This window comes from Eschscholzia californica, unplaced genomic scaffold, assembly GCF_041429995.1.
Source record: "Eschscholzia californica isolate CP2 unplaced genomic scaffold, dmEscCali1.0.p SCAF_2, whole genome shotgun sequence".
NCBI lineage: Eukaryota > Viridiplantae > Streptophyta > Magnoliopsida > Ranunculales > Papaveraceae > Eschscholzia > Eschscholzia californica.
The window spans coordinates 56,401,938-56,545,287 of record NW_028238309.1 but is presented as its reverse complement, the minus strand read 5'-3'; the positions used below and the strand labels follow the sequence as shown (position 1 = coordinate 56,545,287).

At 36.1% G+C, this 143,350-nt stretch overlaps 9 protein-coding genes, 2 long non-coding RNA genes, 1 other non-coding gene and 1 pseudogene across 22 annotated transcripts; 5 read left to right on the top strand and 8 right to left on the bottom strand.

Moving 5' to 3' along the window:
- Positions 1 to 4,493: 4,493 nt before the first annotated feature.
- LOC147559332 (uncharacterized) lies at positions 4,494 to 5,461 on the bottom strand. The gene is made up of 2 exons (XR_015233610.1): positions 5,325 to 5,461; positions 4,494 to 5,222 (listed from the first exon to the last, which is right to left on the bottom strand). It is a non-coding gene; the product is annotated as an uncharacterized LOC147559332 (long non-coding RNA).
- Positions 5,462 to 9,488: 4,027 nt separating this feature from the next.
- On the top strand, positions 9,489 to 12,096 carry LOC147559331 (gibberellin receptor GID1C-like). The gene is made up of 2 exons (XM_086661210.1): positions 9,489 to 9,995; positions 10,509 to 12,096. The coding sequence occupies exons 1-2, from the start codon at positions 9,957 to 9,959 to the stop codon at positions 11,505 to 11,507; spliced, it is 1,038 nt and encodes a 345-aa protein (XP_086517336.1). The 5' UTR covers positions 9,489 to 9,956; the 3' UTR covers positions 11,508 to 12,096.
- A 4,621-nt stretch (positions 12,097 to 16,717) lies between these two features.
- LOC147559330 (pentatricopeptide repeat-containing protein At2g30780-like) lies at positions 16,718 to 26,695 on the bottom strand. 4 transcript variants are annotated; one of them, XR_015234569.1, is made up of 6 exons: positions 26,626 to 26,695; positions 21,390 to 21,426; positions 20,860 to 21,352; positions 19,271 to 20,695; positions 17,690 to 18,750; positions 16,718 to 17,262 (listed from the first exon to the last, which is right to left on the bottom strand). XR_015234569.1 is itself a non-coding variant. In XM_086661209.1 (4 exons), the coding sequence occupies exons 3-4, from the start codon at positions 21,271 to 21,273 to the stop codon at positions 19,568 to 19,570; spliced, it is 1,542 nt and encodes a 513-aa protein (XP_086517335.1). In that variant the 5' UTR covers positions 21,274 to 21,352; positions 21,390 to 21,426; positions 26,626 to 26,695; the 3' UTR covers positions 19,183 to 19,567. The 4 variants fall into 4 exon arrangements, 1 of the variants encoding a protein (XP_086517335.1); XR_015234570.1 differs by having other exon boundaries at positions 17,690 to 17,887; positions 19,446 to 20,695; XR_015234571.1 differs by having other exon boundaries at positions 17,690 to 17,887; positions 19,451 to 20,695.
- Positions 26,696 to 28,278: 1,583 nt separating this feature from the next.
- Positions 28,279 to 34,361, top strand: LOC147559329 (transducin family protein / WD-40 repeat family protein). Its single transcript, XM_086661230.1, has 10 exons — positions 28,279 to 28,474; positions 28,898 to 29,381; positions 29,530 to 29,649; positions 30,110 to 30,187; positions 30,625 to 30,807; positions 31,472 to 31,549; positions 31,916 to 32,091; positions 32,837 to 32,995; positions 33,848 to 33,908; positions 34,025 to 34,361. The coding sequence occupies exons 2-10, from the start codon at positions 28,947 to 28,949 to the stop codon at positions 34,220 to 34,222; spliced, it is 1,488 nt and encodes a 495-aa protein (XP_086517356.1). The 5' UTR covers positions 28,279 to 28,474; positions 28,898 to 28,946; the 3' UTR covers positions 34,223 to 34,361.
- Positions 34,362 to 34,605: 244 nt separating this feature from the next.
- LOC147559328 (uncharacterized) lies at positions 34,606 to 37,826 on the bottom strand. The gene is made up of 2 exons (XM_086661228.1): positions 35,274 to 37,826; positions 34,606 to 34,870 (listed from the first exon to the last, which is right to left on the bottom strand). Exons 1-2 carry the CDS (start codon positions 37,547 to 37,549, stop codon positions 34,849 to 34,851), a joined length of 2,298 nt encoding a protein of 765 aa, XP_086517354.1. The 5' UTR covers positions 37,550 to 37,826; the 3' UTR covers positions 34,606 to 34,848.
- A 16,715-nt stretch (positions 37,827 to 54,541) lies between these two features.
- On the top strand, positions 54,542 to 60,674 carry LOC147559327 (nucleoside hydrolase 3-like). Its single transcript, XM_086661208.1, has 13 exons — positions 54,542 to 54,900; positions 54,998 to 55,288; positions 55,723 to 55,902; positions 56,125 to 56,235; positions 56,967 to 57,302; positions 57,630 to 57,806; positions 57,988 to 58,269; positions 58,466 to 58,588; positions 58,689 to 58,886; positions 59,045 to 59,298; positions 59,392 to 59,596; positions 59,691 to 59,996; positions 60,266 to 60,674. The coding sequence occupies exons 2-13, from the start codon at positions 55,109 to 55,111 to the stop codon at positions 60,539 to 60,541; spliced, it is 2,628 nt and encodes an 875-aa protein (XP_086517334.1). The 5' UTR covers positions 54,542 to 54,900; positions 54,998 to 55,108; the 3' UTR covers positions 60,542 to 60,674.
- Positions 60,675 to 78,673: 17,999 nt separating this feature from the next.
- LOC147559326 (uncharacterized) lies at positions 78,674 to 90,354 on the bottom strand. The gene is made up of 3 exons (XR_015234568.1): positions 89,901 to 90,354; positions 88,756 to 88,941; positions 78,674 to 78,939 (listed from the first exon to the last, which is right to left on the bottom strand). It is a non-coding gene; the product is annotated as an uncharacterized LOC147559326 (long non-coding RNA).
- A 7,095-nt stretch (positions 90,355 to 97,449) lies between these two features.
- On the top strand, positions 97,450 to 102,359 carry LOC147559325 (sugar transporter ERD6-like 7). The gene is made up of 18 exons (XM_086661206.1): positions 97,450 to 97,992; positions 98,173 to 98,235; positions 98,332 to 98,421; positions 98,516 to 98,575; positions 98,815 to 98,880; positions 98,969 to 99,034; positions 99,128 to 99,203; positions 99,288 to 99,352; positions 99,431 to 99,523; positions 100,010 to 100,090; positions 100,184 to 100,268; positions 100,354 to 100,397; positions 100,493 to 100,555; positions 100,735 to 100,794; positions 100,887 to 100,940; positions 101,416 to 101,475; positions 101,565 to 101,679; positions 102,108 to 102,359. The coding sequence occupies exons 1-18, from the start codon at positions 97,786 to 97,788 to the stop codon at positions 102,224 to 102,226; spliced, it is 1,467 nt and encodes a 488-aa protein (XP_086517332.1). The 5' UTR covers positions 97,450 to 97,785; the 3' UTR covers positions 102,227 to 102,359.
- A 3,254-nt stretch (positions 102,360 to 105,613) lies between these two features.
- Positions 105,614 to 105,695, bottom strand: TRNAS-UGA (transfer RNA serine (anticodon UGA)). Its single transcript has one exon. It is a non-coding gene; the product is annotated as a tRNA-Ser (tRNA).
- Positions 105,696 to 107,219: 1,524 nt separating this feature from the next.
- PPDK (pyruvate orthophosphate dikinase) lies at positions 107,220 to 114,663 on the bottom strand. Of its 2 annotated transcripts, none has more exons than XM_086661227.1 (21): positions 114,466 to 114,663; positions 113,242 to 113,546; positions 113,025 to 113,081; positions 112,692 to 112,925; positions 112,215 to 112,352; positions 111,800 to 111,962; positions 111,184 to 111,419; positions 110,956 to 111,084; positions 110,667 to 110,846; positions 110,462 to 110,599; positions 110,023 to 110,187; positions 109,768 to 109,929; positions 109,489 to 109,578; positions 109,237 to 109,375; positions 108,969 to 109,146; positions 108,734 to 108,863; positions 108,445 to 108,573; positions 108,212 to 108,349; positions 107,974 to 108,051; positions 107,772 to 107,863; positions 107,220 to 107,471 (listed from the first exon to the last, which is right to left on the bottom strand). In XM_086661227.1, exons 2-21 carry the CDS (start codon positions 113,539 to 113,541, stop codon positions 107,417 to 107,419), a joined length of 2,931 nt encoding a protein of 976 aa, XP_086517353.1. In that variant the 5' UTR covers positions 113,542 to 113,546; positions 114,466 to 114,663; the 3' UTR covers positions 107,220 to 107,416. The 2 variants fall into 2 exon arrangements, with proteins under 2 accessions (XP_086517353.1, XP_086517352.1); XM_086661226.1 differs by having other exon boundaries at positions 114,586 to 114,663.
- Positions 114,664 to 118,832: 4,169 nt separating this feature from the next.
- Positions 118,833 to 120,585, top strand: LOC147559322 (methyl-CpG-binding domain-containing protein 4 pseudogene; annotated as a pseudogene).
- Positions 120,586 to 120,827: 242 nt separating this feature from the next.
- LOC147559321 (piezo-type mechanosensitive ion channel homolog) lies at positions 120,828 to 136,182 on the bottom strand. 6 transcript variants are annotated; one of them, XM_086661220.1, is made up of 21 exons: positions 135,667 to 136,182; positions 134,710 to 134,790; positions 134,108 to 134,267; positions 133,836 to 133,993; positions 132,950 to 133,106; positions 132,656 to 132,842; positions 132,365 to 132,480; positions 131,927 to 132,011; positions 131,030 to 131,245; positions 130,729 to 130,906; positions 130,363 to 130,491; positions 129,990 to 130,163; positions 129,589 to 129,825; positions 127,519 to 129,066; positions 124,180 to 126,656; positions 123,545 to 123,937; positions 123,222 to 123,380; positions 122,596 to 123,090; positions 122,360 to 122,492; positions 121,722 to 121,866; positions 120,828 to 121,327 (listed from the first exon to the last, which is right to left on the bottom strand). In XM_086661220.1, the coding sequence occupies exons 1-21, from the start codon at positions 135,713 to 135,715 to the stop codon at positions 121,192 to 121,194; spliced, it is 7,413 nt and encodes a 2,470-aa protein (XP_086517346.1). In that variant the 5' UTR covers positions 135,716 to 136,182; the 3' UTR covers positions 120,828 to 121,191. The 6 variants fall into 6 exon arrangements, with proteins under 6 accessions (XP_086517346.1, XP_086517350.1, XP_086517351.1 ...); XM_086661224.1 differs by having other exon boundaries at positions 130,619 to 130,906; positions 135,667 to 136,101; XM_086661225.1 differs by having other exon boundaries at positions 130,619 to 130,906; positions 131,030 to 131,210; positions 135,667 to 136,064.
- Positions 136,183 to 137,002: 820 nt separating this feature from the next.
- On the bottom strand, positions 137,003 to 140,570 carry LOC147559320 (Pentatricopeptide repeat (PPR) superfamily protein). Of its 2 annotated transcripts, none has more exons than XM_086661218.1 (3): positions 137,832 to 140,570; positions 137,521 to 137,732; positions 137,003 to 137,410 (listed from the first exon to the last, which is right to left on the bottom strand). In XM_086661218.1, exon 1 carries the CDS (start codon positions 140,301 to 140,303, stop codon positions 138,135 to 138,137), a length of 2,169 nt encoding a protein of 722 aa, XP_086517344.1. In that variant the 5' UTR covers positions 140,304 to 140,570; the 3' UTR covers positions 137,003 to 137,410; positions 137,521 to 137,732; positions 137,832 to 138,134. The 2 variants fall into 2 exon arrangements, with proteins under 2 accessions (XP_086517344.1, XP_086517345.1); XM_086661219.1 differs by having other exon boundaries at positions 137,521 to 137,728.
- Between the last annotated feature and the right edge of the window lie 2,780 nt (positions 140,571 to 143,350).

Sequence of the window (143,350 nt, the reverse complement as noted above, 5' to 3'; positions counted from 1 at the left end):
TCATGCACACCGTTGATATGATGTTAGAGTATTGTTGGACTATGACAAAAACAAACACGAATAAATTTATCTTCCAACATTGATAGAAGTAGATAAACAAAGTAGAAATCATGCCTATTATGCATATATAGTGAGTGACTTGGTCTTGCAACAAAAAGATGAAACCCCTAGCTCTTTAAAGGTTACACATGATTGTCAACAGTTGGTAGCCCAAGTGGTCCAAGGTGTTGACATAAACTCCAGAAACTCCTGGAGGTCCCAGGTTCAAATCCCAGATAAGGTGGAATTTTTGGTTATTTGAAATAGGATTATTAGGGTATTAATAATAATGTAGATGGGCTTCAGGCCATGGTTTAGATGGGCTATAGGCCCGGTTTGTTTGAGTTTGTATGGGTAGTAATTGAGCTTATCACATCTATGATGTATCAATACCAATTGTAATGGAATTACCAAAAAAAAAAAAAGGTTACACATGAATGATTAGGGATCTTTTTATCTTTTCACCTTAATGGACTTCATAATTTGGATGGGTCATCAAATTAATAAATACTTTTGACCTAATGGTATTCCTTAACCAACGGCTAGTTTTATGATTGATGGATCAAAGTGTGAGAATAAATGTAATAGAGAAGAAAAAGTAGTATATCACATTGAATATAAGCTAAACCATGTTTTCTTGCTTTAATTATTGAAGCATCCAAGTGAGTCACAACACTTCAAATGGATAAGAAAGAAGAAATTATCTTTTATTGATTTCTTATTACTAAAGTTGGTAAAGATGGTGGATTCATCTTTTTTGTTGTTTACTTTCTCTCTAGAAAAATTTGAATGCTTTTTTTTTACCAAGTGTGCTTCTAATGTCTATGTTCATTGTTTGTGTTCCATTTGATGAAAAAGAAATGTTTGATTCTATTCTCTTTTGGTAAAAACAAAATAAGGGTTTTATTTATTTCTTAGTTATACCTCTATGATTATACTTTGTTATCAAAGTCTCCACTTTTTAATTTCAACAAAAAAAAAAAGTCTCCACTTTTAGGAGTCTTGTTCACACTAAGGGTTCTCGAGAACATGGTCGAATTATGAATTTTATAAAACGATATATGTTGGTTTGTATATGTTAGTCGAATAGAGGTAAGGGCAAAATTTAATTTGTATTAATCTATTTCTCACAATAACTAGTGTTAATTGGAAAAAGTTAGTGTTGATCTAAAAAAATTAGAGACCTAGCTAAAATATTTTGAAAGGGAGTTTTTGTTTTGTAACCAAAAGAGAATCAAGTATATGAGCAATATTATTTATTTATCTAGTAAATTCTAAGAAATTTACTAATTATTAATGTAGATTAGTTTTGAAACAGATAGATTATGAGATATATCAAAAAGTGAAAAACATAATTTGAAAGAAACTAAGGTGAGTTTTATGGTTGAATATTAGTTTGGGTTTTATTTATGAGTGTAAGTTATATAAACAATACTTAAAGATGTGGCATGACGCATTTTTTTATAAAAAGAAAATGTGAAATGACTTCAACTGAAAATCCATTCTTTATAAATAAAAATATATTTAAAGACTAACTTTGTAAGAGAGTAGATAAAATCATAAGCTATATGTAAACAAATGTTTATATTTTTATTTAATTTGTAATATACTAATATGCAAACGTCCAAAGTACACACAAAGAAAAATGATTTCTTAAATTTGGAAGTTGTGTTAATCCATCCAAATATTATACATAAGATATTTTTATTCAAAGAGTGTGAAGAAAGTACAATTAGTTAAATAATGTAGGTAAGGACTCTTTTCTATTGGCCATCTCATTTGGCAGCTAATGGGGGGTGTGATAATAGTGGTAGTGGGGTAAGTAAAAATAATTGGGATCAGACTTTTATGTGGTGTGTTTTTTTTTTTGTTGAAATTTTTATGTGGTGTGTTATTAATTAAAAGTGTTGAAGGCCCAAAAGAAACAACTTAATACATCGCACCTATAATTAAATGGGTTATTTCCCTAATAGTTCCTTACTTTGTGACCAGCTTCCCGCCTGGCCCCCTATTTTACGAGAAATATCCATATGACCCCCTATTACCGTTAACTTTAACTTTCCGTCACTCTCTCTCCTCCATCTCTTTTTCTCTCTCTGCCATGTCACGCCACCTCATCTGTTAGGCCACCTCATCATCTTCTCCGGCAGAGGTCGCCGGCCGGCGACCTTCAAAATAAATTTTTTTTTTTTTTTTTTAGTTTGAAGGTCGCCGGCCTGCCGGAGAAGGTGATGAGGTGGCCTATCAGATGAGGTGACGTGACATGGCAGAGAGAGAAAAAGAGATGGAGGAGAGAGAGTGACGGAAAGTTAAAGTTAACGGTAATAGGGGGCCATATGGGTATTTCTCGTAAAGTAAGGGGCCAGACGGGAAGCTGGTCACAAAGTAGGGGGCCATTAGAGAAATAACCCTAATTAAATTATTGTCTAGATGGGAAGTTTTGGATTTAGAGTGGGTTTTTTTGTTTGAAGAGGATTTAAGGTGAGTTTGGTTAGCCAAATTGGAATTCTTTGGATTGTATAGACTATAGAGTAGGTTTGGAACTTTTCAGATAATTCCAACTTATACTGAGTGATACTAAACCAGACTATCGTTGTGGATCTCCAATTTTCTTCATTTTAGTTTTGGATTTTTTCTCATTTCCATTAAACTAACATTAATAAAGAACATAAAGCAGGCTCCTTCAGCTCGATACTATTTTTCTTTAGTTTTCCTCTATATCTAATCGAAAAGGAGATTATGGAAGAAATTGTTTTAAACAAACAAATTCATGAATTTGAAGGGCATATAGGATTAAGATGCATTAATTGAACACCCAATGTCTCTTATTCCATCTCAAAACTTGTTTTGATTTGACTCATCATGCAAATGTGAAATCTCTGAGTTGATCTTTAAAAGTCAAATTCATGGAGGACACCTTTTAGGCATTTTTTTGTTGAAGAAGGACAGCTTTTAGGTTGGATACAAGAAACAAAAATGTACTAATTTACATATGTGGTTACATTAATTTAGAGTAGTTGTGGCATTACAAAATATCTCAACCTTATCTTCAAATTAGATATGATTTGTGAATCTATTTTGATTGATAATTCAAAAAAATTCTCATAAAAATAAGATAATTAAAACTTAGTGATTTTATCATACAACTTCGAGCTTTAAGACTTTAGCTTCAATTGAGTTTGAGAAGACTAAACTACGAACCGTATGTTAGTTTAACTAATAAAGTTTGTGAATACAGTAGGTGGGAATCTTATGAAATATGTAATCGTATTCTTATAAAATTAAATATCTCATATATTGAAAGTCAGACCAATGATCATCAGTTCGATTCTGGTAGTTTGGTTTTCTCTCTTTGTTCGATTTTAGACATTTGCATGATTGATAATTTCTCATTACGAGAAGACTAGCTGCTAGCGTGATTCAAAACGACTCAGTATTTTGTATACTAATTATATCAATTTCTTTTAAAAATTGCTCATTCTTTATATTTGTAATTTGGTAATAGTGTTATGACAAAATATAAAGAAATAGAATTGTAGGGACTGATCACAATGGAAACCCTAGAAGTCCAAGATCTCATCTTAACCTGCATTAGTGTGTAGGAATTGCAAACCCATTCATCAAAAGGTAAATCTCCAAAACACAAACAAACAAAATATGGAAAGCAAGAAAAAAACAAGTGATGTTGTCTCTAACACGCTAGTCATATGATCCATTTGCCCAACCCCACTCAATAAACACAAGGAAATAAATAAGTCTAATTCAAACCCCTATTTATATCAAACTTTTTACCTTTCTCAATAAAGTTTATAAACAAGTTGGAGTCGAGTCAAATTTGTCACTCTCAATTTTGTTGTTACCATCTTAAAGCAAAAGTAGTGACGGAGAAATTGATTGAGGCTCGTACGGATATCATTTCCAGTGTTTAATTTGAAAGAAAATATTCATATATAAAGATCAATGAGTGTATGAATATCTATGTAACAAAATAATATAGAATACAAAATAAAAATATATGTTTTTATTACAAGTACAAATAAAAATACTTTTTTTTCTTCTTTTTTTCGTCGAAAAAATAAAAATATTTAATCCTAAAATATCATCGATATAGTCATATAGATTTATATGGTAAACTTATGTATATATTTGTATAAATATACTCTGAGGAGTTCTTGACAAAATGTAGGATCTCTCTTCCTTTCGTCCTAATGACACATAGAAGATTTTGCGAGTTTTTACTTTTAACATTGTTCCTTATAAAATAAATTATATGTGACACCAAAAGCCTAGAATCCATAATAATATCCAAAGTGTTTATTTGTTGATAAACATATCAGCCGGTCAGTTGATCACAAAGTAGAGGTGGAAAGAAATTAGCCCTTAAACTTTGAACCACAATGTTTTTTTTAAACCACGCGAAATCATATTTCATTAATAAGAGATAAAATCATAAATTTATATGGATATAATGTTTATTCCTATCGGCCAGATACATGAGAGTTACATAAGTAAATTCTCAAAACTTTGAGCGTAAAGTGCCTCACGTATTGAGAGAAATTGACTAGACACTGACGAAAAGAAGAAAGATGAAAGATGAAAAGATCCTAAAGATAAGATGAAAAAACCCTAAAGATCACAAAAAAAACTAAGACTAAAATACTCCAGCCGATTGAGCTACCGCCGCCATTACCAGGAAGTCGTCGCTGTCAATGAAGAACCGCCAATTATTGTACTAAATATATTGGAATACTAAATTTCCTCCCTCTTCTACCTTTCTCCGCACCATCACCACCGCCTCTAAACACACCACGAAAAACACCACCATCACTAACCACCACAAACCACACCACTACCGCTACCAAACCACCACCACCACCATACCATCACCGTCACTAAAACCACCACAAAACCCATACCATTACAATCACTAAACACCAACACAGAATCCACACCACCACCACCACACGAAGTGGACCTTTTCTGATATAATCCTCTCCAACCCTTGCATCAGAATTTTCGCAGCCTCTTTAATGGCAGAAGTATTCTCTGAAAACTCTACTTCTACTTCATTTTCAGAAGACTTTTGAAGATACAATACTCCATTCTCAACTTGTCCATTAAAGTGCCCTTCATCCAGAGGACCGATTGACAGAACATCACACATTCCCATCCTTCACAATACCCTGAATAATCAATACAATCCCAATAAATCTCAAATCAAAACCAATGGATTAAAACATGAGAGAAATGGAAATGGATAGTATTGATTTAACACAAAAACCAACCAGATGATGGACCCTTCGCCGGAAGAAAAACACAGATCTGGAATGGTTTCTAAGTGACTTTTTTTAACCACAATCTTGACTATAAGAAACATATTTGAGTTATTTCATGCTCCCAGTATTTTTTTGGGCTATATTACATTTTGATAATTGTTATGGACAGCCAATAAATATGTTGATGGGCCATAGACAACTGTGCATCTTAGCCGTACAAATAATAGAAGAAAGAAACAAACCTTAGGACTTCCAAAAATGTATTGGTGGGTCAACAAACAACACTAGCCCGACGGTTCAGATTTTAACAGGTGGGCGAGCCTTCTTGATTGCTTGTTTCCCACTTAAAACTCACATCTTGATCCATCAAATCAATTGTTTGATTTATTTCTTTTTTGCTTTTTACAATTTTCTAGACAACTTCACATTTTGATCTATCATGTGAAAGGTTGGAATTTATTTTTCTTTTCACAACTTCCTTTGACAAGCAAAACAATTACTACAAAAGCTCCCAATAAAAACCATTGAGTGGTAATAATTTCTGAAGACCATGATAACTCCCTATTAGTCACTAAGATGATGTTCCAAAAAAAAAAAAATCATTATTTAAGAATCTTGTAACTAAACACACCATGAAATAATAAAACTAAATGTTTCTTATATATATGTGTATGTGAATATATTGAAAATCAATAAATATAAATTCTGAATTTTTATTCAGTATTGTGACACAATATATTAAGTTCTCGAGATTTAGGAAACATTTGGTTAGGAAAATATAACATTAGCTCGTGGATCATGAAACAAGCATTTCTAAAAAAATATAGTTACCAATGATTAACAAGCTTATCCAAAATAACTCTTTAATTCATCATTCTCGTCTTCCCTTGTCCCTGAGGGCATAACCAGTGACTCCACTCTTTAAAGTTTTTTCAATTAACAGTTAACTTTTTTTGTTTCATATCTCCGAAAGTGCCTTTGCATTAATTAGTATCTTACTCCCAACTTCTTTTGATCACCAAAATATTAGTCATCAGTTGACCAAGTCAATAAGTCAACAAAAGATCAAGAATCAAATGGATCAACAAATATCCAAGTCATCAAGGAAGTGAATCCGAAAGAACTCTACCACCTAAGTTCAAAACTTGGAGGGTCAACATGAATTTCTAAGGTGTCTTACGTCCATCAACAAGATATAAGTAACGTGAAAGGCTAAAACACTCCAGAAAGCCACTTTTCATATACGATCTACAAAATCACCAAGATCATCTATCAAATACTAAAGGTACGCAAACAAAAAAAAAACGTATCCTTTTAAGACAGTGGAAGCATTGCTCACCTAAGTCGGTTATTCACCATCGCATCATCTATGTCGAACATCACAGTATGTCAATTGAGGCTATATAAATACAATAGATTCACTCTAATTAATCATGCAAGGTTCAATTCCAAACTCATAATTTGAATTCAGTTTTTTAACTGTAAAACCTCCACTGACTTGAGCGTCATTGAGGTTTCTGAGTTTTTTTACAGGTTTTGTCCATAGAACCATGAAGAGAAGTTGACTGTTTGGTTCATCGAGTCTAAATTACATGAGTGATAACTTAAAACATTTTTAGACATCATCTTCTATTTCCCTTTTATCTCATCATTATCATTTTTCTTTATCTTCTTCAACTGCAACAAACCTACACTAAAGGAGGTAACATTTTACATTTTTTTTTCTTCCTCTATCTCTCTCTCTCTTTCTCTTCCCCTATCTCTCTCCCTCCCTCCCCCCCCCCCCCCCCCCCCTCCCTCCCTCTCTCTCTATATATATATCTTCCTCCTTCGTTGAGTGAGAGAGAGAGATATACGAAATTCATGGATTTTTCTTTCAAAAAGAAATGTTCTTTTCCGGAGTTAAGCATATGTGAATAAAGGTCGATCGTAATCGAAGATGAGAAAGAAAAAGAAACAAATAGTTAAAACAAAAACACTTACAAAAGTGAAACAAAACATCACCCACACAATAGATGGAACTTCATATAGGGATGAAGCATTTAGATATCTTTCCAAACATAAGGAGTAAACTAATATCATGTCATATTCTAAGGCCCCCTTTGAAAACTATCCCTAATTAAAAAGGAAAAAATATTTATATGGCATCCCAAAAATAAGGAGTGAAACGTGGCATAACACCAAGGAATCAAAGACAACCCATACCTCACTTGAGGGTCCCATGGATGAACAAAAGGACAAGAGGAGGGGTGAGAGCTAAAATCCAGAAGAGATTGGGACAAAGCCCTAACCATTTAGATCCATCGCTTTCAGTGTTCTCCATTTAAACCATCTCCATCTATGGACCCCCTCTGACCCTACTTCATCATAATCTCCCACTTGTCTATTAACCAGCGATTCTAAACCCTAAAGTTAATAAGTTTGTATCATATCAGACAAAATACCACCTAACAACACGACCAAAATCCAGTGAAAAACCTACTTTTCTCTCTCTCTCTCTCCCTCTCCAAACTCTCTATAGGCCCTTTCGTTCTCTCTCTCTCTAGAAAAGTAAAAACCAACAATGTTCTCTCTTTTAAGCAATTCAATTGTCCCTAGTCCTGTTAACGATTCTGGCCAAACACCCTCTCCATTAGTCTAATTTATTAGAATCTAAGCTTTACTTATTTTAATCAAGAGGAATGAAATTTTAGTTCAAATTGTTTATATATTGACCCACCATTTGATTTATAAGACTGGGCCGGGTTAAATACAAATTCGGGTCAATTTTTTTTTTTTTAACGTGTTATATGGTTTGTCACTTATGACCCGAAATAATGAGACCGATAGGAGTTTGAAACAACTTAATAACTTAGCATTTGCATGCGAACATACAAGGCAAATGGTTTGTGAATGTTATAATGTATTGTATTGTAAATGACAATTGGTGGAGATTTGAATCACAATCCCTCCCCCCCCTCTTGTGCAATTTAATTTATATAATTTTATTGATGGAGACATGCTAACTTCACCATTGCTACCCTATTTGCATTCATATCTTTTTTTTTTACTATTGATTACAATTTTTGACCAATTCCCTCTACACTTTAACTACGTAACTTTTTTTACATTATTTGTCTCCCTCCATGTAATATTGTTTCTCTCATTTTTCTCCATTTTTTGTCGACGGGAAGGAAAAAAAACGAGAGAAGAAACATAAGTAGAGCAAAGATATAGATAGTACGACAATGTTTAGATTCCGAGTCAGATTTCTTTTTGGATGTTTGAACTGTGATATCTGACTAACAAAAAAATAGTTGACTTAAGTTAAATTTTGTCTCATTTGATTTACACGATTCAGATTCAGACAAGTCAGATATAATAAATGGAGAAACAAACACCCGAGGGAAGAAGAATCAGAAAAGACAGAGAAAAGAGAGTAATTAAGTCAAAATATGGGGGCAAAATAAGAATAAACCATAATTGAGGATTGCTTAAAAACACGAGGACACTCGTTCTACCATTTATATTCCCAATTTGGATCTAATTCATAACTAACTAGGGAAATTAATTTTAATGTTTTAATTTGACTTCAAAAATCACGATTCTGTCAGTCAAACTTAACAATTAATATTTCATTTATGTTGTCTTAAAACTAGTTATCTCTTGTCTCTTCTCTCTTTATCTGACGGTACGGGACTCCGAGAAACTTCGCTGACAACGTCTGACATGCTAGTGTCGATGACCTTCCCCGATCGTCGTCGGTTACTTTTTCCATCGATACAAACCAGCGAGTAAGGAAAGAGAAAAAACCAAAGATACTTAGTTTTAAAGACAAAGGATACAAGTATTAGTTATTAATTTGACAAACCTAATCATAGTCTTGAGGCTAAATTTGAATGTTTGACAAATATTGAGGCCAACTCCAATTGGTCCTAAAATAGGGACCAAATCAGAATATTTGACAAATATCGTAGGGTAGTTTCGTCATTAAAAATTTAAATTAAATGGAAATAGTCGCGTTTGTCGTAACTCGTCTTGGCGTCGTCCGCACGCAGGAAAGCATTTGTCTTCTTCTCTCCACTTTCTTTTTTTTTGGTAATTAAATTAATAATACTTTTAAATTAATTATGGAGTATTAATTAAATAATAAAATATTTTATAAGTATTATTATAGAGATGAAGAGAGAGACCACGTAACAGTGTATTTTTGGCCGCCCGTTTTGTCGTCTCTTTTGTCTTTTCCCCCTCTCTCTCTTCTTTCGTCCTTAGCGTTTGACTCTATACACACACACACCTCTCACTTTCTCTCTCTAAAAAAAACTCACTCTTTCTCTCTCTAGAATTGTCTCTTGTTTTTCTCTCTCTCTCTCTCTAAAAAGAACTCACTTTCTCTCTCTTGTCTTGGATCGACTGTTTTTATTGAGAGGAGTCCTTCTTGTCTTTTTGGTTCAGTGTGGTTTGAAGAAGTTGTTAACAAGTGAAAAAGGAATTGAGAGTAAGAAAGAGAATATGAGATTTGGGTTTGGTTTTGAAGAGAGAAGTTTCTTTGAGAATATTATTATCTCAACTATTATTTGCTGTTAGAAAGAAATCAAGAAATCAAGAAAGAAAGAAAGAAAGAAAGAGAGTTCTTTTGTTTTTTAGGGTGAACAAGTTTCAATGGCTGGTAGTAATGAAATTACCCTCAATGAGGCCAAGGTAATTGATTATGAGATTTTCTTCTTCTACCCTTTTCTCTTTTCTTCTTCTTTTTTCGTTTTCATTTTGCTTTTTATCATGATTTTGTTTCTAATTTCCATTTCAAGGTCACTAAGTTTTTTTCCCTTTCTGGGTTTGAATTTGTTTTTCACATTTTCACCCTCAAAGTTAAAAGCTTTATTTTTTCTGATTTTGGGGGCGAAGTAATTAAGTTAGGGTTCTGATTTGATTTCAATATTTTCAGTTACATTTTGGGTTATGTTCTGAAAGCAGTTCCTTTAGTTGTATTTAGGGTTTGTGAGTCTGTTCCCCTTAGTAGTTGGTGTATTGGGTTTGTGAAGTAGTTCCCTTTGTTTGCCCTAATAATGTTTCTTGGGTTGTTGTCACTTGTTTCAATTAAAACACTGTTACAATTTCAAACAAGTTTCTTTGAATCTTTGCAACTATGATTTTGGACTGGTTTGATTGAAAAAAAAACCCCTAATTTTAATGTTTCCCCTTTTGTGCATTCAGATGGTAGTTCCACTCAATACTTGGATCTTAATATCAAATTTCAAGCTAGCTTATAATCTCCTTCGTCGACCTGATGGAACCTTCAACCGGCATTTGGCAGAGTTCCTTGATCGAAAAGTTTCTGCAAATGCGAATCCAGTTGATGGTGTTTTCTCATTCGATGTCATTGTCGATAGAGCGACTAGTCTTATTAGTAGAATTTACAGACCTGTTTTATCTGATGAAGCTCCACCGACCATAGCTGAGCTCGACCGCCCTCTCAGTGCTGAAGTAATAGTCCCAATTATAGTCTTCTTCCATGGAGGAAGCTTTGCTCATTCATCTTCGAATAGTGCAATTTACGATACACTTTGTAGACGTCTTGCTGGTAATTGTAAAGCTATAGTAGTCTCTGTAAATTATCGACGAGCCCCTGAGAACCGGTATCCATGTGCCTATGATGATGGCTGGACAGCTCTAAAATGGGTTCACTCTAGATCATGGCTTCGAAGTGGAAAGGACTCGAAAGTTCATATTTACTTAGCCGGAGACAGTTCAGGTGGAAACATGGTTCATCATGTAGCAATGAGAGCATTAGAATCGGATACCGAAGTTTTGGGTAATATACTATTGAACCCAATGTTTGGTGGAATCGAACGAACTGAATCCGAGAAAAGATTGGATGGAAAATACTTTGTTACAATTCAAGACCGAGATTGGTATTGGCGGGCTTTTCTACCAGAAGGGTCCGATAGAAACCATGAAGCGTGTAACCCTTTTGGCCCGAATGGTGTGAGCTTGAAAGGTATGAACTTTCCTAAGAGTCTTGTGGTTGTTGCTGGTTTTGATCTTGTTCAAGATTGGCAATTAGCTTATGCTGAAGGACTTAAAAAATATGAGCAAGATGTAAAACTAATGTATCTTGAGAAAGCCACTATCGGGTTCTACTTATTACCGAATAACGATCACTTCTATACAGTCATGGAGGAGATAAAAAACTTTGTGAGTTCTAACTGTTAATAGACTTTAGTTTACTTACAATTTCACCTTATATACATGACATAAGCTTTGACAATTCACTCGGGGTCACGTTTTTTCTTCTTCTTTCGGGTTGATTCGAAGTCTATAATATTGTGTAGTAATATTACTTAATATGCTGTCGCTCTTGTGGATCTGCATCAAAATCGACTGGTTGGTGATCTTGGTAAGATGGAGTTAGGGTTTTGTTGTTTTGGTTGCGGAAAGTTATTCGATCTGACAACGACTTTGATCCAACTGAATTAAGAGCAAGTTTCGTATGTATAATGGGTATCTATTGTAGTTTCTGATTTCCGACTAACTTCCCGTATATGATGAAGCTGTTTTAATGGGTTTGGCAGCTCAACCAGATTTAGCTTACCTCTTCTAACTTCAGATCATGAAGAAAGGAGAGATTGGGATTCGGGGTTTAAATGTTTGGGCATTTGATCGATTGAGATCGAAGCTTTGCTAATGTTATATAAGTACTAATTTCGAAAATATGGATGAGGAAACATTCATGATCTTGTGAATTGTATGTTATATACTTGTGTTCTAGAATTAATATAAAGATGTTGTTTGCTTGTTCTTATTAGTCATTTCTTGCTCTTTTCGTTTCAACCGTTGTTTCTATGAACTCTTTCCTTTTTTTATGCTCTGGTTTTTCAAATTTGATCCACCAAATGAAACTTCATTGTTTCCATATTGATAGAAGATATCAACCAAGAGTTGACTCTGATCTTTATATAAAAATGATGGTTCATTTGGTCAAGGGACTAGTTTTCATTTTTTTTTTTTACTATAAGCAAGTGGATCATGTCTTTAATTTCAGTTTTCAATTCAATGGAATCTAGGTCTTGGTTTTAGTTTCCCTCTCCATCTATAAACTAGGGTTGTCTTTTCTTCCCACAATGTCTGAATCTGACTCGGTTGAATCTGGATTCATATGACACGCCAATAATGGGTTTGATTTAACATCGAGTCAGATTCGAGTTCCTAATTAAATTTTGTGGGGTTGATTTAACATCGAGTCAGATTTCAGTTCTAAATTAAATTTTGGGGGAAGAAAAAGAACATAAAAGCACAGAAGATTCATCCAAACTCATAAATCCATAATGCAAACTGACATAAATCCAAAAAAGTTTCATATTTTGAAAAGATGGCTCACTAACTAATTCATTGGTTCATTGAACAATTGCTCAGTTTAGCTCAACAAAAACAAACCCTTACCAATCTTAGAAATTCAATTATCAAAAGAAATATAACACTTTTCCGACATTACAAAAATCCAAAAATAAGTCAAAATAAATTATCGTTTTCATCGGTCTTTTTAGAGAAATATTAATTCTTTTTGTAATTTGAATTAGGTGACAATTTTGGAATTATGTGTAAAAACAAACACACTAGAATTTGGATTCTTATTATGAGCGAAAAAAAAAAACTCACCTACTAGTAGTTGGTTTTTGGATTTTCATTAGAGTTTTTAATTGAATTCCTTACTCTTAAAGAATATTAGTATTTAATTTCTTGAATCAATCAATAAAACTAAAAATCCAAGTTGGGTCTTTGGTTTTATTTGATTTATATTTTTGTTCTTGTGCTTTTCTTTGAGAAGATAGGGTTTCCTTATGTCATCTTTTATGTTTGTTTCTAATATGGATTATGGCTTGAAAGCATTCTCTAATAATCCATAAATGTCACTATCACCACATTTAGGATTTTATTTAGACTTGCTCAGCGGATAATGTGTAGAGACTCAATTTTTAATCGAAAAGTTTTCCTTTCTAAATTAATATTAATCACTAGATATGATATTTTGTCTAAAACATCATAATTTGAACAAAATTTTAAGAAAACCCACTAGTGGCATTTCTATTCACCTATACACGTTATTTATTATTTTGAGTTAATTCCTATATGGCCTCCTACTTTGTGACCAGCTTCCTTTATGGCCCCCTTTTTTTCGTAAATTCAAATATGGCCCCCTATTTTCAAGTAAATGTCATTACTACCCTTCTTAATTCTAAATTTAAAACATTTAAAAAAACTTATTTCCACCTCACCCCTCTCTCTCTCTCCACCTCATCTCTCTCTACAACTCACCCCCCTCTCTCTCTCCAATTCACCTCTCTCTCTTTCCAACTCACTCCTCTCCCTCTCTCCAACTCACCTTCATCTTCTCCAACTTATTGTCAACTACTACTAAATATTTTATTTCACATTCGACGAGGTATAGAATATGTTGGATCAGGTTTTCAAGTATGAAAAGTTGAAATTATGGGTGTTGTTTGGTGAACTTGGTTTGTGTGTGCCATTAAAGATGAGAGAAATTAAATTAATATGTTTATCCATTGAGAGTTCATAATGTCAGTTACGAGACAATCTAGATGAATGAGCACAGAGCTATGGAAATGTCTCTATGTTACTGTTTCTTTGAGAAATCGATTACAATCTACGTTAATCGTTACAAGACATCGTTACTAGTGGTGAGTATAATTGGTCCATTTTGTATAAGTTGGACACCAACAAACTTTCCCAACACCATCAACATGATTATTAATCTAAATTGATCCTATGAGAAGTAGAGAGAGAAAGTTGTAGGGCAATGAGTCAAGAACTCAATGAGCCACCACCGACCCATCACCCATACCCAATTTTAAATTGATTCCTTTTTCATTATTATTATTATTATAAGAATTCGGTGTTAGTTTTTGTTTGTTGCACATTGGGTGACTTTGTTTGGTTGAACCAGGAATCTATCTAGGTAGTGGTCCAAACATTATCTATACAAACTATTATTTTACACAAACATCAAGAAAACTAACTAAAATATTTCGGTGAATTATTGATTGTTCAGACATCAATTGTCGGTCGGATTTTACCTGATAGACTTCAATGACATTTTGAATGTCGATTACTTAGTTTTTTTTTCTTCATTTCGATATTGATGTTCACTAATATCTACCCTTAGATGAGTAAATCGTGTTTGGGTATTTTGTTCCACATTAGGGTTTTTTTGTTTTTTTTTTTTGTTGAGGTTCCACATTAGGGTTTTAGGGGGGGGTAGTGGTTGGGGACATTGGGGGACATTTTCATGTCCCCCAATGTCCGTGTTATTGGTTGGGGACATTTGAAATGTCCCCAAATGTCCGTGTTATTGGTTGGGGACATTTCAAATGTCTCCAAATGTCCCCAAATGTCCGTGTTATTGGTTGGAGACATTTCAAATGTCTCCAAATGTCTGTGTTATTCGTTCGGGACACGAAATTAGGGACATTTCAAGACAAATTGTTTTTGGGGACATTTGGAGACATTTTAGTGTAAATTTGGAGAGCTTTTGGAGAGAAAATGTCTCTCAAAATATGGAAGACACTTGGGGACATTTGAGTAAGGAAGATAATAAAAATAATTATTATTACCAAATCATATTATAATAATATTATCTTATTATTATATTACTACATTATTGTACTATTATTATTATTACTATTATTATTATTATTATTATTATTATTATTATTATTATTATTATTATTATTATTATATTATTATTATTATATATTTGAGTAAGGAAGGTAATAAAAATAATTATTATTATCAAATCATATTATTATAATATTATCTTATTATTATATTACTATATTATTGTATTATTATTACATTATATTATATTATGTTATGTTATATTATATTATATTATATTATATTATATTATATTATATTATATTATATTATATTATATTATATTATATTATATTATATTATATTATATTAATATTTAACTATATTAAATAATAAATATTTACCAATTGTCCATCAATGTCCACTGATATCTACAGATGTCTACGAAAGTCGAAAATTATATATTTGGAAATATTAATTAATTTTTTTTATTTCATATGGTAAGACAGTAATAATATTAAAAATAATAAATATCAACTAAATATCTATCAATGTACACAGATATTCACGGATGTCTACGAAAGTCGAAAAATTTATTTTCAAAGTAGTAGGGCAAATTTATTTCGTATGATTAGACAATAATGATTACATTAAAATAATAAATGTCTACCAACTGCCATCAATGTCCTCAGATATCCACAGATGTCCACAAAAGTCGAAAAATATATTATTGAAACATGAGTACAAATATATTATTTCATATGGTTTGACAATAATGATAATATTAAAATAATAAATGTCTATCAATTATCCTTCAATGATGAGATAATAATAATAATAATAATAATAATAATAATAATAATAATAATAAATAATAATAATAATAATAATAATATCCACTACACATTTTGTCCATGGATTCAATATGTTGAAATGTCCCCAGGACATTTTGTCCATGAACCAAATGTCTTGAAATGTCTCTGAGACATTTTGTCTATGAATCAAATGTCCTGAAATGTCCATAAAGACATTTTGTCTACGTACAAATGTCCCGAAATGTCTTGAAATGTCTCTGGAACATTTTGTCTCTGAGTGTCCTCCAATGTCCTGAACCACTACCCCCCCCTTAGTGAACCAACAAAATGAATGTAAAAAAGAAATGTTGAATTTAATGCAATAGTAAAGTAATTGGAGTAATACCACCACCGACCTTCCTGCACATTACCACAGGTTGTCTACCTCTATCATATCTTTTGCAGAGATGTTGGGTTAACACTGTTGTAGAAAACCCTACTTGGTATTCTATCTATTTATTTTTCTCACTTGGAACTTTTCTCATCGAGAAGCTCAAAAAAATCACAGAGAAAGTGTTTTCTGAGGACAATGTCACAACCCGAGCTAAATACTGCCTATGACGACGAGACATGTAGTTCATTCTCGCTAACGAAACCCAGTTGTTTCTCAACAAACAAAAGTAAAATAGGTAGGTGAAGGCCGATGATGGAAAGAGATAAGGAAATAAGAGAATGGAGGAAAATGGGGGCAAGCGGAACAAAAAGTGAGACTTGCGAACTAAGGCATTGAGCTTCAACCAACATTGTTTAGTGGAAGAGAGTGAGCTAGAGAAAGTACAAAAATAGGAACAATATACTTAACATATGGACCATATGGTATAAGAAAAGGCTTAATAGGAACAATATACAACATATTCACAACCAAGCCGTTAGAAACGCGCCAAAAAAAGACGCATTTCACATGTTCAAGCTTCGCAATTTGCTCTGTTCTTTACTATGCAAGCGCTTCGAAAACTTCCAAGATGCATAACAAAGTGCTCTAAAAATTCATTCAGACAATATATTATCCATGTTGTAAATGAAGAAAGTCATAAACATCTCAAATCTAGCAAAACAGTTGCAGATAATGAAAGATAGTCCCACGTGGACGAAAGAAAAATTTAAGATCTAGGGTCACTACTTACTGTCATCTGGTTTTTGATTTTGGATTGGACAAGCTCGATAGAAACACCAAGAGAAATACACTATTACATCTAACACAGTTCAAAGAATCAATCTGCAATTTATATGATAATGGTGGCCCTTGGTTTTTCAAGATACTTGAATCTTTCTTCTTGTAGTTGAACCATTGGGATGACTAGTTTTTCTTAGAAAATGAGGGAAAAAATGGATACCTCTGTTAATGAACAGACAAAACCGCCAGGGAAGATGAAATTTTCTCGCTGCAGTCGGCTTTAGGAGGTCGGAAATGCTTCTCTCCTCAGGGGGGATCAATTTCACTATCCGAAAGCTATCAGTTACTTGATATCCTGGGGTTTAGAAGATCACATTTACACGGCTCTCTGCAAAATAGGTGATCAGTAAGACGCAGCCAAAGTAATCATCCAACAAAATAACAACCAATAGAGAAATTTTAGAAAAAACTTGAAAGCTAAAATTCCAATAGGTACAGCTAAATGCTAAAATACGGGACTTCTCCAACAGTCTTCGTGAATTATCTTATACATCGAGAATTTGTAATTGAGATACAAAAACACAAAGACATATCAAAGTAAAGGCATATAATCTTGTAGGTGAACCAAAGGGAATATGGGTTCCGAATTCCTTCATTTGCTTTTATGTGTTGGAGAAAGTGGATTATAACACTATATGTGCATATTATCATTATTTCCACCTACTCGATCCCTTGCATACCACCTAATCTTGCTGATAAGTCTCTTAAGAACAACTCAAATTCTAATCGAAATTCACTTATTGTTAAAATCATACCCCAGAAACAATATTTGTTTTAGCCTCTTTGACTCTGCGCCTCATAACCTGATGCCTTATCTTCATCGGGTGTCTGGGGTTTCCAAACTTCACTAAACTGCTGCAACTTGGGATACCGGCCCCAATTCCTCTGAGAAACTAATACACAGCAATCTCAAACTTAACTCAGAAACTGCTACTGCTGCTAATTTTCAACATCTATAATCATAGACCAACAGTAACATATTTCAGTGCTTCATGATATAAACCATGATTCTGAAGGCAGAAGAAAATCAACAAATATGTGCAGAACAAAAATGAAAACAAGGTCCAGAAAGACGATAAGATTTTGGAGGTAGAACATGTAACGGTATGGGGCACAAGGCAACTCAGTGAGTTGGTGGAAACACTAACTTAAGGTTTCTACTTCCCTTGAGAAAACAAATTTCTTTGATTCATCAATCATCATCTTAGCAGATTTAAATGCGAAACTAAATCTCAGTCAATTAAAGCACCCTAACAAGTGAAATCTATCTTCAAGACCATGAATCAAACGAATCTTTTACCAAGCCCAAGAGCATTAGTTAGGATGGCATTTTTCTTCATTTTTTACAGTTTTCTGGAAGCAAATCAGCAGCTAATGCCCTATAACTAAAAAAAAAGTTACTTATTTCAGAAAACTAATGCAGATTTATGAAGAGTTGTCCATTCTCAAGATTTGGTAAGGCGAACCCCACGAACATAGCCAAAAATAATTGATCTTACTACGCCAATCTAGCTTCATCATAGTCATCATCATCTATTCAAGTAAAGTTTCGGCTAAAAGTGTGACCTCTAATTTCAAGGTGAAGCTTCTCAGATCTTAGGAATGCGTTGAGAGGTACAAAACAACTGAAAAACAAGCTCTGGAATTCCTCCGCTATGGTCTCAACCCATTAAAACTACTTATTATGAACATCAGTAGATCTTGTAACTTGTAAGTGCTCTAGAAAATATAAGGACAAAAAGCAAAATATACGATAAGATCTTGAAAGTAACAAGAACGAGTTTTACGAGCTACAGAGATGACAAGTTTTCATTACCTAGGTTCTAGTACAAGTACAACATGCATAGACAAATACAGTTTTCTGGAAGCAAATCAGCATCTAATGCCCTATAACTAAAAATAAGTTGCTTATTTCAGAAAACAAATGCAGATTTATGAAGAGTTCTCCCATTCTCAAGATTTCGTAAGGTGAACCCCACAAACATAGCCAAAAATAATTGATCATACTACCCCAATCTAGCTTCATCGTAGTCATCATCATCATCTATTCAAGTAAAGTTTCGGCTAAAAGTGTGAGTGTGTGACCTCTAATTTCAAGGGGAAGCTTCTCAGATCTTAGGAATGTGCCGAGAGGTAGAAAACAACTGAAAAACGAGCACTGAAATTCCTGCGCTACGGTCTCAACCCATTAAACCTACTTATTATGAACATCAGTAGATCTTGTAACTTGTAAGTGCTTTAGAAAATATAAGGACAAAAAGCAAAATATATGATAAGATCTTGAAAGTAACAAGAATGAGTTTTACGAGCTACAGAGATGACAAGAATTCATTAACCTAGGTTCTGGTACAAGTACAACATGCATAGACAAATACATTGCTAGGAAGGTACTTGCTAGAATGAAAAAATTCCCGGTTTTAGTACTTTCCTCTATGTATTATGCGTATTAAGCTCAAAGAAGATTACCACCTAAATATTACTAAGTTGGTGAGAAATTTGAGAAAATTGAACCTTACTAACATATAATTTCAGCTTCGAAATTCTCTACTCCAGCTTCAAGAACCATCAGTTATGATTCACTGGTGCTACTTTAGATAATCTTAACAAGTACAAATTCCAATCACTTCGGTGTTTTAGGACGTTGAAGCATCCAAAGGAATTTCAAACCCATGCTTGTACATAAGACCTAGTAATCTCTCAATTTTCGATCTTTGACCATACTGTGTGTATGCCTTATACATAATCAAGAACGTTTTCTTTGTGGGATCAATGTTAAATTGCTCCATCTCATCTATAACATTCTCCATTTCGTCGAGGCGATTATGTGCTGCATACATGACCATCTTACAATGATACAAGGATCGACAGATTTTCCACCCAGCGGATTCAGCCTGCCTCACAAACTTTGCTAGCTCTTCCAAAGCATCACAACGGAAATAACTTGCTATTATCGAACGCATCACACCGACCTTTGTAACAGCGGTTTTTCGTTCGAATGCCTCAAGAATATAACTTTGCATATCATCCAAAAGATTTTCTTGTGCATAAACTCTAATTAACAACACATTTAACCAAGGTCTGTAATCTTCCTCTGGGATATACTTTAAAAGTGCTTCAATCTTCTTAATCCTACAAGGATCAGAACTATTACAATAAGCACATATCATGGCTCTAATTAAAGCTATTTCTTTTTCATTCACATAATGCTTGACCAATTCATAAGTCTTTTCCATTTTATCTAGTTGACATGAATGTGCATAACCTCGAAGCATTAACAAATAAGTACCGATATCAGGCTTGACCGGTCCATCCTCCATGGTTTTGAACATTTTCTCCATTTCTTCCCACATCCATGCAGTAACATAACCAGCAATGAGACTATTGTATGTACTCAAATTCGGGGCGAGATTCAATTCTTTTACCTCCCGAAAAGTTTCCTCCATGTGTCTAACCAACATCAATCGACCAAAAACCGAAATTAGAATGTTGTAAGTAACAATCGTGGGATCACAATTGACATCTTTCTTTAACTCCCTAAATAAAGACTGTGATTTCTCATCTAAACCATTATACATATAGGCTCCCATTAGGGCATTATACGTCGAAGTTGTCTTAATTCCCTTACTAGCAGCCTCCACAAACAATTCAACAGCAAAATCAACATCCTTAATTCTACCAGCAATAGTTATACCCTTGGAGTATTCTTCGGATTCCATTGGAGTACCCAAATCACTAGCTTGTTTCCTTCTCCAATTAAAAACCTGAATCATAATATAACATGAAGTAAATAAAAATCCAACCTTTCTCTGTTTCACTAAAATTTAGTGATTTTCCAGTTGAAAAAACATCTACCCATAATCTATTGATCACAATAAAAGTAAAAGAAAAAAAAGTTGATTAGGTAAAGAGAGTAGTATATATATACCTCTAGGGCTAATTGAGGCAATAACTTCAATTGCTTACATAATTCAATTAGGGCAAATCCACGACGAAAGCTTCGAAATAAATAATCAGTCTTGGTATTTAAAATTTCAACAATCTTCTCTGAATCAGATATATTATCTACTAACTCATCTCTTAATTCCGATACTTTCAAGATTAATTCTTCTTCACTTATTCCAGTAGTACTACCTGATCTTTCTGTAAACAAATGAACAATCTTTGGGTATTCATTTGAGCAGAAAAATCGATTTTGAACTGAGATTTCATCGATTAACCTTCGATTTGAGTTTCTCTTTAAGAGAGAGAAAGTATTTGTTAACGATTTTGTTGAGCAACAACATCTTTGCAGAATCAAATCTGCTTTGAGTTTATTTGAGATCTTCCAAACTCGATTCATCGTGTTCTAAGTTTGATATACATAGTTTTTTTTTTCTAGGGTTTCTTTAGGTTTAACTGATAATAGCCGCCGGTAATACCTTTTTTTTTTTTTTTGATGAGATCCGCCCGTAATACCTGAGCACGGCGATTTGATTATTCAGTCTTCCTTTTACTTGTTTGGGAGAATTACTGAAACCCCGACTTTTGATAATGCTTTTACTGAAACCCCCGACTTTTATTAGTAATTACTGAAACCCCCGACTTCCGTTAGACTTAACGGTCATATTTTCAATATTACTTTCTTGTCCTCTTACTAAAACCCCCGACTTTTGATGATGTGTTTACTAAAACCCCCGACTTTTCTAACAGACTTGTCCCCTTACTAAAACCCCCACCTTTACTAATTGAGATTACTGAAACCCCCGACTTTTGAAATGAATAGACAATATCAATATGGAGGGCTAAGATGACATAAAACCCCCACTTTTTGCCACTTTTGCTGCAGCTATGTGAGTTTTATTGCATGGTTTTGTAATAAGAGTAATAGAACCATAATAAAATATTTTTGCCTGTAGGTTCAAGGAAAATGATAAGTTTTTAAAAAGGAGATAAGTTATGTTAATAAGATTTATGCGAGCAAGAGTCACATAATTGTATTACGAAGATAATGACCAGAATAAGCTTGAGTTTCTATATCCATACATTAACACTTTTTTGTAAATACCTAAAGGATTATCTAAATGGTCATTTTGATTGTAATTTAATGTTTAGTAATTATAAAAGTAGAGTGAAAGGAGGTGATCCTTATAACCAGCTAGGACATGGAATTTAATGTTCATAAAAATCTATGCATTGTCCACCACGGCACCACCCTTGTTGTTCACATTATTTTCCTTCAAAATATCAGACAACATATAACCGAATTCGTCTTCACGGACCTGCGTGTGTCGGAAGTGACAACATGAAAAATTAAGTAAAAGACAAGGGATGGAACTATTAGTCTTAAACCTGGAATTGAATAACTCGAAAGCCGAAACTAATTGTTTTTTGAACCTAGATTTCAATACAAAGTAGATTTCAACTATTAGTAGATTTCAGTGTCCATAAGAATGATAACCATGCAACGGCTAGAGAATGGAGTCAAAGGACTCAATTAAAAAAGAAGATATTTCATCACCAACCTCAGCATACCATTCTGACTATTAAAGTAACATCAATTTCATTAAAAACTAACATCCATCTGATAAAAAACTAACACCCATTCAACAAAAACTACCATGAATTCCACAAAAACTAAAAGTTAAATGTAAAGTTGTTGAACCCTCCGTCTCCTGTTATAGTCTGTTTAACACACTTAAGCGCCATGGCTGGACGCTTTTGCCTTACCTTTATCCTTGTCAGTTGTTTTGGACAATGATGTGCTACCTGATGCTCGTGATACTGCTGCTGCTACACGTAATGCTGCTAATTCATTAAGAGAACGGGGTCGTGTTGTTGCTCTAGGATTACCTGTTTCCCGTGATTGTAAAGTATGATGTGCTGATGGAGTTGGAGTTGCAGACTCTCCAACTTGTGAAGGATTCCCTACTACGGCAGTTGTACTCTTTTTTGAGTTACTTCCAACAGCACCCCCTTTACAACTCCTGACATTATGACCAGTCTCTTTGCATCTTGAACACTTTCTAAGTTTGCTTGTTGACGCTCGATTAGGTTCTCCGGCAGACTTATATCTATTCACCTTTGGTCTACCCGGCTGCCTCTTCAATGGAGGTGCATTGACTGTTTCATTGGTAGGCTACATGTTCAAAATAGGATATAATAAGAAACTAGAAACCCTAATCTCTTTACAAAGGAAGAAAACATAGTGGCACTACGTAATAAACACCACAATATAAGGCATTCATTCACATAAAAGGGTCCCCACATAAAACAAAAGTCATATGCTTTTTCGTTCAATTCTCGAATCTTGGTAATGTACTTTTCGAAGTTTACCTCTTTGTGAGCTACTCCTGCCCTCCACATAAGGCTCTGCACGGAAGAATCCTTAAAATACTTCCTAAAATTTGCAAACAAGTGTCTTAAGCAAAATCTTGAACAAGCCTCGGGAAACACTCTCTCTACTGCTACTACAAGACCTTTTCCTCTATCACTCATAAATGAAATTTTTTTTCCCTTCAACATCAAATGCGGCTTCAGTATTTCAAGAAAAATGGTCCAGTTGCCTTCATTCTCTGCATCACAAACCATAATTGCCAACGGGTACAGACCCCCCATTGCATCTAATGCGGTGGCTGCCAACAAAGTCCCACCATACCTACCTTTCAGAAAACATCCGTCTAGACCTATTATAGGTCTACAAGAGTTCCTGAATCCATTGAGTGAAAATTGGTATGACACGCAACAATACCTGAACTGCCTAGTTACCATATCTATACCATATTGTGCAACACTACCAGGATTTGTTTCTAGAATTTTTTCACACAACAACGGTACGAAAGCAAATGACTCTTCAAAACTCCCGTATATCCTATCTTTAAGAAGACACCAAGCTCTATAACCTTTCATGTAATCAATTTTGACTTTGTAATGCTTCCATACATAATTTTGGACATCTTCTGAATTAAACCCAGACGGGTTCTCCCTTGCATGTTTTTCTACGACATTTGCACAAAATACATAAGAGGCACTACTATTCTTCTTACCAACCCTCTTTCCGCATGTATGCACATCATGTACCCTCCTGACTTTTATTGTTTTTGTACCACGAACTGGAGACGCATACATATGCCATGGACAACGATTTACATCATTATCTTCATGAACTTCATGATTAGGTTTGGGTTTTCCGATACAAACACACATTATCCTATCACCTTCATTCCTTGGATGTCTCATTTCAAATTTATTTAAGATAACATATTTTTTAGCTATCTTTCTAAATATGCCAATAGATGAGAAAACCATACCTTTTTTAAATGCAAGGGGAACATGACTTTCATCGGTGAATTCCATTTCGAAGTCTTCCAACGCCTCTGTGTCCTGAACAAAGTGGCCAAACTCTTCATCTTCTTGTGCTTGATCAAAATGCGGTGGAGGTTGTTGGGTTGGAGGATTCTCGTTCTCCATAGCCTCTTCAGACTCAACATCAGTTTCTGGTTCATCTCCCTCATCAACATCAGGTTCTGGTTCATCTTCCTCACCCAAAAATCCATTGTGCTTCCAAAAACTATCTTCATCTTCCTCATCTAGACAAATATCATCTAATCCCATTACATTGCCAGTTATCAGATCTATTTGAGCTTCAAAAAATACCGGAATAGGATCAGAAGGATCATCTACAATACAGTCATCAATTGTTAACGTAGTGTCGCTGAAAGTAGTAGTCTCACCTATTACAAGATAAAGACAATCATTTTCAAACAATCTTATAAAACAATCTCATAAAACAAAACTATAATGAAATTGGAGAAGATGAACAAAATCGATTACTTGGTAGTGGTGGAGGTGTTTCAGCCATTCGTTTACGAGTACCCTTACCCCCAATTGGATTCCTGTTAGACAACTATGTTAATAAACACCCTCTCACATGAATAAACTTACATCACAAATTAAAAAATAAACTTACATTTTGCTTATCGAGCTCATAATGTCGTCGTGAAGCTATGTCTGACATTATATCAAGTAAATTTCATACAAATCAAGCCAATTTCACAGAAAGCAAGTAAATTTTAATCAAACCGAGTCAATTTCATACAAATTAAGTCAATTTCACACAAATTAAGTCAATTTCATCATACAACCCAAGTCAATTTCATACAAATCAAATAAATATCAATCAAATCAAGTCAATTTTGTACAAGTCAAATAATATTCTAAATTCTTAAAATTTCAATGAGATACTGTTGCCCAAGAAAAATATAAGGGAAATGCTAAATGTACAAAGAATCTTTGACAAGATTCTTGACAAAATGCCATTTGAACGGTCCCGATCAAAGTCAAACTTTGAAAAACTTTGATCAATTTTTGTCTTTTAGTGAAAAAGAGTCATTAAGTCACAAATTTTGTCAAGGATCTTGTACATGTAGCACTCTCGAAAATATAATTTTGGGTGAAGGGGCATTAATGTCATTTATAAAAAAAAAACACAGCCACTTGTTGCTCTATTACCAAGCAAACTACCAAAAGACATTTAATACAACTTTATACCATCCATACACATCTAGATATGGATTTTAGTGCTTTTATTGCATGAGAAGTTTCACATTCTACCTTCAATTTTGTTTCTCTAATTTTATTAGCTTCACTCATCTTCACCAAACAAAGAAGCTGTTACAAAGAAAAAACAATCTTGGTTTACCCAATTACAAGTCTGTTCTTTTTAGAAATTGGGATTTTGCCCATATTTTGTACTAGGAATTTAATGAGGTGAACAATTAGATCTTAACTTTGGGGGTTTCTTGTATTGATAGATTTGAAATTATTTCAAAGGTGAGAAGAATGTTGAATTGAAGTTGTAGAACAAGATGTTTAAATCATCAAGATGGAAGAGTAAGAAACCCAAAATCAAATGTGTATTCAAATTGCAATTTCAAGTCATCCAGGTACAATTGTTACAGGAAATCAAATCAATTTTTCAACTTTCACCATCAAATTTGAAAACAGTACACATTATTTGCAAGTTTTATTGTGAACAATGTAGATGTAGATAGGGTGGTGGGATCCTAGGGCATCAGTTTTTTGAGTCTTTTGACTGAAACATCCAAAAGGTTTGATTCAAAACCCTAATTGCAAGTTAAACCCTAAATCCACAATTCCCTCCCAATGTCATATATGAATATTTATTTCTCCTGAGTCCCAAAAATTCCCACCATCCATTCATTGATAACCTAAAAATATTACACAATTTATTCATCTTATGGAGCAAAAATTCCCACCATCCATTCATTGGTAACCAAAAAATATTACCTCCACAATTTTACCTTTACACATGGGTAGTTTGAATGGAAAGAGTGAGAATACCTGGTTCTATTTGTCGAGTTTCCTTGGAGAGAGAGACTGGTTTGATGGAGTTTCGTTAGAGAGAGAGAGAATTACCTGGTTAGTTTTCTGGCTTTGTGGGAGAGAAGAAGGTTATGTTGAAGGCGCCCGACTTTGTGTCGAAGGCGCCCCAATTTTTCTGAACCCTCAAAAAGTCTGGTTTTAGTAAATGCCTTTTGGTCATTTCGCATTATCTAACAGCATATGAAAGTCCTCTAACGGCATATGACCGTTAAGTCTAACGGAAGTCGGGGGTTTCAGTAATTACTAATAAAAGTCGGGGGTTTCAGTAAACGCATTATCAAAAGTCGGGGGTTTCAGTAATTCTCCCTACTTGTTTTGATTCAAATTAGTAAGTCGGGTAACCCGTGCACGGCCTGGCCCAGGACCGTGTTGATTAGCCCGAGTCTTGACAGGCTCACTAGGCCCATTTATAGGCATAAGTAAGGGCTAGGGGAGTTTTAAAGGCGCCCTTTTTTGTTCCCTATAATTTGCCTTGGTAAAGGCGCCTTCCAAACTTTCCTCACCCTATAGTTTTGGCAGGAGAAAGGTTGTTGGTAAAGAGGTTCTCCTCCTGCCCGTGATAGAGTGATCAAGGTAGTGGTGTCCATCGCTCGGCCCACTGGAGATCGTAGGCCAGACCAGGCTGGCCCATTTGAAGTTGGTCCTGTACGGGCCATGGGTCAGGCTCGGTCATGTTCGCGTTAGTTGGGGCTAGGGAGCCGACCCACTTTACACCAAGACCAAGATGATCCTTATTGGCAATTGCGAGGATGGGATCATGTAGGGGTCAAACTAAGAGCGCGAAGACAGGTGAAATCGAAACCCATTCGCAAAAACCTCGGTATAAAATAGTCTCCCCTTTTTTATTGAATTGGTCTTTAAGTCTGGTCCGGTTTTTCTAACAAGCCTGTGGGCCCTGAACCAGACTGGATTAAATGCTTTATATTATCCATACAATTAATGGTAAAATAGTAAAGAATAATTAAGTATTATATCTTATAATAGAATTGTTTTTGTTCTAATTCTTGTTTCAATACACTATTGAGTAAAGAAAATATTAGTACAGATTGTTGTCATTGTTAGATCATATTCTTTGATTGATGACAATATCAATCTCAAAATAATCTTTTGATCATTAATATTTTGTTAAATAAAGTTTAAACCGGAAAATTGGATAGGTACTCGTTGAAATATGTCAAAAAATCGGTCCACCTAGATCGATATCACCCCTATGGTCATAGAAGACTCGGTAATATATGACGTGATTACTTTGAAATTTTACTTGAGTACACGCTTGAAAACAACCAAAGGATGGAGTATGCTCGTAAATATGATGGATCAACATGATATGTTAATATTACCGGGAGTGCTACAAAGACAAAATTCTTGACGAAATCCATGACTTGATAACTCATTTTCACTAATCACAGTTTTTTCAAAGTTTGACTTTGATCTAGACCGATCTTTTACCCGTGTGACTCATCGAGTCAAGTATTTTGTCAAAAATCCTTTATACTTACTATTTCCACCTTAAAGGCTATTTTATGCTCTACATGTCATTAAACTACTATCACATGTATTACAATTACCTATAAATCACAAAGGATACACCAAGAAAAGAAACTACTATACAAAAAACGTGTGACATATCGATTGATCAGTTGATATGGCAGACTAGAATGAATTGAAGTTTCTGCTCCTCACTTAAAATCATTTTATAAAATAAAAATTAATTTTATATATTACAAATATCTCATTCCAACACTAGAACTTATGGTCAACATTTGGTAGTCTTAGTATTCGATAATTGTCGACATAAACTCTAAAACTCTAAAAGTCTATTGTTCGATTATGTTGACATAAACATCAGAACTCATGCAAGTCTTTTTAGAAGGACAAGCGTGATTAGCCATTTTTTTAATAAAATTTTCGAGTGGACGAGTCACACGGGTAAAGGAACGGTCTCCGTTAAAGTGATCCAGTCATCCATTTTGTTAAGGATTTTGTCAAGTGTACTTGCTTGCGTGTCTCATTGTTGGCCGTAGTACTCAGACTTACATAACTACTCTTCTTTCTCTCTCTAAAAATCCCCAAATACTCTTCCCAATAAATTCACAAACTTTATCAATAACAAAAGGGGAATTCCGTCAATTACTGCGAACAGGAATCGATTTCTACAGGTCAAATTCTAAATTCTAACCTCCGATTAGGTTTAATCGATTCCCCTTCTCCTTTAACTTCACTTAGTATTTGTTTTGACATAATCCTTGACTGTTTCAACACTACTTTGTATAGATATATAGTATTTTAGTTCCAATCTTGTCTAATTTTTAGGTTTTCTTTTCAAGATGAACTGATGATTCAACGAACATGAAATTGGATTGACTGTTTGTGTTTTGGTATAAATTTGTTGATTTACATTTGAACTGTTTAAGATTGAGTTACTGAATTGAGTAGATTAATCAAAACATTTCCTTGAAACTTTGAAGAACTCCTATCTGATAAATTTCTTTTTTTCAGTGTTAGGTGAATTTTTTGATCTTATAGTTCTTATTACTGGGTAACTAGTTAGATTCTTATTTGTATTGATTTATGATCAGCAGGAGAGATACTTATATGGGTAAATTTTATCTGGAATGGTTGTAAATCGATATGTTCGAGGTCGGTGATTGGGAGTTTGTCGTCGACGAGGGTATGGGATACAATATGAGCAGATTAGAAATAGGTTCAGATTTGTGTGATGGTGGGAAGAGTGGGAATGAAGCTTCTGCTAGTCAGAAACACAAAAAAAGGTTAAATTATTTAGATGATGAAGTTGCTCAGCTAACCAAGCTTGGATCAGAACCAAATAGACTTGTCACTGGGGTGTTACCTGGAAAGCGAGACCTACCCGTTTCAGTGGTTAAGATATTGGCAGGACGAGAATGTAACTTTTCGGGTTTAGGGAGGTTCTCTGCAGCGGATCGGTGTCATGTTCTCAGTAGATATTTGCCTGTCAATGGTCCATGGAAGGTGGATAAAATGGGTACCCGAGCTTATGTCTCGCAGTTTTCGGCTGATGGTTCACTTTTTGTTGCTGGGTTTCAGGTACTGCCCTTGCTTTGTTGAAGCGAGAAGTAATTTCAAGAAAAAGAAAGAAAAGTATATCATGATCATCAGTTGAATCGGAAATTTTAGATTTTCGTTTGTTTATGTCAATTGACATTGACCCATGTTTTTGTTTAACTTGTAATAGGGAAGTCATATTAGAATATATGATGTCGACAATGACTTTAAAGTTCAGAAGGACATTCTCGCCAGAAGTTTGCGATGGACTATTACTGATACGTCTGTGTCCCCTGATCAACGCTATCTTGTAAGTTTCTTCCTAGTGAGGATTTCTTTGTAATAAGTTCTATGCTACCAAATATACTGATGATATTTTACAATTTTTCCCGAAATTTATCTCACCATATCATCCAACATTACTTGGAATTTTGGAACCCCTCTAGTTCCTGCCTTTATTTTTAAGAATGAGACATCCAAATTCTTTTGAACATTCATTTCTGTATGAGGGTTTTCCGTCAGTTATTTCTTTAGACATTAAGGTTCATGACAGCGATAGTCCACTAATTCATTTTATTTAGCACAGGAATACATTGTATTTATGAACTCCCTCATTGTTTAGTTTCTTGTACCAAACTAGTTAATGTTTGACTGGAGAGTGGAGATGACCTCGGCTTATCATGATCACTGCTGTCCCATCTTAATTGGAGTGTCTTATTTGCTGGTGGTTTCTAGTTCAGTCTCATCCAACTCTGTCATTTGTATTGCAGGCTTATGCCAGTATGTCACCCATCGTCAACATCGTGAATATCAGATCTGCTGCTAAAGAGTCGTATGCAAACATCACTGTATGTACCACAGGAATAGCAGATTGGATATACTATATCGCTTTTATTATGTCTGCATTGCTGGTGTTGTCTCTAGTGGTCCTGTTCTAATTATATGATTTTCATTACAAATAAAAAGATTTCAACATCACAGTCTAATAGAATGCCTCGGATTGTTTGATGATGCTCCTTAAAAAAGAGTAGGGGGTCCTGGTCTAAAAGTTCTTGTAAATGTAGTAGCTTGAGTATGGGTATGATCCAATCATATCTATACCTGACCTCTTAGGCTACTCAAAACAGTTTTTTCTGTCTTCGTTTAAAGCACCGGGATTATAGATTAATTGGTCTGAAGGACATTTTATATTTTGTTAGATCATTCTGGAAAATGAGACAGCATTGAAGGATTTGATAATGCAGTAATTCTTTTTTCTTGGTGAATACCCTTTCTCTTAATACAGGATATTCACGAAGGATTGGATTTCTCTGTTGCTGCGGGATATGACGAGGAAGATACTTTTGGGATTTTCTCCGTAAAATTCTCGACGGATGGACGGGAGCTTGTAGCTGGAAGTAATGATGATTCAATATATGTCTATGACCTCGAAACAAAAAAGCTTACACTGAGGACAGTAGCCCACTCGGTATTGATACTCAAATGATCTTCTTGTGCCCTTCTTCATCAATTTACATAAATTTTGGGCAGACTATTTGAATTGGATCTATTGTTCCCATGAAGTTCTGTCTGTGGCATTTAACTCCTAAAAATAACAGCATATTTCTCTACTGTTATGAGCCAGCATGCTTGTTGATATTCAGATTCTAGACTTCACATATCTTTGAATAATCTACTTAATCGCAAGGGAGAACTTCTGGAATATCGCTAGGGGAGTTACTCGTTAAAGTAACCAATAAGAGCTGATTGACACTCGTATTTTTACGGCAGTTAAAATCTTGGACAACAAGTTGCACAATCAATGTTTTTATCTAGTTGAGATCATTGCACTTCTCGCATTTAAGACTGTCAGACTCATATATAGAGAACCCATGTTGTGACTGTGCAAACATTTAAAATGTCAAAAATCATTCATATTGCATGGAAAGGAAGAGCTCTCTATTCATAACATTTTAATGTAAACTTCGTTTTGAGGGGTAAAAATTTGTGGAAAGGCTTGAGTTTAGATGTTTTCCTTATGGCTTCATAAGACTTCTTCTGACAGTTGGGAGTGGCGATACGTCGCAAAGAATACAAATTATACAATTATAGAGGAGATACTCAAAACTGACTTTTTTTAACTGCTACTGCAGTCTGACGTTAACTCAGTATGCTTTGCTGATGAAACTGGGCATCTCATATATTCAGGAAGTGATGATAATGTTTGCAAGGTAAACTCTTCTCATTATCTATCTTGTTATAAGAGGGAAGGTCTCGTAAAATTTCATTGATAAGTTTCTTTTGATATGATGACTATATTTATCATTTGCCAAAAGAGTGTCTAAAATGATATCCAATAGATGAATGATTAACAACTGATAATACTTCAGAGTCGATACACACAAATTAATGGTCTGTTTTTCTACTTCTGATTATATTTCATCAGTTATAGAATCTCTTCCGAAGAAAAAACCGTTAACAATATTGGTTAGGGTTTTCCTTTTCCTCTAATATGTAATATGTTAGCAAACGACAATTGTTTATAGCTCATTATATTGCATAGGGCCATCATGTGATTATTTATGTATCCTTTCCAGGTGTGGGATAGACGTTGCTTTATGGCAACAGGAAAATCAGCAGGAGTTCTCATGGGACATTTAGAAGGCATTACATTTGTTGATAGCCGGGGGGATGGACGCTATTTTATTTCAAATGGTAAGGATCAAACCATCAAACTTTGGGATATCAGGAAAATGTCCGCAAATGCTACCTGGTATGTATTCTTCGACAATACCTCCCCTTACTTTAAAGTAATATTGACTTTCATTAATCTAACCTTTCAAACTAGCTCTTCCAATACTTGTTAAATGAGTTTGCCTTTCGTGGTCATTTGTGGATTCTAGCATCTTCATATCTTAAACGATATTATAAACTGTTAATCTTTATTCAATAAAAGGCTCACAGTTAGAATTTTTAGTAGATATCTATACTTTTGGTGAACATTTTGAGTCTTTGACGTCGATTTGTCTATTGTTAGTATACTGTATATAATGTAAAATGTCTCCAAATACTTGACGGCTAAAATATTTTCGTCGGAAATGTTTAGGTACCAGTAGTTTTAGAGTTCATCTCGAAGTTTTATCCCTGATGGTTATTCGTCTCCAAGCTTATATAAATGTATAGCTCATTTAAGCATGACCCCAGTACATGATATAGATATTTTCCGCGGATGAAGTACCAGTTTTGGCGGTTCTTGCATCTGTGTGTTTGTGTGTGTATGTGATGCCATATCAAACTCAGCTGTCATAGCCTGTATAGTTTGGTTTGTTTATGACTACAGACTACATGTACTCTCGTTACTGTGTTACTTGAAACAATGTAGTAAATCAATAATTTAGCCTGGTCTGGTCTGGCTTTGCCTGAGTAGCTTCCACTAAGATTAATAGGTTTTGTTAACCACTTAATACCGTCCAACTATCTAAGTGTTTCAGCTCCTTGCTTTTACAAATTTTCTGCAGTAGTGGAAGATACAAAAATTACGAATGGGATTACCGATGGATGGACTATCCAGCCCAGGCAAGAGAATTGAAACATCCGTGCGATCAGTCATTGTCTACATACAGAGGCCATTCAGTTCTGCGTACTCTTATCCGCTGTTACTTCTCCCCAGCATACAGGTGCGCACTTTCCATTAATTTTTTTTTTTGAGAAATCGACTTCGTTCTACGTTAGTCGTTACAAGGCATTGATACATCACGAAGATGTGATAAGCTCGATAACCGCCTACGTTTAACCAAAAAATGAAAGAGGCCTAAAGCCCAACAAGATGAAAGAGGCCAAAAGCCCGAAAAATTTATTACATAATATATACTTTAACCCAAGTTCAATATTCCTGGATTTACACTTTAGTGGATCGAACCTGGGACCTCTGCCTTGCAGAGAAATGCACTAACCAACTGGGCTACCAGTTGTTGGCCACTTTCCATTAACTTGAACTAAGCACCCTCTCCCCTTTATCTTTTTAATCGGGGAGGAAAAGCTTTCCGTTTGCTTCTATTACATCCAACTTTAGTAAATTTCCTTACATTTGAAGAAGACAAACTCCCTTCAAACCCAAAAAATGCATCACAATTTAGCTTCAGAAGCAACCTTTCTTCTCCAAAATCATATTTCACCAATTGTACAAGCACTTCAGACCAAAAAATGGCGCAACCCCATGACACTGCTAGTAAATTCCTTCATAATGTTTTAACTTTGAGAACCAGAGATGAATAGGCGCCTCCGGTAAAAACACTTATAGAAACTGTTTTGAGAAAAGAATCTTCTTAAAAATGAAGATCAAGTGAAGAAACCATGGGAGTGCACTCTAAACTGCAAATTTGTTTATCATCAAAGTGAAATAAGTAAATGAACTGATGGCTCGACCAAGTTGATTTCTAGCAGGCTGAGTTTTTCCTCCTAATTCAGGACCTATATTCAAATTACATTTCTGACACCAAAGTTAAATACTATCTGTCTGATTTTTGCAGTACTGGTCAGAAATACATATACACCGGATCTGCAGATGGTTGGGTTTATATTTATGATATCGTAAGTACTCAGATTCCTCACATGCTTCCTCAGTCAATGCATCGCGTTTTCATCTGAATCGACATTCTGATCGAGTAATTACATGAGAAGAGCTAATATAACTGTTTCTTCTACAGGTGACAGGAGCTCAAGTTGCGAAACTTGCGAATCATGGATCAACAGTGAGAGATTGTAGTTGGCACCCTTCTTATCCAATGCTTATTAGTTCTGGTTGGGATGGAGTCATTGCCAGAAGTGAATTTCCCGGAAATGAAGAAGGCCCAGCACCTCTTACTCGAAAAAGAGTTCTCCGTAGGCGATACGCGGCATATTGAACAGTATGGTGTTGTCTAAAACTAATTGTGAGTTATATAAGATTATAGCAAGCATGGTTCATGACAGTATATGTATATTATTACTATGTGAACTTGTGGAAATAAAGCTTCTAAAATAGAACATATTTATATTGCTCTACTGTTGTGTACTCCAAGGATGGAATAATCTATATAAGCTTACATAACTCGGATCGATTATACAGTTACGTGTTGGATGAAGTGTACTGTTCGAAGACCTTTTATTTCTTTCGCCGGAAGGTGGGCTCGGCCACATTCTATATGTTTTCTAATGATTAATGAGAGAGGGTACCATCGTCAAAACTGATAGAATGATAAACCAAATTCGATAGACGATAGCGAAGTTTGAAAAACAAAAAGCAACATTAACTAGTAAAATAACAGCCTCTTTATTTTTCTAATGATAACAATCATATCATGTATACAGAAAAGCTCAAAAATGTCATGATCAAGATAAGTATCACCAACTCATTAACATATCAAGAACTCCATCAAGAAGATAGTTCAAAAAACTAGAAAAAGTCGTTGTATAGTATCAAAATCTTCGAGAAACCTTCCATATAGTCCATCCAAACATTTAGTAGTTACGACGTTTTACTACAATATGACTACAGTTTCTTGCTCCCAAACCTTCAAACACATAATAAAAGTATAGAGTGAAAATAAAACAATTAGTGAAACCAAGATTAGCAATTCAAAGATTGAACACAACAAAGAACTAAAAATTAGATTACCCTTAAAACAAAGAACATAACTAGAGAGATTGATTTTGATTCCAATACAAAACCAAGTTCGAAACAAAAAGCGTTACATTATCAGATAGTTCTTCTTAGTCGAAGAAAGTTAGTTTTTGAAGATCTTACATTAGCAAATGTAGATGATTTCGAACTAACTTGGATTGATTTCACATTTATGTGATTTTGATTCTCTTAGTAGTGTTACTACTACTACTACTACTACTACTATTACTACTAGTAAGATCCTAAACCAAAATTGTTGCTAGATAATTTGATTGAGAAGATGAACTAATTACCGGCCTCGTGCAGCATAGGCAGCAGATGCAGCAGCGAAAATTGTAGTTGCAGAAGATATCCATGTCCATATGTTCTTGTGCTTCTTTGCATCAACCACAGACTTGTTGAGTAATTCGATTTGGTTGTTCATTTCTTCAATCTTCTTTTCCTTTTTCTTGAATGCCATTTTAATGGAATCCAACTCCGAAACAAATGGTTGAATCTCTTTTTCTACTCGGGTAGTATCGATATCCCGATTTACCGTTCCATTTTCATCTTCAGACCCATGGAAGATTTTGGCAGCATCTTTCAACACAATCAAAGCTTTCTCAGAGTTGGTTTCGGCCAATTTCGTCTTCGAAATCAGTTTCTTATGTCCATTCTCAGCTTCAACCAATTCCTTTTGCAGAGATGATTTTTCCTCCATTAACAACTTCAACTTGCTATCTTTCTCTTTCATTTCTGCAGACATGGAAGAGATTACTTTTTCTTTTTGCTTTAGCTCTTTAGTGATCTTCTCCAAACCCTTCTCTAATTCCTGAACTTTCTGCTTCAAGCTCTTTTCCTCCTTTTTCATCAAATCAACCTCGACTTCAATCTCATTCTTCTTAGTACAAATTATTTCATAATCACACTTCATTTTCTTAACTTGAGATTCAAGTTTGTTATTCTTTTCCATCTGGGTTTTCAAGGATTCATCTTGTTTGGATGAAACAACTTTGAGATTACTTAATTCTTTCTGAAGTCCAACAATCTCAAACTGACCATTGATCTTTTCCAGCTCAAGCTTTGCTTTTTCTTCACCTATCTTCTCTAATTCACTTGTCTGATAATTCAACTTCTCTAAAGCTTCTTTCAGTTTTCTACTGATCAAATCTTTTTCATCCTTCAATAATTCATGGGTTTCCTCTTTCTCTCTCTTCTCTTTAGCTGAAGCATCCAACTCCATTTTCAACAATTCAAGTTTCTCTAATGCTTCTGTATAATTCTTGTTCATCTCAACCGCTTTCGACTTCAATTCTTCTTCATTCTTTCTAACTGCAGAAATGGTAGCATTAAGCTTTTCAACTTCCTTTTCGAATTTCTCTATCTCCACCATTTGATTAGTTCTCTGTTCTTCAATCTCATTCTTCTCTCTAACAATTTCTTCTTTCTCACTCTTCAAATTCTCAATTGACTTTGATGAATCAATCAAATTTCTTCGAATAGAATCTCTATCCTTTACCAAGGATTCGATTTTTCCTTCATTAATCTTCCCTTCTTCAACAAGTTCGTCTCTTTCCTTCTCAACTTGATTGAGTTTCTCTTGAATCTTGGATTTACTCTTCCCTAGTTCAAGAACCTGTGATTTCACACTTTCCAATTCATTCGTTTTCAATTCGAGATTCTTCTGGATTGAGAATTTCTCACGAAGAACAGTTTCAGACACACTTTTTAAACGACCTAGATCTCCATTAACAACATCCACCTGATTCTTCAATTTACTTATCTCAACATCACGTTCAATCTTTTCTTTCTCAAGTTCCTTTCTCTCTCTAACAACATCTGCCATTTCTCTCTCTAGATTCCCAACAGTAAGCTCCAATCCCGCTTTCTTCTCCACAACCTCTTCATATTCCTTCCGAATCTGCTTATTCTGTTTCTGAGCTTCGCCATTACTCTTCTCCAAATCTTTCACCGAAGATTTCAACCTATCAACTTCCGATTCCTTCGTTTTTAGATCCTTCTTTACCTCATTTTGATAACTACTGAACTTCTTACTCACTTCATCAATCTCTTTAATCTTCTCTTTCACTTGATCTTTCAGTTCTTCCGTTTCTTTCTTCATCTGTTCCTCTAATGCCTTCTGTTTCTCATTAAATTGTTCAGATACTGAAATTAGGGTTTCTTTATGTTGAGTTTCAGCCGCCGCTACTTTATCTTCAAGTATTTTCTTCTCCGATTCCAATCTCTGATTCTCAGTCTCAAACCGATTGATTTCCGATTCAAGATGAGATTTCGATTCCATAAGCTTACTCACCTGTTCTCTCTTCTCTTTTGCTTCTTTGAGAAGAATCTCATTGAGAGTTTTCAAACTTGCTATTTTCTCAGATGGATTTTTCTCAACATTTTCACTAGGTTTTACTTCATTTGACATTGTCTCTTTCGGTGGTGACTGAGAAACCTCTTTGAGATTGAGAGGTTTTTCTTGATGAGAAACTTCTTTTTGTTTTTGATGAGGAACAACTAGATCAGATGACTTTTCTTCTTGATGGGAAGAATCTTGTGTATGAGAAGAAGATTTCTTCTTTGCCATTGGTTATTGAAAAGTGAGGAGGAAGAGGAAGAAGATAGATAGATAGAGAGAGAGAGAGAGAGGATTGAAGATAAGAGGTTAGGGTTTTTTTTAGGGTTTTATGGTGGATACGAGTGTAAAGATAATAATACGAAGAGAAAGAGAGAGAAATATAAAATGTGGAGTTTTCAAAATTCAAATATGGCTCAGAGCTCGAGGTTTCCATTCATGTAAGTGATAATATCGCTACCGTATAAAAACCCGAAGGAGTACCGTATGTTGAATCTAACGGTGAGTAGTTCTCTAACCTTTCGAGGAGAATCTGACGCCAAATTAAGTCCGTACGATAAGGAAGAGTGGGATTTTAACAGAATCTTATTCTTGATAGTATTTAGAAAGAGATTGTTGGAATATCTAGTTTGACTGTTTAGCGGTACATCAAGAGAAGAATATTAGTTGTAGATAATCATCGATTCTTTCATCAAAAAAAAAGATAATCATCGATTGGTGTTTTCAAAGTTCGTTTTCTTAGGAAGTTTCTTAATAAACGGCTAAAATGAAGCGACGTATTGTATAATAGAAAGCAAAAGTGGTAATAAAGTTTGATGAATCATATCCTCAACCGTCTAGCTACTGAACGGTCAACGTGGGAAATTAGTTTAAGGGGGGGCCTTGTCCAGTTGTCCCCAATCTAAAACGTTCAGGAGAGATATTAAAGGCACTTATTGCCATAGAGATTCCGATCGCCCCCCTCACGATTTAGTGTCCTAAGCTTTACACCTTAATTCAGTCTAAGAGAATGTCCAACCCCAGCCGGGCTGAGGCCATAAATTCAAATTTATGGCCTCAGCCCCCCGCTCCAAGCCCAGCCGCTTGGAGCGGAGGCTGGGGCTCGGTGCTCAGTCGCCCCTAACATTAGGGGCGACTGAACACCGACCCCAAGTGACCGTTGGGGCCCCAACGGTCACTTGGGGGGACAGATCTGGCCGTTGGTTTATCCAACGGCCAGATCTACCTTTTTTTTTTTTTTTTTTTTTAAATAAACTAAAAACATTAAATAATTAAAATAAAATTTAAAAAAAGCTAAAAAATAACAAAAATCAAAACAACTTTTAATAATGAAATTATATTAATACAAACCGACTTTTGCATTAATAATCCGACGATCCAAAACACAAAACTAATAATCCGACGATAGAAAACACATTACTAATAATCCAACGACCAAAAGTTATTCATTGTCATCGTTTGATCTCGTATTCCATAAGTGTTCGATAAGATCTGCCTTCAACCGAGAATGAGTATCTTGGCTTCTAATTCGACCTACACGTTCAAGCACTTCGTCCGATAAGTCTTCTCCACGCTCTATCGGACCCATTTCACATCCCTCAATATTGGTTGTAGCATTTGGACCTTCGTCTTCAACAATCATGTTATGCATTATGATACATGCCTTCATAATGTCACTCATAGTCTTTACGTCCCACCAACGTGACGATCTATAGTTTGGTGACCAATAACAGAACCAACATGACGAGAACGTTTTCGTGTAGTGTTATTTTCCATTTCTTCTAACATTCTACGATCATCGTCATCTCTTTGTCGAGCCCATTCATCTTCTTCAAACATCAACATTAATTAAGTAAAATTGGAATTCATGGGATTCAAAGGATTTATGGGATTCATAATATTCATAGGATCCATGGTAGAGAAAGAAGAAGATGAAGTTTGATGAGAAAGAAGAAGATGAAGTTTGTAGAGAAAGAAGAAGATGAAGTTTGATGAGTTTGTAGAGAAAGGGAGATGTATTTATAGAGAAATATGAGATATTTAATATGGTGGTTAGATAGTTAATAATATTTAATATGGTAGAAAAGAGGGAAATTCAAATTTCAAATTCAAATTTTCGGCTTCAAGAGAGGCTGGGGATGGAGCTGAATTTTAGAGGCTGAGCTGAGGCCAATAATTTTAGGTGAAAAAGTGGTTTTTTCGGCCTAAGACAGGCTGGGATTGGACTTGCTCTAAGTACGATGTATTGTCTTTTGTGCACATTTGCTCCAACTTTCGTTTAGTTGGGGGTTGCGTATTAATGTATCTTGTTTCAAGAAAAAAAAAAGAATATTAAAGGGAGGGTCTATAAACGCCCTAAAAAAATTCAATACTACCCTTGGGCTTGGTAATCCATTCTGAGGGTATTCGCACTAGTTCTGCTCCTGTTCAAACTCATGACGGGTTAGACGCATTTTGAATGATGCTAATAGAGAGACTGAACCTATTTTGGGGGGTTACGTCTATAGACCTTCCTAAGAAAACTAGATTAGCTGAAGTTGGATAGTGGAGTCAAAGTAATCGTCAAATTAGAACATCAAGAAAAGAATATTAGTTGTAGATAATCGTCTTTAAGTTCATTTTCTTAAGAAATTTCTTAATAAACGGCTAGATTAGAATGCAAAAGGAGTAATTACCTTGGAGGATGAGTAGATTAAAGTGGTAATACATGTAACGTAGTTGTCGTATAAGTGTTTTAAAATTTGATGAATCATATTCTCAACCGTCTAGTCATTGCTACTGAAGGGTCAATGTGGAAAATTAGTTTAAGGGGCCTTGTGCCCTTGTCCCCAATCTAAAACGTTCAGGAGATATTAATGACACTTATTATTGCTATGGAGATTCCAATCGGGTCCCTCACGATTTGGCGTCTCAAGCTTTACACCTTAATTTTGTCTAAGTACGATGTATTGTCTTTTGTGTACATTTGCTCAAGCTTTCGTTTAGTTGGGCTTTCGTATTAATGTATCGTGTTTCAAGAAAGAAAGATATCAAAGGGAAGGTCTTTGGACTAGGTTTGTTCTGAATTGTTCAAACTCATCACGGTTTAGACCCATTTTGAAAGACGCTAATAGAGGGTATGGACTTATTTTGGGGACGCCTACATTTTTTTCTTAAAAAGTCGTTTACTCTTTTACATGCATGATAAAAAAAGGAAAATATATGTTGCACCACTGTAGTGTAGTGAAACTTGGAGGTAAGTGTGGAGTCTTATGTATCCAAGTGTAACACAGTCCACCCCAATTCCAAGCAGTAGAAAGGAGCATTTGTTTTCTTTTTTGTTGAGGAAGGAACATTTGTTAATGGCCTTGAAATTTGACATTTATATTATCTATATAATAAAACAGAAGGGAAAACGATGACTGGGACAAACATCCTTTTTTAATAAGGGATATTGTCTAGAAGCCCTTCTCAAAATTTAAAATATAGTCCTTCGTAGAAATAAAGTTACCTATTTAAAAAACAATAATCGTTTCCTTTTTAGAAATAAAATAACTAATTTAAGAAAAAAAAGAAACAAAATAAATTTCAAGGGTTAAAAAAAGAAATTAAAATCTTTGTCTCTCTCAATAAAATAATAACTAATTTAAGAGAAAAGAAGCAAAAAATAATACAAAAAATAATAACTAATAAAAATCTCTCTCTCAATAAAATATAACAAAAAATTTCGTAACATTTAATTGATATTAAGTGTCCGTATCCTAGGGCACGGGATATACCCTAGTATTATATACAAAACAACATTGCTACTTTTTTTTTTCTTTTTTTGTTGAAGTCAACATTGCTACTTGGTTCAATAAAAAGTGATCCGACAAGACAAATTTTACCTATGATATCAGCAGGTGTCATTTGCAAAATTTGCGTTAGCACTTGTGACGCCCCGTGTCTCATAAATACACGAGCACGTCTTGACAATTCACAGACGAGACTAAAATCCGACAGAGTCTCCTTTACAAATCGATCTGGTTGCACCTGTACGACCTGTCATGCAAATCATACATTCGCATACACAAACACAACGAAGCTAAAAAAAACTAAAATCAACTAGAAGACTCTGGTTCCAAGCCGAACCACCAGAATTCGGTTAGCTCATCTTGAACAACACCATACATCCCCATACAACCTATGTGGTACATATATATTTATATTACATGGTGTCCAGTGTATAAAAGTATAACTTAAAATATAATGAGATGAAAACAAAAGAACCAAATAAGACAACTGTGAAGTCACACCACACCCTCTGCGGACCACGAGCCTCGGTTGTCTCACAACGACAATCAAACTACTAAAGAAGTACCCGCACACTAAGAACGGGTAGGGGGTCAATAACTCACCGACACGAGTTTAACTGGTAGAGGAGTCCCAAAACAAAACTACGACAAAAACCTTTTTGCAAGTAAAATATACACACCATAAATATATAACAATTATACTCCATCATACAATAACAGACTTAACTGCCCATCCATAATATGTCTCTCAATTAACAGGGAGTTATGATACTTAGGTCACCTTTGTTTGACCAAATAACACTGTTCAATCTAAAATATGAGTTGGAGTTTTTTTTTGGAAGGATTTGTTACATAATAAAAACATATTACAGTACATTATATGACATGAAATATAAGTGTTATGATACAACTGGAGGTGACTCGTGAAAACTAACCATAAGAGTGTGGCAAAAGAGATTGTGTAATATTTTACTACACCTATATTTGTTGTAAGTTTAACCTTTAGACAAATTTTAGTTGCCGTTTTATAATATGACATTTGCTTTTTTTTTTCTTTTTTGTTTTTGTTGAAAGAATATGACATTTGCTTGGCATGTAAGGCAATGGTGTGGTATCCCTCTAAAACTACTAAAAGAAAGAGGTCTCACATTCAAGTCTTCAAGATCGTTGTTCATTCTCAAGATTTAACTCATACAATGTAAGTACTAAATCAGGTAAATGTTGTTCAATTCATGGTATGTTTAGGGTTGTTTCTTTTAATCTTAGGAGTGTTTCATGACATTTATGCGCATTCTTGGTCTGTATCTAAATCAAATAATATTATGAATCAATGTGCACTTCATTGACACATTGTGTGCCATTTCTATAACTATGCATGGAAAAATGTGCCTCAAACTAACCATTTTGAAGATCCTAACTCCTTTAATACCTACCACCATCAAGAAAAAGTGATATGTAAAGGGTAAATGCTACAAGGACGGATAAGATGGCGAAAGAGTTGTGCTAATGTAAGATGGAAAAAATGGTTTGTGGCGTAGTGCCAATGTTGTGGGGAGCTAGCATTAATTCGCAAAAGCCGTGCCTATATCTTTCCTTTTAATCTAATGGTTGGGCTCAGTAAGAGAAATAGTGGTGCCTATAAAACCTCCTGTACCCACCTTTGATAAAATCCTACCAGTAGCTGGAGGGGTAGTATATACAATATTCATTTGCACGATAACAATCAAAGTTGGGGTAGAAATATGTTTGTCTGCAATATAAGAATCGGAGTTCGATTCTTATTGTGTCATGTCGACAAGCCAAATAGAATAATAAGTAGAAGAGATTTGAGTGGAAAAAAAAAGAATTCACCAAGAAGGAGGATATACGGAGAGAAAATAAAAACATGACTTTTAAGATTTTGTTGAAGACTTAAGAAAAGATGGGATTAATTAAGGAACTGTCTTTCATGATATGAGAGAATGTTATGATTGAGGTCACATTTTTTGCTTCTTATACCCTAAAATTCCCACTTCCAAATAAAATACTTATGATGACAAAGAAAAAAAAGTGAGAGACCCCTTCTCCACAATCAAAAATTCATTTTTACCATAAAAATATGAATACTTTGCATGGTCAAAAACATGAAAAATCTGTCTCTAGATCCTGTTTTTACTAGAATCTAATCTTGTTTTTCTTTTCCTTTTTAGTTTTTACTCGAATCTAATCTTGTTTCTTCTTTTACTTTTAGTTTTTAACGTTCAATTTAGACATTGAAAAATCTTAAAGTGTTGTTGACATAGCATCTAAGGTGGAGAGCTAGGGCTTGTGTTTTTTTCCGATGATTCATAGTATAACTAGGTTAACAAAATCTTGTCATATATTGCAAACACAATAAAAGTGTTCTACACGAATATAAATTCTTATGTCATAATTTTTTTTATATTTTTTGTACTTTTCCTTTCTTTCAATTATAATGGTTTACTATCTAAATAGTCCTAAGAGTATCTTCATTGTATTAGATATAAGTTAAAAAAATCTACTTGTACTTTAGAAATAATAATTTTTCATCAAAATAAATTAAGAAAATGAAGTTCTTAATGCTTTAATGCATATTATTGGTTTCATCAAGAAATAATGATAAATTAGTACTTTTATAAAGTATTTATATAAAAGTAAAGAATTAATTAATAATAACTTAAATCAATTTCTCTAGGTAAGAGAAAATTCCTTTTGTAGAGGATTACTACAAGCTCAATTTTGTACTCTAATCTAGAAAAAAAGAAAAACAATTGGCCATCACAACCCAATAGTCACCACCAAATCTATGCTTGTCTTTCCTAACCTTTCTTTCTTCTTTCCAACAAATATATTACTCCTACAAGAAACAGTGATATTTGACCAATAAATGTATATAATAATCTTTAAGAATCAAGACAGTTTAGTGGGGCTTTTACTTTGTTTATAAGAGGGGTAAAGGGTATTTACAACTTATTCACATACCTAGCTAGAGCTCTTGGAGCCTCTATATGGGGACTTGATAGTCAAAAAAGTGGTTATCAACTAACATATTTATATGAAACAAACTTCACAAAGCAAGAAGCAATTTCAACTCAACTTGAGAAAAATGCTCCATTTAGAGAGCTTTTTTTTCATAACCTCTCAATCCATCCTGAGTTTCCATGGAGAAATTCGAATAGCTGGACTAACCTAATCTTGGTGCTTTTGAGATAGTTAAAGGTTGTTTGACCTTGTCCATGTTCTTGTACCAAGAAAAATGATACACTTCACACATATTATATAAGTTATATAGAAGATTTTATGTGATTTCTTCTATAGAAAATGCGGTGTTATATAATGACAATGAAACACATAAACCTCGAACCAAATGACAAAGTAGTCGACACACAAATCGAGGTTTTCTTCCTTATAACTAACTTATAATTCTAAGAGACAACCTTTAGATTACCCCACAAACCAAAACTAGATTTTAGTCAATTATAACCAGTGGAACCACAAAATGTAGCCCTAATAATACTCTAATAGACTCATGGCGTGCTCACTTTTGGATTTAATAGATAAAGAGGCAAACTTATGAATCCCAATTTTCTATTAGTAAAGACTAAAGTCCTCATTGTCCTCATTCAATGGTGTTTGATGAAAGGTAGTATTGAATAGTGGCCCATTTAGAACCATACACTATTAATTTAAGACTCTTAACTTATTATTCTAAAAAAGGTTTTAGATAAGATTGATTGGGTGGGTATATTACATCTTGATAATAGTAATCAACATTCCTTTTGTGGGTACACACCAACTTTGATTGGATCAATCCTTTCACTACAAGTGATGAAGTATCAAATTCTTAGAATTTTCTTTCAGCAAAAAAAATAAAAAGGAGTTCTTAGAATTTAATCCTGACCATCTAATTATACTAAAATTATTTAGTGGTGTTGAATCATGAAGGATTAAACCGACCAATACATATTGGAACTTATTCCATCTCCAACATACTCTAATTTTTCTTTTTCGGTTGAAATGGTATTTATTTTCCTTTTATATTACATTCGTATATAAGTAGGTGGAGAAGAAAAGTCGAAAAACATGCTACCCAATCCATATTAATTTTTAAGAATCAATCGTTTATATCTTGCTAGAACCTAAAGACGACAAGTCTAACTATCAGCTGTCAAGTCAATAATATGTTTTTTTGTATTTACAAATATAAGATTCTCGTATTTACCAAATCTGAAAATGTATCATACCAACAAATAGATACAAAATAGCAAAATTGATTGTTTTCTTTGAATCCTCACTATAATTCTCTTGGAAGCTCCTCACTATATTCATCAATATTTCTCATCAAATATCTAACTTTTTCCTTGGAGGTGTTGAGGGGGGAGCTAGGGCTCATATGATATGAGCCACCATCATCAAATATTAAAATTAGAGTCTCCACTAATATAAAGTTTTAGCAGCACAAGGGCTCCCATAACAAATACAAATATTTATTCACAAATGGGTGGATTTTGGGTGGGAGTCAGACATAAGAATAAGCATAATCCTGGTCAGAAGGAAGGTGGCTTCCTCAATAGTTGGGAGTTGGGACTGCCGACTGGGGAGAGAAGAGTAAAGGTACTTTTTTGGAATAAAGTCCATTTTGGGATCCTTTTTGGATAATCTTTTTCTTTTGGGACCCTTTTTGGAAAATTTCTCCTTTTTGTTGCGAAGCTTGGTTTGTTTACACAATTTTGTATTTGTTGGTATCACCACTAACATTATCAGACATAATTAGAGATCAAAAAGATGTAAGAATTTTCACATTTTACTTTACAAAAAAGTGAAGAATAGTCCCTGGGTTCATTATCATTTGGCTCCAAGTACGGGTATAAATTGGGTCGAGCAACCAGAGCTGGGTTAGCCCCACAGATGCACCATGCCGCCTAGGCCAATTGGCGAGCCGGTCTACGGGATCAGTTGCCCGTCCCTGACCCGTTCAAGGAAGGTCGGGGCACCTAAACTGACCCCACTTTGACCCATCTTAATGCAACTAACCTCACATGTGTCACACATGTTTAGTAGGAGTACTGTTTTTTTTTTTTTTTTTTTTGGAAAAAGATATTGAAATCAGTAGTTAGGGTTGTATTTGGTAGTTGTACTTTTGTCTTGCCTCAATTGTTTTTAGACGTGCAAGCATTTGGCCTAACTAAAAAATTTCACGTTTATACGTGAAAAATAATATATACATATATACATATTGTTGGATCTCAAATTAGCTCAATGTGATCTAATAATTTATACGATTTTAAAGACAAATCTTATACGAATTCAAAGACAAACCTGTTTAAGATTGGTTGAAGATTTTAATAATTGCTTCGGTAGGTTTTAATTTTGACCTATGTATTTAATCTCTACGTATGTGGTGTATAGGTGTGGTGTTCTAAATATATTTTTCACACACCTTAGAGCATTCGAGAACAAATCTTTTCAATGGATAAATTTGCACAAACTTTGAATTCGATATTTCAAACAACAATAATTCTTCTTTTTTGTGTGAATTAAATTTGGCTAATGTGAGACTGTGAAAAGGTTAAACCTTTGAAAGATGGACACACTCGAGTATGATCGAGTGGAGACGAAGGAGATGTTAATCTCGGTTGATGACCGAGTGAGAGGAAGAGAGGAAGTCAGTCTCGGCTATAACCGAGAGGTGTATGACAACTCTCGGTTGAAGCCGAGAGTGATGATGATTGTGTTCGGGTATAACCGAGAGAGAAGAATGGTGCTCTCGGTTATAACCGAGGATGATTGTTGTTGATGAACTCGGGTGAAATCGAGTGATGAAGATGGTGAGCTAGTTGATCGTGTGTGAGAGAGAGAGGGATAGGTAAATACCTTGCTTTATTACACTACAACTTGTATATTACATTGTGTATGATCTCCTTATATAGGTTTACATGATAGAGTTTGAAAATAATAAAACTAATCTAAACTAAACTAATCCTAATATCTAAGGAATCCTAGTTGTAGTAGGATTCCTCTTTGGACCAAGTCCACTCGGTTTGGCCGAGTGGAGTGGACCTTCCAACACTCCCCCTCAAGTTAGAGCGGGAATGGAAGTAACGCCTAACTTGCCAATTATGTTCTTAAACGGTTCTGCCCCAAGTGGCTTTGTGAAGATATCCGCTAACTGATTTTCTGTACTGGTGAAGCGTGTGGCAATGACGTTGTCTTTAATCTTTTCACGAACGATGTGGCAATCTATCTCAATGTGTTTTGTACGTTCGTGGAAGACGGGGTTATCAGCAATATGAAGAGCGGCCCGATTGTCACAGTAAACTGTCATCGGGTCAGAGTGGTTGATTCCAAAATCAAGTAATAAATACTTGAGCCATTGTAATTCGCATGTGAGGATGGCTAAAGCTCGATATTCTGCTTCTGCCGAAGATTTGGCAACTGTGGGTTGCTTTTTTGATTTCCAGGAGAGAGGGCTGGATCCCAACATTGTGAAGTATCCAGTGGTGGATCTACGGGTGGAAGGGCAGCCAGCCCAGTCTGAATCACAGTATCCTGTGATATGGAGAGAGCTGTCTGCGGATAAGAAAACTCCTTTATCAAGGGTACCCTTCAAGTATCGTAGAACGCGGTGAGCTGCGTCTAAGTGTACTTGGCTAGGTGTTTGCATGAATTGGCTGAGGTTGTTTACAGCAAAGGTGATGTCCGGCCGTGTAACTGTTAGGTAAAGTAATCTTCCTATGAGACGACGGTAAACTGACGGATCTGGTAAAGGTGTACCGTCGGTGGGACTGGGACGGAGTTTTTGTTCCATGGGAAACTCAGAAGGACGTGCAGCGGTGAGTCCAGAATCTTTCAAAATATCAAGAGCATATTTCCTTTGACATAGAAAAATACCTTGTGATGAGCGAGATACTTCGATACCAAGGAAGTACTGTAGACGGCCCAGATCTTTTAGTGAAAAAGCTTTATTTAGGAATATTTTTAACTGGGAGATAGCATGATCATTATTTCCCGTGATAATTATGTCGTCGACATAGACAAGGACATAAATTTGAGTGGAGTGAGAGCTAAAGGTGAAAAGAGAATAGTCACTTTTAGACTGAGAAAAACCACGTTCGATGAGAACGGACGAAAACTTTGAAAACCATTGTCGGGAGGCCTGTTTGGGACCATAAAGAGATTTATGGAGACGGCATACTTTAGACTCCCCCTGAGACGAAAAACCGGGGGGCAATTTCATGTAAACCTCTTCATCGAGGTCGCCTTGAAGAAAAGCGTTATTGACATCCAATTGATGGAGATTCCAACCTTTAATGGCGGCAATTGAAAGAAGAACACGAACGGTTACTAACTTAGCAACTGGAGCAAAAGTGTCATTATAATCCAACCCCTCGATTTGGGTGTAGCCTTTGGCTACTAAGCGGGCTTTATATCGTTCTATGGAACCATCAGATTTGAATTTAATTTTATACACCCATTTACAACCGATGGGCTTTTTACCGGGTGGTAAACCAGTGATGGACCAGGTTTTATTTTCTTCCAAGGCTGAGATTTCCTTGGTCATGGCCTCTTTCCAATGAGGGGACTTCATTGCTTGAGTAAAAGAGGTTGGTTCGGTAGTTGATAATACCGAAGAGAGAAATTGTTGATGAGAATTAGAAAACGAATTTATGGAAAAATAGTTTTCAAGAGGATATTTTATAGTGCTTGTATTGGAACACACATAATCATCAAGGTGACTAGGTGGACGGCGGGACCGGACCGGTCGGCCAGAGTCGGCAATGACGGAGTCGGAGCTCTTGTCGTCGGATGAGGGGTTCGGCAACGAGGAATCATTGCTCGTCGGTGAAGCAGACTGTTCTGGAGGCACACCAGAAACGAGGTCCTCATCACGGTCTGCTGAAGGCACTCCTGGAGGGGACGACGGGCCTGTGTGAACAGGGCCTGTAGTCGGGTCACAGGAGGTGTCTGAAGGCACCCCCTGTCCCGAATCCAGACTCGCGGGAACAGCAACAACAGTTTCATCGGTGAATCTGCTGCTGTCCTGCGGTGATATAGGTTGAGATTTATCGGTTGTCGGAAACATGAACGTGTCGTCGTCAATGGAGATGAAGGGTGTCGGACGCGAGCTAGAGGGTTTGACCGTTGGTTCGGATGCCATCGGGAAACGATTTTCAAAAAAGGTCACATCACGCGAAATATATATACGTCGTGTTGAGATATCATAAATTCGATAACCCTTTTGTCCATTAGGATAACCAAGGAAGATGCCGGCGGAAGAACGGGCGTCCATCTTGGTTTTGACCAAAGGGATTCGGGCATAACAAAGACAACCGAATACACGTAAGTGGGAAAGATTCGGAGGAGAACCCATGAGGATTTCATGAGGTGATTTTCCATCAAGAATAGGTGTAGGTAACTTGTTAATGAGATAGACGGCGGTTAGAACGCATTCTCCCCAAAAGGAAAGAGGGAGGTGAGCTTGAAGACGTAAAGAACGTGCCACTTCAAGAATGTGACGATGTTTGCGCTCAACAACTCCGTTTTGTTGAGGTGTATAGGTACAACTACGTTGGTGGGAAATTCCTTTTTCAAGAAACCAATGTTGTAAAGAATTATTCATAAATTCGGAACCGTTATCCGATCGAATTGTCTTAATTTTGCAATTAAATTGTGTGTTTACGTAATTAGAAAAATTCATAATTAACGTATTGGAGTCCGATTTGGAACTCATGAGAAATATCCAAGTGCAACGTGAAAAGTCGTCAACAAGGGTCAAAAAATAACGACACCCGGAGGTGGAGGGAACCGGAAAGGGACCCCATAAATCCATATGTACTATGTCAAAAATATGTGAAGAAGAAGAAGTACTATTTGGAAAAGGTAAGCGACTTTGTTTGGAAAGAGGACATAATTCGCACGGTACTTTATTTGATAAAAAATTAAAATTCAAACATGGAAGTCTAGAATTAAAATATTGAAAACGTGAAAAAGATGGGTGGCCAAGACGGCAATGCCATAAAACAAAAGACTCATGACTAGAATTATCTCGAACTAGATTTGAAACTGAAAGGATGGGACGCTCCGTGCGAAGGAAGTAAAGGTCGTCATGAAGACTACCATGCCCAATCTCCGTCTTCGTTTTTCGGTCCTGAAAAAGACACAAATCACGGTCAAAGAGGACGGTACAACGAAGTGATTTAGAAATTTGAGATATAGATATGAGATTAAATTGAAAAGAAGGGATGTGAAGAACATCCTTCAAATAAAATCTATTCGAAAAATAGATGGTACCAATATGATCAACCTTGACTCGGGAGTCGTCCGGTAATCGGACGTATAAATCCGGTGGTGCAAGGGAATAAGAAGAGAATCTTGAAAGATTGGAACAAATATGTTTAGCCGCTCCCGAATCAATAACCCATGGAGGATGAGAAGAAGAAGAGTACTTACCTGTGAGATTGATGAAGGGATCTTTGGTGGTGGTAGAGGTGTCGGTTGGTTGCCTATTCCGGTCTAATAATGCTAAAATACCTTGATATTGCTCATTGGTAAAAGTTGACGCTGCAGGCACCCCCGAATTATTCATGGCCGAACCATTATGGTTCATGGCCGAACCATTGTCTATAACCGAGGCAGTCACGGCATCTTGTCGTGTTCGGTTTCTTCCACGTTGACCATAGTTGGGTGGATACCCATGTAATTTGTAGCACGAGGAAGCATCATGTCCATGAATTTTGCAATTATCGCAAAAGGGTCGAGGACGTTTAGTACGTTGTTTATCGGAACCGTTGAATCGGTTTTGTGAGTAATCGTTGGAACCAACGGCAAGGGCAGCAGTATTGGAGTCAACATTCATAGGAGTTACGTGATTTTGTTGAACCTCTTCTTGCTTGATAAGTGAATGTATACGAAGAATTGAAGGGAAGGGTTCAATTAATAAGATTTGACTCCGAATTGACGAGAATCGGTCATTAAGACCTTGAAGAAATTCCATAGCTCTATCTTGGTTGGTTCTTTCAACCAAAGAGCGACCATGTCCACATATACAAGGCTCGGTGATTAGCAAGGAATTGAGTTCATCTTGAAGAGCCTTGAGGTGTGTAAAATACGTAGAAACGTCTAAATTTCCTTGTTTGAGACAAGAAATAGCTCTCTTTAATTGAAAGATTTTAGGAGCATTGGTTTGATGGAATCGATCAAAAAGATTCTTCCATATATCGGATGCCGTCTCATCATATAATATAGAAGATCGAAGAGGTGGGTCTACCGAATTAATAAGCCAACTAGAAACGAGATCGTTACATCGTCCCCATTGTTCTAATTCATTAGGATCGGTGGGTTTATCGATGCTTCCATCTACGAAACCTAGTTTGCCTTTTGCTCTTAAAGCTTTGGACATACCTCGAGACCATGAGGAGTAATTATCACCCGTTAGAAGTGGTGTAATGAGAATAGTAGTAGGAGAATCCGAATGATGAACATCAAACGGCCCACTATTGAGATTAGTGTGAATTTGGGAAGTTTCCGAAGTTTCGGGAGTAGTCATGATTCAAGAGAAAAAAATTTTGAAGGCTCTTATACCATGTGAAAAGGTTAAACCTTTGAAAGATGGACACACTCGAGTATGATCGAGTGGAGACGAAGGAGATGTTAATCTCGGTTGATGACCGAGTGAGAGGAAGAGAGGAAGTCAGTCTCGGCTATAACCGAGAGGTGTATGACAACTCTCGGTTGAAGCCGAGAGTGATGATGATTGTGTTCGGGTATAACCGAGAGAGAAGAATGGTGCTCTCGGTTATAACCGAGGATGATTGTTGTTGATGAACTCGGGTGAAATCGAGTGATGAAGATGGTGAGCTAGTTGATCGTGTGTGAGAGAGAGAGGGATAGGTAAATACCTTGCTTTATTACACTACAACTTGTATATTACATTGTGTATGATCTCCTTATATAGGTTTACATGATAGAGTTTGAAAATAATAAAACTAATCTAAACTAAACTAATCCTAATATCTAAGGAATCCTAGTTGTAGTAGGATTCCTCTTTGGACCAAGTCCACTCGGTTTGGCCGAGTGGAGTGGACCTTCCAACAGAGACTACTATTGGACATGAGGAACTATTAAAAACAAAAGAGAGAACAGTTTTTCTAACATTTCCATCAAGGCACGATGCAATAATACAAAAGAACATATTAACAAACCACGTATATATTTGGAAACCAAACTTCGAGCAAAAGCTGTCCCAACTAAGTTAAAAAAATATAGAATCGGTCAAAGGACTGCTAAACGACGACGCACACATTTTTCTTCTCCATGGCTTATTGTACCCCCATGGAATAGATTTCTTTTACTTTGATATTTTGTTATTTTTATAAACTACAACTAGCAGATTTAAACTGTTAAGTTCGAGCTACTTATGGATATATTTGAATTAATCTAATAACATATGTTCAAAAACACCTAGAGCACAATTTTTATGAATAAATTAGAAAAATATTTTAGATTATTTCCAGTAGTTGAATTATTATTTTTCTGAATTGATAATAAACTAAATATTATTGTATTTTGGAAACTGAGTTAGAATCAATATTTGGTTTGGAAACAATCTTTGGGTATCCATTAAAGCACATGGTATCGAAATTATACATATTAAATAGTATATTTGTTTGGTTTATGGAGATTTTGTTTTGGTTTGGAGTGGTGGTTTGCAATTTTTATTTTTTCAAATAGTCTAAGGGGTTTAATAAAAAACAAAACATGTCATTTAAAAATATTGAATTACATTTTGTACAGCTTGCAATTTCAAATAGTCTAAGGGGTTTAATAGAAAACAAAACGTGTCATTTAAAAAGATTGATTTACATTTCGTACAACTTACAAGGAAATGATACATGACACTATCTTGTCAAAATGGTTTCTCAAATTTGAATCCTATAGAAATTACAATACTTGTTTCCGTGCCCCATTATACCAAGTGACGGCGAACAACAAACACAACCGAGTTAAATTGAAAGTAAACAAAATGTATACATTATATCTAATATATTGTTTTAAAGTCTATTTGTCCCACCACCATGATAAGTATGTAGGTCACCTATCCATATTCTTAATCCAAGTGAAAAATTGGTGGGCCAACACCCAAAATGTCTCCCAGTAAAATAGGAAAGATACGATCCTAACTAAATAACTTTCCAATCTTTGACCATTAGAGAAAATCATGATAATCAAGGAGTCCCTTTTCACAAAAACAATAGGATTCAATTTGAAAGTCAAAACTAGTTATTTAGAGAAGTGTTATGTGTCGTGTGCTTTAACGTCACTGCCTAAAACTCCAACTCTCGTGTTTTGGGTGTTCAATTTTGCTTTGGAGGGTGGAATAACGAGGTCAAATTTGAATTCACTTAATTTTGATTAAGAAACTATAGTATGTTTTTTGTTAATTTTGATCTTAGTCTCCACTTCTCATTTTCACCGTTATCATCACTTTCAACTACTACCGTCTCTTTTTTCTTTCATTTCCCTCTCACTATTTTTGTGAATGGAGTTATTTTTTCCGCGAGAGCATGAAATCTTTGACCATGGAAGATCGTGGGAAGCCACTGATCATGCCCAACCATGAGACTTTTCGTGTGTTCGGGTAGAAAAATAATGATGGTTGCAGTGGTCGGAATTAGAGGCGGTGAAATGAGTATGAAGACTGAGAAGTAAAAAACAATATTAAGTTTCAAAGTTCAAATTAGGTTGTCTCTTGAATAAATTGAAGATCTTATTGAATTTGGGTATAAATAAAGTAGAGATAGATTAGTTGGGCTTTAGAGTCCTCACAATAATCGGAAATATCTATGGTCTTTAGGTCTCAAATCAGACAGTTACAGTGCTCATTATTTGAAATCTTTATCTATATTTGTATGATCTTATCGAGATGTATCAATGGGTTAGAGCATCTCCAATGCAAGACTCAATAAAAACTCTAAAAATCCTATGTGTCAAGTGTGAAAAATGGATCTCTAAATGGTCTCTTTCCTATTTGGCTATTTAGAGATACTCTATTTGAAAAACTTCTCCAATGCAACAACACTCAAGATAAACTCTAAGAACCAATATTTTAGTGTAAAATTTATTGATTTGCTTAGGTGACACTTAGAGATCCTCAAGAGGGCACTCTAAATTTAGAGTGTCCTCTTACGGATCTCTAAAATAACTACAGTCACCTCATTTTAGAGATCCAAGTTAAGTGTTGCATTCGAGATGAATTTTGAAAAGAATCTCTAAAAAATCCTATGTGGCACTCTAAGATTTAGAGTTTGAGTCTTGCATTGGAGATGTTGTTACAGCGTGAACTCTTTTAGTAATTGATTTTTTAAAAATATTCCAAATTAAAATCCCAAAACACTTACCAATGTGGATCCAAAAGATATTTACTTATTACAAAATCTTACTACAAGATTGTGTATTGGCTTTTGGATCACGTGTTCTCGATTACTGTGTTACAAAATACATCGACGGTGGTAAGAGCAACCAAGTTTGTATAAACTCTTTGTTTATTAATTTCTCTCCTCCCTCTCTAGACTCTCTCTCTCTCTCTATATCCAAGAGTCCTGTAAAGACTGCAATTTAAAAGCTTCAAGATATTTCTGTTTATTCTCACCAAAATCCTTTCACCTTCATCTCTTCCATTCCATTTCATTCTCCGGCGACATTCCGGTCATATTTTCATTTCCTCCTCTCTCCCTCCAAACTCTAAATTACTCCTGTAAAACTCAGATTACCGTATCCGCTCATTTCTCTCATCAGAAACCTTATATTCCGGTACCTATCTCCGGCGAACTTCCGATTATATTTCTATTCTTCTCTCGCTATCTAAACGTATTGATTGTTATTAACTTTGTGTTTTGTGTTTTTTCAGAGCGATTAATCAGTGAAAGATTATGATTTTTAGACTTTAGAGGGAGATTTTGTTGGTCTAATCCAGAGGAAGAAATCGAAATTTTCGTTTTCTTAGTATCAGAAGGAAAAAATGTTGATTCCGAGACTTCTTTTGGTACTACTAGCATTGATCGGATTCATCGGAAATGAGATTTTCTCAGCTGAAGGTTCATTACCTCGTCGGATTCTATTGGATACCGACGTTGACACCGATGATTTCTTTGCTCTGTTGTATTTATTAAAGTTAAACAGATCGGAGATCGACTTGAAGGTTTATTATCTTTTAACTCAATTTTCCTTTTCCTATTGATTTTAGTAGAAAATGATGAATTCTTAGTTTGTTATATGAAGAAATTGTTGCTAGATTATTCGGCTGAATCAACTCAGTGTTTGTGAATAGTGAGTCCGTGACTCACTTAAGCTGTTCCAAATTGTGAATGATTCTTGTCTCCTATTTTGTTTTGAATCTGAATACTTGAATAGACTGTTGTCAGGAATATCTTTCTTTTTTTCTTTTAGCTAGATTTGAAAGGTTTCAATTATTCACCAAGTTGAATGTTCTTGAAATTGATGATTGCAAGCCTGGTTACTTGATTTTCTATCATGAAATGCTTCTGCGTGCGTATGTCTTCGCGTGTGTGTGTACTATGCAAATTATGTTGATTGTTTTCAAGTTAAATCGGTTTCTAAGTATGAGTGGTACAGGCTATTACAATCAATACAAATGCTTGGACAAATTCGGGACATGCTGTGAATCAAGTGTATGATATACTTTACATGATGAACCGTGATGACGTTTTGGTTGGAGTAGGAGGTGAAGGTGGAATTTCCCCAAACGGCACTATACTCCCAAATGTTGGTGGATACCTTCCTATTATTGAACAGGTACTAAATATTAATTCTGCTTTTTGGTTGCTCCAACTTGTAGTGATCATCTGAACTAATTCCCCTAAACAACGTATGAATACAATGTTGAGAACAATTGCATGGGTATCTTGATTTTAACTCGTTCTGCTTGTAAGTTATGCTCAAGTGGTGCTTATTGAAAAGATATGCTAAGCTTGAATGACGTCGGAGCTGTCATTTATGTTTGTAACGTGTGGACAGGGAATGTCAACAGCGGGGTATTGTAGGTACAGACAAGCGATTCCTGTAGGACTTGGAGGCTTGTTAGATGTTGACACAAATTTTGGTTTACGGAGAAGCTTTCTTCCACAGGTATTAAATTTGAAAAAACACCATTTAAATTAGGATTTCTGCGAAGAATTACTCTTTCAATACGTTGCTAATGTGCGATTTGTCTGTGGTTTTGGGATCAATGTTATGTGGTTATATTTCATATCCTGTTGAAGTTATCTTCCATCATGTTAGTGTAGTTAATATCTTTTTTAGGTGATGAGTCCATACAGATTGTCGCAGAGCTTGGATTGAGGAAGAAAAACAATTTAAACTTAAAAACATAATAACAGGTCTAAGAGATGGTATAGTAGACTAAATGACCCGCTTTACTGTGCCACTTTTCTTCTAAATAGGTTGAAAGTTAACTGCTTGGGTTTGGTTCTAGCTTCTAGGATTTGGTACAAGATGCTGTTTCTTCATCATCAATTCATTATAATAGGGTACTTTCAGATAGTATTGAGAAGCCAGAGTCTTACTTGCAACCCCACATAAAAAAAACTATTGATACTGGGGGCCGTGAAGCTAGTTAGGTCTTGTTATATGTTCTATTCAGTCTAGATTTTCTTCAGACATTACATACTTTCTGGTATTCATACTCGAGGAATAACGAAAAAGGATTTCCAAAAATTATTTTGGCAGCAAATCCTATAGCTATGACAGAATAAAACACAAGGCTGAACCCCTTCGGTTTGTGTTATTTTAATTATTTATGTGCTCTTATCATCCTAAAATTGTATATTGATATCAATCACTTGGTCCTGAGAAAACAGGGGATCAGGAAATATACTCCTCTTCGGCAACCTACAACACAACAAGTGATGATTGATACAATATCAAAAGGTCCGACCACCGTATTTGTTATTGGAGCACACACAAATTTTGCTATATTTCTTATGAGCAATCCCCATCTGAAGAAAAATATTGAACATGTTTATGTTATGGGTGGTGGTGTAAGGGCAAAAAATCCAACTGGTTGTTGCCCTAAAAATGCTAGCTCTTCTTGCACGCCTCGACAATGTGGGGACCATGGTAATTTGTTCACGGACTACACTAGCAATCCGTATACAGAGTTCAATATGTTTGGAGATCCGTTTGCTGCGTATCAGGTATGAACTTTTGGCTTCTAATCTAGTTAAGTTTATGGTCTGATAAACCATACGATTCTCATGATATGTTCTTATGTTTGTTCAGCTTGGCATGTCTATAACTAAGTTTCATGGCTACCTCTTGGCCTGGAGGAACATCCAGTAGGCTAGCTTACTGATGTTTTCCTTTAGAGGGTCTTAATGATTATTTTTCTTGTGTTTGTACTAAGTTGGCTCAGATAAATCCATCAATTAGAGTGGCCTTATTAAACCAGCCCCCTCTAAGAAATTTCTGGTTTCTTTGCTTGTTTATGGAGTTGATCAAGATTTCTATATATTTTGTAACAGGTTTTCCATTCTGGCCTCCCGATTACACTTGTGCCCTTGGACGCAACAAACACTATCCCCATAAATGAGAAGTTCTTCAAGACGTTTGAGCGTAGACAGAATACATATGAGGCACAGTATATCTTCCGGTCCTTAAAAATGGCACGCGATACTTGGTTTGATAATCAATTCTATACGGTAATTTCCCCTTTCTAGTGCTTTTTTTTTCTAGATTGATTCATACAATAATGCTTCCGACCCATTATATTGGTTAAGAATGATGCTTCCCCCATTATTTTTCTTCATATACTGATGCTTTAGCCCATGTTTCTTTAAGCTTTTTCAAATGATTTGATGACAATTAGTCAAACACATGCAGAGCTATTTTATGTGGGACTCATTTACATCAGGTGTGGCAACATCAATCATGCGCAACCTGCACGGAAATGGAGAGAACGAATTTGCTGAGATGGAATATATGAATATAACAATAGTTACGTCAAATAAACCGTATGGTGTATCTGATGGTTCAAATCCATTCTTTTCTGGCCGTTCAACTCCAAAATTTAATTTAGACAAGGATGGAGTTCATAGTGGCCATGTCCAAAAGATTTTTCGTGATCCATTTTGTCTTGCGAAAAAAGGGAAAGGAAAATGTCAGGTACTCATTTTATTTGTGCTAACATCTAGTGATTTTCCTTTCTATATCACCCTGTTCCTTGATATGCAATGTTCTTTTCAAAATATAATGGTCTTAGTAATACTTATCTAAGCTTATTTGGTTCTTCGAGTATTGAAATTTTATTATTAGTACCTTGATATCTATATGCTAATTGGATTAAAACAATGGAAAACAGGATGGCTTCACAATGGAGGTAACTGGTCCAGAAGGAGTTCGTGTTCTTGTTGCTACAAAAGCTAAACCAAATCAAGACTCTGAAAGCCCCCTCGACAGAGAGTTTTTCAAAAACTTCTTAGATGTATGTGAGAATTTCTATTTTACTTCGTAACAGAAACGTTAATCTGTAGTTGTCAAAAACTGGAGCAATGTGCTATTAACAATATTGTTACTGAATGCAGGTTCTTAATGTTCCTGAGAATTCTGGGAGATTCAACTTTACTACAAAATATCCTTATTATAAAGAAGTCTTTTATAAACCAGATTTTGGGGGTAAAAAATTGGGAAAACCTGTTGTTTTCGACATGGATATGAGTGCTGGAGATTTTCTTTCTCTCATCTATCTCTTGAAAGTACCTGTTGAAGTAATCGACCTGAAGGTAAACTTTCTGTTTCTTACGTGCTAATTTAGTGGCTGTCTTTAACATTTCAATTTTTTTTATTAAGATGACGACATGACGGAAAACCGACCCTAATTTCTACCTTAGCATTTCTTAGATACATTATTTTGCTGTTTAAATTTTCTCTGATTCTGCAGGGAATACTTGTAACTGCGACTGGATGGGCAAATGCTGCAACAATAGACATCATCTATGATATTTTGCACATGATGGGTCGTGATGATATTCCTGTCGGACGAGGAGATGTTTTCGCCCTGGGACAACCAAACCCGTTTTTCCAAGCTATTGGTGGTTGCAAGTACATCAAGGCTATCCCGCATGGTGGTGGTGGATTTCTCGACTCAGATACACTTTATGGTTTTGCTCGTGATTTGCCTCGGAGCCCCAGAAGGTATAACTTATAGCCGCTTAAAATTGGTGTTATATTAGTTCTCCATGTTACTTCTCAGTTTTGCTTCACTGATTTGCTCGTGTTATATCTCAGGTATACAGCAGAAAACTCGGTCGAATTCAAAGCTCCTAGGGATACCGATCACCCAGAACTAAGGCAACCATTAGCATTAGAAGTTTGGCAATCCATTACAGAATCAATGGATCCTGGATCTAAGATTACCATATTAACAAACGGACCTCTGACTGGTTTAGCTCAGATTATTCAAACTCAAAAGAATACAACTTCAATGATCGAGGTTAGTATTTGTTCTTGACTCCTATTACTTAACAAATTAATCATTCTCTTTACTAAATCATATCGTTTTTTGTTTGTTTTGGTCCCTTATGCAGAGTGTATATGTAGTCGGAGGGTTCATAAGGAATAGCACCGACGACAGAGGAAATCTCTTCACGGTTCCTTTGAACAAATATGCAGACTTTAACATGTTTCTTGATCCTTTAGCTGCAAAAATAGTTCTAGAATCGGAACTAGATGTAACCCTAATTCCTCTAAATGTACAACGCCAAGTTAGTTCTTTTCCTGAGATTCTCAGAAGGCTACATCACACAAAGAAAACCCCAGAAGCCATGTTTGCTTATCGTTTGCTCTCAAGACTATACAATTTACAAAGAAAGCATCACAGATATCACCATGTGGTAAAGTTGCATCTACCTATACTGGCATATCATATTTTATGGTGCATGTTATGAACAAACTTGATTTCGGTCCAACTTTAGAGAGGCGGGCTTATACTAACTAGCTCCATGAACCCATCCAGCAAACTAGCTTCACTCCTAGAAATTCTTGGTTTCGCCTTTGATTGAAACGATAAGATCTATGAATATATTTGGACACAACAGAATGTTACTTATTTGCTCTTTTGTTGTTCGATTTCTTATTGTTCTTATTCTTTTTCCTGGCACAGGATACATTCTTGGGTGAAATCCTTGGAGCAGTGATATTAACAGATAACTTAAATCCTACTATACAAGTCAAGCCAGTTAGAGTTCTATCAACAGGCGATTTATCCAAAGATGGACAAATCATCATCAACGAAAAACATGGGAAATTAGTCAAAATACTAGAGAAGGTGAATCGAATAAATTATTATGACAAATTTGCTAATCTATTAGGTGACAAAGTGCAATCTGCTAAGATAGGAAGCTTTTCCGAGCAAGAAAAATTATGGAGAAGAAACTGATAGTGATTAATGACTCTTCCAGAGGATAGAATATCCTTCGGAATATAGAAAAAAGAATAGAAGTAAATTCTGTTTAACTATTTCATGATTGTATTTGGATGCTTATAAATTATCTTTTGAAAAAAATGAAAAATGAAGAGAAAGGAACAACTTCTAATGTTTTGAGTGATTATTGTGGTTGGGGGAAATAGAAGGTATAATATGCCAATTTGATATGGTGATTGCTGTGAGCATTTAAATTTGTTTTTCGAGCTAAATATAGAGCCGCAAAATATTATATGATGCCAACACCAGGAAGTCTTTGGACGGTATCGACATCGTCGAAGAGTTCTTATCCTGAGTGGAGTTCTTGTGTTGTATATCATGGAAGGTAGAACCCTAAAGTGTCTTTGTTGTTTATCCAACTCCAATATGTCTCCTATTAAGAGCAATGTTGAATATCACTATATGGCCAATCCCCAAACAACCTTCTTCCTGGAGTAAGAAATTTGGTCTTAGCCTGTTGTTATTTTAAGCCGATTCCAAGAAAATGGTTGAACTTTTCTGAGTTGCCATCTTTAATACTTTAGGAGTACAACCCAAAACAATACCATGTTACTGAAGACTATTATTGATAGTAAATCAACTCTTAGGAAATGAGACAATAAATCCACCTTAAAGCAATAATAATAATAATAATAATAATAATAATAATAATAATAATAATAATTCATAACAGGGAAAAAAAGAGACGTTTTAATTCTTCAACAACCTCTTTGATATTGAAAAACACTTCAAACAGACAAAAGACTTTCTTCGAAAATTGAAATATCAAAATAATACGAAGATTTAATTAATGAATCCTCATTATCAAGGTGATAATTATCTGTAATTATTTCAATTTTGTTTGAAATCTTCTTTGCTTTCCTCGTAATTATAACAATAGTTTGTGGAATTTGTATTGTATGGTCTTACAATGAAGAAATGTTTCACTGCAATCACTTGAACCCAGCTTTGCATTTCCTCTTCCGTAGGAAAATTCATCGAAATACTTTCTTCACTCCAATTATTGATTCTTTTTGTGTCATTGTTGTCGCTAACTATCCATATTTTCATTGTTGTTCTCTTTTTTCCAACTTTTGTTACACATTTGAGATCAATATGTTTGTCAACTTCAAAAATATCAAGACCCCGCCAACCAAATGGCATTGGTAGTTGATCAAGAAGGAAACTTGGGATCGAGATCGCCCTAAAGTTTTCGGTTTTAACATCAAATGCTACTATAAGAACTTCATCTTTACGAGTAAGATGAAAAGCCAACCAGTATATCGAACCACTAATATAGTTAGGACATCCAAAGAGACCAGCGGATGGGAAATTGTCAATCTTTCTCCATGTGTTTTCTCCCACTGTCAATACCTCACAAACTTGATCGATAGAAAAATATGGCCAATTTTCCTGTGTTAAACGTCTAATACTTCTAACTACATTCCATATGCAAATTACCTTGTGCTCCTTATTAATAGGATCGTGCCCAAACCCAGTTGTTTATTCACTAAAGACTCAACCCATGTTGTTACTTGTCGACGAGCAGGGGCGAAACTATGTGGAGACAAGGCTGGGTAGTTGTCCGGCCTGATCTCCACATATACAGGAGAAGCTACCACTATTAATGAAAGTTCATTTGAGCTCTAGTGGTGGAGTGTGCATACTTCCAAACCCAACACGTGGGTTCAAATCCCTCTCCCTGCCTACTGAGGGACCACAAGAAAATCTTGTTTTTGTTTGGATACACTCTTGCTTATGTAATTTTTTCTACTTCAAGTGCCGTTGAATAATTATAACACGAAGACCATAGATTAATGATTAGTAAAATTATGTGACTTTTTTGTTCTTTAAGATGTAGACTAATTGATAAAGATCTATCGACATTTTGGTACTCAATTGAGTTATCAAATGTTATGTTAATTTGTAAATTTAAGTCAAAAAATTACTTCTAATGTTTTATTTAGATTATTATGATAAATATAAAAAAATGTGATATGAAAGGATGTTTTTAAAAAATTGCCTTGTGTTGTATCTTGTAAAGCAATACGTATTGTATGTAGAAGTTTACTTTCTAGAGACTTTAGGCTTGCCCTGCTTAGTATGAAATCCTGATTCAGCCCCTGGACGAGTGCTTATATTATAAAGGATTTTTGAGTTTAAGGTCCAAAAATGGGGGGGGGGGGGGGGGGGGGGTAATTAGTCATATATCCACTCCTAAATCAATAAATAAAATAAAACCAAAATAAACCGAAAATGTAAAATAAGTCCAAAAATTCACTATTTGGTGGGCCCCATGCATCAATCCTTTAATTTCCTCTCAATTTTGCCCTTTCATAAATATTTTTTAATCATTGGTAAACCAAAGGTTTATAATGGTTGAGTTAATACAATTATTCTTTTTATAAATTTTATGAAAGAATATTTATGGTGGATATTTAATGTTAATCTTTATTTCCAAAACTTATATTTTTCTAAAGTAACCTACCAAATCAATGGATATTTACCTAAAACTAGTTTCTCTCTCCCAAACACGAGTTTCTCTTTCTGTAACTATATGTTCTTTGAATTCAAGTAAATATATTATTTCCAAAACTGATATTTGTCTAAATTTATCTACCAATTCAATGAATATTTACCTAAAACGAGATGCTCTTTCCCAAAAACGATTGTCTCTCTCTGTAACTCTATGTTCTTTGAACTTCAAGAAAGTATGAATTTGTGATTTGTTTTTTATCTCTACCTCGATCCAATTAAACATCTACAAATTCTTTTGTGAGGTTAGAAAGCAAACTATTTTGCTAGCATCTTACTGATTCTACTAGCATATTTTACATTCTACTAGCATCTGATGAATGAATTGGACAAAGTAGTTTAAAAAGCAAATACTATTTAGCTAGCATCTTAAAAAGCAAATACTATTTAGCTAACAGAACCTGCAGAATCGGTTAAATATATTAAATCGTTAACTGGTTTTGGAGTGTTAAGAGTCATCCAAGGAAGTTGTAATTTGTAAATTGGTCTTTCGCCTTCTTCAAATAAGTTGGCGAAGTAAAAACTAGTTTCTACACTCTCATGTCTAAGGCTTCTTTTAGCCGTTATTACTCCTTCTACCGGCCTAAGAAATATCGAGTAATACAAACCTCTTTTATTATATCCCAATCGTTTAAGATTATATAGAATAAATGGATTATTCTTCGATCGAAATAGGTGCAAGTGAATGAAGTGTTGATTTTTGTCAAATAAGAAACACCGATGTTTACATGCACATCTGAATTGGATCAATGTCTTTACTTGTAATCTACTTAGTATTTCAAACAATATATCATTATTAATGATATCTCAGACCGGTTGCGGTGAACCACCACCACCACCACACTCACTACCACCTTTCATGATTCCACCACCACCGCCCCTCTCAACTAAGCTTCACGTTTTCACCACCACCACCACCACCACACTCACTACCACCTTTCATGATTCCACCACCACCACCCCTCTCAACTAAGCTTCACGTTTTCACCACCACCACTAGCTAAATTAACCTTTGTGATTTCAGACTTCTCTTGTTCCTCAATAGGTCCAAGATTAAGGAAGAAGTATTTAAATAGAGAGTGAGTCCATTTTCACAGTATCTAAAAATCTATTATATAAAGAGTCTATGGGTATATAGACCAAAATCATTTTCATAATAGGTATATAGACCAATCTTCCCAAAATATGGACATTTAGTCCTTTTACAATAAGGGTATAAATAACTCATACTTTATTGATAAATACCCTCCATGTCCCTCGTCTAAAAAATCCGGGATTGTTAAATTTCGGAATGAATCCGGAAAGTTTCCCAAACCAGGGGGCGTGATTTGGGGGAGATATTTAGGTTACAAACTGAAAAGATTTAATAGGAAGTAACGGATCAAGGATATTTTCCAAAACAGATTTTTCAAAACAGATTTGGAAAACGGATATTTTCCAAAACAGATTTTCTCTCTCATCCTTTCAGATTTGGAAACCAAATCTATATATCACTTTCTCTCACTTAATTTTCAGATTTGGAAAGAGTATATTTTCTGAGATCAATTAGCGTGATTTGGGGGTTAATATTCAAAACATATATATATATCAACTTTCTCTCACTTAACTTTCATTTTTTACTCATACATAAACACACATCGAATACAAATTATGAAACAAGTTCGTAAATTATGTGTTATTTATGACGAGGAAACCATCATTTGTCATGTATACAACGTAATTTATCATATGCGTGTGTGTCATCCATATGTACCATTGAATACTTAGATTATTTTCTGACATAAATTACTTGTTTTTTATGTCATGTTAGGAAATGTACCATTGAATCCATTATATACCATTGAATCCATTATGTACCATTGAATACTTAGATTATCCATTATGTACCATAAATTATAGTAACTTATTAGGAAATGTAAATCTGAAATCATGTTTTTTGTTATAAAGTATGTGATTTATCATAAATTATGTATACTGTATAGAAAATAACACAACCTTTATACGACTGAAAGGAAATTTTATTGAACAGTAATCTGTGTTTTATTGTAAATGAAAAGAACATAGTAGACTAGGTAACTTAAAAACAAACTCCGTCAGAATGTTGCCCGAGCTCTCGATCCTTACTGTCTTTGGTCTTCCAAGTTTACGGCGAATTAAACATGGTAGTGTTTTTTACTCTTATTTAAATGTACATGATTCATCGAAGTTAGGGGCAGGGTTTATATGTTCCTTGTAAGTCTTCACGTAAGACTCCGTTGTCCAAACAGGATCATAGAAACAATCTTCTTCATCGTAATTTATACTTCTATAGTTTATGTGATGATTCTGTAAGAAATTCCATCAGTGCTGGTTTACTATAAGAAAAAAAAAAACATATGTATTAGTTAAAAAAAATTATAATCAAATTTACATACATTAATAATGAAACATTTAATAAAAAACAAATGAGATGGATCATAAATAACAGGTACAGATCAATAAATTATGTATAACGTATGAAAAAGTACACTTGTTTATTAGGTTAAGAGAAGTTTTATATGCTTGTCATGGCCACTGTTCTGGTAAAAAAAGGACGTGTAATGTTGGATAAATTTTTCATACTTTACGAACCTTTGATCATTAATACTATCATCTTACGTGAAATGTATACAGATTGTATCAGAAAGTATGGTAATTTATCGTAACGTAACTGTAATTTTTATTCTGTTACAAGAATCAGAAAGGATAAACATCAAGATATTATTAGCAAATTTTATCAGAAAACATGAAAAGTTATCGTAAAGTACCTGTACTTTATATTCTGTTATAGGAATAAGTGTGGATAATCACAAAGATCAAGAACTGTACGGACAGATGATTCTGATCTGCAAAAAAAACAAAAAAAGAAGAGGATTTAACGTAGATCTGAAGAAATATACAATAAACATTGGAAGGAGAAATAACATACTAACATTGAACAAATCATTAAATAAGAAATAAACATCAAAGATCTTAAAGAGTTATGAAAGTTTTAGAGAGAGAAAATATAAATCTTCCATTCGAAGGTAGTTAAGATTACAGCAAAACAGATTCAAAGTTATTGAAATGGAAAACAAGAAAAGAAAGACCTAAATCAAGATTTGATGTTTTCAACGATTCTATATGAATCTTTAACCTACAAAGCAATAAAGATAAGATTTTAAACCTGAATAACAATGGCGAGAATAGAGATAAACGGTATCAAACCTAAATAACAATGGAGGTTTTGATGAAAGCTCTTGATTGAATATTAAACAATGGAATTTTTAACAGCTGGTGGTGAGTTTAATTTATGTTTAATGAAGATTTCGTTTTTAGAGAGAGAGATGGAAAGTTACCGGATTTCAGTTACGGAATATTATCAACATAGTAGTTAGTTACAATTCAAACGTGATTGGAGAGAGAAAGTTGAGATAAAAATGGAAAAAATATCTTTAACAGTTTAGAATGTAAATCACGTTTTGATATTAAAGAAGGTTAATATAGGTATTAAATCTTTAATATGTATTATATGGATTTGTGTTTTCTCTCTAGATGAGACCAAAAGGACTAGATATCCATTTAAATTATTATTTAGGTTTTGAAATCCTTTTTAGGATTATAGAGGACTATATCTCCTATTAGGACCCTATTTTTGGTCTATAAACTCAAAAATTATTATATAAAACAGAAGGGAAAACGCTACTGTGATTCTTATTCAAATTCTTAATACTACTTCTTGGCATAGTAGCTAATAACCCAAATGCATCCATTTTGTGTTCAGTCATAGCCCATTGGCTTAGGCCTAACATAACATAAATTGGCGTTCCTATCTTTCTGAATTGGACAAGATGCCAGCCAAAGCCTTATGTCTATGACCGACCTACTAGAGCCAGACGGATAATGCACATCTCATGGGTTTGGACGGGGAGGCCAGACGTAGCCTTATGTATGTGACCGACTGACAAGAAATGGTGGTCCAGATGCATATGCACATCTCCCTCATCAAACTCCTTGGATTCTTGGGCTCGTGGGCCTTTTCCCACTCCTAGTAGCACCAAGACACCCAAACTAGACAACATGTCTTGGGCTTGTTACAGAACCAATACTCAACCTGGAAAGTTCTAAAGGCACCCTCTCTCTGGGGCGCCTATATCAATCTTAAGGGACGCATATCTTGGTTTGCAATGCCAAAAAACTAGGCACCAACGCTCACAGATGATTAACAAACGAAACTAAAATGTGGTAGGATCTACTTTATATCAAACCAGTAGTCTTTGGGGGCACACATGTCACACTTCACAACCTATGATGAAAGACACCTCCCTATGATGATTTGCTCACATGACAAGACTAGCTTCCCAAAATGATTTAGAGTTTATTTCTTCTTTCCATTTTACTGATCTATCCATACCATTGTCTTGTTCTTTGTTTCTCAACTCTTGTTCTTTCACATCAATTTCCAACTGGTCATTTGGCTATGGGTCAAAAAATGATCCCATAGCCCTTCAAAGTCGATTGGTCATTTATGAATTCACGGCATGTCTCGTTTAGTTGGACAACAGTTCTCACAATCAGGCCTTCTGGAACATCGGTAAGTTCACAAATATCTGCAAATGGTGTTCCTTGACACAACATGAATTGCAGAAAATTTCACTGAGGATGGATTCCAGTGAGATGTTTATGAAACCAGTAATTGGTTTGTGTTTAGATTTGACTCAATGTTACCTGAGACGCGGTATGCTCCAGTACGAGTACGAGGTACTCTTGTTAGACGTTTCCAATAATTCGAAAGTGATAGATCTTTTTTAACCAAAACCCTATTTTGTTAGGCCAAATTTCTCTTCCCCAAATTTTATATTTTCATGTGTTTGTTAGAATTTTTAGGGCCTACCTTCCTTTTTCTTCTTTGTTCAGAGAAGGGCCTACCTTTCTGAAAACAGAATATCTAGGGCCTGACACCAATGGAAACGGTTAGGATTTTATTCCTGTTCCTAAGATATCTGAAATCTTAAACAAACTGACCCACTCTTCTCTTATTTTCCACAAGAAAAGAAAAGTGGTTAAAAGGTGAGTGATGTTGAATAATGAATAAGGTGATTTTCTCTCTGACCCTAATAATTTCGGATTTTTGAATCAACAGTCCAAAATCTGGGGGGTAAACCCCAAAAAAATCCACTCTTGCCCAAAAATTAGTTGCAGGTCCAAACGTCAGTTTTTTTTATTCCCCTCTTGCCCTTGGACGGGACATGCTGACGTTTTCCTGAAAAAAAACTGACTGGTAAATGTCAGAAACTAGAAACGTACTATTGTATTAGGTATAGTAGAGTAAAAGACACAACTTTATTCAGGCAGGGTCACCAAATTTTGGGGGTCAATGACAGTCCTATCATATGTATCCGTAAGCTAAAATATATCATGATCAACTTTGTGATTTCTACTTTAAAGATCTATTACGCCTAGGTTATCTTCTAAGCTTGTAGCATCTTCTTGTGTCAAAAGAGCTTCTTTTAATTAAAAAATTCTGAAACTAAAATTTTAAGCATTTTTTTCTTAACCATTACCAATTGGGAGGATATATGTCTTCATCAGAGATAAAAATGATGTCCCTCTCTTTAGCAGACGAAATTTCTGTCTTTGTGAGAGATGATTTCATTATCTGGGTCTGTTCTTTCTACTCGATTAAAAAAAACTTATGAATCAAGTTGTAAGACCTGGTTATTCACATATCAGAACAGAAAATAAATTAGTAAAAAAATTTTATAAAGAAAATCAGAACTACATATTCAATAAGAGATACTTACGAAGTTGTGTAGATGATTGTGATTCATTAATATTGTAAGAATCGATTATTTAGTTTAAGTTAAAAAAGGTAGAACCTAATAAGTTTGAAACTAGGTTATAAAGTTTGTTCTTATATTTGATCGATAAGGTCTCGTCTTTATCCTTCTTAGGTGTGAGACTAACTCTTTATTCTTATATTAACTCTCTCTTAACCAAGTTTACAAATAAATAAATTAATAATTCGTGAATGGACCGGTAACAACTAACCCATTAGTCACGGTCCGCCACGACAACAGTCGTAACTGCCACGACAACGTTCGTAACCGCCACGACGATGGTCGTAACCGTCACGACAACTATCGTAACCGCCACCACAATGGTCTTAACCGCCACGACAACAGTCGTAACCGCGCACACCAATAGTTGTAACCGCCACATCATTGAAGTAGTTTGTTACCTCTCACATGCACTGGCTAAGAAATGTAGAGAGAGGAAGGGAGAGAGAAATGTCATGCTAATAGAAAATTGATGGAGTAATTGAGGAAGCTATATGAGGTAAGACGATGGGGATAGACACTACCTTTTTAATATGAAAAGAAATAAAGAGAGAAAGAGAAGAGACGATCCCTGTTGACCTCACATGAATGAAGTCGAGTCTCTCGGTGCAGTATGCTAGTTGAGGTAATTGAGGAAGAGGGGTTGGGGCTTGTCAATTTGAGAAATGAAGAAAGAGTCTATTGCGGTCACATGCGTGAAATAAAGTCTCTTGTCACAACTCACATGAATGAAGTAATCCCTTCATAGGTTGATTCATTCTCTTATATAAACAAGTATGACCTATAGATGGATGATTAGAAGAATGAAAAACACTCATTACTTAGTAATTTAAAAATATAACTGATATTACAAGAGCAATCGAAAACCACAGGAATTATGCAAACCTCCTTCATTGAAGAGTAAGTCTTTTTTTTCGAAAATGCTAGATAACCCAGCAAGTCCAATCCACTTAGTTGACAAGTACAGTTGGACAACACTTGAAAAAAAAACTTAGAGAAAATCCGAGTCATTTATTTTGTAGTCCAGCTGTACTTGTCAACCAAATAGGTTGAATTTACTGGATTATCCAGCATTTCCTTTTTTTTTTTTGTATTTATATAAGTATTGGTTTTCTAACCATTTTTTTAGTTAATGAAGGGAGTAATTTTAATTGATCATGATGAGTACTTTAGGTGCGTATATGGGCCACCGTCGAGTAGTGAATTTCGAAATCTTCAAAGAGAATTTATGGAATCTTTCACCAATTATAATACAGAAGCCCGTAATTATATGTAAAATAATATATTTATTAACAATTTTGCCTCACTTTTTTCTTCTTACAAATATTTGTGTAATTATTTTTTACTTCATATGGTGTTGTATTTGAAGGTTCTCAACAACTTCTGTTGATTGGAGACGCCTAGCAGTTGTTGCTCGTCACGTTAAAGATAATGCTATTTAGTTGGTTCTTCTCACTACTCACCTATTTTTTTTTTTACTTCAATAATTTTTTACAAAACTTTGTATTTCTTGGTGCAGTTTCCACTCTAAACTACTTATAGATGCTTCCAGTACTTTCAAAACAAATGTCGCTAATGAGGATCTTCAAGAGTAAGTCTTAGGTAGCAGTGTTTGTACCTAAATATTATACTTAAACGAGACCCATTAATTATACCTAGTACTCGAACTAAATACGAATTAAATTAAATTTGTACCACTTTTCTTTTTGTAGTAGGTGTAAACATTCCTGGGTTTTTGTTGAACCAGAGATTCACTTGCTGCAAGAATCAGTTCAATATCTAGAAGATGTATGTACTTAATATTAGTATATTTTTCACACTCATTTATAAAAATCTTGAAATAATTTTTCTTTCTTTTACCTAAACTTTTGTTTCTGCTTGTTTGTTTGTTTACAGAAAGAAAATGCAATTGTATCTCTTAGTGGCGAAATCCAGACTCTCTAAGATTCGAACCACGTTAGAGAATATGTGAGTTTCTTAATATATATTATGATCTTAGTTTGCTAATTAGTTAGTTAGTGATAGAGTATTGAGGAACACTAGATACTCTTTGTTTTTATTATGTATTATATATTATGTTTTATGTGTTATGTGTTATGTTTTATGTTTCCTGTTGGGGGTACTTTCTCATTTGCACAGTAATAGATATTATTGCATCTTAAGTATTATATTAAAAGATAAATTTGTAAATATTAGTTGACTCCTAACTAACATTCTCAACAAAAAAGATTAACATTCCACCTAAGTAGTTAGATTTTGAACTCGAACTCGAACTCGGAACTCAATCTCTATTCTGAGTATGACCAAGTCACTGAGCTAGTTGAGTCTCTTAAAAATAATAATCAAGAGAAAGATATATTATAGAGTCTCTTAAATCAGCTATAAGATCGAATATGTTTACAATCAGCTATATTAGGTAGACAGCTAACGAGGGTCTCCCTCTAGAAAATTACACCTCAAAGAGCAAAGACTTAAAAAGTGGGTTGTAACATAAGCCGTCAGACAAACAATCTCATATCTAGCAGTTGTCATAGCATTCTTTAAAAGTGGAAGAGTAGCAAAGAAATCTAACAAAACAAGTTTAACTTAGGAAAGCGAGTGATTATTTTTAGACCTTTGAAACTAGGGGTGGGATTTTGGTCGGCAGCTCGGATCCGCCCACGGACGCCCGGGCCCGCCAGGTAGTGGTGGCCAACGGGCTGTGTCGTGGCGGCACGACCCGTTTGACAGCCGTGGCGTGTTAGACACGCCACAACCACGCCAGGCACGACTTTGAGCTGTGTCGTGTCGTGCCTAGACGACAAGGTCTTGGCACAGAAACGCCCCATGGTAACGACCCAGCTGTTGTCGTGCCGTTTCCGTGGCGGTCCCAGCCGTTTCTGTGCCGGGTCGTGGCTAATGGGCCAGTTGTTGCGAAACGTAACAAAAGAAAACACTAAATAATTTTTAAGTCAAACGTTGTGATATTTGTTTAAACTGTAGAATCTATATTTATTTTATTACTTAATAACTTTATTAACTATTAATTTTATCAATTAACAACTACTTTCAACAAAATAACAGTAATGTTTTGTAAATTAAGTACCCGTTTCTAACGGGTTAGCGTGCCGTGGCAGGTTAGGAACGCCACGGGCTGTGGCGTGTCGTGTTTCCGTTCCTAACGTGCCGTGGTTGACGGGTCTGAGAGCTTAAAATCCCAAACCCGCCACGGCCCGCTTGACCCGTGACGGGTCAGCACGACACGACACGCGACGTTCCGTGCCGTGTCGCCTTATAAACGGGTTGTGCCGATCCGTTTCCGTGCCGACACAACCCGTTGGCCACCACTACCGCCATGGTCCGTGGACGCCCGGTAACCGGCTCAGACAAAACCCGACCGTCCGGGAAGGGTTAAATTGGACGGACGCGGGCAACAACCCTTACCCGACAAGCCGCCCACGCCCGCCCGTCTGTTAGTCCGAACACATTTCGTCCCTTAGATTAACTAAGGTTTTAATACGAACGGTTAGATTAAACCTAGGATTACCATATATAAACAGGTGTTGAAACTTCTAACGCTAAAAATCTCATTCTAATAGACCGCACCTCTCTCTCTTTGCAGCTTCTTTTCATTTCCCCCTCAATTCTTCTTTTTCTTCAGTTCCTAAAACCTAATTAGTGATCCCTAACGAGTAAAAGTAACAAGTAACAACCTAACTTGAATCGAATCGGCGATTGATTCTCTAGTTGATTGTTTTTGTTTCTTTGAAATTAGTCGAAGATCTTCACAGACTTGTTCTCTTCGAGGGTTTGACCCCCTTTTATCTTTGAATCTCTGTAAGTATCTTCTTATTATTCTTAGTCTATTACTTTTCTTTTAGAGTTAATTCCTATTTGGCCCCTACTTTGTGACCAGCTTCCTTTATGACCTCCTATTTTTCATAAATTTAAATATGACCCCCTTTTTTTAGTGTAAATGTCATAAGTACCCTTCCTATATATATTTTTTCAAAATAAAGTTAATTATAACACATGAAATTCCACCTCATATGTCTCTCTCCACCTCACATCTCTCTTCAACTCACCTCTCTCTCTCTCCAACTCACCTCTCTCTCTCTCCAACTCACCTCTCTCTCTCTCCCCAACTCACCCTTGTCTTCTCTGGCGACCTAAACTTAAAAAAAATTCTCATCTCTTTCTCTAAACACTCCGGCGAAGGGGTTTCCCTTCGCCTGAGTCGGTATGTTCAAGAACACACCAGATCTGGTCTTTTCGGCCAAGAGAAACCCCTTCGCCGGAGTGCTTAGAGAGAGATGAGAGTTTTTTTAAGTTTAGGTCGCTAGCCGGAAAATTTCCCGACCAGCGACCTTCGCCGGAGAAGACAAGGGTGAGTTGAGGAGAGAGAGAGAGAGGTGAGTTGGAGAGAGAGAGAGAGGTGAGTTGGAGATAGAGAGAGAGGTGAGTTGGAGATAGAGAGAGAGGTGAGTTGGAGAGAGAGAGAGAGAGAGGTGAGTTGGAGAGAGAGAGAGAGGTGAGTTGGAGAGAGAGGTGAGGTGGAGAGAGATGTGAGGTGAAAGTGAGGTGAAATTTCATGTGTTATAATTAACTTTATTTTGAGAAATATATATATATATATATATATATATATATATATATATATATATATATATATGAACGGGTACTTACGACATTTACACTAAAAAAAGGGTCATATTTGAATTTATGAAAAATATGAGACCATAAAGAAAGTTTGTCACAAAGTAGGGGCCAAATTGGAATTAACTCTTTCTTTTATTATTATTTTCATTTCCATCTTTTTCGATTATTTGATAACGTGGAAAATTTCTTTGTTGTTTTTTGTCTACTCTGAATCTGAAAAATCATCTTCATCTTCACGAACTCTAATCTTCAACACGTAAGTATCCTCTGTTTCTCTTCTTCTTCGATTTATTTTTGTTTTTTTTTTTCATCTTCTTCTTCGATTTCTTGCCTAAGTTCTGATGTTTTTTTTTTCATCTTCTTCTTCAATTTCTTGCCTATGTGTTGCTGCAGTGTTGCTCTTTGCTGTTGCTACTCAATGCTGCTGCTTGATGATGTTGAACTTTATGTTTTCTTGTGTGGAATTATGGATATGAAGCAGTATCAATGGATAATCTTTTTTTTTTGTCAAATGAAGATTCAACTTCAGATTTGGATCTTCATGACTTCATTCTTATAGTTTAAAGTGAAGAAATTTTTTTAATACATTAATCAATTTTTGTTCTGTTTTGGGCTTTATACCCTGTCCCGTCTGAGTTCTGACCGATGTCCGGCAAGTCCAGCAAAAAAACGGTCATGGACGGGCATTTTCACCAAGTAATTTTCGTTTAGTCCGATTGTCTGAGCGGTCAATGATAGCATGTGGCCATTCCGTCCGGACCATTTCCGCGGACTGCCCGTCCGGTCTGATTCCCACCCATATTTGAAACACCCCACAACTCTCTCTGAAACTAGATCTAGTTATTTCTATATAAAACAAAGCTTAACATCAAGAGAAAAGACTAAACCGAGAGCTCAACATCAAGAGAAAAGACTAAATCGAGATTGATCCTCGTCGTGTTTTTGGGATTTTGTTTGAGATATCTACTATTATCATTTTGTTTAGAACTCAAGAGGCACCAGGTCTTCATTTTTTTCTACTAGGTGTGACTCGTGCCTCTGGCACGGACATTTTTGTTAGGTATAAAAAGCGTTATTTAGTGGTGTACTTTCTGTTATCAAAATTAACTTACGCTTAGCGCAAACAAACTTTTTATTATTCCACTTGTAGCATAAACAAACCAGATATTTGTGTGTACGAAAATTTAAAAATAATTAATAAAATATAAGCAAATAAAAATTTATTCTAAAATTTGAATTGGTTGTCCAATAAAAATATAGATCTGCACATTTGAAAGTATTATTTGCGACAAACAAAACACAATTTTCTTTTTTTTTTTGTTGAAAAAAATATTTTTTGTTGTTAACGTTAAGAATCAAATAGATATTTTATTTAAGTAAATGGAGAATATAAACTTGCACATTTGAAGGACAATGGAATCGATACTAACTTCAAGACTCAATTATTTCATCAAAAAAAAACTTCAAGAATCAATTAGGAATCCTTGGCACAAACAAAACACATTTTTCCCCTGACTTCAAGAATCATTCATACATGTCTCAAGTAAATGGAGACTATAAACCTGCATATTTGAAGGACAACCAAATCGATTACAATCACCCATTCGACATAGCAAAACTAAATACTAACAGAAAGGAGACACTCCTTCTTTTTATTGAAAGCCAGAAAGGAGATACTTAGGAACAACCAGATGAATTCGACTTCAGAACCATCAATCTGAGTAAGCATAAATAATTATGCAAGAACTATACTTAAACCAAAGTTAGCATATTTTAACCTAAGGAATAGCCTTTGAAGTATTTAAGTAGATATTGTATAAGTTGATTCTAATTTTGTGTTCTGGAACAGGATAAGAAAGTGAATAAGAAATTGCCACATAGTTTAATACAGGACAACTCAATTTTTACTATACATATCAAAATCTAGATAGAGGGAGATCTTTACAAACTAAAAAACTCATTCAACTTCAATGATGTTCCAAATGAGCTGAAAGACAAAAACTGCATTACAAGATAGATTAGTTATTTGGAGGAGAGAACTACGAAATTGAAAGAATGTAAAAGAAAATTAATGACAAGGAATTGGAAAAATGAATGACAAATTAGAAAGGATGGAAGAAACACATTTAAATATAGAAAGTTTTGAAGTTACAGTCACAGATTCTGGTGGTGTCCCAACCGTGGAGAACTCTGGTTGCGCCGCTATCTCTTGTAGGTCTATTTTCCAAGTTTACAAAATTCGATGACATACCTTCACTGCAAAAAATCCCAGAATCAGAAGATCGAAATCGGTTGGACTGAAAAAAAAAAAAAAAAACACAATCTAATTCACAAATGTCCCCATTAGAACATTATAACATCTTTGTCCGTTTCTTTACGGGGCTTGGACCATGCCTACTGAACAATCTCACTGCATATGGCACAAGACGATTCCACACATCACATCGACGCGGGACTAACAAAAACCAGAAAAAATGAAAATTAGTACACAAATAATGCGTACCTCTAGTCATGAGCGTCTTAGAAAAACTCTGTAGAGAGGTAAAGAGATAGGCAGAGAATAAGATGAGAAAAGGAACTAATGGTGATGAAGAGAAACAAACACTTGAATTAAGTCTGAAATGGTTTGAGATCAATTTTTCTCTATGGACCAAATATATTAGCTTATGGAAGAACCTGTTTGTCACCTTCATGAACAACTTGTGAAACCAAGCCCATCTGCCATCGGTACAATACTTCCTCCTCCAATCCAATACTAAATTCAACTAACTTATAAAACTTAAAAATGGGCTGAAATTATGATTTTACTAAGAACCTGTTTCTCCTTTAACAATGTCAACTATCTTTTCGAATTTATCTTCGACAAAAAAAAGTTAAAAAAGTATATGAAAGAAATAGGCCGACTGATGACCCTAAAAAATTCAAAATAAAGAGTGACATGAAGAAGAAAATGAATGAATATCACTCACCGGAAAATTATAACGCCTGACCTCAATTTAAACAATTCGAAGTGTAATGCAAGAAATATGGGACATAGAAAGCTACTTGAATGACCAATACCAACTATAATAGATTTCTATTGGCTTTATCTTCATGTAACACCAATTTCAGGTTAAGTTTTAGTGGAAAAATACAAATACTTAATAAGCAACACTAAATTGAGACAATTCAAGCTTATAAAAAACTAAATGAACTAACCCGGTGAACAGAAATCCAAGAAAACAATACATAAGGATTGATATTCAAATTATGAATTGAACTTGACTAAAAGTTGTTTTCTTACCTTCATTGTTCTGTTAGATGGTATGAATTGATGCTAAAAATGCGATAAACATACTAAATTGAATTCTTTCATATAATATGAAGCAGTTTTCGAAGAAGAAACTGAGATACTCCAATACCAAACTCTATGGATATATATATATATATATATATATATATATATAGGGGGAGAGATTACTTGATTTGTCCAAACAATTACATTAGAAAACTCCATAAACAATAATCGCACTCTGTCGAAATCACTTGAAAAAGCATGTCTAGGCCCTCAATAATTCATTGAAGGCCTATAACAGACAAAGTCCATACATTGTTTAACGACAACCATCTTGTGTGAAGTCCAAAATCCATCTGGTGAACCCATCTTGTGAGAAAACGTATATCTGGTGAAATTAAGAATTGTTTAAAGCCAATCTCAAAATCCATACTTAGATAAATAATACATAAACCTTTACTGAGTGATACTGATAACACATAATTCAACAAATCTAAATAAAATAACTAAGATTCCTACTTGCATTCCTATTTGAACAAGATAAAATTACTTGAAAATGAAATTTGAAATTTTTCTAAAACCTAATCTTCGAGGAAAATCATATTAGGAACTCATCTGAATCAAGCATCTATGTGTACATGTACTTCTCCTAGTAGATCAAAATCCATTGATATTGCTCCATAATAATTGTAGAATTGAAATTCAATGATGAAAGTGAATATTCATGCATCAACCCATTGGGAGCAAGGGTTTAATGTAGGGGCAGATTCAATTAGTCGTTTTAGATGACAAATGAAGGGTTTTATCATTGGAGCTGATAAAGGGAGAGAGATAGACATCGAACAAGATGGCCGTTGGATCCATTGAAATTTCAAGATTAATTACAGTATAGATGAAAGAGTCATTTATTTTGTCCTAATCAACTTCATTTATTTTGTCCCAGTCAGCAAAACAAGTTCTGTTTTGTTATATAGATTTACCTTCTATATTTAGTTTCATTCAATCGGAAACAATAGCTAGTCATGCCTTTGAATGACTTACATCTCTTGTGTTTGTGACTTTTTGGTTTTCTATGCTTGCCCTTGATCTTAGATCTTAGTATCATGTTCACTTCATCCCTATGTCCTTTGCCCTCATGTTTAGGATGTTCCTTGATCTTAGTACCATCTTCACTTCATCCCCATGTCCTTCGCCCTCATATTTAGGATGTTCCTTGATCTTACAGAGGGAAGAGCGAGGGTTCTAGGGACCTTGACACATGTCAAGTTAAAACCTTCCCTCTAATTGACAGCCTTGCTCCTCTAATTGACAGGTATTACATCTTAATTTTTTTCCTTCGGAATAAAAGTAAGATGAGAGGGACATATAAACTTCATCGTTGTAATCGCCTTAAAGAGAGGTATTGTTGACATCAAGTTGACGCAATTACCAACTTCTTACTAATTTTGTAATATGTCCAAATGTATCATGATAATGGATTTTTTTTCACTTATGTATAACCTTTAGCAACTAATCAAGCTTTATATCCCCCTATAGCACCATTATGTTTTAATTTTGTGTGATATAACTATTTGCACTGAACTGTGGATTTTTGACCGAAAACCTCAATAAATAGTATCTCTGAATCTGAAGGAGAATTGGTAGAGAAATATCAAAAATATTCTTGTAAATACGCCTAACAACGTTTGAAACCCATCCACTCTCAAAAGTGGAAGGTGAAGATGATACTAGCATAGCTACTCTATGGATACTGGATATGGCTACGGAGATGGACAAATTGATAAAATCGGAAGAAATTAGGGCTAGCAAAATCAGAAACAACAATGATCAAAGATGTTATTTTGCAGAACTTGGTTGTTTGAAATGAAACACAAAAACAAACAAGTTGATTAACCGAAATATACCGATTGTTTTACTTCATCTTAGCTTCAGTAAATAGAACATGACGATTTACACGAGAATCATACTTCCTAAACTCAAGCTTCTCTGTCATCTTACGAGGATTCTTCCGTTTCACATAAAAGAACCCCGTTCCAGCTGCTGAAACTAGCCTGATGAATATTGCACCGCCCTTTGCCTTACCCATCCTCCTGAATATATCGAAGAAAACAAAGAAACACAAACAAATCAATAGAAATGTTACAGAGTATTATCTCTTTTCTACAATCTAATTTAAGATAGATAAAGAGAAGTTTTAACTTTTAACCACACTGTAATACACTTATTTCGTTTCAACTCGCTCATAAACAATTTTGGGTCCAGCATGCTAACTCCCCAATCACCTACATCTATAAGTTTATAGGAACTGATTGCTTCTGAATCCGTTACCAAAAAAAGAATAGTTTGAACTGCGCAGTCGGGCTCGCTACGAACTCGTAAATGGTTAGGCCTTAGGGGTAGTAGAAGCCGAGTTTGGTGAATCCATTACCAAACAAGAATAGTTTGAACTGAGCAGTCGGGCTCGCTACGAACTCATAAATGGTTAGGCCTCAGGGGTAGTACGAGCCGAGTTTGGTGAAATGCCCGAGTAAGCTTACTTGGTTTACAAGCATACTGAATATGTTCTAAGATTGAGCCTTAAAATGTTCAAATGTTTCATGGGCACACAAGACCATTTGCCACAAATTGCAATAAGAAACTAACCCAAGAACTCAAAGACAGAGCCAGGATTTCATTAGTCTACCAGTCACTAAAATTATCAATCATTCAAAACCCTAAATTCATTAGTCTACCAGTCACTAAAATTATCAATTAATCATTCAAAACCCTAAAACCAACGTATCATAGTTGCTTCAAGAATCGATTTCGATCAATCTTGCAGGTTGAAATAGGGTGTTCATGTTTTTGAGTCATGTCATTATTATGTGCCTTTTTTTTGTCTGGGTGAGAAATTGGCATGGCGTTTCGTGCTATCAAATTTATCCGGTCCGAACCTGCTAGCTAAGACATGTAGGCCATGAGTGTAGGTACCCGGAACATCTGAACTCGAGAGAAAAGTACTCACAATAACCAGAGTCCGGCCCGTTTCCCACCCCTTGTACTATGTATAGACGATGGTAATTTTTAATAAAGTCCCTGGAGGTTCCGGGTTTGATCCCCAGAAGAGGTGGAATCCTTGAGTTATTGAATTTAGGATTATTAGGTTATAAATAATATTGTTGGACTTTAAGCCGTAGTTGATTAGACTCTAGGCCATAGTTTACTTGGGTTTTACGCATGTTCCTGTTAAATTGGACAGTTATCGTGCTACTAAGTTATCAACTTCATATTGCAATGACTATCATTTCTAATACCTTACCAAGTTAATATGCCTAATGCTTTTTTAGCAGTAAAAAAAAGTGTACTATGTATAGATGATGATGGTAAAACCTGAAGGTTACCAAGTAAGGCCTACAACTCACTTACTAATATGGTGTTTCTTTCCAGTTTCTAAAAACTAATACCTTAATTACCAAGTTAATTATATGCCTAATGCTTTTTTGGTAATAAAAAAATACTCTATCTCTCACTAAACTTCCTTTTTTCTCTCCAACTTTCCTTAATTTCTCTCTCCCTAGAATTAAAAAATCTCCAAATAAAAAAGGACACATATATTAGAGATTACATGAGTTTCTAGCTAGCATAAAAGGTCGGTTTAGAGAGTCAATTTCTTTCGTCTCCCTTTTCTTTCTTATCAATTCTTTGTTCAACACTAATGGAAATTTCATTGCAACCCAATGAAGAAAAAGATGAGAAACCTCTTAGTGGAATGAAATTCTTGGTTGTTGATGATAACCCAATACTACAAAAAATATCGTCAAATTTTATTTCTCTACTTGGTGGTACTGCTGAATTTTGTCAACTTGGAGAAGAAGCTCTGGACAAAATTTATACATCTCTCCAAGGAAATTCACCTTATGATATCATTCTCATGAATGAGTATGAAGCAACGAGGCGAATTCGAGAACAAGGAAAACTGAGTGGGTTTCAAATACCACCCATTATTAGGGTAATGGGTGAAGGTTCAACTGAAGAAGTTACAAAATCTGGAATGGACTACCATATAACCAAACCATTAAACGCTATCAAGTTACTCAATGCTATTCGAGCTGTTAACGATGGTAATATATAAGTTTCATATTAGTTGTTGTGTATTAATTTGTAGTTTATACTAGAAGGAATGAAGCCAATTTTCCAACAAGATTATTTACCCTCTTACTTATTTCTTTTGACTGCAGATAACTTGGAGAGGACCAAACAAGGAACTAGTGTTGCTTAACAGAGCAAGACAAGTAGTATATCATAAATTAATTAATGTTCTCTTCATATATGTCTAATGACACTACGTACCCACCTAAATAAAACGAAATTACTACTTCTTTCCCATCTATACTCTTTGATTCTATACTCGATGATTCTAATATGATTTAGCTGTGATTTATTTATTAAAATCTACTTCTTTAGACACAAAGTCATAAGATCGGAATCGCTATCTATTCTTTCGCTACAAGTTCAGAGACAGTTCCAATTATCGTTCGCGATAATTAATAAAAAGAAACAAGAGTGTGGCATATATATATTCAAGATGTAGATAAAAGACAGGATATACACATAAACAATGGTGTCCAAAACTAGTCAATTCGAATTAATCTTATTGGGTAGGGTAGCCAATTAACACATATTTGTTTGAAAGTAATCTAATATAATATGCAAGTCTAGTTTTCACACAAATATGTAAATGTCGTACACACAGGCAGGAGCGGAGCCAGGATTTTGTTCAAGTCAGGGCTTACTTAAATAAAATCTACGTACTTATTTGTATATAGAAGGTAATAGTGCTTGTAAAAGATAACTACATATTTATGCACCTATATATATTTATGCAGATGATATTGTGATTATTGAAATGGTTCTAATCTTATTTATCATTTCAAACAAAAACTTAACAAATTCTGCTTCAAGGATTTTTTTTTTTTTTTTTTTTTTTGAATTAACCCTTAATAACATCAAGTATTACAAGAAAGGACCAAAAAATAAGATTGCATCAGATAAATGGCCTATCTAAAGTGAACTACAAGGGATACTATGTAAACCGCGGACTAAAATGCCGACGCGGCCAAATCGTGGGCTAAACTGTTGCACCTCCTAGTTACAAAGGAGTAATTTACTTGGACATTTGCAGCTAATCCACGTAACTCAGTGAGATCCGACTGTAGGCGCCACGGGGCACTCTCTACGCCCTCCGATAAGAAATCAATTAGGGTTTTGCTGTCTCCTTCCAATATAAACTCGACCAGTCCCATTTCAGACGCCAAGAGAAACCCTAACTTGAAGCCTATAAGTTCGCTGTGGAGAGGAGATTTGGGCGAAAAAACCAGAGTCTTAGAACCCATGATAATTCCATCTTCGTTCCTAGCTACAGCAGCAGCCGATGCTCTATCTTGCTTATAACTTCCATCAACATTGATTTTAATCAAGTTCGGCGACGGTGGAAGCCATTCTTCTACCTGCAAAGAAGGATTAGCAGTAGTGGAATGGTGAAAGTTATCATACCTTAGAGCTTGATTAGTCTGATGCCAGATTCGTCGATTATCAATCCGAGTAGATCTAAAGATGAAGTCGTTTCTGGACTTCCACCATTCCCAGAGTAAACAGGTGTATTTCTTCCATTTTGATATTTCTGTTACCCCATCTTCTAGTATTGATTTTAAGTTGCCAATTGGATCTAACTGTAGGGTTTGAAAGCAGGAATCATCGGAGAGTTGGAGCAGAGCTTGAAAGCTGCTACATGAGCCGAAAAGATGATCGATAGTTTCCGGAACACCTGTATTGCATAATAGACATCTAGAAGGTACAGTTTGAATTCTTTTACCGACATTGCTTAATGTAGCTAAAGCATTGTGAATTAATTTCCATAGAAAGATTTGAATCTTAGGGTTGAAAGAAGTATTCTTCCAGAATTTCTTCCAAGGGAAATGTTGTATGTCTGTAGTTAAGATAGGGAGATTACAAATTTCCGAGTAGTATGATTTCGGGTTAAAACGACCAGACTCGGTTGGTTTCCAGATAAGGTTATCCTTGGCTTGATCTTCACCATAGAGGGGTATGTTTAATATAGCTTGAACTGTGGTATTATTAAAGTAGAACCTTAATAAGCTTTCATCCCATCTCTTTGGATTACCAATGATCAAATCTGAAACCTTCGTGATATGAGGAGGTAGACTTTGAATCAAAACTGGAGTGTGATTGTCTATATCATGAACCCAAGGGTCTGTAATGATGTTTATAGAAGACCCACAACCCACTTGCCATAAAATATTCTCCTTTAAGGTTGGTTTGATTTGCAATAGTGCAGACCAAAATGTAGATTTATTTGAAGATGATTGAACTGACCAGAAATCCAACTTCCTGCAATATTTTGATTTTAAAAGTTGGACCCATGTAGTTTCAGATTCTGTTAGGAATCTCCATCCCATTTTAGCAATGAGAGATTTGTTTGCTTCTTCTAATGATCGAACCCCTAGACCTCCATGTTGTTTTGGGCAGCAAATTATACTCCAATTAATAAAGTGAATCTTACGATCCGAGGGTGGGTGACCCCACCAAAAACTCCTTTCGATTTTCTCAAGCTTCTTGATGATCTGCTTGGGATTCAACTGAAAACTGAAGTTGTAAGTGCAATATGACCCTAGAATAGACTTTATTAAAACAGTCCTACCTGCTTGAGAAATTAATCTTTCTTTCCAACCTGATAAAGAGTTATTAAATTTTTCGATTAACCACTCATATGTGTTAATTCTATTTCCAGGTTGAAGAAGAGAATCGCCAAGGTACTTTGCTGTTGTGTCCATTAAAGGAGCCTGTAAAGAAGAGACAAAAGCATTCCGAGTAATCGTGGGAACACCTCGACTAAAGTACAATGAAGATTTCTCGAAGTTAACTTTTTGGCCCGAAAATTGAGAGTATTCCTGCATAAGATCTATAATGGCCTGTAAATTAGATGAAGTAGCTTTACCAAATAAGATTAGATCGTCAGCAAATAAGAGATGTGAAATAGTAGGGCTGACGGGGTTAATCTTATACCCTATGTACTTATTTTGGGATTCATAATGAGAAATCAGGAGGGAGAGGGATTGAGTGGTGAGGATGAAGAGGTAGGGGGAAAGGGGACACCCCTGTCTCAAACCTCTAGTCGAACTAAAGTCCCCAAAAAGACGACCATTAATTTGCACTTTAAATCTAGGGGTGGAAACACAGTCCATGATCAAATTTATAAGGTTTCCTCTTAAGCCCATCGTCTCTAGGATGGTATGTAAAAACCCCCATTCCACCCTGTCATAAGCTTTAGACATGTCCATCTTAAGGGCAAAGGAACCACTCTTGGCTTTAGATTTCCTCATAGAGTGCATCAACTCTTCTGTTAAAATGATATTATCGAGAATTTGACGCCCCGGAACAAAGGCATTTTGGGTCCACATGATGCAATTCTCAAGATACGGTCTAATACGATTAGCTAGAATCTTTGTGATGAACTTGTAAATAGTATTACATAAAGAAATCGGTCGAAAGTCAGAAGCGTACCTCGGATTCCTAATTTTAGGAATTAAAGCGATGGTGGTTAAGTTTATGGTAGAATCAATATGACCTGTTTCAAATGCCTCCTGTATGTAAGTTGAAAGTTCCACTCCTATAGTCTCCCAATGGTGTTGGAAAAAAATGCATGGTAGACCGTCAGGCCCTGGGCTTTTTAAGGAGCCCATCTCCAGCACCACCGATTTAATTTCTTGTAATGATGGAATCCTTGAGATATCCCTGATGCTATCATCCGATAAGACTTTGTATTGTTGTAATATCTCGATCGGTGGCGGATTAGTAGATTCAGCCGTGAATAAGTTCTGAAAGAAATTGGTTAGATCACTAGCGATTTCATCCTCGTTTGTAGACGTAATACCCGACTGTAAAGTAAGTTGATGAATACGATTTCGTTGACGACGGCTAGCCATTGCCACATGGAAAGCCTTTGTATTTCTGTCCCCATTGATGGCCCATTTCGATCTTGTTCGTTGTTCTGCCTTAATTTTTTCAATTTCTTCCAGATGAAGGATCTCTTCTTGGAGGTTGTTTTCAATTAAAAGGGTAAGATCTGAAGGTATAATTGTTTGGATATCTAAAAGTCGTTTTCTCAAACAAGATAGCCTATTTCTAATCAGTCCAAACGCCTTTTTACTCCATGAATGAATAGACTCCTTAATATTCTTGATTTTATCATAAAATGGACCCTGATCTGCGTCCCAATTGGAATGAAAATTGACTTCGTAATCTCTGTGCTTAGTCCAAAAAACTCATATTTTGCTATAGTTTTTATCACAGAACCTTGTACTTGAAGCTTTAATAAAATAGGGGCGTGATCACTGTTGTATCTTGGTAAGTGGAACACCCCCGCATCCGGAAATTGCATCAACCAAGTTGAGGAACAAATAGCCCTATCTAGTCGCTCTCTGGTAAGGTGGTTTTTCGCTTTGCTGTTTGTCCATGTAAATCCAGGGCCATTAAAACCCAAGTCCACCAACGAAGTTTCCTGCATAAATTCTTGAAATTTAGTTAAAAACGGAATTTGCGCCGACCCGCCCAATTTTTCTCCTCGAGAACCTAGGGCATTCATGTCTCCAATACAACAGACAGAATTGGTGGTTGAACGAATGAGGGTAGAAAGATGAGACCAAAATCTAGGTCTATCTTGAACCCTCGGAGGACCGTAAATGCAAAACAGGTCCCAAGTAGAGGATTGAACTAAATTATGTACTGTTGCGTGAATTAAATTCAGAGAATTAAGATGGATATCAAGAGACACATTGTCGGTCCAAAGTAGGAGTAAACCTCCACTACGACCAATAGAGGGCACAATGCAATAATTATTAATATTAAACTTATTCAAAGTGGAAAGAAAAGAAAAAACATTAAGTCTAGTTTCACATAAAAAAACAACATCAGGTTTAGTGGAACCAAGGAACTGATAAAGAGTCTCTTTTGTCGAGGCGTTCCCGAGTCCGCGACAATTCCAAGAAAAGACATTCATTGCTCCATAGGCGTTTGGGACGCCATCACCCTTTCAGCATAACTGGTTGTAGAAATATTCCCGGCAGTCCTTTTGAGTTGTCTTGAATTTCCTACCGCCGACACAATCGGGATGTTATGAGTACCCAATTGTTGTTTCCCTGTAGATGTAGAAGCAGCCTCCCTATTTGAAGTAGTAGGGTTCGGAGTAGTATTAAAAATAGGATTATCTGTTACTGATGTCTCCGAAATCTTTGATCCCCTACTTCTTTTAGCCTGTTGTAAATCCGACAGCAGATCACCAAACAAGTTAGAAACATTAGAATCTGTACCCTGGTTTACCCCAATCTTAGTGTCGCAAGATTCCATCTCACGACCTTGACCCCGATTTATAAACGGAATTTTAAACGATTCTGGGTATTTTGGTTTCATTGCCTTATGAACCAGTTCTCTTTGATAGTCAGAGAGTTGATGCTTAAGAATGTCCCCGAAAGACATAAGAATAGGACAGAACTTGTTAGTATGGCCGATGATGCCACAGGCAATACAGAAACGGGGAAGCTTTTCGATCCTGATGGTGATAGAAATTAACTTATATGCCGATAATTTAAGGTAAACACGTTGAGGGAAGGGTTTAGTGATGTCATATTTAATTTTGATACGACCATACACCGTCCATTTTGAGGCGTCTTCCTCAGCGGTAGGAATGTTAATGCCAATGGAATTCGCCACTCGATTGACCGTCTGAGTGTTCAAATTACCCATTGGTATTCCATGAAGTTGGGTCCAAAACCAGACCGAGTCAAAAACACAAGCATTGGGGTCAGTAAATTGATCACAAGGTTGTAGAACAACCAATTCATCTTGGATCACCCAAGGCGAATTCTCAATGGCCAAGTCAAGTTCAGATGAGGTCATAAAACGGATCAAAAAGACATTAGTTTTCACTTCCGTGAGGGTAAATCGATTTGGCAAGTTCAGGACTTTAGAAAGCCTAAGCATAGCCAAAGTAATATCCACTTTCTTATTAGACTGAAACCAGAGTACCCCCTGTTTGATAAGATTAGTCGTCGATGTGTTCAAGTCCTCCCCTTCCACAGTAGTTGGAACCACTTCCTCTGTAGTAAGAGCCGCAAATTGCTGTAAAAACTGTGAGTCTTGAGTATTCATTGTGAAGAGATGAAGAAAAGAAGAACGAAGAAGAGAATCAAAGATGAGATGAGACTAAATCTCAAAGAAAAGAACCCTATAAAGGGGAGTAAAGAGTCGGAAAAGATGAACCGATGCCTCCGTTCAAACGAAACCGCTCAAAACTAACCAAAAACCGAATAAAAACCAACTAATAACCGTTAAAATCAAAAGTAAAGAGGCGGCGCCACCCTTATCCTAAAAGTCTCCGCTGCAGAGCAATTTTTGAGAGAGGAATACATATCGTTAGTTGATTGTTTACTTCAAGGATTTGAGTAGCCTTCTAATCTTTTTTTTTTTTTTTAAGTACTAAAGTGTTTCAATGACTTAAATGTTAGTTGACTCCTAACTAACATTCGACCTGAGTTGTTAGACTTTGAACTCGAACTCGGAACTCAATCTCTGTTCGAGTACGACCAAGTCACTGAGCTAGTTGAGTCTCTAAAAAATATAATCAAGAGAAAGATATATCCTAGAGTCTCTTAAATCAGCTATAAGATCGAATATGTTTACAATTACCTATATTAGGTAGATAGCTAACGAGGGTCTTCCTCTAGAAAGTTACACCTCAAAGAGCAATGACTTAGAAAGTGGGTTGCATCATAAGCCGTCTGACAAACCATTTCATATCTAGCAATTTTCCGGCCATCCTTCAAAAGTGGAAGAGTAGCAACCAATTCCAATAAACAAGTTTAACTCGAAAAGCGAGTGGTTGTTTTTAGACCCTTATCATTTTTTGGGGGGTTTGTTTGAGATATCTAGATCGGGTTATTTCTACATAGAACGGAACTCAACATCAAGAGAAAAGACTAAACCGAGATTGATCCTTATCGTTTTTTGGGGGTTTTGTTTGAGATATCTACTGATCTCTTGTGTCAGTGATTTTTGGTTCTCTATGCTTGCCCTTGATCTTAGTATCATGTTCACTTCATCCCTATCCTTTGCCCTCATGTTTAGGATGTTCCGGCTAGTGTCTCTCCGGCTAGTGCTTCTTCGGCCTAACAAAGGGGAGGGTGAGGGTTCTAGGAACCTTGACACATGTCAAGTTAAAACCTTCCCTTGATAAGATGTGAGGGACGGGGAGGGTGAGGGTTCTAGGAACCTTGACACATGTCAAGTTAAAACCTTCCCTTCATAAGATGTGAGGGACGTATAAACTTTATCATTATGATCGCCGTAAAGAAAGGTATTGTTGACATCAAGTTGATGCAATCCCCAACCTTTTACTAATTTTGTAATATGTACAAATGTATCGTGATAACGGATTTTTTTACTTGTGTATAACAGCAACTAATCGAGCATTATATCTCTCTATAATACCATTATGTTTCAGTTTTGTGTGATATAACTATTAGACTTGAACTCTGGATTTTTGAGAAAAAACCTCAATAAATATTACCTCTCAATGTCAAGGAGAATTGGTAGAGAAATATCAAAAATATTCTTGTAAATACGCCTAACAAAGTTCGAAACCCATCCACCCTCAAAAGTTGAAGGCGAAGACGATACTAGCATAGCTACTCTATGGATACTGGATATGGCTACAGAGATGGACAATTTGATAAAATCGGAAGAAATTAGGGCTAGCAAAATCAGAAACAACAGTGACTAAAGATGTTATTTTGCAGAACTTGGTTGTTTGAAATGAAAAACAAAAACAAACAAGTTGATTAACCGAAATATACCTATTGTTTTACTTCATCTTAGCTTCAGTAAATAGAACATGACGATTTACACGAGGATCGTACTTCCTAAACTCAAGCTTCTCTGTCATCTTACGAGGATTCTTCCGTTTCACATAAAAGAACCCTGTTCCAGCTGCTGAAACTAGCCTGATGAAAATTGAACCGCCCTTTGCCTTACCCATCCTCCTGAATATATCGAACAAAACAAAGAAACACAAACAAATCAATCGAAATGTTATAGAGCATTTTCTCTTTTCTACAATCTAATTTAAGATAGATAAAGAGAAGTTTTAACTTTTAACCACACTGCAATACACTTATTTCGTTTCAACTCGCTCATAAACAATTTTGGGGTCAGCATGCTAACTCCCAAATCACCTACATCTATAAGTTTATAGGAACTGGTTGCTTCTCAATCTGTTACCAAACAAGAATAGTTTGAGCTGCGGAGTCGGGCTCGCTACGAACTCGTAAATGGTTAGGCCTCAGGGGTAGTACGAGCCGAGTTTGGTGAAATGCCCGAGTAAGCTTACTTGGTTTACAAGCATACTGAATATGTTCTAAGATCGAGTTCTTAAAATGTTCAAATGTTTCATGGGCACACAAGACCATTTGCCACAAATTGCAATAAGAAATTAACCCAATAACTCAAAGACAGAGCCAGGATTTCATTAGTCTACCAGTCACTAAAATTATCACTCATTCAAAACCCTAAAACCAACGTATCATAGTTGCTTCAGGAATCGATTTCGATCAATCTTGCAGGTTGAAATAGTTTGCTCTGAGTTGCATGAAAGTTAAACACAATCCTGAAAAAGCTTAAACCCCAGTGTTTCAAAAATCTAAGGAAATGCACGAAAAGTGATTACACAAAAATTTGTAATTTGATAAACCTAATGAAAAGAGTTGACTGAGCAAGTGGGATTAGAGTTATTAGGTTTTCCATAATGAAATTTAATAAACCCTAACCCTAGATTATTAGCAAACCAATAAAGAGAAATGACCAAAACCTAAAAAGATATATGGAGATTTGCCCATTTTGAACTTCCCTAATGTTGAAGGAACTGAGAGAGAGATGTTAACCCCCCCTCGCCGGATCTCCGGTTAGAGAGAAAAGTATTTGTATAATGAATCAAAAAATTTACCTTCAATAAGAAAATGTTAGAAGAATGATAATAGTTGTTGAATCTGTAGATAAAATGAACCCTTTCTTGGTATCTTTCGATTGAAGTTAGGCTACTTGCTGTCTTTCGATGAAGAGGAAGTGGAGATTAAAAAAAGTCAGAAACCCTAGAACTCTCGGCTCTCCTTGCTCTGCGGTCGATTTGGGAGAAGTTCCCATTTCTCTTTCCCGTTCCAAATCAGAAAAAGAAAAATTCACCACGCTAAAAAACCTAAACTACCCCTAATCTCTTGACAAAACTACTAATACTGAGTACTGACTATGGGCTCTAGTCTGAGTTGGTCTTCACATACCTCCGCCCCTGTAAAAGAGTTAGAGCAATAGAGGATGATCGGAGTTCAACTTCGTCCCACCGCATGGTGAAACTGCCCTAGCTTAGCGGCGAAGGGCCAGAGCCACGCTTTCTCCATAATTGTGGGTATCCAACTCAAAAGGGATTATTTATTTGGTCAAGTGACTTCCCTTTGTCTGTTTATGCAGAACAATTTTCACAAGAACTTAATAATTAACCTAATATGCCAAAACAATTAAACAACATCACATTTTTCAAGAATTCATCTCTAGAATCCTTATATTACTTGGTTTACAAGCATTATGAACAACATGTACCTAATCTAAGGTTGGATTCTCGATTTTTCAAATGTTCCATGAACATGTGATAGATGTAAATCATTAAATGCTAATATCTCATAATTGTTTGACATTCATTTTCAAATTTCTAACAGTATAAATCAAAACATAAATGAAAAACAAGAATAGATTGAGGAATTTGCATTACCTGGAAGATCGGTTATCAGAGTTATTGGATCAAAATAATCTCTGTTAACAATAGAAGATTACCTAAGCGTAATAGATGATGAAAATATATTAAAGAGAGAACCTGACAAGTTGATGTCAATGGAGGCTTTAGTTGTATTGCCCTATGGATTACATTCCGCTTAAATGGTGTTTTCCTCACGAAGTCAAATTTTTGGTATATGTTGTAGTTAAACATTATGCATTAGGGAATCCAAATATTTTGCCAAAATATTTGAAGCTACGTTTTTTAGTTACAAAATCCAGCCAAAAATTGTGCCAAGAAAGTGAACAAAGCAAATGAAGCCATTGAAAAATAAACTCAAAAATGAGAACAACCATAAGGAATTTAAGATTTAGATTGAAAATTTATAGATATTTAGAGGAAACTAAATGAGGAAGATATAGTCTTGAAGGAGCCCCGAAAACCTTGAAGAACACTACATTATTGGAAAAGCCATCGAAAACGAGTTTAGAAGAATTCACTCTTGACTTTTATGCCAGACATGAAAATAAGAAGAAATGACAACTCCTAAAGCGAAAAAGACAAGAAACACAACCATTAAAGCATTAAACTCAGAAAAGAATCAAACTCATTTGAAGCTTAAATCATGTTACCCACTAAAGCAAATAAGAGAAGAATCTTAGCATTTTGAAGTTTCAAATTCAGAATGAAGTGGTTCAGGCAAAGACTTTTTTTCTTGTATGACTTCTTTCAAGTTGAAAAGGTAGAACGCTAAATAGATAAGATATCACGTTCTTTTTTAACTGCGCTGATAAAAAAAACAAATTAGAATAACAGTGCATGAACCTAAACATTCAAGTTAGTCACATTTGTGGAGCTAAATGAAGAAAATTCAAGTATATATCTTTTCTTATTATAATATTTTTCTTTCAAAATTTCTTTATTATTGGTAAACTTGATTTGGATAGATTGATTGGAGAACCCAACAATTTAGAGGGAAACAAACAAAATCTTGACTTAAAAGTTGTACACGAAAGAAACTTTTGGCAGACGACAATATATTTGAATCCAAATCCAATTAAGCCACGTGATAATAGACTAGGATAGCTCCCACCACTTATTTGATCTCCATCACACCTACCCAAGTTATGTCTAAAATATAACTCCACATTTTGGGGGGTAAAGTTTAGGTAATTCCCTCTTGGCCCCCAGAGATGAGCAACTTATAATGGCCTCCTAAAGATAACCCTTTTCAAAATGACCCCATACATCTCTTTTTTGTTAAATTTCTCATGTCATGTGCTTCGAATAACAAATTGGTCCTCTCTTAGATTTTTTTCCCTCAGATTATTATGGTTAATTACAACTTTCGTCTCTTTTCTTCCCCGTCATCTCTTCATTTCCACGCACTGGCCTCGCACTAATAAGGGCCCACTCGTATCAAGCAAGCGCAAATAAACCTTATTCAATCTCGTTATTGAAAATTTATCAGTTGTCGTATAATAATTAGGGGTGGCAATTTGGTCTGAACCGGTGGGTTTTTGCCCGAACCCGCCCCTAACGGAACGGGTTTTACCGCCTCGTTTATTAGATGGGTTGGTAATGGTAATTAATAACTCAATGGAACCATGCTTGGTCAACATACCACGGGTCACGTGTTCGATCCCCTTAGGTGGAATGTATTTTTTTTTTTAAAAAATTTCTTCACATAATAAGATTTCAATATTGTAAGAATTTTGGGAAATATCTACCTTATATCTAAACTAGCACAAATCATACTTAGATTGCAAATTAGACTTTGTCAACATAAATCTCGCCTCTAATTTTAATTTTTTGGAGTATATCGAAGTATTTATACAATTTTCAATTTCATTTTTAGATTTACTGAATATTCAAATCAATCCTGATTGAGTTATCATTGTTCGAAGTAATCAGAATTTCAAATTCCTTTAATTTAACAAAATTGGTTATCTCAATTTTTTTTTTTTTTTCGTTGAAAATCTCAAATTCCTTTATAACGTTAGAATTAATTTCTAAATTGAAACTTCCTAACAATCTCATTGACGATTGAAGAAGAAAATTTAAAATATGTATTAGATGATTCCAGTAGACAAATTGTCCTGAGATGATCTCGTAAGAGCACTAATTCGCGAAATTGATTTAATTCACATAATTACAAATTTCTGTTAGTATATTTTGTATTGAAATCTTAGTTCTACATGTTTCGACTATGATCTCTCACATTCATTATGTTTTCTTTGATCATCTAAGAGTCTAATTACTTAGTTGCTATAGAGTTTACGTACAACATAAACTTTACTTGAAAAATAATTGAAACGATTATTTAGAAACTTGATACAATGAGTTTAGTTTCGTCAACAAATTAATATCTTTTTTTTTTTTTTTTTTTTTTTTTGGAAGTCGACTACGATCAACGTATGTCGTTACATATGGCATTGATACATCAAAGATGTGATACGCACAATAACTGCCCACTCAAACTGAAACAAGAACCGGGCCTATAGCCCAACATGACAATGGCCTAAAGCCCAACTACATTATTTACACCCAAATAATCCCAAATCAAATAACCAAAGATTCCACCTTCTCTGGGATTCGAACCTGAGACCTCCAGGGATTTCTGGAGTTTATGTCAACACCTTGGAACCACTTGGGCTACCAACTGTTGACCAAATAATATCTTTTATATCATTGAATAGTTTTAAAATTTTTATTTATGTTAACGCTCAAGAGGGCCTCCAATAAAATTTGGCACAGGGCCCTCAAATTTTCAGCCACTGGCCCTGTCCACGACCATATGTGTATCTTCATCTCCAACATTAATTTCTCTCTCTCTCTCTCATCTCTTCATTTCCACGACCATATGTGCATCTTCATCTCCAACATTAATTTTTTTTCTCTCTCTCTCTCTCTCATATAAATGGCAGTCTCGCAAATTGATTTGAGGACGAGAAAACCGCAAATCAGATTTTCGTTCGCGGATGAAAACTTCAAAACCCAAATCCTAATTTGAGAGTATGCGGTCCCCAAACTTGAAGCTGAAAATGTAGTATTGGAGATGAAGAGATGGGTGTGGAAGAAGATGGACGACGATTGACTCTGTTAGCGAAAATAAAAAGTCTCATAAAGTTGAAGAAAGACAAATTTGAGCATCATTGAATATTTTGACAAAAAAGTGTTTAAGAGGCTGTTTTGAAAGTTGGTCATTTTGAAGAGTTATTTTAGTGAATTCATTTGTAGGGAGGCCAGAATAGAATTGACCCAAAAATTTATATATCAAGACTTGGGCCAAAAATCCTGGCTGATGGAAGAAAATTAGAAATTATCCATCTTTCTTGTCTATCTCACCAGCAATTGAGAACAGTCTTCCACAAAATCACCCAACTTTTGTTTATGGTCCATAAGGAATCCAACTAAAGTTAAAGTCTTGCTATTGTGGTTTACTAATTTTGAAAGAAGAGTGACAATCCTAGCTACCATTCTATTAGAGAAATATAGTCGTAATTTTGTTTATCAAATATGACTTATTTTCATGATAATTTTAAGGTTCACTAATCTTAAACTAGAAAACATTGATAGAACACTCTCGGCTATCTGGTTCACGTATCATAAGATATGTTCTATGTGCAAAGTTGAAATTCCAATTTTTGTAAGATAGGCAAGCCTTTAATCTATCTAATTGTGGTGGTATGTCGTGAGGGTGCTACTCGTGCACACGTACCAAATCCCCTCTTCATACGACTCAAAAATAAATAAGGGAACACTTATTTTTTGAAGAAGAATAATATATTAACCGAGTGCTTAGGAAGCACGAAAAAAGAACTACAAAAACAACGGAGATTGGAAGACTTTACATATTAGAAACTATAGTCTCCCAAGAATTTAACAAAAAACCCACAGATAAATTCTCAAAGTACCTAGTCGGTAAGCCCCAGTTGAAACTGGTGGCCTTGATCGACATAATAACTCTATCAGTGGAGTTAGCAACATCACGGAAAAGACGATTATTCCTCTCTAACCATATACACCACCAAATGGGAAAGGGAGTAATCTGCTGAAGGAATTCTTTCATCGTATCTGACTTTCAAACTTTCAAAACCTGAAGAAAGTATCCAAAGTGGATGGCATTGAAGACGGACAATCGATCACCGGGAGGAAGTATCTCTATATGGTTTCAGTAAAGCTGCAGGAGATGGGCAAGTGAGAGACATTCTCTTCAGCCGATCTGCATAATAGACACGTGTTTGGGTCAGGGTCGTGGCTGAGAATTTGGGGGCCCTGTGCGAAATTTGAATATGGGCCTTTCGTGTAATAAAATTTACAAAAAAAGATAAACAAAAATGCAAGATAATTTATCAGTCGGTAAATGAAAACCATAGATGGACATGGTCAGCCTAAAATGGTAAAACAAAATAAAATTTTCTGTAGAAGATATATAGTTTAGATATTTACTTCTTAAAAAACCTTCAAAAGTTGAAAGAAACGAATCCAAAATAAAAATGGTTAAGAAACAGTGTAACATAGCATAAACAAAGATTGATTTAACCACTGTGCACTCAATCTCACAGGGAGCCAAAACCAAAAGAAAATCTAAAAACGCCACATATAGTTGTTTTTTTTTTTTCTGAGAAATCGACTACAATAGTCGGTACAAAGACATTGATACATCATGAAGATGTGATAAACACGATAACCACTTAAGTTAAACTTATAATGAAAGAGGCCTAAACCCCAACAACATGAAAGAGGTCTAAAGCCCGACATACTTATCACATTATTTTATACCTTTAATAACTCAAGTTCAATAACCATGGATTCCACCTTCCGTGGGAATCAAACTTAAAACTTCCGAATTTTTTGAGTTTATGTCTAACATTTGAACCAGCAGTTGACCCTATAAAGTTGTTTTAAGCGGTCCATTTACGACATTTTGTAGTTAAAGAGGCGCCAAAAACAATAGCTAATGGTGCCTATAGATCCCACCCAACCAAGAACAATGAACCCAAAACAGTAAAAAAATAGATCCCACCCAACCAAGAACAATGAACCCAAAACAGTAAAAAAGTCCTGGCTGAGGGAATCAAACCCTTGTCATTTGGATTGATACACACGTCCCAAACCAGCTGAACTGCTCCATGTACTGTCATTATTAACGTGATTAATTTTATTAATTAAATCCAGACCTCTGTATGGAGTAGGCCCCTTGACGTGGTGGGCCCAGTGCGGGCGTCCTGGATCAAACACAGGCCTGGTTTGGGTATTGAAAGTCCCTCCTTTGAAGCATGTCCATAGTGGGGACAAGGGAAGGCTTATTTAACTTGCAATTCTCTTCGTGAAAAAAAAAATTTCCAGCATTTTTGGTACTTGTATATCATATGATTAAAAGTGATTAGATAGTTGAGGTGATTAAACACCTCTAGGTCCATAATAAAAGGTCTAATCGACTGAAGAAGTGGTTGTTAATTGGCCAAGCTTCTCTCTCCCCCACTAGAAATACAAAAAAGAGGGACCATTAAACAATAAAGTGGTACAAAATAGACTAGTCTCTTTCAGTGAATAACTTTGTCCATTCACTTTTGAGGTGAGTATTTGTCACCTACCACATCATTGACAAACCAAAGATCTATGATCTATCCTTGGAGGTGGTGTAAAATTGAAGGTCATGGTTGGAGAAGGTCTATGTGTCCCTCCAACACTTTGCAAACTGGTAGAGTTAGGATCGGGCTTACATGGGTTTGATCAAAAGAATCAACCTAATAATAACAATTTGTTTGATTGAAAACGATTTTCAAAGAATATTATGTTTAAAAGTAAATGAAAACCGAAAAATGATAAACCATGAAAAAATGAAGTTGACTAACCTTAAAGTCATCCTGGTGGGCCGTCATTAGCTCGGCCATGTGGAGAGAGAAATTGGCCAATCAATGACGGTCCCCTCTTTTGTTTTAGAATGTTAACCCTTTTTATTTAGGTCATTTATATATCTTAAATATGTAAAGTTCAATCTTTAATATCTTGGATTTTTTGTGATTGTCGGATCTCCTATTCTCGATCTGTCTAATTACACCCCACAAGTTAGAACGTAGAACATGTAAACTGAAAAGTAAAAGAAATACATAAAAAAATCAACTTGATTCAATTTGAACAAAATAGATTTAAATCAAACTGGCAAGGTCAAAGAAGTTGGCTCGGCTAGAAAAGCTTTGACTCAGGCGAGTGCACCACTTGGCTCAGGGAGGAGGTGGCTTCAACATTGGGATTAACTCGGCTCACAGAAATACATGACTTTGTTTTTCTTGTAACCTCCTTCAGATGAAAAACTTCTTTCATGTTGTTTAGATAACAATTCTTCTTCTTCTTCTTCTTCTTCTTCTTCTTCTTCTTCTTCTTCCAACTTTATAATCTTAGATGCTTGATGAAGATGACTGAAACGCTGATTAAACAACATTTTCTTTTTAAGAAAACATCGGAAAACTAGAGAAGCTAGAATGAGGATTGAAAATTGAAATTTAATCTGATTCCATATTAAATTTACGATTAGGTGATAATGGTAGAGATGAACGGAAATAGTGAACACCAAAATTGGTCTGATTCCATGATGTTCAGTCAAACATCATGTCCATAATCTCGACTTACATCCACACTTCCATAAGGTCAAATCTGGGCGAAGTATATGCAGTTGTTGGCTATTATTAATTTATTAACTAGGTTTACCCTACCCAGTCCGTCTATATCAACCGTAATAATCAATCAATAGAGTTGTGTTGGACCATGGGATTAGGATCAGCTTACCAGATCCGTATCTACCTCAAGGTCACAAGAATAGTACAAATCGAATAGATTGGATTAGGAATTAATAATAATTTCCTACTTGGCTTTGAATAATGCCAAACTTTGAAAGGTACCTCTGTCTTTCTACATTTTTCAATAATCCAACAACAACCCATTTGTTAATTGTTAAAATAACCAGACAAAGATCACTACGTAACTGTAGTTTTCTTGATCTGGTTCACTCATCTTGTTCATCAAAACATCAAGAACAAGAAGAAAACCCACAAAGATATACATGACTACTACTCAAAGCATGCAAAATAACAGAAGAATGGAAGTTGAAGAAGAAATAACAGAGCAACTTATCAAGAAAACAACAAATCATTCAATTCAAGAACAAGAACAAGAAAATGGGTTTGTTACAGAGAAGAAAGAAAGTTTATGGATGGTTTATTTTAGTACATTCATTTCTGTTTGGGGTTCATTTGAATTTGGAACTTGTGTTAGTACTACTCTCTTCTTGTGTTCTTCTGTTTTCAGTTTTAGATCTTACTTTGCTAGTTCAAATTCTGTTTATCCAAACAAGTTTTCGAATCAAACCCCAGATTACTATTTCGCGAGACGATGTTTGGGTAGATCTTGTTATTCTGATAAGGAGAATTGTTTTCATTTTTTTTTTCAGGCAGGGTATTCATCACCTACTCAAGCTGCAATCACAGAGGAACTCAATTTATCTTTAGCAGAGGTTGGTTTTAATAGAAAAAGTTCATTTCATTATGTTATTTAATATTTATGTTAATGGATTGATTTCATTTTTAATTGTTGATGTTTTGCTAAGTAGTACTCAGTTTTCGGTTCGATATTGACTATTGGTGCAATGATTGGTGCTATCACTAGTGGGTCTATAGCCGATTTCGTTGGTCGGAAAGGGGTAAGAATTACAAGATTCCCAGCTAAAGTTTTTACTCGTTTTCGGGGTTTTTCTAATTTGATGTGGTTGTTCATTTGATTGCATTCAAACACAGGCGATGAGAACATCAATTGCTGCATGTGTTGGAGGATGGCTTGCTATTTACTTTGCTAAGGTTTGCTTCAAATAAACTCCTCTATGATGCCCCGTGCCCTGAAAGTAAACATGGGTCTGCCCCAGAGACTCTGCCAGATTCCAGTCTCGTCTGTCAGTTTAATGGACGTTCGTGCCTGTGTTTGCTTTCGCAGTATAGGACATAGGTCACATCCTCTTAGTGTTGATTGTTCTTATTTGCAGTAACTTCCTAGTAATTTTCGTCTTTGATCTAAAATTGTGATTCATCTCTTATGGAAGGGAGCTTTAGCACTAGATATTGGAAGACTTGCCACAGGATATGGAATGGGAGTCTTTTCATATGTGGTACTATTTTCTTCCTTTGATAATCATATTGACGATATCAGTAGTATCATGAACCTTCAATAAGAACATGCCGATATGGATTGAGCAGGTACCTGTTTTCATAGCGGAAATCGCCCCGAAAAACCTTAGAGGAGCCTTAACAACATTGAATCAGGTATAAAACTTGTAGCAAGTACTAATTGACAAGCACTATTATAAAAAGAAAACAAATTCTCACTTACATCAATCTTTTTTGTTGATCAACCAGCTTATGATTGTCTGTGGAGTTTCTGCATCGTTTATGCTAGGAACAATCCTGCCTTGGAGAATTCTTGCATTATCCGGTAACATAACGAAATTTTTTATTTAAGAAACGAAAAAATTATAGTACAAGTAAAACAATTCTAATGGGTATCTCTGGTTTGCAGCACTAATCCCATGTTGTATTATGCTGGTGGGTCTTTTTTTCATCCCCGAATCTCCGAGATGGTTGGTAAGCAAAATGCAGTTGATATGTTAGTTTCATTATATCAAACGAGAAACTTACGGAATACTTCTATTTTATGGTTAGGCAAAAATCGGACAGAGGAAAGAGTTTGAAGTGGCATTGCAAAAGCTTCGTGGAAAGGAAGCTGATATTTCTTATGAAGCAGCTGAAATCCAAGTTATTCTCAATTCTAAAAGCTCAAATTTTCATTTGTTTTCTCATTGTCTGAATATGACTTGCCTGAATCTAAACATTTGACTCAAATGAACTCAAATCCAACCTAAATCAGTCACTGACGAGTCCGCCATCACAATTCAGACAAAAACAAATATTCTGAAATCTGACTCCAGTCCATTCATACCCCGACTCAAATTTCATATTTGGCTTAGCAAGAAAACAAACACTATCTTATACCAAGTAGCTTAGGCGAGTGCTAAGATCCTAAGCTACAGATGAAGATGCTTATACCTTTTATATCGAGGCCTTTTGGGTAGGCTTTTGAGGGCTCACGGTCACGCTGAGACAAAACCTTCAGCCACTCATTTGCCGCTAATCAGGAATTACATTCATAGGCCGTTGGGGGTTGGGCCAGGGCGTCATAGATGGTATATATATATATATATACATGTTTGGGTGTGTTATGCTTATGTTGTTGGTTCTCAGGACTACATAGAAACTCTTCAACAACTCCCACAAGCAAGATTACTAGATCTGTTTCAGCTAAGATACTTGCGTTCCGTCACTGTAAGCTTCCTTCTTTAAATCTGTTAATTCTTTTCAAAAGGTTATCAAATTCAATTAGTTCGGGAAAAAAAACTTTTTCTTTTTGATTATCAGATAGGAGTTGGATTAATGATTTGTCAACAATTCGGAGGAATTAATGGAATTGTTTTCTATTTGAGCCAAATTTTCGTGTCCGCCGGTAAATCCTCTAACTATAACAGAATAAAATCTACCAGAAAAGAAAGCTCTAGTTTTTCTTAATCTATATTACTTGTATCTTTCAGGATTTCCAGCTGATCTTGGAACTATAATTTATGCTTGTCTTCAGGTTTGATTTTCGCATTTTACCTCTTCGAAATTGAATATTTTATCGCTTCGTTTGGGTTCTTGTCTAGTATTGTTGTTAATTATCCTGTTTTTCAGATTGTGGTAACTGCAATTGGTGCTAGCTTGATAGATAGAGCTGGAAGAAGAGCACTTCTACTGGTGAGTTACTATCTAAGCTAAGGTAGCTTTTGCTTTTTTCCAAGTCAGGTTTGAAATCTGACTCGAGTGAGTTTCGAATTGATTCGAGTCAGATATCAGAATATCTGCTTTTGTCTGACTCGTGATGCCTGATTTCGATTGGTTGATATATAATAAAGTGTTGATATGTTTTCTTTCAGGTTTCTGGATCAGGATTGGTGGTTGGTTGCCTTTTAACTGCAACTTCATTCTATATGAAGGTAATCAACAAACCATAATTCAAACTAAAAATAAGAAAAGAAAAACTTTCTTGCTTACGATATCTTTTTTCTCGATCGAAAATGTGAATTAGGTACATCTATTGTCACTCAAGTCAGTCCCAGCACTTGCTGTAACTGGAATACTGGTAAGATCACAAGTCATTTGAGAATTTTGAGGTTATTTCCTATAATAGTCTTTTAAGCGAAACTTGTTTTACGTCGAACTTAAACGAACACAAAATCAACACGAGATAGTTATTCAGACAAGTCAGATGCACGAGAAAAAAATCCCAAACTAACAAGCATTTTGTATTCTAATTCAAGAAAAACAAACACCGCGTTGGTCACAAGATTTTTGTCTCTGTAGATCCGTCCTCACATGCACCTCACGTGTAGCATTCTTTGAGTTTATTTTTATGTTGTGATATGGAGCAAATATGATTGTTGTTGTTGGGCTTATGTGTGGGAGCCTAGCTTTGGTACCATATTAAGTTAGCGAAAATCTCACCCACAACCTAGTAGAATGAATTAAGAGCCACCACTGGATGTTATTTCTTTGGTTATAAGACTTTTCTTTGTTTACGTGAAATTTATTTACGTGTTTGTTCCATTACTGTTCAGGTATACGTGGGATCTTTCTCGGCGGGAATGGGAGCAGTTCCATGGGTTGTTATGTCTGAGGTAACTCAACATTGTTTTCAATTTTAATACGTAATATCGAAGCTTCTGCCAACAAATTTACGACATCTTTTTTGTTATTTTTATTGTAGATTTTCCCTATAAATGTTAAGGGAGTAGCTGGAAGCTTAGCAACATTAACAAATTGGTTTGGTTCTTGGGTGACATCATATACTTTCAACTATCTCATGAGTTGGAGCTCTTATGGTAAACATTTTTCTTGTTCAAGTCTAACATCACTTCATTAACAAAAAAAAAAAAGTCTAACATCACTTAGATATAATCTTATAACTAGTATATAGTATTTTCATTTGATTCTGCTATGATTTGATGATGTCTGACTACACGCAACTAAAACTTTTTGGAGTGTTCTTTATTTTTTTTTTTTTTAAAAAGTACATCTGATATTGAAATGGATTGATTTGATAATCTGATTCAGAACTATTCTAGCCCTGTTTTAACCGACATAAATATAAGTAATCCTAAATATTTTTTTAGTAAACATCTGAAATTTTGAAACAAATATTCGACCGAGGAACCGTACCTATCTACTACTAACATGTGGTCCAAATTGTGTTCAAGATTTTTCATTTTTCTTACCTAATTCGGAATCTGCTTGTGTTTTTATTTTTCAGGTACCTTTATTATATATGCTGTGATTAATGGACTAGCAATTATATTCATTGCAAAATTAGTACCTGAAACAAAAGGAAGAACTCTTGAAGAAATTCAAGCTGCAATCAACAAATCTTAGAGAAGATTTGGAGGAAAATTTTCATTTTTTTAATTAATTGTTAGTTTTGTTATTTATTTTGTAAGCTTATTTTCAAGAAAGTATCATTTATTTGTTAAGTCATTATTTCAAGAATGTATCATTTATTTGTTAAGTCGCGTCGTCCTATGTTGACCTGCCTCATGAACAGGTTGTGTCGGTATATTTTTAGATCGACATGTCCCATTCACCACCCCTAACAAGGAGAATAAGAAAAAAAAATTTGAGGATCTGAAATCTGCCACGGGCACCTGAGTCCGTTACAGCCTACAGTTACTCGAAATTCGAAGGCAGGTTCAAACCGACCAACCCGATAAAATAAAACGGCTTGGGCTCATGTTTTGAAGTGTTACATACCATCCGCCCTTTCATAAAAAGCATCCACCCTTTCATAAAAAAAAACGTTGCATCCGCCCTTTCATAAAAATACGTAACATCCGCTCGAGCCCGACCCATTAGTATTTGCTTCACACAACCCCCTTATTAATGCCCTTATTTATGCGACAATACCTGTGTACATTATGTGTATGTTTGTATAACATATATGTATATAGACATATTACTACATATAGGTGGAGTGGGGACCGTAGATGTGCTATTTGTATGATGGCGGTGACCGAAGTGCAAAAATATGGTGGATGAGTGGTGACCCGGTAAAAAGATCTATGAAATAGATTATTAAACTCTTAAAAATTTAATGTACTTCGATATTGAAAACCCGAGTCTCACTCCCTAGACATAAACCCGAAAAGGTTTGACGAGCTTTGGAAGATTTTGGACACGAAGATTTTTAAGATAACCCGCCCGTTTAAACTCGAGAGTCTGAATGGACAGAGAACTTCAAAGCCCGAATAGACAGAGCAGGTGTCGTGGGCACCTGACCCGAACGCCGAACCCATTCCCACAATCCCAGCCCTAGAAGGAAGTCTTGGCCGACCCTAACTCTAGTCTACCCTACTACTACATCTACTAGTACTTTCCACCGGAGTCGGGTTTCGTGTTACGACGGCGCCGACCCTAAAGTTTCCAACAATAGAAACTTCTTTCCAAAAACCAATCCTTTGTATCTCTATAAATAATAAAATCCCATCATCACTTCCACTCAAATCAAATTTCAAAACTAGAACCCTAGAAATCTAGAAGAAGAAGAAGAAGAAAAGGGTTTGCTAAGATTTCAATTATAAACCCCTTCTTCATCAAGTTCCTTTGCTCTCATTCAAAAACTACAAACTAGTTCCCAATCTTATCTGCAATCTAAGCCATTGTCTTTCAATCAGAATGGGAACGGAATATTTACGCCCTGAAGATTGTTTAAACAATCGAATGACAGTAGGATGTTCAAAGAAATTCTCTCTCTGTAGATCTTATGCTGCTAACCCAAACCCTAAACTTTCTAAAAAATCGTTTAGTAAACAAAATTCATCAAAGAAAAGAGTAAAAACTCAATCAGAAGAAGATGGTAATTTAGGGAAGAAGAAGAGTCTCGTTATGGGTCAAGTAAGGATCTTAAAACGTGGTGAACCATTAGAAGTTTCAGACAAAGAAAATTTGAGAAGTTTTCATTCAGATGTTGTCTCGAGTCAGACTAGGAATTCAGATCTGAAATTAGGTACTATGTCAGATAATATTTATGCTGGATCAGTTTGTTATGAATCTCCTTGCCCTAGTTCTCTTCCATTACCTTCCTTTATAGGAAAGGTAGAAAGTGAAAGATAGCTGCCTCTGACTCTTTCTCAAGTCAGAAAGATAATTTTTATTTATTTATTAACACTAAAAGATTGACCAAAATTTGAATATTTATTATTCCCACTGTATAATGATAAATATTTGAATGTTTTTGTAAATCTTTTACCCATGTAACACTTTACTTTGATTTTTTTTTTTTTTTTTTTTTTTTGTTGAAAGACAATTTATTTTGAATTAATAGAAATATATTATTACTTTATATGCATTGGAAGGTATTGGAGGTGTTTTACTTTAGTGGTGTAAAAAACAAAGGAAAATCGAAATATGACTCATGGTTGTGTAAGTAGTAGGCCTTGGCCAGGTTTGATGGTAGAAACAAATTGGTCTCGTCATGAAAAACGAATGAAAATCGAAATGTGATTCTTATGTGTTCAACTAGGGTTGATAAGACCGTAATCAGTTGGTTGAACGCAACAGTCTCTATCAGTTCTAGCTCAAACATTCACTTACTTGCAGCCAGCAGTCCTCAGTGGTCGAATCACAATCAAGTTTCGGTAGAGGTAGTTGTGTTGAACGGTTGGTTAACAAAGGTGGACAGGGAAGAGCAGGTCTTGTTGGTTGATGTCTCCTCAAAATCAGAAAGGTTCGGTTCTACACATCCCTCTTTTTCTTCTTCTGTTCAACAGGTTATTTGTCAGATACGCGGATGTGGTGGTCACACATCTTCGCATCGTTTTGATGGAAGTCCTTTCTACTCTGAGATAAATCTATTGTGTGTTCACAGTTTCATGGTCGCGTCTTTTGCACAGGGATGGTGGTATACAATCCGAGTTTCTCAATTGTTACATTCAAGTGCATTCCTTCAATTAATTGTAGAGAAGCATTGGAAAATTTCAAGAAATTTTTGCAATTTTGGGATTAGAACTTTTCATTTTCAAGAAGCTGATTTTGATTGTCATTATTCCAAGATATGATGTTTATGGAGAAGTTGTTCTTGGAACATACTAGATGTTTCGAAGATAACGTGTGTGTGTGTGTGTGTGTGTTGTATCACCGTGTAGACGGGGTTAAGCAATCTCGAAAACCGACCTTTTCAGATTTCAATACGTATTGGTGATCAATTCTGTTGGTCTAGTCCACACCCAGAGACAAAAGAATTGAATTTTTCATTCCCACTCTCTATAGAAGATAGCGTTAGTTTTTCAGTAGCAAGAATACAAGATGTTCTTGAACCATCGACATATCCGTCATGGTAAGAACAGGCTGGATAAAAAAAGTAGGTCTTTATCATAAGAGAAAGAGCTTGATCAGAACTTGACTTTTGATATGGGAAAAGAGGCTGTTGGTCTTGATGAAAAAAATTGATACAACCTTCACATTGCAAGATAATAGGATCCTTGGAAGTTGGAAATAAATGGGTAGACGAGCAAACGTACCATTGGTTATGTTACCGAGTACCGTCAACTTCTTCAATACAAGGCCGACCTTAACTTTTAGGCAGCCCGAAACGAAATCCAAAGATGGGACCCAAGCTTGGACTTCGGATTGTTTGACATGTCTTTGGACTCGTTCTTATATGATTAAAGTAGAGAAGTGATTCAATGGAGTCTTTGTGAACCATCTCAAAATTATCTTGACTTAGTCCGCTAAGTTTGACCAAATTAAACAAATGGGCACAAAAAACGTCGACAGCAGGGTTCGAACCTGCGCGGGCGAAGCCCAACAGATTTCAAGTCTGTCTCCTTAACCACTCGGACATATCGACCATGTGTCTTCATTTCTCGTTTGTCTCTATATAACCTATAGTCATATATCTAAACTGCAGGTCTTCTCAAACGAGGTATATAAGAGTTACAGGGATTGACACTGACATCTTAATGTGTGGTGATAAATTAGCAAATCTTAAAACAATTCAATGTGCTTGGTTCGTTCATTAAAGACACAACTGGCTGCGATATGCAAAGCAATTGTATTGTCACAATGAATCAGAAAGGGTACAAGAAGAGGAACGTGAAGATTCTGGAATAAATTCTGAAGCCATTGAAGCTCATCAATCAGAGCAGCTAGTTAGAGAAATTCATAATATGTGGTCACGGCTAGAGGTGTGCTCAATAGTACACGTATTCCGAGAGACGAATCAGGCGGCGGATTTCCTTTCGAAACTGAGACCTAGTACGGGGTTTATCGAGATACTACCCGAGATGTTTCTCGACAATCTAAGGAAGATAGTAAGAGAGGATAAACAAGGTGTAATTAGAGTGAGGTATACTTAGAGAGTAACATTGTTTTTATTAGCATAGTCAGTTAGTATTGCCACGCATTGTTAGTTTGGCTTCATTATTTTTCCTTTCTGAACATCTAGCTTCATTCTTTGTATAGGGTCGGGGCCCATAACCTCGTTGACTATTTAAAAAAAAAAAAAATCAGAGCAGCTAAGGCACGATACTCCGCTTCAGTGGAGGAAAGAGAAATTGTCGGTTGCTTCTTGGATTTCCAAGAGAGTGGATTGGAATTGGGCATAGTAAAATATACACTTGTAGATCGGCAAGTAAGAGGGAAACTTGCCCAATCACTTTCAGCGCATCCTGACAAAGTGAGGGAGCTAGACGAAGACAGAAGGAGGCCATGACCTATGGTACTAACCTCTTGTGGTGGGAGCGCCTACTGCGTAATAATGAGAATAAGAAAATAAGATTCCTCCAAGTTCTTGACGATGATGATAATAATAACTCTGAAGAAGTTCAAGAACTTGTACTTCTTATACAATGTAAAAATAATGAAGAGGCAAGATGATAGTGGTACACAATTGTAGATTGAACAAAGATGATTTCAGTAATGAACATTACAAATATATATATATATATATATATATAGATGTAATTACATTTCTCAAATCCTAAATTATATACAACCACCGGATGAATGTTGTCTTGGACCGTCGAATGGGATGGAGGGTTGGCCTTAGTTGGCTCTCAAATTGTCCTTGCCTTAGGACACCCTACAATCGTCCAATAGCGTTAAATTTAACTGAAATATCTTCTTGTTCCTAGCTTACTTTCTTTCATGGAGATATATAAAAGAATGAGATTGTCAATACTTGATTACCCAAATGGTTGATAGTCTTGACATAAATTCCAAAACCCTAGAAGCCCCAATTTGATTTTCATGTATCAATGCCATGTAATGACTAAAGTAGATAGTCATAGCCATTTCCAAGAAAAATAAGAATGAATGAAATTACTGCCACATATACAAGAAGAAGAAGAGATGGAGTTGCTAGGTTCCCAACTTACCTTTTCAAATGAAGTATTTATTCATACCCTTAAGCAGGTTTTTCAATTGTGCCATGACATTGTTTATTCTTCCTAATCCTACCGTGATCATTACAAATAACAATTATTTCATTCTTTGATCATTTATTATTTACAAAGCCTTCTCCACTAAAAATAGATAAAATAGTCTAGTAAATACTTTTATTTGCAAAGATCAAATCTTCTTCTCAACAACCACTTGAGCTGCAGCTAGCCTTGCAATTGGAACCCTATCAAACAATAGACCGAAAAAATCAACGGGAATTATACCGTAAGGAAGAATGCAACATAATAGTATATAGTTTGAACATGAAAATGTCGGTGAAAATTAAATACAGATCGATTGAGACAATTAATGTTGTACCCATTGTTGTTTCCTAAATGGCCTTTTACGGGCTAGTCCGGGCTAGCCCACTAATGGTTCCATCCTGGTTCAAGACCTTCCAAATTTCCTATACCTTAAGTTACTAAGGACGAACCCTTTATCTTATCCTACCCTAAATGAAGCAAAAAAGGGATAGATTATAAACCTGAATGGAGAACAAGAAACATAGTCCAATCCAGTCTCTGCAAAAAATGCGACCGAAGAAGGATCCCCACCGTGTTCTCCGCATATACCGACCTGTTTTTTATCATAGTGATCATCAAATTAAACCAGAAAGACATGATAACGCGGCGAAGTTGTTTTCAGGTAGTAATTAGAACCGAATCGGATTTCTGAACCATGCTTACCTTCAAGCTAGGCTTAGACCCTCTTCCTCTCTCTGTAGCCATCTTTACAAGTTGGCCTACTCCTTTAGTATCAAGTACCTGATATACAAACCATGGAATCAGAAACTCCTCTAGTTGGTTAATTGGGGCGAGCCCAACTTCTACTAAGTGGGCCTTATTCGACAATCATATGAATCTTTTTTCAGGCTTAATGGGTAAATCTGTATATCGGGTTTCACGATTTGGATGTGTACGTTACCTGAAATGGGTCGTGTTGTAGTATCCCTGAGGCTAAGTATGCAGGAAGAAACTTTCCAGCATCATCTCTACTGTACCCGAAGGTCATTTGTGTCAGGTCGTTTGTGCCGAAAGAGAAGAAGTCTGCGTGCTTTGCAATCTGTCAATGTAAAACAGTTAGTTTCTACGTGCAAAATAATGATACGGTGACATAGTTAAGGAACAGCTAGTGTCAAAAAGTTCATTTAAGCGGACCTCGTCTGCCACTAAAGCAGCCCTAGGGATCTCAATCATCGTTCCGACCTTGTACTCTATGGTGCTACCCATCTCAGAGAAGACTTGTTCGGCAATATTACGTATCAAACTAGCTTGATGTCCCAGCTCCTGCAATAAGAAAATCAAACATGGAATTTATACGAAGCCCCTTTCTTTGTTTGGAAAGCTAATTTCGATAAGAACATAAGGAGGATGAGGAAATGTTGCTTAGTATGTGCTAAAACAATATATACGAAAAGATAAATCGAGAAAAGAAACAGTCTCATGCCTGAGGCGTTCCGACAAGGGGAACCATTATTTCAGGAAGAACTTTGACTCCTTGGCTGCTCATGTTGATAGCGGCCTGGAAGATAGCCCGGGCTTGCATTTCGGTTAGCTCTGGGTGTGATATGCCAAGTCTGAAGAAATCGAAAATAGAAAATCAAATAAAAAGTCCATCAAATGCAGGATTATCGATTCGAAGTAGTTCTTGAATACAAGATATACGGGTGTATGAGTCAGACCTGCATCCTCGGAAACCAAGCATGGGATTTACTTCCGAGAGTTTCTCAACCCTTGAGATAACTTCATCTTGGCTCATGCCAGTGTCTGCAGTTAGCTGGCCGACAATTTGTTCAAGATCGCCCTCTGGTAGAAATTCATGGAGTGGAGGGTCTAATAGTCGGATTGTTACCGGAAGACCTAAAACCCAATCAATTTCGAGTTAACTTAACATATGTAAATATTCCTTTACGTAAGCATAGCGGATGATAGAAAAACAGAAAGAAGTACCATCCATTGCGCGAAAGATGCCTTCAAAGTCGGATCTTTGATAGGGCAAGAGCAAGTCTAATGCCTTCTTCCTCTGCTCCACCGTTGCTGCCATTATCATCCGTCTCACAGCGTTCAACCTCTCATCTGAAGCAAAGAACTAATACACCAAAAAGGTATTTTGAATTAATATATCAAGAAGTTGATTTGCTACACAAGAAACTCGAAAAACTGTCACTTTTTTTCTTCGAAGACCAAAAACTCTAGACTTACCATGTGTTCAGTCCTACAAAGTCCAATCCCTTGGGCACCGTTGTTTCGTGCCGTTAGTGCATCTTCTGGGGTGTCAGCATTTGCCATGACCTGTTGCCGAATCATAATATTAGTCTACATTTGGAGTCTTTAATTAACACTACTTGAGTGGATCTTTACATTTTAGAAGCCGAAAATGGGTGATTCACAAGGCCAAGGATTCATGGATCTTTCACCGTAGAATTGATCATCCTGTACCTTTGTATCAATGATACGTAAGATTTTTGATAAGCGGTTTACCTTGAGAAGCCTTACTTCATCAACCCAAGACATGAAGGTCTCAAGATCAGCACTGAGAGCTGGAGGAGCAAGTGGTTGCTTCCCTAATATAACTTCACCTGTCGACCCGTTAAGTGACAACCAGTCCCCTTCTCCTAATACCTGGTCTCCAATTACAACTACCTGCAGATTAAAAAAACCCGACATGTAAAAAACAACAACCACAAGAATATACGGTGGAAGTATCACTAGCATAGAGAAATCTCGATTTTTAACCTTCTCGGCATCGTTTACACGGACGTTTGGACAACCACAGATGCAACATTTTCCCCATCCACGGGCTACAACTGCAGCGTGAGATGTCATACCACCTCTTGCGGTCAATATTCCATTAGCCGCATGCATTCCACCGATGTCCTCTGGACTTGTTTCTGTCCTTACCTTCAATCACAACAAAACACAGTTAGCTTATAGCACAATAAGGTTATCTCGGCTTATAAATAAAGACCTTTTACACGGAAAAGTCTCTAGGCTCATATCGGTCTTGGGTTGAGAACAGGGACTAGACTCTACGAGACCAAATTTTCAATTGTTCCTCGGTAACTCAAAAGATAGAGAACCGATTGATCGTAGGTTCAATTCCTTATTGAAAAATCAAAAGCATAAACATCGAAGTAATCGAGAAAAACAGAAAGATAATGAAAACAAAGTATACCAAGATAACAGTCTTTCCTTCTGCATGCCATTCTTCAGCATCTTCAGCACTAAATACGACCTGACCAACTGCAGCTCCTGGTGATGCAGGCAAACCCGTAGCAATAACGCTCTTCTTGTACCCCGATGGATCTTCAAACTAATCCATGAAGTATTTCGTATTAGTAACCAGTTAAAATTAATATTTTCACATTTTTAAAGTTTACCTGTGGATGAAGAAGTTGGTCAAGATGTTGTGGCTCGACTAACTTGATGACAGAACGAGTATCAACAAGTCCTTCGTGAACCATATCGACAGCAATCTTCACTGCACCTTTACCAGTCCTCTTCCCGGTTCGACATTGAAGCATCCATAACTTGTTTTCTTGAACAGTGAATTCGATATCCTGCAACCACCAAAAAAACCCCCTTAGTAAGGCCCAGTTGACGATAAGTAATAGTAGCAATATACACGTCTTAATACGAATAATGAAACGGGGGAGCGTTCATTCCTACCATCATATCCTTGTAATGGCTCTCTAGAATTTCGCAGTTCTCGACAAGTTCTTTATAGGCTTCTGGCATACAGTTTTTCATAACATCAATATCCTCTGGTGTTCTAATTCCAGCAACTACATCTTCACCCTGTTTAGATCCCACGTTAAAGTTGTTTTTACATATAAAAGAGGAACAAAACAGACATGAACAGCGAAGAAATTTCAGAGTTTTGGGTAATTTATTGACCTGAGCATTGATGAGGAATTCCCCGTAGAGTTTCTTCTCGCCGGTGCTTGGGTTTCTAGTGAATAAAACACCGGTACCTGAAGTGTTTCCCATGTTTCCAAATACCATACATTGAATGTTCACAGCAGTTCCCTTCAAACCAGATATCTGGTTGATGCTCCGGTATTTGATGGCACGTGGACTTTCCCATGAATCGAACACTGCTTGGACAGCAAGCTTTAACTGCTTCTTTGGATCTGCAAGCACAGAGAATGGAAATCAGCATGTTTATATTTCGAACTTTGATAAGTACCTGAGTGAGTAATGCTCTAAACAAGAACAACAGTGATAGACAACCGTGGCGTTACATATCAAGTCTAGTTTAGTCAAGACACATGTCCGTCTCTCACTCACAACATAGTATAGACGTTATCCATTCGGAAAAACATGAATGATATACACATCAGCCGTCACTATGGAAGAAAGAAACTGTATCCGGCTGTCACCATATTCCTCAGCAATCCCAATGAATGTACCATACTATATTACGAGTTTAACACGTTTTCGGACTATTAGGAAGCTCGCTTTTATAAAATTGGAAGATAAGTTAGAGTTAAGGAAAAGAATAACAGTATACCTGAAGGGAAGTGTTCACCCTGAGCTTCAAGATAGACTTTCTTGTATTGTTCGACGAGCTCTTTGAGATCAGATGCTGTTAGTTCTGTATCAAGCTCCACCCCTTTTGCAGCTTTAAGTTCTTGTAGTTTTGCCTCAAATAAGGAGTGTGAAATCCCCATTACCTAGATAAAAAAAATTCACCTATTAAAATGTTCTCTAATATGATAATCCATGAACATCAAGGGTCCATTAGAGTCATGTTGCGAAAAATACGTTTCGAAATTAGGAGCCCATTTGAGTTATATACGAAAACATTCTGATTAACTGATTTACACCTAAATAATGTAGATTTGCGTTCATGTGTGATATAGTATATATAAAGTTATTCACAAGTAGGTCGTAAAGAAAGCGAAGGACAAGAATGGAATACTTACGACATCGCCAAACATGTCAAGAAAACGTCTGTAAGAATCGTAAGCAAAGCGTTCACCACTTTTAGTAGCTAAACCAGCCACCACTTTGTCATTCAAACCAAGGTTAAGTACGGTATCCATCATCCCAGGCATCGAAATCTACATACATATGCAAACCCATTGGGTCAATACAAAAATGTTAAATGGATTACAATGTTCTCTAACACTTGAGCATGGATGTATTTTAAGACTCCTACTAGATTGGAATGAAACCCAAGTAAAAGAAAAAGTAAGAAACACTATCTAGTAGTCAAAATGTGCCAAGAATGGGTATGGGCTTTCGAGCCATGTTTCCCTGAGAATCGGGCCTCGAGATCCATCAATTAGGCCCAATAAGAAGGATACTATACAGGTCCTAGTGGACTCCGTTAACGAGTCAACCTTGCCTACCAACGAAGACACACAAAGGAAATTGAGACTAAGGAAAAATAATATTACTGCGGCACCGGAGCGAACAGAAAGAAGAAGTGGGTTGGAGGGGTCGCCAAGGGAGGCTCCCATGGACATCTCCACTATCTCCAAACCTTCTAAGACCTCCTCCCACAACCCTTCTGGTAGCATTTTCCCCATCAGCTGGTAATCTTGACATGCCTCTGTGGATATGGTCAGACCAGGCGGTACAGATAACCCAATTGTCGCCATCTCTGCTAGATTTGCTCCTTTCCCACCCAACTATATAATGTCAAATCAACAAATTAACCACATTTCAATGAGATATATGAAAAAAGTACAATATTTGCACCAACAAATGATAGAAATGAATAATTTTACCAAAGATTTCATTCCTTTGTTTCCTTCACTCCTTCCTTTGCCAAATGTGAATACCCTCTGCATATAGTACATAAACATATATATTAAGATCATAAATCACATTTTTTTGGTCCGCTATCAAATTATACCTCACATGGTTAGCTAATGTGGTCTATTGACAAAAGTTATGTATAGTCCCATGACCGTGCCCCACCAAATGATTAGGCCATTAAATCACCTTAATGGGTTCCGATTCTGCGGAGAGTTGGTGGCTTTCGGAGGTAAGTAAGGCTCGTGATGGAGATAAACTTCGGCCACTGAGTTGTTGCTCGGTTTTTTGCTTTAGATCAGTTGAAGATGAGCCATTTGGAATGTTCGCTTCGGGAGAGGCAGCCGCTCGAACTTGGCTCATCTTAACCGAATTCGAACGTTTGAATTGAACAGAAACTCCAACTTGATCTTGATTTTCTTTCAACACCTTTTGTGCATATACCTCTGATGTGGGCCTTCTAAGCACTCCTTTTACCGATAACGACATTTTTCCTATAACATTCAAAACCTTTTAATTAGTACTATGTATTTTATTTTAGATACAATAAGATTCGAACCCGTAGTTAAGATCCAAAAGTTTGGGAGGGTACAAAGGCCACAAAAACATTTTGGATGTGCCCATAGTAAAGATCTCACATCACCTAGTGGGTCCACCAATACCATAAAAACTTTCAAAGAAAATGACATTTTTATGATAGGCCAAAAAAAGGTGAGTGGATGTGTGTGGTCAACTAGTAGTGATCAAACCAAGCTTTTATCTCTTCATATTAGCCTTGTGATACTTTCTAAACTATTCATCCTCACAACTATGGGATCTCCCTCACAACTTAAGAGGTTGATTCTTTCTAATTTAACTTAGAAGTGTATAGAAACTAGTGATCCTTCATATAAAAGTAACAAAAAAACTATGGGATCATAAATATGTGGACTATGATTGCCTTTTCCATAGATATGAAAGTGTCATTTTCTTAATATAATTTTTCATTTACAAATGATTTTTTTACACAATTGATTTTGGAATAAGTTTTTTTGTAAATCACATTTTAAAATACTATAGTAAAAAACTTTACATATATGGTATCAAACCAACCATAAAATCAATATGAAATAATCCCAAATCAAAGCCAAGAAGATGATATTTTTTTTTAATCCCCATTCTTATTGATCCATTTTTTGCCCATATCCCAAAAGAAATAAAAAAAACTACTAAAAATCTCAACAAGAATTGGAGATTTGTTTTTTTGAAAGTGAAAGAGAAAACAAATAAGTGAATCTCTCATTCTTGATGATCTTATTAAGATCATCAAATAAAAGATCAATTAAGAGAATGAAAAGAGGAAAAGGGTAGATCATATCATCACAATAAAAGGAAGGGAGCAATCAAGAATTGATCAAAATAAACTTTCTATACCTATATGAAATTTGTTAGTTTTGAATTGAGAATTGAGCTAGAAGACAAGTGAAATGGTAGTGAGAGAAAAAAAATTGAGAAGTTTAAATAGAGAGAGAAATGTGTAAGAGTAATTATTACCTTATCTCAAGCTTTCAATCTAATCTTGTATGGGTAGTGTGATCTCTATCTTTTGAAGAAGACGAAATGGCCTTGCTTGCTTTGAGTCATCGATCATGCATCTATTTATAGCTTTAGATAAGAAAAAAATTACATAATTACTATAATACCCTTTTATTTCATTAAAATCTAACCGATCCTTCTTGACTATTTCATTTCACTCATGAGAGGGGGTTATGAAATATGACTTAATGATCAAAACTCACAATGGGACCACAAGTTGGCTCCGACTCCTTCATAAATATGTTTTTTTATTTGTTTTAACTTTTTTTTTATTTGTTTTAACTAAGTCTAAGTACCGACGACTCTTTGTCTCTCTTTCAATAAAAAAAAAGTCCAAGTAAAAAAAATATAGAATTTTTTTTTTTTTTTTAAGTCCAAGTATTACTTCTTGTTGTTAAGTCTTTTTTATGTTTGTCTTCGTAGTATAAAGTTCTCGTAAAATCTAACCTAGGTGATTTTAGTTTATAAATTTAAATAACCAAGGTGAGTAATGGGTCTGTGGTTGGGCTTTTCGTTGCTGGCGTTTCTGTGACGGGTCGTGCATGGGGCGTTCTCGTGGCGGGCCGTTCCCGTTTCACGGGTCGTGTCGTGCATGGGTTGTTCCGTGGTGTTCCTACGTTTCTAACGGCTCGTGTCTAGCGGGTCTGGGACTATAGAATCCCAGCCCCGCCACGAAACGCCTGGCCCGTGACGGGTTGGCACGGAGCAGACCGTTCCGTGTTCTTAAATAAACGGGCCGTGGCGGTCTGTTTTCGTGTCAGCACGGTCCGTTAGCCACCACTATCAAGGACAATTGTGCTCATTAAATTGTAGTACTTAATTTTTATTTTGTAATACTTTAAAAGTAAACTCCAGAGGTAAAATAAGAACAAACTTTTTAATAAAGATATAACTCTAACACGAACTCATAGTCACAAATATCTAACATGCACTTTAATTTTACCATACGTACTATATTATCAAATTTTGAATAACGATAATTTTCTAATTGAATTCAGCAGAGTAAAAAATTCTACGACTTTGGATAAGTTCAAAGCGACGCAACGTCTATGAGTTAATATCGTAATGAATTATCAAGAAAGGCTAATTCTCACTTATTACAATCCCTAAATCATTGGAGTAAAAATCCCCACTTTTGAATGAAATTGATCCACTAATTATTACCACTAATATAAAAAAGATGATCTCAAGCAAGTTTCCTCGTTATTTGCTGACCAAAGAAAGGGTATTATGGGAAAAATAAAAAAATACAGCCTCAATAGTTGAAAAGTTAAAGGGAGATGGCTAGAATTGAGGTGGAAGATAAAACAGAAATACGTCAATTGGGACCCATCTAATAGGACCTCTACATTGGGAATATACTTGAATCAACTACTTTTTGCCACTTGGCTAATTCATTGACACATGTGCCATCTCTACTCCTCCTTTCACTCATCTTATCCACACTATTGGGCTTTTTGGCCTTAATAATGAACACATTTGGGCTTTCTAATGGACCTAGAAGTGGCAAGTCCACACTCTTATTGATCAAATTAGAGCCCACTTAAATATCCAATCCACATACTAGTTTGGTTAGATATAAGACATGTCAATAACTTGCCTACCGGCACCAAACGATTGTGTAGCATAATGGTTGTGTATTCTTGAAGCCCATGTCACATCTCACTTGACTTAGTCAATTTGCACTCGCACTCGCACTCGCACTTGCACTCCTACTCCGACCATTATCATCGTTTCTCTTTCTGCCTCTCAATTTTACCGAAGAAATATAGTATTATTTTTGTTGAAACCCCGTTGTCTGAGAAGAATGACGAATCCCCTTCTCAGCCTAAGAAGATATGTCCATAAAGAACATAGAGAAATGTTTTTAGGTTTTTCGTAGGACCTCGACTAATGGAATCCTTTATTATTTATATAGAAATGACTAGCAGGTACTGATGATGGAGATGAAGAGGGATTGAGAGAAAAAAATTGAGAAATTCTTTCCGAATTGATTTTCAGGAAGATGAAGTTGATGAAGAGATGAAGGTCAAGACGGAGAAAAGAATGGTGGTAGTGGTGGTGGTGGTACTGGGTGGAGGTGGTTGTGGTCGGAGCTTATGCTGACTAGAGGTGGTGGTGAAGATGAAGAACGTGTGTACTTAAAATGTGAATGTATGAGAGTAAAATTGTATTTAAGTGGTGAGTGAGAATAACCGTAAATGTCGCAAATAGATACGGTAAGTATATATATTTTCCTAATATATGTGACAAATGTAAATAGTTTTCTCTTTGGAAATGGTCAAATGGACTACAATAGTCATTACATGAAATTGATACAAGATTACCGCCTAAGTTAAATCCTTACAGACGAACTACTTTATTTATTGGACAAATTATGTGGGATAAATCTCGATGATAAGCTATTTTCACCAAGACTCAGTTCTGTGACCACATGGGCTTAAGAAGGGGTATTCGACCACTGCACCAAAGGGTGGTGGACATAACACAATTTCAATAACCAGTGATTCTACCTCTTTTGAGAATCGAACCTTAGACCCGTAAAATTTTAGAGAGTATGTACACTAGCAACTGAGCTATCAGTCAGTGGCTAATCAATATAATCGTTGAATGTCGACCTACGTTTTGTATAGAGGACATCACCAACTAGTTGTGTTCTAAGTTGGTTAAGGTAAGAGTCTAAATATCTACGTGGTTTCACAAGATTTTCTTAAATACGATCTGGTACTACATGGTAAAGTTTCGAACATCTTTTTTGAGAAATCGACTAGCTTTAGTCGTTAGAAGGTATTGATAGATCATAATGATGTGATAAGCACGATAACTGCCTAAATTTTTTTTGATGAAAATAGGCTCAGCCTAACTTTATTTAATCTCAAATCATAGAAATGTTGGATTTATCTGTCTCCAACTGACTTACAATACTCTCAGGAACCGTAATCAATACATTTGGTGTGTCAGAATTGTTCCTAGTATAAGAATTAGCTAGCAAATGTGCGACTTTATTAGCAAATGTGCGACTTTATTATTTATTACTTTATTTATACCTTGAATAACAGAAGTTCAATAAACCATGAATTCCACCTCTTCGAACGTGGGACCTCCAGAATTTTGAAGTTTACGGTGAAGTTTCCAACATTGATCTACCAAATATAGATAGATATATACCATTTATCATTGAACCAAAATAGAATTGTGTTCAAGTATACTAATTTAAAAATGGTCGCGGCTTTGGGGAATAAAGAAAATTCTCCGGGGAATAAAGACTTTTCTTAAAACTAGTCAAATGAGATTGACTTTTATGTTTATTTTTTTATTGCTAAGGGGCTTTTAATTTTAGAAGATGCTATAACTCATCACCTCTCTACCACCTCATCTTCTCGCCACCTCATCATCTTCTCCGGCGAAGGTCGCCGGCCGACGACCTCCAAACATAAAAAAAAAAAAAAAAAAATTTCTCTCTTCCTCTCTCTCTCTCTCTCTCTCTCTCTCTAACACTCCGGCGAAGGGAGACCTTCGCCGGAGGTCCGGTCTGTCCATGAACAGACCAGATCCGGTCTGTTCATGGACAGACCAGATCCGATCTGTCCATGGACAGACCTTGAAGGTCTGTCCACGAACAGATCGGAGGTCTGTCCACGAACAGACCTCGGAGGTCTGTCCACGAACAGATCGGAGGTCTGTCCACGAACAGATCGGAGGTCTGTCCACGAACAGATCGGAGGTCTGTCCACGAACAGACCTCGGAGGTCTGTCCACGAACAGACCTTGAACAGACCAGATCTCCGGCGAAGGTCTCCCTTCGCCGGAGTGTTAGAGAGAGAGAGAGAGGAAGAGAGAAAAAAAAAAGGAATTTTTTTTTGAAGGTTGCCGGCCGGAAAATTTTCCGGCCGGCAACTTTCGCCGGAGAAGATGATGAGGTGGCGAGAAGATGAAGTGGCAGAGAGAACAGATGACATGGAGGAGAACTTTCAAAAAAATGTAATTTGCATTCCCATAAAAATTTATTCCCTGGAGAATTTTTAAAAAAATCTGAATTCCCTAGAGAATTTATTCCCCGGAGAATTTTCTTTATTCCCCAAAACCGCGGCCTTTAAAAATACAAAGAATTGGTATTTTACAACAATAGGGGTACTAGAACAACACGGTAAAGTCTTAACTCTCGTGTGACCAAGTTTGAAGCAGTAACTGAGAAAGAGGAGAGAATGGAGAATGTTGGAAGTCAAAGCCCAACCCTTTCTAGTCATGAGGTAAAAATTGTGTCTCTCTCCATATCTTGTTCATCTTTTCTGTTGATTTTAGGTTTACTAATGGAGTTATACATCAAAAAATAAAACACATGTAATTTAAGGTCGGTATTCGATGTGAAGTACATTATTAGGGTTTAATACAACTGTGCAGACTGCCTCCTGAGAAACCACATTCTACGTATGGAGCTGCCGTTGCAGTATAGCATAGTGTGTCTCCCCTGCCCGGTCGGCCTGGGGTCAGCGAATCTTAGTAACAACGCGTGTATAGGGGATTTCCAAAAATCTGAGCTTAGCTATTAGTGATGTAGAAGTTAATCTAAACTGGATCAACAAAACCTAATATCATCAATGCTATAAGGACAAAAGTATAAGAAAAATATACCTTAGGCTAAGAAACTTTCAAGGAACTAGAGTTTCCCAACATGCCGTATCGGCTCAGCGCGACACGTTACTTGGCCCAACAGGGCCGGCGCAGCCTCTATATACAAATAGGTCATGAAGGGTCATCTGGCCCACCAGCCCATTATGCCCCGACTTGTCTGGGCACGATACGGGCCGTCTAGACCCCCACTTCTACTTGTATACTACTAAAAATACTGATGGACAATCTTCGATAATTCAAAATATATCAAATATCTCGATCAAAATTTCCCATCCAATGCCTCAAAAATTTGTGAATTTCACGACTTTTTTTTTTTTTTTTTTTTTTTTTACGTACAAAGGCTACAAATTTTAGTAAGAAAACTCAAAACTATAACACATCAAGACCCAGAGAATTAGTATAATTTGCTCGCGCTTTTTGTTTCTAACGTCAGAACTTTAGTGTACAAATCTTGAATTTCAATTTTCATTTTCTTGATTAAGTTTGAGTTGGCATTCTTTTTTTTTTTTTTTTTTTTTGGTAATTCCATTACAATTTGGTATTGATACATCATAGATGTGATAAGCTCGATTACTACCCATACAAACTCAAACAAACCGGGCCTATAGCCCATCTAAACTATGGCCTGAAGCCCATCTAAACTATGGCCTAAAGCCCATCTACATTATTATTAATACCCTAATAATTCCATTTCAAATAACCAAACATTCCACCTTCTCTGGGATTTGAACCTGGGACCTCCAGGGGTTTCTGGAGTTTATGTCAACACCTTGGACCACTTGGGCTACCAACTGTTGACTTTGAGTTAGCATTCTTAAGTTCTTCAGATCTTGTAATTTGTTAAACCTTAAAACTTTTCTTTGTGAATGACAGAAACATGACTCGATCGATAAACTCGTGGTACAATGTGCAAATTGCTTCAAGTTCAGGTTAATTCCAACACAAGAAGAGTATGAGAAGATTAGAGCTAACTTCAAAGAAAACCCATGGCTATGTGATAATAAACCTAATGTTTGTTGTGATGATCCTACTGATATAGAGCTTGATAACACAAGAACATGGGTTATTGACAAGCCAAACCTTCCGATTTCCCCTGCTGGTTTCCGAAAAGGAGTGAAAATGAGAAAAGATTACTCGAGAATGGATCCATTTTATTATACTCCAACTGGGCAGAAAGTTCGATGGCCTTCAGAACTCGAAAAGTTTTTAGAAGCAAATCCAGAATATAAAGATGAAGTTGATACGTCAGAGTTCGCTTTCACAGTTCCGAAGATAATGGGAGAAACAGTTCCAAAGAAATTTCAAAGGTCTAGTAATAAGAAATGAAGTTGATTATAGATTAATGGTCTTGAATATGTCAACTTCAAACAATGTCGATTATACTTGTTTTTTGATAGAATTTGAGCTCTAGATTTGTGATTATGTTTCGTCAACAGTAATTCTATTTTGCCCTAATCCTAACACTATGTGTCCAACATTCAGACAAATGGCTCGACAAGATAAAGAGATCAATAATCGGAACTAAACGAACGAAAGAATTGTAATTTGACTTGCAATGGCACTAAAGGTTTGTTCAAATTCTAAAATTTGTATAAATGGATGAATATAGCTTTAACTAAACAAATCTGATACACTATCTCATGAATGTGATTTAAGTTCGAAAACTCCACTATAACAACCCACTCCTAAAATTGCATGGGTATTTTCGGGCCTTTCGCCCGTTCAATATATACAACTCACCAATCTGCAACTGTAAGACCTTGACCAAAATTGAGTATAAGCTTCATTGATCCATCAAACTATATAAAAACCATTACCATCACTTTTGTGAGAACCCATGAATGGAGTTTCAATAAGATTCTTCGTTTTGGAACTGGGTCTCAGTCGAATATTAGATAAAAGGCCATTGAGTTTTCCGGCCTCAGAAAGAATCTACTCCAGCTTCGTGTATTCGAGAAGCATGTGAGGTGACCTGTATATTTTTACCAGTGTCCAGTAAAGGACTTCTTCAACTTCAAGCTCGCCTTCTGCACGAGCAGCATAAATGTCCTCGCATATCGCTATCAATCTACACCAACAAATTCTTGATCAGGTTTTTAATATGAATAAAACATAGATGAAGAATATATTACAACATTTTGATCCATAGGTGGGTCTGAATCTAGGGTTTTAAGGCAGATAGATGTATGGACCAGTAATTTGGTGGGGAACTATCTATGTTCCATCCTGGCATGGCGGGCCATTTTCGGGCTGACACGACCCGTGTGAAGGGCTAGGCCGCTAGAGAACTGGTTAGATTCGTAACAGGCTCGGGGACCAGTTAACTATAAATTCCTTCTTCCCCGTAAATCTGCTAGACAAATAATAGTGGAGCCAGAAACACCATAAAGAGTAGATTATGGGTGTTCTTTAATATTTGAATAAATTGGATAGCAGAAAAACGGAGACAAAGATTGAATTACCTATCACAAGAAGGAAGATTTTCATATGGTATTCTCATTCTTAAGTCAGAACATTGAAGTCTAATGAATCGACCAACTGCTAGCACAAAGGTTATATAGAGACTCCAGATGCTGAACTTGCTGAGTGTTTCACCAAGAATACCTTCTGAAGAAAGTCCACAATCATTGGATTTAGTGAGAAACTAAAAGAAGAAAAAAAATGAATTGAAGTACAAATTCATACGCCTCGGACTGCAGAATACACTAAAAGTCTAAAAGTAAGTAGATTACATGAAATAACAGAATGTTACGGTTGTTTTGGGAACGCAACTTATGCGAGAGTAGTCCCGTATGGACAAACAGAAGTCTCTTGATCAATACTACTATATAACATCTATGGTTTCTCGACTCGTTGCCAATTGGTTTTGAGTTGCATATCTACAAACTTGATATGGTATTAGAATTGGGCCACACGTGAATATGTGATAGGCCACAAACAAATGACACGTGGTACGCTCAAAGAATGCTATTTATGAGGAGTTAGGTGTATGAGAATAGTCCCACATGTACAAAGAAACGTGTCATGATTAAGAATAGAATATCTAGGGTCTCCGCACTCGTTGCCTATTGTTTGGATGTCAACAAACTTAATGACTTACGTGGTGTTTCTTCAGATACAATGATGGCCATGGGTCCTCTTAACCCTTTACAGTCTGTTCCATTGATACCATAGAAAGACCACCAAGGTGGGCTTCCATGATTTTTAACAAGTTGGCCGCTGACGTAACTATCCTGTGAACAAAATAGCAGTTTTTCAATGAGTTATTGACCCTCTGGATCTAAAAATGCACTGATTGAGAGAGAGATAGAGGACGTGTATGTGACAATGACATACCACTTGTTCAAGAGACCGTACATCACCAGAGCCAGTCAGACGGAAGAATTCAGGATAAACATCATACATATTGAAACTATCACTAGTACCGTTAAGCACTTGCTCAACTTCGGATGGTAATGGAGGAATGATTGGGTTTTTTTCGTACTTCACTACTTCTTTCCCTTTGGGCCTCTCCCTGGTAAATACCCAAGAAAAGAAAATTTCCATATCCCTATCCAGAGATTGAATGAATCTGGCCTGAACTACTGGAGGAACAAGCCACAAGTTACTTGCATCAGATTGGCAGCAGATCAATTGGATGTCTTTTACGTTATAGGTTTCCATATAACCTTTTGGGTCCAACTTTGATGCATTAATGTTTTCCCATGGAAACTTTTCACACAAAGTGGTCTGGTATAGGGTTAGCCTGCCACCTTCAGTCTTAATATCAATCTGAACACTTGCACCATGAAGAGGGTTTGCAATGTTTGTTGGGTTCCCACTACTATACATCTGCAATCAAAATTCCATGAACAACGGTTATACCCAATATACACAAACAAACTGGGTATATTTAGATAAACTAAGCACAAACATTTTCTTACTATAAACTTTTAATGGACTGAGCAATGAAGAAGCCTTACCAGCATAGGTGCCCAGATCACACAGATCAAAACAAAGAAGAGACAAATCCCGCCGCAGAACTTCGTCATTTTCGTTTGCTTCTGTCCTAGTTGATGTTGAGCTCTATTTAAATTTGCATCACATTTTACAAGATACAAGCTTGAGTAAATGTCTTCCAACTACAAAAACAAAACTAAATATCAGATTTCACGAGAAACTTGCACTTAATTGAACACAATTCCTTTAATGCCTTATCCTATAAATAATGGTCCTTTAGGATGAATAGCAAGAAACATGATTCTACTTTCGTCCTTAGACTATTGCTGGAAAATATAGAACTTACCTTGAGCCAGTCGTACATGGTCAGAGATGTGGTCGTGCACGACCAATCAAGTACACACCGCAACTCATATAGGAAAGGAACAACACGATAAACACGGAAACCCATATAATTAACCTGTGAAACATCTCTCGTCAGAAACTGACGATACAAAGTGCTTTGATGGGGAATGCCGTATCGTATTTGTATCGCTTGAAGTGCCAGAGAAACTGCCTTCACGAGATAGATAGCACGCAATGCTAATCCTGCTACATGGTGCGAAGGGTTCAGGTACCAAGCGTACTTAGTAACGGAATATGTAAAGAGGATGAGGCTAAAAATATAGAATACAACTTTTCCCGTTGAGAACGAACAAAGGTATATAATGCGGTCAAGAACAATCAAGAAAAAGATTATCTGCACAAAAATGACAGTTGTAGTTAGTTTCAGGACTCCGCTAACAAAAACGATATATGTTGTTATCTCTTTTAAATAAGATTTGAACTTAAAACAAGTCTTCTTTTCATATTCACTCATGTTTTTTAGCTAAAAATTGCATTTGAGTTTGAGGCTTGTTTTATCTAAATCCATTGAAGAAAGAGAACTAAAAACTCATTTTAACAAATAAAACTGCAAAAACTTGATCTCGAAAAGCTTACCATCAAGATGATAACAAATTCAATCGGAAATTGATCTTCTAGCTGATAAACTTCAAGAAATTGGCTGTTGTTCTTTATCACGGACTGATAAAAAATAGCGACCAAAAAGAAAACGACCAAATCTGTACCAAACACGTAGGCATAGAGATCGATTTCTCTTTTTCCTCCTCCTATCACAGAGATTATGGGGTAAGGGAATTCAAGCTCCTCAAAAAGGCCTATACGCTGTGCTTTATGAATCTCCTTCTCTACATCAGCAGCTGGATTTAACGACATGGGCCTCTCTCTCTCTGAGCACTCTGTCAGAGCAGATGCATGTAATACCTCAAAAACAGCTAAGGCTACATTTGGGTTCTCTTGACTCTTTTCGATACTCTGAATGCGAACTCGACTCGCAGATTGACACAAATTTGGGTTCTCCGTCTTGCATCTTTCACTATGAACCATCATAAGTACTTTATTTACTCCTGACTCGATTCTCTCGGGTTGAATACCATCTTCTGGCCACAAGTTAACATCCATTGAGAGCTGTAAGAAGTAAGGTGGAGACTCAGCTCCCTGTGTCAATGATTTCCAATAACGACAAATGCCTGTAGTTACTGTTTTTATGATATTGGTTACCATCGGAGGCAATTTCTTTAGTCTCTCCTTCCAACCAGAACTGATGAAGACCTCTTCACCGTGAAATATTCTCCTCTTGAAAATGTTGAATTCCGTAAGAGCAACCAATTCGCCATCTTTTGCAGTAATGGAGCTTTGGAGGAGAGTAAATAAATAAACTAGAAAAAGAGGCAGTGTGCTAATAACGAATGATGATCTGATTTTACTTGCTGGAAACCCTAATCCTTGTAGCATATTCCAATGGAAGGTCGTCCCACAGTGCTGAATAATAATCTGATACAGATACTGGATCAAAATGTAAAACTCTGTGTAGATCAGCATAATAACCCAGAACATGTAATTTGGGCCAGTATTGACACAAAGAGCATACAAGAATAGAGCTCCCAGGTACACCATAGAAAGCAAACTGTAGTTCCAGAGGAACACAAGAATGAAGCAGCAATAACAAACAATCTCATTATTGGACTGCATCTGGTCCCATATGTAACGAAGTATCCGTCCAATCTGCACGCTCGCAGCTTCTGACATTGTTCTGTTGTCATCAGATAGCTGAGAAGAAGTTCGGTCCAGCCGATCGCCCTCGATCTCATCATGTGAACCATCCTCATGAGAGGATTTCCCATTTCTATCCATTTCTTCAGGCAATATGTTCAAGAAGTTCACAAGGTTGGAAACAGCCTGATTTCCAATAGATTGAACTTGAGATACACCATCGCCTATTAGCTGAACTGCAGAAACTAATGGGTGTTCCTTGGTTTGCCTCTTTTCTTTCTCATTTCTGTCAGAATTTGAAAATGTAGTTTTAGCAGTTACTTTTTCGTGGCTAGTGATCTCATGAATAGGATTACTCACTTGGGGCATAATTTCAGCTTTTATTTCCGAAGAACCATGTATTTCAAAAGAAAACATGGGTTCTGATTGTGAACTGGTTTTCGGGTCCTGAATCAGGGGAATTTCATCATCTTTACCTGGGAGATCTGTACTTGTATTCACATTTAAAGACATGCTCCTTCTCCGTCTGAGGCCCTCATGTTCTTTCGAAGTGTTAACAGAATTAGTAGTGGAACTTACATTCTGAAGCTCAATTTGTAGATTGAGCATCTCAGATTTCATCTTCTCCACTTGCAAATTTCTCAGGCGTTTTTGCTCTTCTGCATTACGGATATGCTGCAATTGTGCAGTCTTCCAAGCAGCTTTTTTCTCTTGTTCTCGTATTATGGCACCAATTTGTTCTGCCTCAAGATATCTACAGACATAATCAAACTCGTTCGAGGAAAACATGTATGACTGAAGTGAAACTAGCATAAATATGATAATTTCAACCAGTGCGGATCTTGAAGTAATTCGAAATCCGTAATCATATTTATAAAATCCAACCATTTCATAGATGTAATCCATTGTTTCGCACTTCCCCTCACTGAATTCTCCGAAGAAAGGAGACTGATAGACTAGAGAGAGAATAATTAGAGAGAAGTTGTACATGCGCAAAAACTTGAAGATCTTGTTTTTCTTTTTTAGAATTTCGAGCCTCATTCGAAAGAAAACCAGCGCAAATCCGAGGTACCCAAGGTGCAAAATATCATACTCAAGAGTTCCAGTAATCAGAATCAAGGAAAGGACAATATCCAGCAAGTGACAGTAACAATAAAGTCTCAGGTAGTCGAGAAATGTCCACATGCCTTTAGTTTCAAAGGAGAGATCTCTCCAGACTGATGCATTTTTACGCTGAGATAACATTTGGCGATATGTGTGAGATCCAGAGAAACTGACCAAATGATCAGCACGCAGTTTGAGGCAAGCAACCATAAAGACCATGTAATAGCCAATAAGCATTCGAGGGTCATCAACAGCAATTCCTACATAAAAGAGAGCACACAATTTGGGTTAGTAATTACAATAGGGAATAAGGTCCTTGGTTTCTAAGAGATAGAAGAATAAGAACCTCATAAAAAATTCTGACAAAGTACCCAAAAAAGCTACTCTAGGTTGTTCCTGTAACACAACTACTCCAAGAGGATAATTAACATGAGTTAGGGCTCACATGCACTAATATGTTCTTGATTTAATATCAAGTAGAGGCTGCAGTTAAATTGGAGTAGCAAAAATGGCTCAAATTCCCTATCCCAAATTTTCTTTTGTCAAAAAGGATCCATCAATTTCTTTATACTTGAGCTTCCTGTGTGAGGTTTGCACAGCGATGCACATAGTATGAAAGCTTTTCACAGGTTTGTGTAGGGAGCCCAGGCCTAAAAAACTATTGGCCTGAATTTTAACCTCGGCCAACTCAAAATTGGATTTTCGGCCCAGTTTCCTGCTTTTTTTTTTTTACATAGGCCACAAATTGTACTCTTACAATCCAAATTAAATTCCAACAGTTTAAAGGTTCATATACAAGTATATAACAACTAATTGGGTGATTTTGACTTCTGATCTGCTCCCCCAATCCCATAATGTAGGTCGGCCGATCGTAACTACTCAGTTCACAAAGCATGTTTTCGTGTAAAGGTTTTACTTCACAGAATATACCTTCCAACTTGAGGTGACTCAACTTTTCAACCAAATCTTTAGTACTTGCTAGGTTTACCTAAACTTTGATCAATTTCGGGGAAAGTAACATTAGACCCAGTTATGAATCAAACTATCAATCAACCAAGAAAATATTAAAAAGAATACAGCATATTGAGGCTCAATTTCGAGTACTTGATTAGGATAAAGTACCTAGCCAGCAATTTCTGCAATAGTTGAAACACTGAGTCGCACTTCTCCAACAGTCGTTGCAATGTACTGTTTTCCCACAAGGGACACTTTGTTTCAAAGGAGTCTGGTTCGTCCAGATGATGAGGTACTCTAATGTAAGTACAGAAGCAAATGAGAACACAAATATGGGCCAAAATTTTCGTATAATCCGCCGGTCAAGAAGAATACACGCAACCAGGGATGCCACATAGAGCATAGAGATGATATTCAGCACCGCAAAGCTCGCGAGAAGTAAGGCGATCATATTAACCTCAAGACCAAAAAGATTGAACACATTCTCTATCCAAAACTGCAAATATACTTTCAGAGTAGTGACCTGCATTTCTAACCTCTCCTTTCTTAAAGAAAGAATTCGCTTCTTGTCCCACTTATGACTCTCTGTTCTACCCATGGTATAGTCAAACATATGCCTTCTGGAGTTATTACTCTCAGAACCTCCCGTTTTTGTGGTCATAGATCTCGGTTCTGGAGATTTAATAGAGCTGAAAGATGGAAGTGACTTGCTTGTGATCGTACTTCTTTTCATAGATAGTGAACTGGAATCCGTTTCAGGTTTATTTTCCTCAGTTCGAACAGAAATTCCAGATGCAGTACCTTCTCTTGAAAAAAACAACTGGCAAGGCTCGTCCCATTTACCCTTACTTATAAGAGCATCGGGCATTTTTTCCAACCAACGGAAGACATTGTATTGAAGCGTAGAAGCAACAATTACCAAAATTTTACCTCTAAGTGCCATCTCTCGACCCTGAAAACCAGGACTAAATAATTGAAACCCCAGAAATATGGCCAAGTTGGCTCTTTTTTGACCAGGAAACATCTCAGCCTGTTTACCCACCATCTGATAGAGATACTCAGTGATTACCAGAAGTCCTGTATAAGCCAAAAACAATTTGGATGGAACTCGAGAAGCTTTTGGTAAAATTGAACATACTAGCAGAGCCAGAAGATACAGAAACCCAAATCCACTAATCGGGGATAAAGAGGCATAAAATACGGCAATATATAGAATTTTATCACAGTGCCAAATCAGAAGTCGCCTTATAAACTCAAGAATTCCATTTCTAGGTGAGACATTATCATCCACTTTGTTGGACCTACTCTGTCTCCTTTCATAGCTATAGAGTTGCATTACAATCACAACAGCTAAAGACTCCCAAACATTATCCCAGAGAGATGCTTCTGGATTATATCCTAAAACAGGATAAAGATCTATCCACCCAGACAGCCATGTTTCGAAGCTGGAAAAAATGCTCAAGATATAGATGAACACGAAAACTGCAATAGCATAGAGTTTCAACGGATACCATAGGCGTGTTCTTGTCTTCTCTACCAGTTGCCTTCCGATAATCCAGAAGAGAAGAAAGAAAAGGTAACCAAACGATACGTAATTAGGTGTCGCCAGGTACACTGAGATGAGAATAGTCAGGAAAGCGATATATGTTCCAAAGGAACGGTAGATCGATAAAAACTTCTGCCCTATTGCAGTAAGATATGTTGCAATCCTTTTCTCTGAAATAATTTTCATAAAATAGCAGGATTAGAGAACATGCAGTTAGATATGTCCAACAATCACTAGAAAAGTACTAATGGTACATATGCAAGTGTTGACACTTAGGCTGCACCATGTATGCCAGAATCCTATGTGAAAATTAACAGATCAATTTTTTCTTTGGCGTATCTATGTGCAGCAATTTTAAAAATCACAAATATTACGCCCTCTTTTACAAAATCTTATCACAGCTATATTCAGTGAAGCATAATTTGAGCTGTGATATGTGCACAACTGCAAATATTTATCGCGCACATATTCGCGGCATGCCAAGCAGAAGTTTGAATAAATTAGCAATTCCTAGTTTAGCAATTCCTAGTTTGCTATTAAAATATGATATCTTGTTTGCTGGTACAACTAGAACTACTTGAAATCCACATATTAGATTGGATATTGTCACGGAAAAATAATCTATCAATTTTCTAATTCTGTCTATAGAAGAGGAATCATACGATATATTCAATTACGGATCCAGATTATACCATGTGAAGAGTTATTTATCTGGCTCTGCATGGTTGCTGAGGATGCATAGACAGACAATAAAACAGACTTGTTCAAACCGGCTTTCAAGATGCTAAACCCAACTGGTGGGCTTGGGGTGTAATTCACGATCGCGGAGAAGGAGAAGAGTGTTTCAGTTCCATGGTTGTGAATTGTGCAAAAGAACAAAAGCACAGCTATCTGAAAGAAATCCCAATACGTAGAATGATCAACGAGACCTGCATCGATTAATTGATTATAAACTAACAAATGGCTTAAGTAGATTAAGAATCCAAGACTCATTAAATTTCCAGATGGGGGAGGGAAAATGTTGAAGGAGGACCCCTTAAAAATGAAGCATGCCCCTCAAGAAATAGATGACTAACTGAACAACAATGCTTACCTAACTGTGATAAGATTTCCATCGTCAGAGACCCTTTTTTCTCCAAAGCTTTTGAAACCATATTTAGCTGAAGGATATACAGCAGCGCGAAGTGTATCTCGCACAGCAGAATCAGAGACTGACGTACATTTTTGCTCACAGTGTGCCTCAATAGAAACATCAAAAAGAAAACCACTGGAACAAGAAGGATAATTTCGCAAAAATCAGTGAGCTGCTGTCAACTCTTGTTACATCAAGGATATGAAAATGATAATCTAATACATTTTGGTTGTTTAATAGAACCTGCTTTCAGATCTGTCATTCAAATTTTTCACTAAGCAAGAAACTGTCAAAACAAAATAATGAAACAGACTAAGGTTCTCGTTTAACATACTATATACAGCATGGATGAACCCTGGATTCAAGGCAAGAAGAAGTATCAACGCAAGAGTTATGGCACGAGAACATTTGCGTATCCCCCACGCTATTGTGGCCACGATTAATACCTTTGTCTCCTCTTTCTCTGCAATAGTGGTATAAAGTTGAGATAAGCCAGTAATCTTTTGACGAGAATTTGAAGTAATATGTTACTACAGTAGACTTAAAGATGAAATAAGAACTGAAAGAAAACCAACAAGATTCTATCTTACTTGGATTAATTTGCCTCTTAAAGACCGCTCTGTGCATATACAAATAGGCCATAGAGCATATTGATGTCTCAAATTTAAATTATTTCTCGGTGGAGATATGAACTGCTCACCTTCTAATATACTATCATCAATCGAGCATCGACCTTCTGCTTCAGACAAGAAAAGAAAAACTGAGTTGTTCACCAGATTACCCACGGCAACAAAAATTCCTAGACAAAACTGTGCAAGAAGAAAGAATCCTGGAATTGGATAATGCCAACAACCAATTGTTTCCCATATCTCCATATCCTGCAATTATGTCCATCAAGATAGGTAATCATCGATATTTTCGTGGCTTCAGATCATGATAGATAACATCATAATAAACCTAAGTTCATCTTTTCAGGAATCGAGATTCAGGAAAAAGAATACCTTCCCGAAATTCTTATTCAGAAATGTGAATGCCACATTGAAGACATATGTGCTAGCAGCCCAAAAGAGAATGAAGACGAGCAGCAACCCATTCAAACGGTGCAAGTGGAACAACGAAGGAAATGCATATAGTATGTAACCCACATATGCAAGTAGACCAAATGCACATATACTTGTAAAACTGAAACTCCAAAACGAAAGAGCCAATAACAAAACCTGTCATATTACCACGGATAGTTTATGCATAAGCCAAAGACAATAATGAATCTCACATGCTAAAATGAGAGAAAAAATGAATCCAAAGTTAAAACAGAGATATAGCAAAAAGAGACAATAAAAAAAATTGCTGGAACAAATTCATCCTGATGACTTTTTGTACAGGAACAAGAATAATAAATATGTCATTTCATATATACCGAAATTCATTATGGTGATTTAGACATGACAATTCACTAGCTAAATACATGCGTAAAGAACCCCCAATTTTCACAAATACTTCACAAAGTATTTGAAGAAACAAGATAAAACATAAGATTACCTCCCTTAAGTGTAAGAATTAAAAGTTCATATGTTCCAAGCAAAACAACAATAAACTTAGAAGTACATGCCACCTTCAAAACCAGATATCCAAATGAAAAAGGCGAGGCCAATCGGCTAAGTACTAGTAAGCAGGAGAGAAAGAGCTCTACAGAAAACTACTGCACTAAACATCGTAGTTATTTCAGTTGTAAATTAGCATCTCTAAATTCTAATTCCAGAGTCATCAATTGTAGAAAATAATGTCCACAGACAAATTAGAACATCGTAGTGCTACCTCCACAAACTTCTTACAAGAGTTGACTCAGGGAAAAGAAGAAGACAGAAACAAGTGATAGTTTGAGGTGATGGAATGCATACCGGGAAACCGTATATGAAAAAGTTGATACTGAATGTTCGGAAAACAGCTCCTGATAATAACACATTGGTGTGCCTCACACCAGATCTGGAAATCATAACACAATTCATTAACTTAAAAGAAATACCCGAACTTACAATTACGACAGCACATATAACATTCGAATGAACGAAAAAGAAAATCTAGTGGATCGTTGTTGCTAGATGACTATCTCCATCTCCGTAAGTGAAGACACAGTTTTTTGAACACTAAACCAATATATAGCCGCTTCATATTAGGATATCATGTATTTTACTGTTACACAACTACGTAAAATAAGAATGCAGTGCTCAAAATGTTCACTTGAATTAGGTGAGAGAATCCCTAATGGTTCGACGAACAAGAACCTTCTATAGTAGAGGATAATGTTACATATTAACATTAGGAGTTCAAATGAGTACCTTGATTCACGAATGAAAAATGAGTGCCTTGAAGGAAGAAGTTGCTCACTTAAGCTATTTTGTTGCATGGATATAATAAAACCCATCTCCTCGAGGTCTAACTTGACACTGGATAACTAACACAGATAAGAAAGGGAAGATGTGAAACACTTAACTAAACAAAGAAAAACCAAGACAAGAAAAATTAAAACAACAGAAGTAATTCACTTCCACAAGCATTATTTTATTAGAGTTGTAACCAGGCTGTTTATGTAAAGGAAATGAAAAAAGAAAAAGAAAAAATATACTGACCATGAAGTAGAAAAGTACAAGAGAAAGCGCTGAAGAGACTTCTGGCCACTCTGTAGTTGTAGATAGTTTTGAAAGTCCAACGAAATGTGCTATGGTATGGAATGTGTTTGGCAATTCAATGGGAAGTTGATACATGTAAAGCACTACAATGTTGAACCCTGCATACATTAGAAGAGGCCTCCACCACCTTGTAACCCATGGATTCAAATGTAAGCAATTCGTATGGACCAACAACTGGTTAAACTGAAATTATTTGGAAAAACTACAAGAATTTCAAATTCTAGATGCACTCACCGAAATAACCCCAAAAAGTTGCTGGTTAGAGACCAATCAACTAGCCCAACACAGCTACAAATAAAGAACGGTAAAGAAATCCAAGACGGGTGACTAATCCCCACAACCAATTGAACAGCAGGCAACATTAAACAGCAAGCAACCCTGAGATGTGAACCTATAATCTCACAAAGCAAGCAACCCTGAGATGTGAACCTATAACTTTGATATACTAACTGAATTGATTTATTAATCCTTAAGATAATAAAAAATAATTGGATTTTAAACCCCATATCTTCAAAACATTCCTAAAACAAACATGTTCTTTGTTATCTATATAGCTCCCTTTGCAGGTATCAATAGAGAGAGCACCCTATTTGGATTTTATGATTAGAAGTAGTTAAGTGAAGAAACTATGTGTTTAAAGTATTGATATTCTTTTTGAAGTATTGATTATAGTAGGACTTGTTCTTATTATCAAAATTTAAACCTCTCTTGATGCTTCAGGTCACGTATTTAAATCAAAAATAGAAATATTTCAGTGAATATATGTCGCCATGTAGTACCATGACCAAGAATGTAGACCAGTGGAAGACCTACAAAAAGCTGTACCAGATACATGTTTGTGGTAAACATTTCTTATGGTGTTGTGTAATTTGTGTTAGACTGTAGAGTCCAAATAGAATAAATACTGCACATTGAACAAATATGGAACATATTAACAACTTTGTAAAATAAAAAAGGGAAGTCCTACTGTGGCCCCTTTTGGGGTAACCACCTCCACGTTCCAATAAGACTGATCCTTCTCATCACATATATGAGGACTCTACAGGTTATAGGAATGGTAAATGAAAGCCAATATTTAGATAAGTATATTGCAGTGAACTTGCAGATACTTGTAACCTACCTAAATTATCAAGAGACGATAAAATATGCCCCCAGGATGAAGCTTGGGATGGTACTAGATCAAATCTATTCCAATAGACGTCAACCAAAGCAGCAACAGCTGCTAATAACTGTGCAACCAAGAACCAGATTACAGGTGGAGTATGCCATGTCTGAACACTGCAAAAGATTTCCATTTTCACATGGGAGTGTGTTATGTTCACAAAATAACCACTATATTGATGATGAGATGATCTACTAAGAGAAATAAATTAAGTTCAGACATGGATTTACCTTACAAACCCAAAAAGCTGTGCCCACCAAGAATCTAAAGCATTCCACTTTTCACCTTTGATAATGCGAATAATGTGATATATGACATGTAACAGGAGGGTCAATAGAGAAAAGATAATAATACACCATGTAATCAATGTTTGTCTCCGGAAACGAAAACCTGTTGATAACAATGGCAAATTAAAAGAAGGCTTGAAAAATCTTAGTCCATCACGCAAAACATGTTCACACCATGACCATACATGACAAAGACTTGTAGAAGTACTCCAATCACTAAACATAGATTAGCAGGAGATAATCTACGAAGCCTTGGAGGACCAAATGTGACAGGAATTGAAGAGTATCCTTCCATAAAAATCATTCTTATTCTACAATATTTGAAAGAAAAAACATGTATCATATCTGTGGTGTGTGCTTCTATAAAGCATTTAGTATCAATTTACTCATAGTAATGGTCTGCAATTACTGATTTGATCTATGTAAAAGAATTATTTATCGGACGAAGCCAGTGTGAAGATAGGCACTCAGCGACCAATATAGCAACCGAGTTGAATAAATTGAAGATCCATGTTCGAGCTAGACCCAAAATTATGTCAATTTACCTATTTTCTGAAAAGTAAAACGGATGATGAGAAAAGCCAACAAATCGACCAGAGAGATCAAACTCCAGTTCAGTAAAGAAGCTGCAAGAAGTAAAAGGAATTAGTTAATGATGTATATTAGTGCTACTTGCATTTTGTTCTCTTAGACACTAAAGCCCATGTATAAGTTTTCTACAAAGAATAGATATGCTAATAACTGCACAGACTAACCATCTATAACAAATTATCCTGAAGTGCTTACAAAAATGAAAACAAATTTTTCTTTATTTGTCAAAAACAGATGAGGGTTTTTATAATTAACTAAAATGGAAACAGATAACTCGAAAGAGCCTCCAAATTGCACAGAATTACCTCATTTTGAACTATTTTGCACAAGCAAAACACATTGATTACTCTTTTGCTTTCATTTTCCTTTGGTATGATCTGAAAATCTCAAAACGTTACCTTATACCTGATTATAGGTATTTCTTAACCCCCACTTTCCATCGAATTCAGCAAAGGCCAAAGTAATCACATTACTTCTATACCCACAAACAATACGAGACAAGATTTATATCTTTTCCATACTTTGTTGGGTTCCTATAGCTATAAGTTGTATATTTCAATTCTGGAGGACTGGAAGACTAAGCAATAATCCTACAAAATTTAGGGTAAGTATTCGTCGACACCAGAACTACTGCAGACATTTGTATCTTATGATATTTGCCAAAAGAGACTAGACAATAACTAAACCCTTACTAAGACAATCAAACCCACTGATGAAAACAGACCATATACTTAACTTTTACTCAAATTGTAATTGCTAGTTCAATAATTAGTAATAGTCAACTATCTCAATGGTCTTAATCTAACTTCATAGCAAAACAAGATCAACTAGTTAATATTAACTGATTAATCAATACTTGTTAGTGAACTAAAATCAGTGAAACTAAAAAAAAAAAAAGAATAGTTGAATACCTGTTAAAAGCAGCAAAGGCAATACAAACCCACCAAGAAAATTTTCCATGGTGGATTTTCTTGCTCTTTTCTCTCTCTACTTCAACATAAACACTTACCCATCACCAATATTAACTCGAATTATCCAAATCCGAAATGTGGGTATTCAGATTTATGAAAATAAAATGTAAACTGAAACTGGGTTTCCCAAATTTCGGTAAGAAGAAAGCAACCCAGTTTCACAAAACAGAGGGTCTCCCCACAAATTTTGCTTGATGATCTCTGAGAAACTTTAATGGTAATCAATAAGGTGAAGACAAAAGAATTGCGGACTAAAAATGAAGAATCCCAGAAGAAAGAGATCAACGAAATTGAGTTCGAGATTTGGAGTTGGAAATCTCCCTTTCGTTTTCTTCTCCAGGTGTTGAAGGGTATTTTAGTGATTCAAAATGTTTTAAGTCTTAAGCGCGGGGGAGGGTCAACTTTATTTTGCTTTCACTTGAACCTAAACTCCTGAAATTCGGCTCATTTTTTCCCTCACGAAAGTGGTTTTTGCCAATTTAAAAGGCAGATATTTTGGGTATAAAATGTTTTTGGGCAACCCTCAAATGGTAGAGAGTGGTGACATAAATTTGAGAAATGTTAGAGGTCTAGGTTCGGTTTCCAGAGAAGGTGTGATTTAATGAATCTTGGTTATTAAAGGTACAAATAATGTAATAAGTTTGTCGGACTTTAAGCCGCTTTCATTATTAGTTTAACTTAAGCGGTTATCATGTTTATCACATCTTCATGATGTATCAATGTCTTGTAACGACTAACATAGATCGTAGTCGATTTGTCAAAAAAAATGTTTTTGAGTGGAAAATCTAATATTTTTCTCGAACTCTTTTACAACAACTTTTTCTTTAGTCTGATGTCGACGGAGATGATCGTCGACCGGCCTTTTGGTGGCGAACTTCGTCACGATCCAAAGTTCAAAACAAAATGTTTTTTGTTTTCTCTTTTTCCTCTTCTAACCACCATCGTTCAACATCTTCAACTCTCTCTCTCTCTCTCTTTCCCTCTGTTCTGACAAAGGGGAGAACCCCCTCTGTCGAAATATTGGTCTGGTTTTCCAGACAAAGAAACTATACTTGTCTAGATCTAGAAATTTTAGATAGAGACGAAAATTTTGGCAAAAGAGTTCTTCTCTTCACAGAAATAGAACACAAAGAGTCGGAGAGAAGGGGAGAGAGAGGTGAAGATGAGAAGAGATAGCAGAGAATAAGTTTTTACGCGATAATCGTCGGCCGCTAGTGTGGTATTGAGAAGATAAAAGAAAAAAGTTGAGAGAAATCAGATATTTCCACCCAAATAATTTGTTTAAACTGGAAATTATTTTTGCTTTAGCCAAACACTCACTATTAAGAAATGTACAATTACTTGATAAAGTTAAATATCCATGAAGTTTGACAAAATCTTTTTCACTTTCATAAGATGGGTAACATGATCCCTGAGTTTTTTTTGTATTGTCTGTGTTTAAGAAATTTATAGTGAGAAATCTCTGATATTGTGAAGCTCTTTTGATAGAATGCTTTTTCGCTAAGAGCAGCCCAAAGACTATTGAAATCAGGAGTGAAGTCTTTCTCCATTAACAAGTCAATCCATCATAGGCCTTCCTCGGCATGGCCTCTCATGAGAAGGGCCTCTGACATCTTGCCGACCATATCCATCCCCTCCTGATTCTCAAACTCCCTTACACATCTCATGCTTCAATAAATGAGTTCTGTAGTTATAGACACAGAGTTTCCGAAGTAGAATAATATTTAATGGCCATATCAAGTAAACATTGGAAACAAATCACATCACTTTTACGATAATAAAATGATAGATTACCTGAAAGGGTCGTGTTTTATCAGGAGATATCGTGGAAAGGATTTGAACAACTTCAATCATGGTTGGTCGTGAATCAGTATCCAATAGAAGCATTCCTTTGCTAAATGAGCCATTATCTGCATCTTTCCTTCTGGAAAGCTCCCTTCCAGATGTGGAAAGCCCATTCTAAGACTACTCGCTTACTGTCGAGCAATGAGGGGCAGCCAGCCTATCTTACAGACACAATCATATGGATTATGGCATTTCAGATCACTAAATTTGCCTCGTGTGAATCACAATTTCAACAAGAAATTTTAGCTAAGTTCACTTACCCAGATGACAAAGCTTTCTTCTCCTTTACCAGGCAATTATAAATGGATTGATGACCACTGATCAACTCCAGAAGGACAACACTGAAACTAAAACATCCAATTTAAGAGAGCCTCTTCCAACAATTGCATAGTCTGGTGCAAAACATCCGAAAGTCCTGCATATTACATTCTTGACAAAAAGGACTTCTCTTCGTCCACACTATTCCCTCAGTACCCATATCCAATATGATAGAACATTAAAACCAAGTTACTAATTTACATCACAAACAAGCCCATTTTTTAATCGAAGTTTCTTCTATATAACTACCAATAATCCCCACAAGAACAATTACCATCTCTAAAGTGATGAAAGCGACTAGAATCTCGCACGACAATCTCCCGTTCAACAATCTTTGATATAAGCTTGATAGCTGAATGACAATCACCACATACACGAAGGTTTTTCATCACCCGTATTGTGCTTCCTTCTGCAGTACTAAACAACCCAAATGCAATAGCGAGTCTTTCGCTATGGTATGATAACATTACTTCCTTTTCTTCCACATCCACATCTTGCAATGCAAAACTTCGATCGGGCAGATAACCGAACTCTTTCAGCTTCCCATTTAACCATTCTAACTTTCGGTATATTTTGTTACTCAAAGGGTGAGATTTATCTGCACAAACAAACTCATGCTTTGATCCTTTTAACGTAACCCAACTCCGTCCTGGTTGTTTCACAATTCGTTTCTCCCTCATCGAACACCTTATTCGGGAAACATCGTTCCACCTACCAACCGAAGAAAATATGTTGGACAATAAAACATAAGCAGCGCTATGATCCGGTTCCAAATCAAAAACACATTCTGCAGCTCTTTCAGCAATTTCTAGATTAAAATGTACTCTGCAAGCACTAAGTAGAGTCAACCAGATCATGGAATTTGCTTTCACAGGCATACTTTTTATGAACTCCTCTGCCTCTTCCACTCTTCCAGATCGAGCTAAGATATCCACCATACAAGCATAGTGCTCAAGCTTTGTTTCTATACAAGGATTATTAGACAGCAACTCGAAATAATATTTCCCTTTCTCTAGCATCTTTGAATGACTACAAGCTGTAAGTAAGCCAACAAATGTGATCTCATCGGGTTTAATGTTAACTAGTTCCATTTGGTCAAAAATTTCGAGGGCTAGTTTTGCCCGTCCGTGTTGTGCACATCCAACGATAATAGAATTCCAGGAAACTAGGTTTTTGTGTTTCATTTTGTTAAATATGATCACTCCTTCATCTATGTTTCCACATTCTGAATACATAACAATAAGAGAATTACCTACAAATACATCAAGCCCCAATCCTAACTTGATAGCTTTTGTGTGAATTTCTTTTCCTCTGTCAAGAGCCTCTAGTCCACAACATGAATTCAAAGCACTAGTAAAAGTTGATTGATTGGGCATGACACCATTATTCATCATCTCATGGAACACATCAAGTGCCTGTTCATGATCAGAATTCATACCAAAACCAGTTACTAGAGCCGTCCAATTAACCACATTAGTGTTTAAATTTTCTCGAAAAACCTTGACAGAATTCTTCATTTGTTTACACTTGGCATAAAATGTTAAAAGCGAACATGAGATAAAAGGATCGAATAAGAACCCTAGTTTCATTATAAGGTTATGAAGTTGGGTACCTAAATTTAAAGCCGATAAGTTTGCACAAGCAGTTAAAACACAAACAAATGTGCTCTGAGTGGGTTCGACTCCTGAAATCAGCATTTTCCGGAAAAAAGAGAGAGCTTCCTCACTCTTCCCAGCCTGATCAAATCCGCCTATCATTGTAGTCCAAGAAATCACATCTTTACAAGGAATTTCTTCAAACAATTTACGAGCATCATCAATTTCACCACTATGACAATACCCAAAAACCATGGAATTCCAAGCAGCTGTATCTTTCCAAGGCATTTTATAGAACAATTCCTCTGCCATCTTAATTTGACCAAACTTGGTGAACCCATTTATCATAGTAGTCCAAGAAACAACATTTCTCATTGGCATTTCATCAAACAGCTTTTTTCCTGTCTCTAGATACCCACAATCTATACAACCTTTAATCATTGAATTCCAAGAAACAACATCTCTCACAGGCATTTCATTGAACATTTGAAGTGCTTCATCAATTCTATTGGATTTACAGTAAACCTTGATCATCTTAGTGTACAAAAAAACACCAGGAGACCTAATCTTATCAAAAACTTTACGACCTTCATCTAAATTTTCATTATTTAAGTGATCAAAAATAGAAGAAATACCCATACCCATACCCATTTTGGAGAGATTTCTGGTACTAATTCCATTGCTGGTGGAATTGGAAAAATTCTTCTTTTTCAGAGAAATTGGGGACGACCCAGTAGAAAATGGGAGTGAGAAAGAGTTGAAATTACGAATAGTAAGGTGTCGGAATCTATATCTGAAATATATTCGATAAGCATACATATAGTTTTGATTGTGCTAATAAATTTTGAGTTCGAAAAATTCGTCACCATATATATGATTCCAACCCAGTTCTCAATCTGACGTTCACTGAAAAATTTTAGCGGGAAAAAGTTTTCTTGGCTAGGCCTTTGTTTTTTAAGATGAAAATGGGAGAGCCCATGTCACAACCATATAGCTTGGAGAAGCTTATAGATGGATGTTCGTTCATCTTAGCAAGTGTGCGCGAAAGTGAGTAATATTCTGAGGCGTAATCCCAGAACCGGCCTAACATATGTCAGAGAGGCATATTGCACGAGTTCTTTAACAGAACATGAGTTAGGACATTATCTAGAGATAACGTACTACAACCTCCCTTTGGATAGTGATTTCATATAGTGTGTCAGAGTCGAGTCGTGTCTGGTGCTAGTCACTACCATTGAGAGTTATTCAATGGGTCCGACCCTGATGTGTTATGTTGGGCATATGGGAGTTAAGATAGTTTATCGTGTCGACCTTACGGTTTTGTGACGCCCGACTCATATGATGGAGCTAACAAAAGGAATTTAGGGAATGTACTGAAAACGTTGTTCTTTTTCTTCTCCAAATCCCACCATTTAGAGTTATTCAAGGGGTCAGACCTTGATGTGTTATATTAGGCATATGGGAGCTAAGATAGTTTATGTCGGGCCGACCTAACGATTTGTGACACCCGACTCATATGGTGGAACTAACTGTGTTGACCAAAAACTACACCTGGGCCCTCGACGATAAAATGCCCATCGGGACGTCAAACCCAACCCGGCTCGTTTGTCTTTGTTTGGGCCCAGCCCAGAAGTCTCTTAATGGGTACTCGTCAACTAGACCCTAAAACTCGTGTCAAGGCCCAATCACGTGCAAAGAGTTCCCACGTGCACAAAGCCCCACACGCCCGAATCTCCACACGTCTGGCGCTCGACACGTCTATATCTCCACGTACCACGTGTAAGAGATTATTTAATGAAGAGATACTCCACATGTCAAATATATCCATAATGACAAAGATATCTGACTTGGTCAACGTAACCTCAGAGACAATTATCCCCCATCAATGACATGCATAACATGGTAACGTCTCACATAAATGTGAGACCATGCGCATGCACAATCAGAGTAGTCGCCAGAGAACATGCACAACCGTTGTGCATGTACAGCCAGCGTACACGTCACCATATCCCAGGAATCATGACGTGCATTTACTCCGTAACGGTCAGCCTTTACTCCTCCCAACGGATCACTCCTCAAGCCTATATAAAGAGGAGCACTTTCATTTCTCAGACATCGAATACAGAGCAAAGCAACCCATACTACTTCTTCTTCTCCACTCGCTCTCTGTTCTTCGATTATTCTTGAGAGGTTTGCATACAAGTTCACCTGGTTCTGGTCGTGGACACTACTAGACGCCTCAAAGGTGTTATAGCTTATCTTTGCTCCACGCTTCCTGCTCGACGCTTCCGGCTCGACGCTTCCTGCTCGACGCTTCCGGCTCGACGCTTCCTGCTCGACGCTTCCTGCTCGACGCTTCCGGCTCGACGCTTCCGGCTCGACGCTTCCTGCTCGACGCTTCCAGACGTCTTCGAGGAGATCACAACCTTCTTCTTGCTCGACGCTACTGGTAACATCTACTCTCGTACTTCTGATCATTTCACTCCCGTAGATTCGAACTCCGGTCATTCTACGAGCCTAGCCACTCTCCGATAATACATCAACGGTTATACCCTCGGCTTTTCGTTTATTATCCATTATAATACTTTGCTGACTTGACCGTCGGAGGGCCCTTGGCAGGCACCATCCCGGTGTCCCCCCAAGCCTTCACGGGTTTGTTTGTGTCTGTTCATCTTCTTTTGCAGGTTTCTTTCACACGTTGCTGGTGCCCATCAATCAAGAACTCGACGTTTGGAATTCCAGAAGACGTTTCAGCTACCGACCTTCTGACTTCCGACCCGTAGACTTCTCACCGTCTACAGTTTGGCGCCCACCGTGGGGCCTCAGCAACTAACAACGAAGACAATCAGCCAAATGGAAGAGAACATGACATCTGCTCCTCTTGACGTTTCTGCTCAACTTGCTGCACTTACCGCTCAAGTACGAGAGAACTCTGAACGCTTCAAAGCGTTGGAAGAAGAGAACCTGTTGGTTAGAGCAGAGAACCAATTACTCCAGGAAAAGATTACCGAACTTTCTATGATGACTCTAGGAGGTTCCAGAATTCATACCTCGAGAAATGCCCGACCAGTTCCTACAAGTACAGAAGAAGCAGGCCCCTCGAGTCAAGAAGTTCCTGTAACAGCTGGAGGATCGACTCCAGTCCCTACCGCTACTCCTGTCACACCATTACGTGTCACCCAGCACACGCATCAAACTCTTCCAACTACTACACCCTTTTACTCTTCTCTCCCATATACTTTACCTACTATGTATCCTATGACAAACGGATCAACTCAAGCTAATGTATCTTCTGATTCGCTTCCGTTTGCGTTTACAGGTACTCCTTTAGAACAGGCAATGGCAAAGAAATTGGCAGAGATGGAAGCATTGATTACACGTATTCCAGGAATGCCCACTCCTTTCAAAAAGAGTCTTCCTCACAGTTACGCTGACTCGCCCTTTGTCGATGCTATCGCGTTGGTGGAGATGCCAAAGAAGTTTTCTTTCCCAAACATGAAGATGTATGATGGTACGTCTGACCCAGATGACCACATTGCCTCTAACAAGCAGAGGATGTTCACAGCAGCTATTCCAAGAGACCTGCGTGAGGCATGCATGTGCAAAAGTTTTGGGTCTAGTCTCATCGGACCAGCATTACAGTGGTACACAAACCTCCCAAATAACTCAATTGCATCATTTGCCCAGTTGACGGACACCTTTGTCGAACAATTCGCCAGCAGCAAAAAGTTGGAAAAACTTTCTGGTGACTTGTACCGAGTCAACCAAAGAAGAGGAGAACCATTACGTGACTACGTGGGAAGATTTAACAGGGAGAAAGTATCTATCCCTTATTGTAACCAGGAAACTGCTGTAGACGCCTTCAG

What these genes read in the sequence shown, in the direction of transcription:
- LOC147559331 (XM_086661210.1), top strand. Translation starts at nt 9,957, where the DNA reads ATGGCTGGTAGTAATGAAATTACCCTCAATGAGGCCAAG. An exon ending in TTACCCTCAATGAGGCCAAG is followed by an intron (nt 9,996 to 10,508) that starts GTAATTGATTAT and finishes TTGTGCATTCAG; the next exon opens with ATGGTAGTTCCACTCAATAC.
- LOC147559330 (XM_086661209.1), bottom strand. Translation starts at nt 21,273, where the DNA reads ATGAATCGAGTTTGGAAGATCTCAAATAAACTCAAAGCAGATTTGATT. An exon ending in TGCCTCAATTAGCCCTAGAG is followed by an intron (nt 20,696 to 20,859) that starts GTATATATATAC and finishes ATTATGATTCAG; the next exon opens with GTTTTTAATTGGAGAAGGAA.
- LOC147559329 (XM_086661230.1), top strand. Translation starts at nt 28,947, where the DNA reads ATGTTCGAGGTCGGTGATTGGGAGTTTGTCGTCGACGAGGGTATGGGA. An exon ending in CCCCTGATCAACGCTATCTT is followed by an intron (nt 29,650 to 30,109) that starts GTAAGTTTCTTC and finishes TTTGTATTGCAG; the next exon opens with GCTTATGCCAGTATGTCACC. An exon ending in TACTTCTCCCCAGCATACAG is followed by an intron (nt 32,996 to 33,847) that starts GTGCGCACTTTC and finishes TGATTTTTGCAG; the next exon opens with TACTGGTCAGAAATACATAT.
- LOC147559328 (XM_086661228.1), bottom strand. Translation starts at nt 37,549, where the DNA reads ATGGCAAAGAAGAAATCTTCTTCTCATACACAAGATTCTTCCCATCAA. An exon ending in GCCTATGCTGCACGAGGCCG is followed by an intron (nt 34,871 to 35,273) that starts GTAATTAGTTCA and finishes ATGTGTTTGAAG; the next exon opens with GTTTGGGAGCAAGAAACTGT.
- LOC147559327 (XM_086661208.1), top strand. Translation starts at nt 55,109, where the DNA reads ATGTTGATTCCGAGACTTCTTTTGGTACTACTAGCATTGATCGGATTC. An exon ending in TTGAAGTAATCGACCTGAAG is followed by an intron (nt 58,887 to 59,044) that starts GTAAACTTTCTG and finishes CTGATTCTGCAG; the next exon opens with GGAATACTTGTAACTGCGAC. An exon ending in ATCACAGATATCACCATGTG is followed by an intron (nt 59,997 to 60,265) that starts GTAAAGTTGCAT and finishes TTCCTGGCACAG; the next exon opens with GATACATTCTTGGGTGAAAT.
- LOC147559325 (XM_086661206.1), top strand. Translation starts at nt 97,786, where the DNA reads ATGACTACTACTCAAAGCATGCAAAATAACAGAAGAATGGAAGTTGAA. An exon ending in TCAATTTATCTTTAGCAGAG is followed by an intron (nt 98,236 to 98,331) that starts GTTGGTTTTAAT and finishes TTTGCTAAGTAG; the next exon opens with TACTCAGTTTTCGGTTCGAT. An exon ending in GAAGAAGAGCACTTCTACTG is followed by an intron (nt 100,556 to 100,734) that starts GTGAGTTACTAT and finishes GTTTTCTTTCAG; the next exon opens with GTTTCTGGATCAGGATTGGT.
- PPDK (XM_086661227.1), bottom strand. Translation starts at nt 113,541, where the DNA reads ATGTCGTTATCGGTAAAAGGAGTGCTTAGAAGGCCCACATCAGAGGTA. An exon ending in CAGAATCGGAACCCATTAAG is followed by an intron (nt 113,082 to 113,241) that starts GTGATTTAATGG and finishes TACTATATGCAG; the next exon opens with AGGGTATTCACATTTGGCAA. An exon ending in ACAAAGGAATGAAATCTTTG is followed by an intron (nt 112,926 to 113,024) that starts GTAAAATTATTC and finishes GACATTATATAG; the next exon opens with TTGGGTGGGAAAGGAGCAAA.
- LOC147559321 (XM_086661220.1), bottom strand. Translation starts at nt 135,715, where the DNA reads ATGGAAAATTTTCTTGGTGGGTTTGTATTGCCTTTGCTGCTTTTAACA. An exon ending in GCCTTTGCTGCTTTTAACAG is followed by an intron (nt 134,791 to 135,666) that starts GTATTCAACTAT and finishes TACTTCTTGCAG; the next exon opens with CTTCTTTACTGAACTGGAGT. An exon ending in TGATGATAGTATATTAGAAG is followed by an intron (nt 130,492 to 130,728) that starts GTGAGCAGTTCA and finishes CCACTATTGCAG; the next exon opens with AGAAAGAGGAGACAAAGGTA.
- LOC147559320 (XM_086661218.1), bottom strand. Translation starts at nt 140,303, where the DNA reads ATGTATGCTTATCGAATATATTTCAGATATAGATTCCGACACCTTACT.